The sequence below is a fragment of the Bos javanicus genome, chromosome 5, assembly GCF_032452875.1.
Source record: "Bos javanicus breed banteng chromosome 5, ARS-OSU_banteng_1.0, whole genome shotgun sequence".
NCBI classification, from domain to species: Eukaryota; Metazoa; Chordata; class Mammalia; order Artiodactyla; family Bovidae; genus Bos; species Bos javanicus.
In genome coordinates this window covers 106,764,811-106,906,687 of record NC_083872.1, presented here as the reverse complement: position 1 = coordinate 106,906,687, position 141,877 = coordinate 106,764,811, and the positions used below count along the sequence as shown (strand labels likewise).

The window sequence follows — 141,877 nt, the reverse complement described above, 5'->3', positions numbered from 1 at the left end:
TCCATGGACAGAGGAGAATAACCATGGGCTTTAGCCCATGTGGTTGCAAAGAGTCAGACACACCTGAGCACTGTGCCCGCACTTGAAGTAGCATCTAGACCTCAAAGGGGCTGATGCTCTGACCCCAGCTCAAAATCCCACCTGTGCTCAGAAGCCCGGAGGCTGGAAACTTCTCCACCAGGCATTCATCCCACCTTGTCCCCCCTTCCTTATTCAAGTGAGGCTTAGGGCGGTACTCTTCCCATCTCTAAGGGGCTTCAAATGGTGCCCGGGGAGGAGAGGTGGGACGAGGAGACAGAAATCCCACCTTAGTGGCTTCTCTGGCCATGGACATAGACCAGGTGTCTTCATTTTCAGAGGGGCCTCGGTGGAAGCCACCTGCCTGGCTTCTGAACCGGGCTCTGCAGCATCCACCTGGGGGGCTTGGGGCTGGTGGTCTACCCGCTTTGTGCTTTGCTTTCCCATCTGTAAAATGAAGATGCTAAGAGTATTCACTTCACAGGGCTCTCATATTGCATGTAAGGTACTCAGCGTGGCTTCTGACACCTACGAAGGGCTCAGTACCGATTCTTTCCTTACTCGTCCCAGCTTTCCGGAGGCTGGCAGCTGCTGTTTGCGGGATGGAGGCTGGGTGCGGCTGCGAGTTCTCTCCGTGTCTCAACTGCAGACCCTCGGAATACTCTTCAGCCCTTGTGATAGGAAGAATGAAACTGGGATATGGGGTGAGCACTCAGGGGAGGGAAGGAAAAATCAAACAAACAGGTCACAGGAGAAGCGAAACCTGGGCTAAGTGTTTTCAAGAGAAGCTTCCTTGGAACAAAACCTCACACACCGCATCTGGTCACCGGTTAATGAGGGGGTTGGGCTTCCCCGGTGGCTCAGTGGTAAAGAATTTGCCTGCAATGCAGGAGACCAGAGTTGGATTCCTGGGTCGGGAAGATCCACTGGAGGAGGAAATGGCAACCCACTCCAATATTCTTGCCTGGAGAATTCCATGGACAGAGGAGCCTGGAGGGCTACAGTCCATGGGGTTGCAAAAGAGTTGAACATGACCTGCTGACTAAACAATGTCAATGAACAAGGGAATTGTTGAATCTCTGCTCCTCAGCTCCCTACACAGGTGGTCCCGCAGCACAGCAAACGCAACAGCCTTGCTGGTCGTTTTAGAGGCAATTTATTATTTAAAAAAAAATATATATATATATATTTTGATGTGGACCATTTTTAAAGTCTGTGTTGAATTTGTTACAATACTGGTTCTGATTTATGTTTTGGTTTTTTGGCTGTGAGTATCTTATCTTCCCAACCAGAGACTGAACCTGCACCCTGGCATTGGAAGCATGGGCTCTTAACTGCCAGAGAAGCAATTTCTGCTTAAATAAAAAAGCAAGTAGTGGGAAGGATGGGAGGATGAGGCAAATGCTTCTGACAAAGTGGTGCAAACCTTGATTTTGGTCCAAATGACCAAAAGGCGGGGCTGGGACTCCTGGTCGATTCAGCCCCACTGCTGATGACACCAGTGATCTAGCCAGTGACCAGAGGGCTGAAACTGACATGCTGTGGAGACCTTCCCTGATCCCACAGCTTCCAGGGGACATGTGTGTGTGTGTGGGGGGTGGGGGTCAGGTCTGAATCTAACTACGCTGTCCCTCCCTTCAATTGGGTCCTAACTCCTTGCCTCCCCTCCCCTTTGTGTGCTAAGTTGCTTCAGTCGTGTCCCACTCTGCGACCCTGTGGCGCCCATGGTCTTTTCTTTTAGATCTCTGCTGGTTTCCCTTTCGGGAGGGGGCTGGGCAGACCCAGCGAGGCAGTGTGTCTCATGGCTTTTGTCTTCTCCGGGGGCAGGGTGGGTGCGCTGGGCTCCTGACTCGAAGAAGAAAAGGATGAGGATGTGCTGGGGGAACAGGTGATGCCGAAATGGAGCCGTGGTGTGGAAGACGGAGGACTGAAATGTTAAGGGGTGGGTAGAAAATGTACCAAGATATTTTGAGGGCTAAATGTGTTCTAGAAGTTAAATGCATAGGATGCGATGAATCAGAAGAACAAGAGCCACTTAAGATTTTTAAAGCCGTTGGGTTGCCCAGGCAATACACAGACGTTTTGTGGATGGTTTGGCATTAGCAGAAAACATTTTCGTGGCATTCACCTCCTCCAGTATTCATCCATGAGTCTCTGGAGTGCTAGTGATGGCCAGGAGACCAAGACCCAAGAGGGCAAGCAGTTTTCTCAGGGTCACGAATTGGGTTTGTCGCAGAGATGATGGGAGACCCCAGGTCCCCCTGCACCTTGCAGCTACTTGCAGGGGCTGTCGCTTGTCAGCTTACCTTTCGATACCCTATGCAGGGGCACTGATGCCACCGTAGCCTTCAGACACTGGGGCGCCACCCACAGTGACCATCCAAGAGGCTGTATTTGACCTTTAAGCTGCTAGCTTCCTGCCTGCGTTCTCAGCTCCGAGCCTCCCAGCCCACTTTCACCTGCGATACTAGCGAGCACCACGGACTACCCACTTGCCTGAGACACTGGGTTTTCCTTTTTGCCCACCTGCCGCTCCCGTCCCACTCCCGCCCCACTCCCACCCCCAACGTATGTTTAATCCATCCCTGAGAACTTTCAATCCCATGTTTAAAAATTCCTGAATCGCTCCATTTCTCTCTGTCCGGCTCCAAACACCTGTAGCCACATCAGCCTCCTGCATGGCCTCCTCCCACCCGATCATTTGTTTTAGTTTTTATTTTCAGTACTTTACATTTTCTCATAAAAACAGGTAGGTGTGGTGGAAAATTAGAAGTGGGCGTGACAGTGCCAGTGGAGGCTGTCACACATCAGCGTGTCCAGCCCAGACGCCCTTGCACCCAGAGCTTGGATCCTGTCTCCCTTGCCTTCTAGAATTGTCTGGGAGCAGCACTGTCCCCTCCCAGTAAATTCCATTCATGCTGTTCAGTTGGCCAATCTGTTTCTGGGGATGGAACCAAGGGTCTTCTTGGCTTATAACCCCACCCCCCTGCATAGATGGTTGGGGTCAAGCAGGACATGTCAGTGGGGCTGCTTCTGTGAGACTGGAGTGTGGCTCTGTGGGAGTGGGTGGGGCCTGGGACACACACGCTTTAGAGAAAGCCGAAATCTTAATAATCAGAATTATATCAAATGTCAGGCATTCTTTGGGAGGTGGAGATATTGTGAAAATGCTCTATGAGGCCAAGGAGAATTAAGACCTTCTCCTTGTCTCACCAACTGAGGGGCCTCTGTTGTTTGTTGCTCAGTCGTGTCTGACTCTTTGCGACCCCATGGACTGCAGCACGCCAGGCTTCCCTGTCCTTCACCATCTCCTGGAGTTTGCTCAAAGTCATGTCCATTGAGTTTGTGATGCCATCCAACCATCTCATCTCCCACTCTTCCGCTGTGCCTTCAGTTTAGCTTAAAAACGTATTTATTCAGAAAAAAAAAAAGTGGAGAGCGGTGCAGACCCACCTCCGTAGACTGTGAGCACCCAGAAGGCAGGGATTTCTGCTTTTTTCTGCTCGGAATCTAGTGGGTTTGGGTTCAGTGCAGCAGCCTCGGGGGTCACTTTTCTGTAGCTGAGGGCAGGCTGGAAAGACAGCCCTACAGGCCGTGGACCGAGTCTCCCCCAGCGTGGAGCCTGAGAAGCTGCCCACCAAGGATCAGGCTTCACCTGGGGGGTCAGCCCCCCGTGAAGTTGATGTCAGCTCTCCCCACGCCGGGGAGCATCCTAAGCTCCCTCTGTTCTGCCCTTCGGTCCCTGAAAGCCGGGCTGCTGTCTCCTCCACTTTGGACAGCATTCTCACAAGAGCGTGACTCCTGCCCCCTGCGGAACACAAAGGACATGCCTTCAAGCCCCACCCCTGGAACTCATAACTGCATGTCTGGAAAAGAGGCCCTTTGAAGGCACAGAACTTAATCACAGTGTTTCTAGTTTTTTTCCATTTTGAAAGAGTGAGTAGCCAGTCTGACAGATGTGAAGGCAGAGCCATTAACCTCTTGGAGGAGGAAGGGCCATAACCCAGGGGCCCAGGCCGAGGCTGCCACTGAGGGAGCTGGCCCGGGTCTCTGCTTCTGCCGGGGCCGCGGGCACTGCTGGCCTCCCCCCAGGGTGGTGCTCGCCAGGGGTGGCAGAGCTGTGTCCTCAGTGCTTCCTCAAAGTCTCCGTGGAGCCTGTGGGTCCTCTGGGGGCAGAGGATTGGGGAGGCTGTGGGGACGTGGGGTCTGATCTGGGGTGCTAGAGGCGGGCATGGCAGCTCAGAACCAGCTCTCCCTTTAGCTCTGTGGGCCTCAGTTTCCTCATATGTAAAATGGGGCATGGGGTGAGATGCAAAGACGGCCAAGCTTTTCTTTGACCAGTCTGTATTTCCCATGAGCCTCTGAGGTGTCAGGCTGCCGGGCTGTGGTTCTGGGGTTTGGACGGTCTCTCCATCATCAACACTTAGAAAGGACCAAAGCTGCTTTCTGCACCCCCTTACACTGGACAGAGGCCCCTGGGCTTATCTTGGTGATAAGCACACTTGGGGCTTCCCAGGTAGCGCTACTGGTAAAGAAACCACCTGCCAGTGCAAGAGATATAAGAGAAGCAGGTTTGATCCCTGGGTGAGGAAGATCCCCTGGAGCAGGGCATGGCAACCCACTCCAGTATTCTTGCCTGGAGAGTCCTATGGACAGAGGAGCCTGGCGGGCTACAGCCCATAGGGTCATAGAGTCAGATATGACTGAAGTGAGTTAACAGACAACACGCACATCTTGGTGACAAACAGGAAGCTGGGGAAGCAGGTCCTTGTGTCCTACTTGGAAATGAACTTCACCTGCTGTGCGCTAAGATCAGATGGATGAGAGGGGCTGGCGGAGTCGGGCTGTCTGTGTATCCCAGACATCAGACTGTCAGAAGGTGAGACAGCCAACGAGGCCAGTTGCGTGGCTTAAAAAAAAGAAGTCAGTGGGAGCAGAAACAGAAACCCTAGGAGCTATTCCAAAAATGTTCCGTTTTAACCAAGTAAGTGTATTTTATTACATGCAGAGTATCATTGAATTTAAAGGAAGTTAATATGAAAGTTTGTATGTCTTCTTTTAAGCAAAAGCCAGATAATATAGAATGTGTCATTAGAGCCAGATGGTGAGGCGGGAGGATGTCATGGCCATATTTGCCTGTGAGCTGGTGGTTCAGCTTTTAGGTCCTTCTTTTTGACCTGCATTAAACCCCATCCTTACTGCCTCTGTGAAGTGTGCTGCTGCTGCTGCTAAGTCGCTTCAGTTGTGTCCGACTCTGTGCGACCCCACAGATGGCAGCCCACCAGGATCCCCCGTCCCTGGGATTCTCCAGGCAAGAACACTGGAGTGGGTTGCTATTTCCTTCTCCACTGTGAAGTGTAGGAGAGGCTAAACAGATGGCATTGTTTTTCGACCCCTTCAACACCTGTGGAGTGGATCAGAGCCACCGACTGGTCAGTCAGGGCATTCCCTTCAGTCCTCACCTCATTGACCCTGGTGCCCACGGTCGCCCATCCCTGCCGAGGGGCTCTGAGCTGGTGTCTGTCGCCCTCCACTTCTGTCCCCTTTCATCCTGGCCAGAGAGCATGTCCGTGTACAGAGCAGGAATCCAACTCCTGTCACATCCCTCTAAAGGCCACAGAAAACTAACCTCTCTTTGCAGGGACACCTGCATCCGTCCAGTTGCCCCAGAAGCCACGCCCACTCTCCCCTCTCTCCTCAGGAAGTCCAGCTGGACGCCACGCTGTGTGGTGCTCCTTTTAGGAGCCTGAAAGCCATGTCCGGCTCCGCATTCCCACGGCTCCTGTCCTGGTTCACGTTGCTGGCGTCCGTCACCAGGACCCTCACAGCAGTCTCGTCCCTGGTCTTCGGCTCCCCCCTCCCCATTCCAACCTTCACTGTTGTCTGGATGGATATTGGGCAAAATGCGGTGGAGAGAACATGGGTTTTGAGATGAGACACAGGCCTGTGTTTCAGTCTGGTGTTCCCACTTAGCCGTGCAGCCTCAGCCCAGCTGACACTTCCATGCCTTCATTCTGGATCTGTACAGTGAGTGTAACATTGATGTCAGGTTATTCTTATGGAGACTGAATGTGATCACATTTTTAAGAAATGCCGACTAAGAAGCCATAAGCAGCTGCCCTTTCTGTTACTCTACTCCCCACCCTGTTTAAAATCTTCCAGTGACGTAGTTTCAGGTCCCTTCATTGCACTGGTTGACTTTATCTAAGCCTGTCCAGTCTGGCACCAAAAACTAACCATATTATAACGTATTTAAGGCAGGGTTTGCCCCACAGAGAGTAGAACATTCTAGCATATCTGTCCATCTACCCAGTGGAGCGACGCTGTGATAGGCCCTGGAAAACACAGAAGCACAAGATGAGGTGTTTGTAGCCTGGTGGGGAGACAGTCCACTGGCGTCAGGAGGACCAGATATGGCAGGGGCTCAGGGAAGAGGGCCGGCCGGGAGCGGGGAGCAGGTGCAGGGAAGGTGCCCTGGGTGAGCTGCTGACCCCTAAGCAGGGAGGTGAGTCAGACAGACTCAGGACCTTGGAGACCAGGCCGTCCACACCTTGCAGGGCCCTGCACCATGCTGAAGAATTTAGACTTGGCTTTGAAGCCCATGCACGTGTGTGCTAAGTCGATTTAGTCGTGTACAACTCTTTGGGACCCCATGGACTGCAGCCTGCCAGACTCCTCTGTCCATGGGATTCTCCAGGCAAGAATACTGGAGTGGGTTGCCATGCCCTGATCCAGGGGATCTTCCTGACCCAGGGATCAAACCCGCGTCTCCTACATCTCCTACTTTGGCAGGTGGATTCTTTACCAGTAGGGCCACCTGGGAAGCCCCTTTGAAGCCCATATGTAGCCTGAAACAGAGGACTGACATAGGTTTCTGTTCTAGAAACATCCCTTTGCCTGCATTTCAGAGAATGAGCTGGGAGGAAGTCAGACTGGAGGCATTGAAGCCAATTGAGACGTTCAGCTTGAAAAGGGTGGAGCCCTGGTCAGAGCAGCACCTTATGGACACAGAAGGAGGGGCCAACTTCAGGCAGGGGGTGGTGGTGGTATCACTGGCTCTGATGACCCTTTGAGTTGGGGGCTTAAGGCAAGACCTCCACGAGGCAGAGGCTTCTGAGTCAGGCGACATCACCTGAGTTAAGTGATGCCATTCACCACGGGGGTGGAGGGGTGGTGGTGATGCTGGTGGTGAAGGTGGGAAAGGGAAACTGAGGAGGTCAGGCTTGGAGGATCAGAGAGGGCAGGGCCAAGTTTGGGCCGTGCGGGGCGGATACTCCTATATAAAGGTCGGCCAAGAGGAGCAGACCCCAGAGGACAAAACCACTAGGAAATGGAGTCCCAGAGAGCAAGGAAAACGATCAGGGTTCAGGAAGGAAGGCTGCATGGTAGCCAAGGCTGCAGTCAAGCAAGGCTAGGGCTGCAAGATGTTAGTTACAAGAGCAAAGTCGAAGTCACTGGTCAAGACACCAGCAGGAACTGTTTCCTTAGGGAGTCTGAGCCATGGGTTATGGAGTGATGGGGATGAGCAAGCAGGGAATTTGCAGTCTGCACTTTCCAGAAGCTTGTCTCTTAAGAGAAAGTACACTCGAGGGGAGGGGGCTGGGTAGGGGCAGGGGCCTTGAGCATTTTGATATACTTGGGAGATCACCCGGGAGACATGGGGGTGAGCGGTGGGTGCTGCTGCTTAGGACAGGGAGAGGGTGCTCCCAGCAGGGAGATGGGGCACCGGAGGAGCAGGGATTTCCCATGAGGAGGAGGAATTAGGAACAAGTCGTGGAGTTTAAAGAAAGGCGAAGCTTCCATCACAGCCTGTGGGGTGAACGAGGAGGGAGACGAGAGGAAAAATGAGGGCTTTGCACTTGACCATGGCCATAGTCTGTCCTGACCTGGAGCACAACGCACTCTGTGAGCCAGAGGTCCAGACAGTAGAAAGGAAACCACCGCCAGTCAGACCCATTCAGGACAGTTGTGGAACCAAGGGAGTGTAGCCTAGGGAGGAGAAGGCTGATCCAAGGTGCCCCGAGAGGCCCCATGTCAACCCTGCAAACTGAGGGCTACTTGGCACCAACAAGCCAAGACTTCAGGGAAACGAAGATTTTTGTCAAGGGCCAGTCACTTCCTAGTTTATCTCGAGCACAGAATGAAAAGCAGACCCACGTTCTCCTTGCTGTCTCCTGAGTATACTAATTTTCACGTAACTCTGAGAAAAAGCCCCCCACCCCAAACACACACACACAACCCCCATAAAGTGGCACTGTGTCCAGATTCGCTACAATTTCATGGGTGTTCTCCCCTCTCACCATGGGACACAGCTGGTGAATCAGGTTGCAGAAGGTGTTTCCGGGAAAACTCAGTGGGAGGAGTTTCCAGACCCTGATGTATAGAAGCAAGTGTTCAGGTATGATACAGCGGTGTGTTGTATGTGTGAGTGTGTGTGTTGGCAAGGGGATGGTGAACATGGCTGAATCTCCATCTTTTTTTGTGTAATAACTCACTTTCCAGCTGCAATCTCTGCAGGGTCTGAGGGTTTACATGAACTGTGATGAAAGGGCAGCGCTGACCCAGGGGGGCGGGTGGGATGGTGGGGCCCTGGGGAAGCCCTGGCTCCGGGCTGGACTGCTGTGGCTGGCGGGATCCCTTGCTCTGTGTCAGGGCCCAGGTGTGCAGGGAGAGCATCTCTGGAGAGGTGCTGTTTGCTTTTTGCTCTGTAAGGTGTGCAGAAGGCGCCCGGTCAGGGGGGCAGCTCAGTCGCTGGTCTCGGCTCTGCCTGCTCCCGCTGTGTCAGGTTCCTCCTATGTTAAACAGGCCAATCGGCCAGTCCCGCCAGCCCTCAGGGGCGAGGCGTGTCACACAGGGCTCCTGAGAGTCACCTGCAAAATGCTTTCAAAACCACGCATGGCTGTAGAGGATGCTGCTTCCTTCTCGTGATAACGTCATGTGTTTTCATTTGAACCGTTTTGGGACCTCACACACTCACAGGTCCTTTCTGTGTCCTGGCAGAGGGGATTCACCTGTTACATGTCAACTGTAGGGAACCAGGATTTGGTCCCAGACACCACTCCATGTCAGAATGGCAACTGAGCCCAGATCCCATTTAATCCTTTATTTGTATATTTTGGCCACACCTCACAGTATTTGGGATCTGAGTTCCCCGACCAGGGGTGGACCCCGTGTCCCCTGCAGTGGAAGTGCTGGGTCTTGACCACTGGAGTCTTAACCAGTGGGAAGTCCCACCACTGATTCCTCCTTAGGAAGGAGTGATGGAGGTTGGGAGGAGGGGCAGGGATGGGATAGATCCAGGATCAGAGCCCACACCATGCTGAGGTTGGTCCGAGGTGAGGCGGTCGCTGCCCTGTGACTTGGAGTCAAGGTTACTGGGCTCCTTGGGTCCCCTTCACTCACCTGAATAAAAATCATGGCCTGGTGAGGATCGGCGGGATCCAGTCGCGCACTGAGTTCACCCAAAGTGCTGAGAGATCCTTGGCTTTTCTCGTCTCATGGCTCCATCACATTTGTCTTTGACACTCAACTTGCTTTTAAAACACCTTAGTACGGTTTCCACAGGAACTCTGGGTAACTTTCAAGTTCACGCCTTTGAAAGGCAAAAAGCTCTCCATCTTTTCAACGATGGCAGCCCCAGGTAAGCTGGAAGCTGAGCCACGGTGAGAAAATTCTGGTCTCATCCCTCAGAACCCGGGTATCAGCTTCTCTTTTCATGTGCTGCTATTGTCAGAGTGCAGGAGATCTCTATTAATAGACTAAAGAGTTCATGCTTCTGGTGGTTTTTCTAAGAGGAGGCATTGATGCAGCTGGCCAAGCTTGGCCGCCCACTTTTGCATGAGGTTTCGGCTGGGTGCGTGGCTGTAATTGGGTTATGGGGCTGCTAATGTGATCGTGCTGCCTGGAAATGCGAAAGCCATGAGTCAGTTAAACATCAAGGTGAAGTTATTTCCAGCTGATCACTGGCAGCATTGAGGCCCGGGTGATGGAGCGCAGATTCGGCGGGCTAGGCTGCCCATGCTGTCCCCTGGCTCCCTGACTTCTGTCTCTGGGAGCACAGACTCCCTGTTCCTGCTCTGGGCGGCCTGCCTCACTGGTGGGGGATCCAGTGGACGGGAGGAGTCAATTGGTTCAATTTGATTCTTTTAGCAAACATTCGCTCAGCTCCTCCTGTGTGTCCAGAGTACACAAAAGCAGGTCTTCTTTGTGATTTTAAATTATGGATTTGAAACATTCTTGTTCTAACAATTCTAATGACAAGCTCGATGATCATCTTCTTCCCCTTCAACTCCCAGCTCCGTGAGGTGTCCAAGGTGCCTTTGCACTATAGGCTTCCATAGGTTTTCTATGCCACTGCGAACATGTTCACAAGTATAGGAATTTATAAGTATATGTGTGATACAATTTGTATTTTCTGCAACTTTCTTCACGCCCCGCACCCCACCCCTGCTCCTAACCATATAACAGAATTTCTAGGTTGATACATATAAATCCAGCTCATTTCCATTCAGTAGCTGCATAGAATCATCACATGCTGTTGTTACCGAACCAAACTTGGGTCCACTCACAGTGTCTATTGCAGGTGCCAAGCAGGGAGTCCAGGCAGTTCAGTTCAGTTCAGTCACTCAGTCGTGTCCGACTCTTTGCAACACCGTGAATCGCAGCATGCCAGGCCTCCCTGTCCATCACCAACTCCCGGAGTTCAGTCAGACTCACGTCCATCGAGTCGGTGATGCCATCCAGCCATCTCATCCTCTGTCGTCCCCTTCTCCTCCTGCCCCCAATCGCTCCCAGCATCAGAGTCTTTTCCAATGAGTCAACTCTTCGCATGAGGTGGCCAAAGTACTGGAGTTTCAGCCTTAGCATCATTCCTTCCAAAGAGTCCAGGCAGCTACTGCTTAAAAGACTAAAGCTCTCCAAAGACGTTCAGGGAAAGGTTGTTAAATCAGGGCGAGGGAGAAGGTTTGTGGGGTGTGTCATCAGCTCATGGGCCTTCTTCTGATTGGTTGGCGGTGAGGTCATTGGGAGTTTACCTTGGGGTTCCACCTTGTGTTTCCAGTTGGTCTGGGGTCTACAGGCTTGTGGACAGCGGGCAATTAACTTCTTCCACTTGGTGGAGATTTCAATATCTATAAAATAGCTCAAAAGACACAGCTCAGAATATTATCTATAGCCCTTGAAGAGGAATTAAAGGCCCTAGATTTTGTTTAATGAACTAAACTATTATTTTGTTTTGCTTGACTGTTTTCCTTTCTGCATTTTCTCACTTCCCTGATTTACTCTTTGGGACTTGGGGAAGACCTAGGAGACTAAAGTTTTTCTACAGACAAGAGGTAGACAGAGAACACAAAAGTCGGGTGGGCAGTAATCTGTTCAGAGAAAGCCTCAGAGGGTCCTGCTTGGTTACATTTTGGGGGCTGTGTGGTTCCTTTAATCATTCTCCTTCCCGTGTGTTTTCAGTTTGTTTCTAGCTTTTGCTCCCAGAAACTTCCTTCTGGAAGTATTTGTGCCTAAAACAGGGGCTTTGGGAGTAGAGAGACCTGGGTGTGAACCTCAGGTTTGCCATTTATCGTGTGAACTTTCATACAGTCTCTGAGCTCTTCTAACTTCAGCGTTATCAGCTGCAAAATGGGGACTGAAGTGACACGGTGAGGCTGGCAGGGGATGGTCCAGATCAAGTGTCTTGGAGAAGGGCCTGACATGTGTGGGTGCTCACAAAACATCAGGAGTACCTGCGGGTTTGGAAGGCTCTGCCTGTCTCGGCAGGTTTCTCACTGGTGTAACTGGAGGCTAGGACTCTCCAGGGTCTGGGGAATGCAGATTCCGCCACGCCAACCCTTCAATCCCTGCAGTCATGTACAGATGTGAGAGTTATAAAGAAGGCTGAATGCCGAAGAATTGATGCTTTTGACTGTGTTGCTGGAGAAGACTCTTGAGAGTCTCTTGGACAGCAAGGAGAGCAAACTGGTCAGTTCTAAAGGATATCGACCTTAATAGTCATTGGAAAGACTGATGCTGAAACTGAAACTCCAGTACTTTGGCCACCTGATGCGAAGAGCCGACTCACTGGAAAAGACCCTGATGCTGGGAAAGATTGAACACAGGAGGAGAAGAGGGACAACGAAGGATGAGTTGGTTGGATGGCATCACCGACTCAAGGGATGTGAGTTTGAGCCAGCTCCAGGAGAGGGTGAAAAGGAAGCCTGGCATGCTGCAGTCCTTGGGGTCACAAAGAGTTGAACACGACAGAGAGACTGAACAACAGCAAAGATGCAGCCTCCTCAGGTTGGGGGGCTTGGGAAGCCCCAGGGAGGACCTGGGCCTCTTGCCTCTGCTCTCTGAATAGAACCCCTCTGAGGCCCCCCATCCCCCGACACCCATGCGGCAGTGGCTGCCACCTCCGGCGTCAATGTCACTGGCACTTCTCTGTAAGGGCTGTCGTCGTTTATCTAGACATATCTCAGTTCTCAGTGGCTGCGGCTGCCCAGTGCTGTATAGCTGGTCTTCAATTGTCAGCCTCCTGTGATGAAAAGCTGACAGCACACGGGGTCTGGGTGTCAGCCCCGTGCGTTCTGCAAACAGGCGGAACGTTCACTGCATCACATCTGCCTCCATGCTGCCGGCCCCCCACCCGCACACCAACCAAGAGGTTGGCCTGGTTTGCTCTGTAGATCCTCTCCGTTCGAGGTTCCAGGGGCCTCTGGGGTCATCCCTGAGTCATTCTGCTGTTTCTCTCTGGAGACTCCAAGGCCATCAGACACGTGTACCCTGGTGGCCTCCTTAATAGCCCAGAAACCCTTGGGTGTGCATGTGGTTTGGGGCCCGCTATCAGTGTGCACAGGCTTGTCCATGTACTCAGAATTTTCTAGGTCAGAGACGCCAATAGTGGCCCCCACACTGGTTTCCATCATTGGTCCATGGTGAAATGAGAAAAATAAGAACAGAGTGGTGAGTTCTCTTAATGCTGAGTATGGTCAATGTTGAGGACTGTTCTTAATCCTCTGTGGTGGAGAGATCGCCTTTTTGGCATTAAAATGTCATTTTGAAAATGGTGGTCATTTCTTTTGCATAGGAAATTGCAAAACGCATTGGAAGCGTTTCCAATGATATTTTAATTTCTGTGATTTTTCTGTTCAAGGACTTGGCCCGTATGTCCATTGGGTGTTAATGCTTTTCACGATGACTTGTAAAATCGCCTAGATTTTACAAACATCCACCTCTCTAAGGGAAATATTTGCAAAGGCTTCCCGACTTGTCATATGTCACTTGATTTTATGGATCACACTTTTTGGTGTGTAGTTTGCATTTTTATGTATTCGTATTCAATTCCTTTTGCAATTTAGATAAAGCCGTGAGAAATCTATTTTATATTTCAAATTTGTATGATTTTTCCCCCCTTAAACTTCAATATTTTATTAGTTTCTCCCCTGTTTTTATGTCCATATTTGGACAGATCAGAAAATAGGCAATCCTTTGTGAAGTCCCAAACTTTAGAATTGTCCTTATCTGTTACATCCCAAATATATACAGTCCTGAATATTCATTGGAAGGACTGATGCTGAAGCCGAAGCTCCAATACTTTGGCCACCTAATGCAAAGAACTGACTCATTGGAAAAGACTCTGATGCTGGGAAAGATTGAAGGCAGGAGGAGAAGGGGATGATAGAGGATGAAATGGTTGGATGGCATCACCGACTCAATGGACTTGAGTTTGAGTAATCTCCGAGAGTTGATGATGGACAGGGAAGCCTGGCGTGCTGCAGTCCATGGGGTCACAAAGAGTCAGACATGACCGAGTGACTGACTGAACTGTTACATCCCAAGGCCTGGCAACACTGTTCCGGGTGGCCTCTCCCGCTCCCTTGCCCACTCCTGGGTACCACTGGTTTCAGTGAAACAGGCTCGTTAGCCCAGCATCACACCTCATTTATGCTTGATGTCACCAATACAGCTGGAGTTGTTGTCATCTGAAATGGATTAAAAAAAACACAAAATCTGATATATTTTCTGATCATTTCCTCATTTCTCTAAAATGTTGGATCCGCCTTTTCTCACCTTCCATCCCAGCGTCTTTCCTGATTGACTTGGCACAAAACTCTATCAGCTCATGGTTTCAGCCTCATTCTCTGAAACTGCAGCTCACTCCTCTCAGTAGGCACCAGTTCAGTGTTTTCTGATTTCTCACTGACAACGGCTACTGTTACATCTCACTCAGAGCAATCCACGTGGGAAATAAAGATGGGGGTGACTCTGTTCCCTTGCATTTATAGTCATAACGAGTAGTGTCTGCTGTGTCACCCACCATCAACTCGCTATGACCCACACGTTTGCACTCATGCATAAAATTGCTGCCTTAATTTTGGAGCATTTATTGTTTTCTGCAGGAACTAGGGGTCTCAAACTGGGTCAGGAACTGGAGAGGGTGGCTGCAGCAGAGGCTTCAGGTGCCCTGTGTTGCAGAGTGAGCCCTGGCCTGGGCATTTGGCGCAGCCTGCTCTTCCTCTGGCTGTGATGTGAGGCCTGGGGCAAGTTGCACGTGCCGAGTCTTTCTAAATCTGGAAAGCGAATAGGTGGCCTCTACTGGGATGCCTATGCAAGCCATCGAGGCACAGGATGAAGATATTAGACCTTGTATTCTTATTTTATCTTAAAAAATAATCCATCTGGATAGAGATTGATGTCTTGTGCCAGGCACTCAGGCTCCATCTATGGTTCATGAGTCTGGAGCCCTGTGCCAGTCCCCCTGGATGGCGTGTCCCGTATGGTGCTGAGGGAAGGCGGAGCTTCATTATGCAAAGGTGTTGGCTTTCAGCCCAATGCAGCGTTTTTCCCTTTCCCCAGGCCCCACTAAAATGTATTATCTAGTTTGAACCAAACTAACCCTTGACAAGGATGAGTGACTAAGATTTCTTGAAGAAATGCATGGATGAATGATAAGTGATTTTGCGAAGACAGAAAAACAGTATAATCAACCTTTCTTTTGCTCCTGGAACAATCTATCACTCTCATTATGAACAAAAAACAGTGAAAGACCTAATTGGATCACAGAAGAACTTGACTTCAACTGCCCAGTTCTCTAGGCTTTAAAAATATAGACTTGCTTCCTCTTGTTAACAATGTGCTCTGTGTGGTGTGTCTCCGTCCAAGCATTCACCAGCCCCTACCCTGCTTGGCTTCTGAGATGACACTTCTCAGGAGTCTCAGATGGCTTCTGAGGGGATGTTCAGAGTGGCAGAGCCAAAGACCTTGTGGTGTGTCCATTGTGCCATTGGGAGCGCAACTCTGATGACCACTAAGAGCAAGCACGAGCTGGCACCTCAAACGTTTGATATTTCAGATATTCACATGGATATATGTCAAAGCATACCACCAAACCTGTTTAAAAAATGGCGTGTCTTCTACCACATTGCTCTCACTAAAAATATGGATAGCATTTTAAGGAGAACAGACATTTTGCATGATTAACGAGTAAATTTAAATACATTGGGAACGTTTAACATTTTTCATGGCATCCTTTCAAAAAGCATTTAACATTTGTTTTACAATAAATATATTTATACAGAGACACATATGTTATAATTTATATACAAAGAAGTACCTGTTTGGGGGATATGACCCAGGATTTTTATTGATAAGAGATATCCCATCAAAGAAGGGTAAAGATGTGAATCCGACGATTATGGACGAATCTTCCGGCTATGATGTTTCCCTTGGGGTCTCTTTCAGAAGCCAGTCATAATTTCAGGAAGAAACGTTTGTAGGGGGTATGTCAGGATCTGACATCTAAAAAATTTTTAAAAGATCGATCAAAATTTATTAAGACCAACAAGTGGCTTCCACTTTTTTATCACTGTGGAACATTAACAGAAGGTCTTTACTATTTCAAATGTCCTTTATTGCTGCACTGCTCAGAGATGCTATATACTTTGGGGGAACAGACAAGTGAATCATTAAATGAAAATTTATTGCTTACATTTTCTAGAAAAGATAATACAATGCATAATACAATACATATTACACCCACCCTGTAGATATCTGGATAATACAATGCACCTTCAATGACCTCTATTTTTTAAAAGTCTTGAAATTCATAATACCATCAAATGCAAGTTGAGTAAAAGTACAATTCCATTTAGAAGTTTTTTAAACTAAAAATAAATGCGGAAAATTAAAAAATATCTGGAGAAGCACAGTGTCCTGACGTCCTCTTGGTCTTTTGCAATTTTGACGAGTACGGTCATGAGAGTCAGGGACCCTGGGAGGGAACTTGCTCTGTTTTGAGGGAGGGGATCCAGGGACGATCTGGTCCTGAGGGAGAGAGGATGGGGTCAACGGCAGAGCCTGAGCAGCTCCTGGCGGTGGGGACGACCTCTTGTCCTGAGCTCCCTGTTAGTATCCATGGAAATATGGGATTTGGGGATAAATGGAGGGAAAGAGGAGCAGAATAGGGAACAAGGAGGAAGCGGCAGCACCCACGAGGGGCTTCTGGAGGGAAGGAGCCAAGCCTTCTACCTGTGCCCAGGGACCATGAGCAGTGTTCTCTGGCAGATGCTCCACCTGGGTTATCAGACGCACGAGGGTCCACTTCCAGGAGCTTGACTTTAATCCATTTCAGTGACTCTTCTCTGATCTGCAACCCTCTTGTGGAGATACGGAGGCATCTATCAGTCTCCTGAGCTCCCAGCGGAACTTCGAGAGTTCTCAGCTCACCGGACAGCATCAGGGTTTGGAGAAGAAGAAATACTTCTCTGCTTTTCTTCAAGGTCTTGTAGTTACCCTCCCTCCCAGCCCCTGTAGATATCTGGAGCTTCGTCGGCATGGCTCACCTTGTCTCTTGCTTCAGGACAGTCCCCCGCTTTGCTCCAAGTCATCATCTGCTTTGACAGAATATTCCTAGAAGCTCCACTTCTTGACAAGGTTCAGTCACTTCAGGGACTCGCCTGAAAAATTTGGATCTGCACTGCCCACTGGGGCTTGCTCTCAGATCTCCGTCTTCTTCTTCTGCCCTGATACAGACTTTTCTTTCCACCTTGGGCACTCAGATGCTCCCTTCCTTCCTTGTATCAGTCCTTCTCTTCTGGCCCCGAGAGCAGGAGCCTGGGGTCCCGCCAGTTTCCACCTCCTGACCCCACATTATCACCTGTGTGTCTTCTCTCACGGAAGCTGCCACTTCTTCCTCCATCAATGGACATTCCTGCAGGGACTGGTAAGCCTTCCACGGGTCCTAGAGGTCAGTATACAGGTCCCAAGTATTCCTTCAGTTGCCTACAATAATTTTAAAGTGTTTTAGCTTCTTCCTCTTGTGTTCCCATGGGTTTGGCTTCTTTGTTCAGAATGTGGATCTTTGTTGAAGTGACAGACAGCTGGTCCTCCTCTTGATCTGACCATCCAGGTTCTTCTCTTGCCGGCTGGTTTGCTAAAAAGCCTGTGTCTACACCTCCGGGGACCCCAGGCATTGGTCTTTCTCCATCACAGGGTGAAACTCCCACTGTCCCCTGTACCGGGAAGGTCTTTGAACTCAGGACTGTGTGGTGAGCACGTGTCTATTCATAGCCATCAGGCCTCACTCTGGTGTCCCTGGGCCCTGTGGAGGGCCTGGCATGCAGCAGGCGCTTAGCACTCCCCATGTTTGTGGAATAAAAGCCCAAATAAGCGGAAAGCCATCGTTGGCAGTCTCTGAGGACTCACACACAAAGCTCTACTGTCTCAGTGGATGGTTCTGTTTCATGGGTTTTGAACTCCCCTGGGCATAAAGCGTCTGTGTGAAATAATTAAAAACATTTAACAAATGTTCGACATTGGATGACCACAAACCATTCATCAGAATTCACCCTTTGAATTACAAAGGGTGTAACTTTGTAATTCAAACTCAATGTTGTTTGAAAAATAAAATTTTCTGATGGTCATTTTCTGTAATCACATTTCAGTAAATTTAATAAACAAGTCACAAAAATCAAAAGGCAACTCTGGAAATCTCAAAACTCTTCTAAATAAACTTTGAATCAGGAAAAAAAAAATAACCCACAAGAGCCCAAACTGCACCATTATTTAGGATACTGACAGTGAAGGCACTGTATCAATACCTGAGAAAGAGAGCCAGTGCTACACAAAGAGGAAAATTCATAGCATTCCGAAAGATGAAAGTGTGGTGATGAACTGGACAACTGAGTATCTGGCTAGAAAAGTTAATAGTGGGGAGAAAAAGAATCACAAGGAAAGGAGAGCAGTGGAAATAATGTTGCAACAAACTCTTTGAGAACTCAGAAAATCTGAAGACTCAAGTAATTGAAGAGCGGATTGTAGGGTGGCTGTTATTTCTTCTTTTAAACAGAGAAGGCAGAAATACAACAGTGAAAATGAAAAAGAATGCAAAACCAAAGGCAAAGAGGAAAGTGACTTTTCGGAGCCTACCTTCCAGAAGGCTGTGCCGGTGGAGGAAGAGACGGGGAGTGGGTGGCGATGTTGTTCGAGGCTCCTGGGCAACTGCCCACCCCGACCTGTTCCCTCCGCCACCCCACGAGAATAGCGCAGTCCCTCCTGGGGTGGATGGGAGGTAAGACATTCCCATCTGGACCACCCTGTGGCTGGGATCCCTGGGTAGGCTGGGAGCAGCCATGAGTCCCCTCAGATGCACCCTCTCCTGGGGGCTGGTGGCCATGCTTGGGCTTATTTGTACTTTCCCTTGCCTCCATCTGCTACAAAAGATCATCTTTAAAAAGTGAGATGACAGATTCTGGGTCCAAAGTCTTTTACGGTTTGGATTCTTATGAAGATCGTGGGAAGTGCAGACCTCCTCCCTGGAACCCGTGTGTGTACTTGTGGGACAGATGAACGAATGAGTGTCCTAAGGACAAAGCTATCATTTGATGACCTTAGGGATGACCTGTAACCCTGTGGGCTCTGTAGATGGTCCTCACCGTAGAGCTTAAAACCTCAGGGAAGAAGCCGTAGCTCTGGGGAGGGTTCTGGGTCCTACGATGGCATTTCATTTTACAAGCCATTAATTCTCAAATTCAACATGTCCAAAACCAGCCTTCTTTTTCATTTATTTATTTTTTTAATTTGAAACCAAGTTTTATTTCAGAATATATTCAAGGTGAAGATTTTTGAGTGATATTATTTTATAATTTGGAGAATACACACATATACACACACACACAAATGCTCAGGCTCCCTTTGGGATGTTCTGGATTTTAATCTGGCAAATAACACTCCACTCTGATAGGCAAAGTTGTCCACTATTTTGATTGACTCTGTTATAAAAGCAAGAGTTCTTAGCGATGACTCCCAAACCTGCTCCCCGCTCCCCGCAACTTCATCTAAGTGGTCCCGCCATCCAGCTAGAGCTGCTCAAGGGAAACCCTCAGAATCCGTCTTCGGTGCCCTTCTCCCCCGACTCATGTGCAATCTACCATAAAGTCTCGTCGAGACTGCCCCTAAGACGTTTCCCAAACTGGCACTGTGTCTGTCTCCCACCCGATTTCCTGCCTGGAGTGCCATGGCCCACAGCCTCTTACGTGGTGTTCACGTGTCTGCTCCTTTCCTCTCTGGGTTTCTCCGTGGACCACACAGAGTTATCTTTTAACTGTGAATAGACGACATCACCCGCCCCTTTCTAAGCAATGTTTATCTGGCTTGTGACAAAATCCAGACCCCTTTCCCTGGCCTTCAGTCTCCTGACTTATACACACAGCGTGGCCCCCTCCAGCCCTGTCAGCGTCAGCCCTGACTTTCTCCCCTACACCCAGCCCGCCCTGGCGACAGTGGCCTTTGTCTCTTTTCCCCAAGTTTGTTCCTACCTTAGAGAATGGCCCAAAATGCATGCCCCCAAATCTCATAACTATTTTAATTTGCCTGGTTTCAGCTTAAACATCTCTCTGAAACCAGCTCAAGGAGCCCCACCCCCCAATCCCTCGCTCACACCTCCCTGTGATATTTTCAATATTTTAGGTACAGGGTGATCTCAAAGTCCTCGTACTTTGCCACACATCTATGGCAGTGGCCAGGAATGAGAGGGCCATGGTCCTATTCCTCCAGAGTCTGGAACTCAGCCAGACAAGGATTTGGGTTAATTTCCTTTCTTATCAGATGCGCTAGGAAGCTTTTCCCCTGTCACTCTAGGAGCGTGCTGTTCCCAGATGCTGGGAATGCTTTTCTCCTGCGTGAGGTGCCTTCCTGGCCTTCCTGGTGATCACGGTAACACCCCTGCCCGCCCATCGGCATTCCTCCTCCTGGTGCGGTCGCCTTGCCTCCTGGTGATCAAGCCCCCCACCCCACTGGCATTTCTCCCTCTGGGGCTGTCGCCTCGCTTCTCATGCTGTTTTAGCCCGCTGATCCCTAAAGGGATTGCGGCCAGGAGGAGGACGCCTGCTCCAGACAAGAGCCTTGGGGCCGTGGTCTCTGGCAGTGCCCCCCGCTGCAGCGCAGTCCCAGGGAGGTGTGCCCCTTTCCTCCAAAGTCGTCCACTTCTAGTCTTCGTGCAAAATCTGGTCTTTCCGGTTACGGTCTCAGTTCCCTCTAGGTATTTCTTGTGATCAGCGGGTGTTGAGCGGAAGCCGTGGTCAGAGGGGAAATTCAGAGATCAGCTCTCCCTCAGTGGGAAGGGACTGGCATGCAGGTCAGGCCAGTAGCACCATGTTGATGGAAGGAGCTAGGCTGCTATGATCGGGGCAGACTGTGGACGCTGCTCGAATTCCTGGGACAAGAGTGAAGTGGGGAGACACAGGAGGTGTGGCGGTCGGCTGGCCTGCTTCAAAGGTGAGGGTGAGGGGGCTCCATGGGGTGGCCGAAAGTGTGCAGAAGCTGCCCACATAGGCTCCCTGAGGTGGTCCCGGCTACAGCCCTGCCTCTGGCTGTGACCGTGGGGGAAAAAAGACCAGGAAACACATGGTCCTCAAGGGCACGGTCCTGGGGCTCCCCTGGTTCCCTTAGGGGGAGATCAGGAGAAGAGGGAGGGGGCTTTTGTACCATATAAATGAATGATGATTGAATGAGGGACTTGCAGTAGAGCAGGGCAGGGATTTTGGGGGCTGTGGGTTGGAAGGAACCTCTGGGCTGGGGTAGACCTCCCAGTTCTGCTTTTATAACCTCACAGGGAGTGGACTTGATAAACCAGAGCCATGTGCATCCACGTGGTATCCTGTGTCCTCACCGTCACCGTTGCTGAATCAAAGCCGGACAAGCACAGAAAGAAGGAAACCCTCTGCCTCTGGTGCCTGGGGCCATCCAGACAGCATCAGACCTGGGGGGTGGGGGAGCCATACCAAGGCCCTGCCACAACCTGCTTGCTTTCTTGTTAGTCACCAGAGGCAGGTACCTTTACTTTGCGGATTTAAGTTGCAGACGCAACACTTTATCGACTCGTGCCAATCAGCTGAGTTAGTGTTTGTGAAGTGCTTAGAACAATGCTTGGCACTGTTAGCTGCTCCAGCTATTGTTATCAGTATAGCAGCTACAGTGTTTCAGCCTCTAACTTCTGATGACCCGAGTAAACCAGGGTGACTCGAGGGTGACAGAGCAGCACCCATGGTTCCACTGGCTCACTGGATGAGCTTCACAGGCTGGGAGGAGGAAGTCACCCAAGCAGCTGGTCTACATGGCTGTTTGCTCAGACCTAACCTCTGGCTTTGGTTTTTCCAGTGGTCATGTATGGACATGAGAGTTGGACTATAAAGAAAGCTGAGCACCAAAGAATTGATGTTTTTGAACTGTGGTGCTGGAGAAGATGCTTGAGAGTCTCTTCACTGCAAGGAGATCCAACCACTCCATCCTAAAGGAAATCAGTCCTGAATATTCGTTGGAAGGACTGATGCTGAAGCTCAAACTCCAATACTTTGGCCACCTGATTCGAAGAACCGAATCATGGGAAAAGACCCTAATGCTGGGAAAGATTGAAGACAGCAGAAGGGCAGACAGAGGATGAGATGGTTGGATGGCATCACCGACTCAGCGGACATGCGTTTGAGTAAGCTCCAGGAGTTGGTAATGGACAGGGAAGCCTGGCGTGCTGCAGTCTATGGGGTTGCAAAGAGCTGGACACGACTGAGCGACTGAACTGAACTGAATCTTTGGCACTGGCACCTCATGTGGGTGAAGTGCTGGGCATCCCAGAAGCCCCCTTTAGCGACAGGCGTGTGCTATAGGGTGTGTGCAGGCTGCCCATCCTCCGGTGGAACTTGTGATGTGGGTGTTCCCTTCTGAGCCGTCTGCCTCCTGGCACCACCAAAGAGGGTATCCAGACGATTCCACCTGAATTTAGAGACTTGGCTGATAAGCCTTCACTCTGGGCCTGTGCCCTGGCCTGGGACGCTGGGAGGGGCTGGGCCATCCTGGGCTGCAGGGCACCCTCTTCCCTGCCCAGCTCGCCAACTCAGGCACACACACACAGCCCACTGGGCCCATAGATGTTCACAAAGTCCAGGAGTGATTATCTACCCCTGGGCTACTGGCCAGAGAAGTGTGAGAGCAAGGCCTCTGGGGATGAGACCCTCCTGGTTACATTGCTTGCTCCAGAGTAAGGACTCGCTCGTCACATACCACTGCACCCTCGAGCCTTTGCTGTCTGCCCCCAGGCTGCCCTAAATGTCCCACCTCAGCTGCTCTGTGGCCTCTGCCCTTCCTGATCGTTTCCTTCCCCTGTTCCTAGAATCATCCACCACCCCTCCTCCCCAGCACCTCATTCCCCATCCTGACTGCCACCCCACTTTCCCTGCACAACCTCACTCTGGCTGCATGGTCTCGGCTGTCTGCTGTTCTGGGAAAACATCTTGGTTGAACCCTCATGGGCCACCCATACCAGCCTGTGCGGGCGGCCCTCTGAGGGATGCTGGGCTGAGACCCCAGCCTGGGGTCTCCCTTTAATTCAAGGGAGACCAGTCAGACTTGTATTGGAGACAGAGTCACGGATGCGTGTCAGACAGACTTCTTGTGCAGCCAGCAGTGACTGTTGGGAACGGCAGGCTCCCCCCTGGGCCCAGGGCAAGCACAGTGTGTACTTCCCACCAGCTCAAGCCTCTGATGGGGGCTGTTGGTGAGCAGAGATGGGCTCTTCTCCCCCCATTCCTCTTTTATTTTACACGACTAGCAAAGCCTCCTCCTACCCAGGGTGCTTTGGTCCAGTGTGCTGGATGCTGTTGACTTACTGCTTCAGAAATCAACACACAACCACCTCAGTCGTCTTCTTTGGTGGGAGAAGCAAGTGTGGGTGTCTTTGATGGAGTGAGCCATGGGGACCCTTTTCTGAATGATGGGGAGTCAGGTCCTGGGCATCTGTGCTAATGAGCTTCCCTTGCCCTTTCTTGGCAGGATCTGCTGACCCACAGTGAATGTTCTGGAAAGCCCTGGTGGACCCGAGATGGAAAGAGGGTAAAGAGAGAGAGAGGCATGGGGGACTCGGGGGTGGGGGTTGGCGGTGAAGGAATCACGAAACATCTTACCCTGTGTCTGGACAAGAAACCAAGGTCTCACTTAAGTGTTTTCCCAAATCGCTAGTTGGTATCAGAGCACCAGAAGGTTGTTCTCTTCTAAAAATAGATATTGCATGTTATCAGAGCTCTTTCCTTTCTTATTATTTTTTTTTGTTCCTTCTTGATTTGAAAATGTTAGTTTTATTGGTGGCATTGCATTTTGTTTGGAGGGGGCATATCTAGCAATGTGTTTGTTTTCTCTACACCCTTTCATACCTTCTCCAAATCTCCCAGGCCGTTTGGTACTTCTGAACCTTCACTTACGCTGTTCCCCGTGCCTGGGACCCTGTCTCCTCCGTAGGGCTCCTCCCAAGCCCTGAGACCAAACTCCTACTCATCCTTCAAGACTCAACTGAGACAGCTCTTTCTCTGGGGAGCTGTCCCTGTCTCTTTTATCTCCACTCCTCAACCCCCACCCCCCGCCAACCCCTAACCGTGGACTCCTGCCCACTGATCTCATGAGCCCCGTGCATGTATTTCCCTGCTTCCCATCCATATGTTAATTACAGTCAATGCTATCGCGTCTCTCTTCCCTTCTAGACAGTAAGCTTTTTTGGGAACAGTGGGTGCATGTCAGTCCTGGTTGTGTCCGCCTTGGTGACCACAAGCCCAGGCACGTTCTTCTGCTGATACCCTCACCCCATTCTGGCACTCGCCCCCTCAGCTGGCCTCGAGAAGAAGTGACATATGCTTGGGGGCACATCTACCACAAAGAAGGGCTCTTCTTTTTACGGTGGCCAGTGGGTAGACCTGCTCAGCAACTTTCCTTTTGTCATCTATACCCTCCTCCTGCCTGTCTGGGGAGTCCTCAGATGTTTTGCTCTCGGGACCCCTTTGTAGTCTTGAAAGTCGCTAAGGACGCCAAAGAGCTTTTGTTTATGTGGATTATGTCTACTGATGGTTCTGGTGTTACGAAGGAAAGCTGAAATTAAAAAAAAAAATATATATATATATATACACACACTACCTTAAACATAACAATAATAAATCTGTTACACACTCACGTGAGTATTTTTGAAACAAACAAAAAAAACCTTGAGGAGAGGCAGTGTTATTTTATATCAGGGTTTCTAAACCGTGGCACTATTGAAATCTTGGACCAGGTTATTCTTGGTGATGTGTGGGGAGGGGGGACAAGGGGAGCTTTCCTGTGCCTACTTGTAGGACTTTGAGCAAAATCCCTGGTGTTCATGCCCACTAGGTTTTAGGGGCACCCAGGGCCACCCAGCACCGCCTCTCGGCTACGACAACTAATGTGCCCTGGAGTGAGCCAGGGGACAGTCATACTGTCAAACCACTGGTTTACATCTGCAAATCTTTTTAATGTCTTCAGTTACAGAAGACAGCTGAATCCTTCCACCTGCTTCTGGATTCAGTCTGCTGTGGTTATGTTGTTTTGGTTGAAGTGTGTCTTGAACTTACAGCTGTCCACAGACATGTGGTTGGAAAAGGGAGACACATTTTAATAGCTTTCAAAATAATTGTGTATAGTCTTCTTTGGTGCTACCCCAAAACCCAACGTGTGGCAGTTTCCTTAAGCTTAGTTATAACGTGGAATCTGCTGTGTTCGTGAACTTTTTATACTGTTACATCCAAATACATCTGTTTATCTTAACCTTTGGATGGTGCCTTTTACACAAGTGAGATTTTTGAAACATCACACATAACTTCTTTAGAAAAGTTTTGCACGGGTCTTTTCAAGTTTGGTGCATCTCACTGTAAAAGAAATTACATGTGTTCGTATTCGTCTTATTACAAAAGTTTCAAAATTCTGGGCAACTGTCAAGATCACAACAACCGATTCAAATTATCTGAAAATCTGTTTCCACCTGGAAAGATCCGATTTTGTTAAAAATCCGATTTTGGCCAAAAAACACTATGAATTGTTCTCCTAGAAGTGACTGGCTCGCTGACGTTTGAAAAAATGGCTACCTAATACCAGCATTTACACAATTGGGAGTACAGATGATTCTTTCAAGTGAAGATACTCTTCTGTGTTTAAAGCGGCTGCTGCAGCCCCCGACTCAACCCCCTCCCCCGTGGGCTTCTTCCCGACATCCCACCTAACCCAGTGAACAGCCCGAGTGCTTTCTGGGTATCTCCCTCAGCAGCCCAGAGAATATCGTAAAAAGTGTATCAGGATTGGAGTGAAATTCATGTTTATTGCTTCATCAAGCGCATTCCTAAGGGAAACTGGCTTTTTCCCCCCTCCACTCCCCACCCCCCTTCCCAGTCCCCCGTGACAACCATGACGACCAGCCCTGCTTTGTTCGACTGGCCCTGAGACCCGTCTGATGCATCCGCTGCACACTCAACACCATCAGTGCAAGTATCAACACAGGGGCAAAGGCACGTGGCACCTTCGATCAACGACGAAGCTTGTTTTGACCTTGCTGAGCCGGAAGGGGTTTGGGGACCCCAGTGGACGCCTTCTGGTCACCACCAGCCTCGTCTCCCTCTGATGGTGAGGTAAGACCACTGCAAGTGTCTGTCTTGAGCAAACAGGAGCTGTTTACATGATGAGCTAGGCAAGTGCCAGGGAAGGGCCCCAGGAGGTCGTCTGATCCAGCCCCTTTGGACTGCCGACTGGCGGACTGAGACCCAGCTGGGAGACAGACCCAAGGTCTCACAGCTGCTCATGGAGGAACTAGGCCTAGAACCCAGGTCTTCTGATTCCCAATCCAGTGCTCTTCCTCCTAGCTCTCTCCCATTAGTCCTCGAGACTCGTGGGGCCTCTAACAGGCGTCCACCTGCAAGAAGATGCTTGAGGGCATGTGGGGTGACTGTGCGTCATTACACTACATACAGACCACGTGTCTGCAAGCTTCCTTTGGCCCAGCAGCACTGGGGGATTGGGGGAGGGGGCTGGCTGCTATTGTCTCCAGGTGCTGGGACCACCAGGTGGGCAGAGGCACCAGGTGGGCCCTGTGTGTTCTGACAGTCAGGCCCTCCTTCAAACTGATTAGCCAGGGAACTCTGTGGTTCCTTGGCTTCACTGGGTCACATCACAGTGTGATTACTTTATAAGGACTCCCCACCTTGCACAGAGTCTGAGCCTTGCAGAAGCAGCAGCAGCAGCAAGGTAGCAGTAGCTGATGCGCATGCAACTTGGCCCCATGAGATTTCATCCAGATCAACTCCAGGTACTTCTAGTATTTATCAAAGAAGATAACCAGTGTAAAGGATTCTTCAGGGCATGTCAAAAAGCAAGGTTTATGTGTTCAGTTACCAAGGAGGCTCAGACTGCCCTCGCCTGTTTCCTGGACAAACACCATGACATCATCACCATAGACCACAGAAATTTCCAACATCTGGATGCTGAGGCACTGTGCGGGTCTATCAGATCATCAAAACTCTCAGAAAACAGAGCTATTATTGGTGTAGTATGCAGAGTGGACAGAAAAGAGTCTGTCTCTTGGATAGAGCCGTCACGGGCGGCTGAGACGGCGCACAAGTGCGGCCGAAAGGAGCTACCCCACATCCGAGGTCAGGGGCAGCGGCTGGGAGGAGCTACCCCACGCCCGAGCAAAGCTAGTGGAGGTGATCAAATTCCAGTTGCGCTATTTCAAATCCTGAAAGATGATGCTGTGAAAGTGCTGCACTCAATATGCCAGCAAATCTGGAAAACTCAGCAGTGGCCACAGGACTGGAAAAGGTCCGTTTTCATTCCAATCCCAAAGAAAGGCAATGCCAAAGAATGCTCAAACTACAGCACAATTGCACTCATCTCACACACTAGTAAAGTAATGCTCAAAATTCTCCAAGTCAGGCTTCAGCAATATGTGAACCATGAACTTCCAGATGTTCAAGCTGGTTTTAGAAGAGGCAGAGGAACCAGAGATCAAATTGCCAACATCCACTGGATCATCGAAAAAGCAAGAGAGTTCCAGAAAACATCTATTTCTGTTTTATTGACTATGCCAAAACCTTTGACTGTGTGGATCACAATTAACTGTGGAAAATTCTGAAAGAGATGGGAATACCAGACCACCTGACCTGCCTCTTGAGAAACCTGTATGCAGATCAGGAAGCAACAGCTAGAATTGGACGTGGAACAACAGACTGGTTCCAAATAGGAAAAGGAGTACGTCAAGGCTGTGTATTGTCACCCTGCTTATTTAACTTCTATGCAGAGTACACCATGAGAAACGCTGGGCTGGAAGAAGCACAAGCTGGAATCAAGAGTGCCGGGAGAAATATCAATAACCTCAGATATGCCGATGACACCACCATTATGGCAGAAAGTGAAGAGGAACTAAAAAGCCTCTTGATGAAAGTGAAAGTGGAGAGTGAAAAAGTTGGCTTAAAGCTCAACATTCAGAAAATGAAGATCATGGCATCTGGTCCCATCACTTCATGGGAAATAGATGGGGAAACAGTGGAAACAGTGTTAGACTTTATTTTTCTGGGCTCCAATCACTGCAGATGGTGACTGCAGCCATGAAATTAAAAGATGCTTACTCCTTGGAAGGAAAGTTCTGACCAATCTAGATAGCATATTAAAAAGCAGAGATATTACTTTGCCAACAAAGGTCCATCTAGTCAAGGCTATGGTTTTTCTGGTAGTCATGTATGGATGTGAGAGTTGGACTATAAAGAAAGCTGAGTGCAGAAGAATTGATGCTTTTGACTTGCGGTGTTGGAGAAGACTCTTGAGAGTCCTTTGGATTACAAGGAGATCCAACCAGTCCATCCTAAAGGAGATCAGTCCTGGGTATTCATTGGTAGGACTGATGTTGAAGCTGAAACTCCAATACTTTGGCCACCTGATAAGATCTGACTCATTGGAAAAGACCCTGATGCTGGGAAAGATTGAGGGCAAGAGAAGGGAACGACAGAGGATGAGATGGTTGGATGGCATCACTGACTCAATGGACATGGGTTTGGGTGGACTCTGGGAGTTGGTGATGGACAAGGAGGCCTGGCGTGCTGCGGTTCATGGGGTTGCAAAGAGTTGGACACGACTGAATGACTGAGCTGAACTGAACTGACCTTGCACTTTGACAAACTTAAAAGAAGCTTCTGGAAGGTTTTCCAGGGAGCTGCCTTGTCCTCAGCCATCACTATGACCTCCTGTGCCTCGCAATGGTGTTCCACAGGAAAACTGCAGCCATTTTTCTCTGTCCCGAGGGGCGGGGGGTGGGACATGGAAGACAGACACAGATTCTCCCCGTAAACAGGCTTCTGGCGCAGAGTCACAGTTATTAATGACGGTGAGGACAAGTACCTCTTCCTGGTGACCTGCAATGTTCTTTAGAAAGGAAGTGCAGGGCCTGCCTTTGGTGGGAGCTGAGCTGAGAAAATAGGGCCCCCCTTCCCCCTTGGTTTCACTTAAGCACTGCAGAAAGATAATTTACTGGCCAACTGCAGAGCATGGGAAAGTTTAGAAGTCTGACATGGAACTTGAAAATTATTTCCAACCCTGTCTTCTGTGCCTTTTCCCCACCAGGGAGCTCCAAGAGCTAGTATCCCAAGTGATCTCCTTGGAAGCTGTCCCAGGCTGGAGTCCCCCTGTCCAGAGCCGGAGGCTGGGCTGGGTGGCCTCTCTAGTTCCTTCCTGCAGTTCCCACTGGCAGTGACCAAGGACCCACATCTGAAGATGTACCCAGAAGGGTGACTGTGTGGCCTAGAAGCTGCTTGTTTCACAGACCTCCCTGCCCTACCAGCCTCCCCTCCAGGGGTGCCCAGGTCCTGACTGCTCCAGGCCTCCTGGCCCTGGGTGGCTCACATCAGCCCCCCTGTGATCAGGTCCCTAGGTGGCCCAGCACGAGGTACCCTGATGCTCTTATTCACGGAAGCCCCCTCCCTCAACCTGGCCTCCCAGTGGGGAGAGGGCCTTCTGGCTTCTGGTGGAGCATGGGCCTCAGGGTTGGGACCACACCGTCGCCTGGGTTTCTCGTGGAAAGTCCACGACGGGCTCTGGCAAGTATGAGCAGCAATGATAGGCTCAGGTCACCTCGGGTAACGGGGGTGTATTGTAAGGATACACAGGGGAGTGGCCAGGCTGGGCCACGCCCAGCTCTCAGCCGAGGGCAGCAGCAGACAGTCGCAGCAGGTCCAGCACCTGCCCTCGCCCCCGCCTTGCTCCCAGCAAGCGACCTGCTTCTGGCATCTCACTTGCCATCTGTCTCATGTCCCGTGGTCCCTGCCTGCCCCTGGGGAGGCCCTGGCTTCTCTCTCCTTCTGTCAGCATCTCCTTAAGTTCCCTCCCAGTCCTTACGAGGTTGGCGGGGGGGCACACGGCTTGGGGGGGCCGGGGCCCCAGCAAGCGTACCTCCTGGGCTGCTGGTTGGCCCCAAGGGGGCCTTTGTGGACTCGCGCACTAACCCCCCATCCAGCATCTGTGGCCAGGGTGGTTGGTGGTGTCACAGGGTACAAAGCATGGTGACCTGCGGGCGAGGGGTGCCCAGTGGCTGCCCTCTTGAGATCTGGGCATGTGCTTGAGGGGAGCCTGGGGGTAGGGGGTAATCTGAGAGCTGGGAAAGAGCCTCAGGGACACCTCCCCATGTTATTTGAAGTCCTCATATGTGCCCACAAAGGCCCTTCACAGACCCTTCAAGGGTTTGGAAGGGGCTGGAAAGGACTATCGGGGTAGCTAGAGCCTCGGACTCCCATCTCTAGTCCATGTGCTGAGTCCTCTGGACCCCCACCCACGTCAGCCCCTTCCCTACCTGGGCTGGGTGCCCACTCACTCACCAAGGCCTCCCCCACCCACCTCTCAGGGCCTTATATGGGAAAGACAGGAGCGGCAGGAACCAGAGAACCTTGTGGCCGATGGCAAGGCTCCCTTTGGAGTCAGGATTACTCATTGCGGAGGGGGGCAGTATTTAAAGTTGGATGGGAAGTGAATCACCCATCCTGATGACAAGACCACATTATGTGAGAGCTCTTTAGAGGAGGGGGTGATGGGGGCTGGAGTGGAAGGGCCTCAGAGGAAGTCGTTCCTGGCGGAGCATGGGTGGGGGGATGGCAGGCGGGGCCAGGAACCCTGGCTCCCAGTGCCTCCCCAAAACCTAGCCATGATGATGTACCAGCTCATCTTTGTGGTTTTTTTCAGAGGTGGGGGAGGCTGCAGGTAGGGCAGGGGCCTCCAAGCCTGGGGGAGGAGGCACAGGCACAAGGACTAGGACCCTCAGACAGGGCGAGGGGCGTGAGGGGAGCTGGGGGAGGGTGAGGTGCTGCCCTTACTTCTGCTTCTGTGCCCCTCGCTAAATTGAAATTGACCTCTCCCCCGTGAACAACGTGCCATACACTTAGGGTACTTCCGAGCGTGCCAGGTGGGAGCTGCCTGCTGTGGGCTTTAGGGCAGGAGCTCCCACCTGGCACGCAGGGATTCTCGCCCCACTCCTCTCTGAACCACCACCCCAGGTGACGGAGAGGAGGCAATGAGGGCCCGGGTCTTGGGCTCTGCCCAGGCTGAGGGCATCCCCGGTCGGTGGCCTCGACCTCCTGCCCAGCTCCTGGTTGGCGGAGGCTGAGGGAGGAGAGGCGGTGGAGCTGAACCCGCTAAACTGAAGGTGGTGGCTAGGTCCTTCTGCCTCCCTTCCGCAAACAGCCAGGCAGCTGGGAGCAGGGGGCGGAGGGAAGGAAGGCCATTCTGCAGGTACGGAGACCTGGATGCCCAAGACGTCAGATGACGTGTTTCTGGACTGCCCCCCAGCCCAGCAGGGACCCCAGCAGCGGGGACCCTGCTGCGGAAGACCGTGAAACCGGTGCGGATCTTGAGCCCTCTCACAGTCCCTGTTCTAGGTCTGGTTCTGTCTCTTGCTAGCTGTGTAACATAGGGGGAGTCCCTTAACTTCTCTGAGCCTGTTTCCTCATCTGTAAAATGAGGATAATAAGTCCTACATGGCTGAGGAAAAGTGGGGTTCGAGCAAGAACTGAACCCTGGAGCTGTGGAGCTGGGCTCCCGGCCCAAAACCACAAAAGCCCCATAAAAAGGGCACCTGCCTCCTTTCTTAGAACCACAAGTCTCTACCAACTCAGAGTATTTTATGGCCGTCTTGTGCACTCCACCCACTAGGAGGTGGCCACCTCGTACCCGCCACAACCTAAGGCTGCTGACTCTAAGTTGGGGGACGGAGCCATCAGATGAAACATTCTGCATGCTCTTCTGGTTGACAGACTTCTTTCAGAAACTAACAAAAACCATGGATCCCTCTCCCAAGTTAAAAACAAAAAACAAAAAAAAGCCCAATGCCAACACATCCACCCTATACCATTTTCTATAGCATTTCAGGGGAACTCCCAGAGTCCCCAGAGCCACTTGCAAAAGTCTTTTGACAAATGGGAAGCCAGGACGCATGAGCGTAAATGTTGACACTGAGTGACTTGCTGTGTTCGCCAGTTGTTCCCCAGTCTTTCCCTTGTGAGAGGGCCAGGGCGGTGCTTCCGAACCCACCCAATGCGGAAGGAACACACACATGGAGGACTGGAGGTGGGCGGTGGGGAAGGTCCCCACCCCAGTTCCAGGGTTGAGTCGTCTGGGCCTGGAGGACACACCGCAGTGAAGATCAGATGACAAGGGACTGACACTAGAGGTGTCCACCCTCTCCCTCCCTATTGACTAAGATCGAACAAGACAGGAAAGAAGGCCAGGGGTGGGTGGGTGTGGGGAAGGGAGTTTTACCGGACAGACAGAATTGAAACCCTCCCGTAGGGAAATAGTAGGTGAACAACAGAACAGAAGTTGTGGGCTCTCTCAACTCAGAGGCTTTCTCCTGGGTGGCCGGGACTGGGGGCCTGGCCTGCTGACCATCCCGGTCATGGAAACACTAAGGCCAGAAAAGTAGCATCCTGGGGACCCAGGGACCTGGGGAGAGTGCCAGGCGCTCTCTGTCCATCTTGCAGAGGAGGTGTCTCCTAAGGGCCAGATGCTCATTGCAGTTTCTGTTCCACCTGGATTCCGAGTAAGCTTTACAAGAGCCGGTGTCTGGAGCCTGGACCTGCATGGCCACCCTCTCTGTGGGGGGAGCGCAGACAGGCCCCTCTGGCTTAGATGGACCCTGGGGGGCTCTGGTCGGAATGGGGTGGGGGGTGCCAGATTCAGCAGCAGGCTCTGAATTCTCAACTCCTGGGTGGGGTCAGGGGCGAAGGCAGGGGCAGCACCCCCCACCCTTAACTCCAGAGCCACCTTGACCTTGAGTTCATCCTTGCTGCATCAACATTTTTTTTCAAAAATATGATTTCAAAACCACACCTAGTGGAAAAATTCGGAGAATATAGAACCCCAGTATGGGAAAGAATAATATAGAAAGCCGAGCCAGAAAAGAAGAAAATAAAAATCACCTGTAATCCCACCGCCCACATTTGAGTGCTTGTTGACCTCTGATGAGATCATTTCAGCTGGCCTCATCCCACCCTGATTCAGCGGTATTGAAATCATGTATTATTCCCCTCACCTTCCAGGGCTGGGGCTCTGGACCTCAGTTTTCCTGTTTGGAAAACATAGCTACACGCTAACAAATTTCTCCAGCTACTTTCCCATGATTATCACGTCTGTTTGGCCAGGAGAGAGGCCTGCCTGTCCATCGTTGGCAGCGAGGAAAAGACAGCTGGAGTGATGGGCACTTTCAAAGTTATGCAGGAGCCAAGGAGCTTGGGGCTCCTAACTCTTCACAAAAGTATGTGTCAAAGAAAAACTTCCCTGACCTGAGAGCAGGCACATCCTCCAGCTGGGACCAGACACCACAGGTCCATCCCTCCGGGATCTGTTCAGAGCTGTGCCCAGGCCTCTGTGCTACAAAGTCAGAACAGCAAGAGATCCTAAAACAGAGTTTTGTTATCTGCTTTATGAGCCACTCCAAAGTTGGGACCAAACTTCCTCTGGTGCACACTCTCTCTGTCCCATGGCCCTTCCGTTTGGACCACCTTCCTGACCTTTCTAAATGCAGTGGGACCCTCCCCTTGTTTGGTGAGTAATGACCTCCTTCTCTGCATTTGATGGCTTTGGTGGCCTCTGTGACTTCCCATTCTCTGGGTCTCACCCCGCTCGCCCTTGCGGTCGGTGGCCAGTTACTCCCTCTCGGGGTCATCATCCGAACCCCCTCTCCTTGCGTGGGCAATCAACAGGAGACTTTGCCGAGTCTCCTGGGAAAAGGTCAATTCCTGGTTTATTTGCCAACTTGCTTGGAGGGTGTCCACTCGAAAATGATTGGCCCCACGGAGTTGCTCCGCACCTGCTTGCTTTTCGAGTTGGGGATTTTTTTCTTTCCCTCGGCTAGATGTGTGCAAAGATTGAGGGTGTGAGGTAGCAGACGTTTGTCAGGCTGGCCCGAGAACCTGACGGCCGGGGCCACTCTTCCTACGTTCACCGTTCAGTCAGAAACCTTTTACTCCCTCAGCTGTTCTGGGGACATTTGCTTCGGAAACCACAGCCAGGTTTGACTGACTAGAAATCTAAGAACCTTGGGCAGCGTTGCCAAGAGTTCAGTGCTTGGTGACCAGCTCTGGACTGGGGCTCTTGGCTGCCCTCCGTCCCCCTCCTCATCTGCCCACATTTCTGGGCGAAACTTGTTTCTTTCCTGGTGGCGTGACTTCAAGCCAACCTTCAAAGAGAGTGCCCCTTTCCTGGGGCTGGTGTGGGGAGGGCAGGCATGGGGGATGCTGTGTGGGCATCCTAGCCTCACACAGGGGCAGGCACACCTCACACCCCGTGGAAAACCAGCTGTGCTCTCCTGAAAGCCTTCTTTGACTTCAGACGTGGTCACTGGGTGTTCTCTTGCATAAGTGGACTGACCCGCGGTCTGCTGAACCCTGCCTGCAAATGTGTGCAATCAGCATTGCACGTGTTTGTGACAAACACAAAAGAAGGAAGCACTTTGGCACGTGGAGTGCAGCTACACCTAATACCTAACGGGGTTCTGTTGGGGGATAGGGGCACAGGATTGGGGAGGCCTTGGCTGGTGACCGCAGCAGCGATGGGAGACCTTGGGGTCTCCTCCTCTGCCTTGCAACTTGGGAAAAAAAGGTGGCTAGTGATGGGGTGAACAGAGCTGGGCTCCCTGTCACTTTCTCACTAATGGGGGCATCTTCAGAGCAGAGGTGAAGACAGAATCTATAGGTGTCTCCTGGGAAATTCCAGGTGTCACGTCTGGTGCTGAGAAAGAGGTCCAAGTCCTCTGACCTCCAGCTTTGGTTAATTCCTATCCATCTCTAACTTCCCTGGTGGCTCAGACGGTAAAGCGTCTACCTGCAGTACAGGAGACCCAAGTTTAATCCCTGGGTTGGGAAGATCCCCTGGAGAAGGAAATGGCAATCCACTCCAGTACTCTTGCCTGGAAAATCCCAGGGATGGGGGAGCCTGGTAAGCTATAGTCACTGTCTTTCTTTCATCCATCTCTTATCACTTTCTAGTTAACGTCCAATGAAAACATTTCTACTGCTCCCCTGGGAGGTTAAACTTTGTGTATTTTTTACTTTTCTAGGATAATCTCTTGACTATCAGAGAACCTTCGAAAATGTAAGTCTTAGAACATGCAGGTACTTCAGTGAATATGTGGCATGGCCCCTTTCATTTTACCCATAAGGGTTCAGAGCTGAGACCTAAGTGCTCAACCCGGCTCACAGATATAGACTCTTAACCTACCTCACATCTGTCTTGCTGGGTGACTTCAATGATTGAATAGCAGGCTCTTGGCAACCCAGGTGCCATTTGAGATATCCTGGGAGCAAAAAATTCTAGTCTTCTTTCTAAGGGTCCAGTTACTTTACGAATGAAGACACACCTCTGTCATTCTTAGCAATCTACGTGGGCTGTGGGCATCACAGGTTCTCATTATGCCTTTCTTCCAAAGACCAAGCAGTTGGTGCAGCTGCCATGCTCGCTTTCAGACTTGCCAGTCATTTCCTGGCTTTCCCAAATGACCTACTTTTCCCTAACCATTCTACTCTCTGGCTGATCCTAGGCAGTAATGTGGCTAGAAGTGATAGGGCGAGAAAGAAGGGAATGGCAGAATAAGGTGCAGGAGGAATTAGAAACATTGATTGAGCACTAACTATATTCCTGGCACTCTGCTTAGTGCTTTACCCAATATTATCCCCATTTTACAGACTGAGGAAATTGAGGTTTAGAGAGGTTAAGTAATTTGCCCAAAGTCTCACATCAAGTAATAAGAGCAGCCTTACTCTGATTTCAGAGCCGAAGCTTGTCATCGCCATGTTCATGGGGCCACGCTGGAGGGATAAAGTCAGGTATCTAGGAAACTTCCAAGAGGCGGCAGCACAGAATGTTACTTTTTTAACTGCCTGTTGCTGCTGTCTTGATGGGATTTCTAGGACCACAGTGGAAGTGAGGGCATGAAAAGGAGAACAGACATTCCCTGGATTACCCATGCTCACGACTCATTTCTTCTCTCCCTCTTTTTTCTGGGGTAGACAGACAAGAATTTTTCCAGCAGGTACAGGCCTGAGGATGCTGGAGCTTTATGTTTGCGCCTATAAAAACAGTTTTTCAGGCTCAGGTAAACACTCATGTAGCTGTTTATCCATCCAAAGAGCATTTATTAAACACCTTCTGTCCTGTCAATTTTTGAGCCAATAAACTGGCAAAGTCACTGACCCAACAAACCTAGCTCAGATTCAGAAATTCATAACCTAATTCCAGCAGGGCTTTCTGTAGATTCTCCAGAGCAGTTTTTTCAAATAACCCTATATCTTTCCCACTTCTCAGCTACTGCTTTATAGCCAGACCCTCTACATGAAGGACGGCGGAAGTGATGGAGAAGCTGGCCTGTTTAGCACTTGAGCTCCAGTTTGGGGGAAGGATATGGAAGCCAAAGACTAACAAGAGGTTTTGGCATTATTTGTGAATATCTCCTTATTCTGCTATTCCATTTCCTTGGGCACTTAAGCTAGGCTCATGATGTATAAGGGCCAACTAACTGTTTACTTAAAACTCTACCCCAGCATCCTCAGCGCAACCTCTCAACTAACTGCCAGCTGTCACTCACTTGCCCCAACGGAATTAACGGAAGCTGCCAACAGCTCTGCCCTAACCTCATTGGATAGAATTGTGTCCTCAGCAGACACGAGTTTCTCTTTCTTCTGAGATTGCCTCCCTCCTGTCTTGGAGCGGGAAATGGTCTCATGTCCAGTCCAAGTTTCAGAGAGGGGAAGGAACGGGGTGTTTTATTTATTCTTACCTTTTACTTATTCTTATTTATTTATTTATTCAATGTGCTCCCGTATGGGTGTCAGGACTAGTCCTACAAGCAACTGCTGGCAGGGCCAGAGATAAGCCAAGGAGAGGGGTGCCGAGGAATTAAAGTGCTTGGGGAGGGTCAGCGGTCCCCTGATTACCACCGACAATCCAAAAACATGGTCCTTTTGGACTTAACTGGTCAAAGCCAGTGAAGTCCCAGAAATGCATCTGTTAGGAAGAGTGGGCTGGTCCTTTTCCCTGAGATCTTGTAGCACAGATGCAAGTGGATGGAAAAGACATGGAAAGCCTTCATAACTGCACAAGTGTGGGTGGGGATCAGTACTTACTGGGGAATGGTGGAGGTCACAGGAATGTGTGTACAAGGAGTGAAATTAGCAGAAGAAAGGCTCGATCTAGGATTCAGGCTTTGGTTATGGTAAAATCAGAGACATCTGGAAGGATGGAGACAGAAACCTGAATCTACTGGCTTTGAAAGTGAGATGCATGGCTGAGACAACGTTGCCCTGAGAATTTCTAGTTTTTGGCTTGAGACATAAGGTTGTGGTCAGCGGGTGGAAGTAGACATCTGCAGGGACACAGGTCTACCTATCTGTCTTGGACTTCTGGAAGATTCTCTCTAGGCCAAAGATTGTTAGCTAGGTTACAATATCAAGGAAGGTTATAGTTGCTTCTTCTCCACGTTGCCAAGCAGTTGGACTTTCATAAACTCTATAGGAGGTTTGCAGCAGCATAAAGGAGATGGCACTGGATTTAAATTTGAAGCTTGGCCCTGCCAAGCTGTGTGCTCTGGGACAAGCCATTTAACATTTTTGACTGTAATCTAGAGAGTAACACCTATATTACAGGGGACGCCTTTAATGATCAAGGTGGGGACATAACCAGGAAAAAGATAACGTTTACCGTAAAGAGCTGTCATCACTCCGCAATGGTGATGGAGAGGAGCTTTATACTAAACCCTAGGAAGTTGGTGCACGTTCTTGTCTAGAGCAATTGTATGTACAAGATAATCCTTCCAGCTTGAGGATTCTCCAGTCAGGTTAAAGGATGCTACTGTTGCCTGGGGTTTCACACACCTAGACCCACCACCTACTGCTTTATCCTAGGGGATGTGGGACTGGGGGAGCCTCTGTTAGCAACTCTGGAGACCCTGGTTACAAATGATTGGAATGCACAGGGAGATGGGATAATTATCAACCTTTGAGAGCCTTATGAAATGGGTGAGTTATTTTCGTTCAGCAATACAAAGCAAACATTAGCGGTGAAAAGAATGCAAACCACATCTTGCCTATTTAAAGCAATGAAGGAAGAGAGCACAATCACACAGGCAAAGAGGCTCTTTTGTTTCCCCAGCCAGGAGTGGTGGTTAAAAAGTGCACGCAAGCCACAAAGACCTAGCCCATCTCCTGCGCTCCTGACGCCATGTGTTTTCTTTAAGAAAAAAAAATGCCTAAAAATAAAGCAGCACCACATTTTCTCCAACTTGCTATCTCGTTTGAGCTTTATGTTTATATTCTGTTGAGAAAATCTCAAGACATTATCTGTTTTTCTCTACAGTAGTAGCTAATTCTTCCCAGGGGTGCCAGGGGGAGGATAAATGTAATTTTCCCTAAGCACACACTTATTCATTTACTCACTCTTTATTAAGACCCATCACCACTTGAGCTGTCTCCTAGGTGGGGATTAACAAAAATAAACTGAAAAGACCCTGTCCTTTAGGAAGAAAAGATATACACCCCAGCATCTCTGACTTTTGGGGAAAGGGAACAGGCTTGGGATGAAAAAGAGGACTGTTTATTTTTCATATATCTGAGCTGTCAGGAGTTAGATTGAGTGGCTGATGGGAAGAGAGAGCGGGAGTTAACCTTAGAGGTAGGATTAAATAAACCGGGTCACAGGTGGCCTTGGATAACAGGTTAACAATTTATCAGTTTATTTTTAAGATGTGGGGAGTAATAGAGAAGTTTTGAGCAAGGGAGCAGCATGATGGTCTGGCTATATAGACCTGAAATTTGGAATCTTAATTCTGAGAATGAACGCAGACAATAATTGCACGGGTGGATGTAAAGTGACTTGAGGATGTTTGAAAGAGAGCAGCAACATGGAGTGGGCCCTCTGCTAATGTCACATTTGCTGCTTCTCTTTATTTGGCAGGGAGAATGAAGCACGTGTACACAGAGTTAGGTTCTTTTGGAATTCCCTTTCTGACTGAGGTGGCCTCAGACGACTGAGAAACCTAGAGGATGTGTCTAAAAATACTAGATAGGAAGACGTGGCTTCCCCAGCCTGAAGATGTCTCTTCCTAAGGCGGGTGGGCGGGGCGTGGAAGCAGGGCATGGTAATACGCTCTGCAGCCAAGATGAACGCATGTCGATGGGGAAGCGGGCAGGACACTGAGGGCGCCAAGCTCTAGTGATGCCGGCTCAAGTCTGAACGTTGCCACTAATCCACTGTGTGACCTTGAACAGGTCACTTTTCTTCTCTGGGCCTGAAATGTCCTCCGCTATAGACTGAAGGGTGAAACTGGGTGGTCTCTATTGTCCTTTGAGCTCTGACATCCTGTGGGTCGTGGGACCAAGTGAGGCTGTGGTCCCTCCTGCAGGACACACGGCCCACAGGTGCCTTCTCTTCCCTCTCACTGGTGCCAAGGAAGACAACTCAACAGGGGGTGTTCTCCCCTGGGTCCCCAGCCGGGTCTTACAACCCCAGTTCAAGTTCTGGCCCAGCTATAGGTCAGTAGTGTGAACTTGGGCAAATCACTTCACCTCTATGAGTCTCTGTTTCCCTTTCTTAAAAAAATGGATAACTTTATTGGCCATGCCCTCTAGCCAAACATTCTTCCTTTGACCAAGAGAGAGTCAAGCTGTAGGACATTCGTCTCTGACACCCAGATCTTGCCCATTGCTGAATTTTTGCCGTCTAGATCAGGAAAGCCGTTCAGAGAATGCAGTGTATTAGTTGGTCTAGGGATCAGTCTTCTTCTGGTTCCTTTGCTACAAGGTGAGCTGTGGCTCCTGTGAGTTGCTAATGGCTACAGGGTAGCATCACAGACCCTGGGCAGAATATATGGACCAACTGCAACACAGGAACCTTCTGAAAACAAAAGGCTGGTTAGTTCTTAGGACTGGTCTCGATGCCAGGGGGCCCAGATTATGAAACTCAGATGATGAAAACATGTCCCAGGATCTATCTGGGCCTGCTTTAGAGCCTGGCGGCTTTCTCTTGTGCCCAGTCACATGCTGTGCTAGTTTTCCTATAATGTGGACATACAGGGATAGCAAGACATGTTGGCTGTGATGTCAGTTTCCCTTTCCCTACCTACAAAGAGACTGAGGGGTCTGTGATTACTCACAATGAGCCAACTCTGGCTAGTGATGTTTGAACTGACCTGCTGGACTTCTGTGTTTGAGGGTGCTGCCATTTATGATGCCGTTAGGGTCAAAGATAAGTTTGGACCGCCTTTCTCAGTCGTGTTAATCCCTACCATGGGAACTGGGGCTCTCAGAGGGGATGACGTGCTCCATTCTTGCCTCTTTTGGAGGTTTCTGAGTATACTCCTCAGGGAAGCCTGGAGGGGTGGTCCTTGGATGCAACTGAAAGTCTCCCAACAGCTCCCCTGAAGAGAGAAAGTCAGTGTGTTGGCAGATGGGTGAAAGCCTAATGTGTGCAGAAGCAGTGGGGAAAACTGGATTAGGAGAACATTGTTTACCACAATAAACATGAGCAAAGCTTTTGTCCCTCACATCGGGACAGATCCCTTGAGTGGGTTCAATTCATTCCCGCAGAGCAAGAACAGTCTGGCTCTTGTAGCTCCAAGAGCCCCAATATTAGTTCCCATTCCTGGTGGACTAGGTTCTGCTGATAGGATTGTAATAGCCACAGCAGAAACATGTTGCTGAAGTGGAAAAGCAGGTTTCAATTTTCAAAGACTCAAGTTTGGAATCAGTCATGGGAGAGAAACTTAAGAACCAGAAGGGGCCCACGAAGGAAATCGACCTTCTTAGATGTTTAAAGAAGCGTTATTAAACTTTGTCAAAAATCAGTTAAATTCAGGGCAGTGGCTAAGGCTGAAAAAAAAAATGTTTTGATTTTTCCTAAGAGGGCCATAGGGAGTAAGATAGTTGGGGGGAGGAGGAAGGGATGGGAGCTCATGTTGAGAAAAGAGAGCAAAGCACAGTGATAAGCAGAAAGCAGAAGATGACACACACATGAACGAGAACTTACAGGGCTTTGCAGACTCCCTGCATGAGCCATTATCATTATTCTATTTACTTGAATACTACGTGTGCAAATACATATAATTCTTCTTTTTAAACAAGTTATGAAAACAGCAGAACTTACTTACACCGTGAAACCAATATAGAAAACCTAGGAAGGTTGAATCACGAGAATTGGAACCAGGGCCTCATTCAAAGCAAAATACTGTGCTGACATTATTTGTATAGGGTAAATTAATTTTTTACAGATGCTGAATCAAACCCAAGGCCCTTTATCTCAGAGCTAAAGCCTTTAATAATTGCTTCAACAGTGTAGTAAAAATGAGAAGACTGCTATGTAGGTAAGTGTCTTTTCAGTGTCTACTGAAAGAAACACAATTGAATTGCTCTCCTTTTCAGACTTTTTTTACAGTTTGTCTGCACTCTAGTTATTCCTGGAAGGCACACACAACTACAGATTGATATTTTGATTGGTTACCTTTAGTTTTCTAAGAGAGGGAAAGATAGAAATTTAAAAAATGGAGGAAACTGGCTTCCAATAATATGAAATTATCATGACAAGGCTAATGGAGTCTCTTCTACACAGAGAGCTAAGAAAGGTTAGACATAGAAAAATAGAATTTGACATATGCACTCAAAAGCGAATGGCCTTACACTGTTTTAGACAACAGCACGAGCCCTTGACAGTTGTATCAAGCTGCAAGGTAAAAAGCCAGCACTTATTTATCCCCAAAGTACGGAAACCAAGGTAGGGGGTGGGGGTTGTGTTGCCTATATTAAATAGTCTTGTTTTAGGCAAGACAATCTTCATGCAGTTTCCTCTCAAATCATCTTGCTTGTGTCAAAATTCCCTCAAGGGGCCACTGCCATTCCAACTTGTCTCTCACGGCTGCGTTAGAGACACAGGGGGACAAGGTGACAGAGAAAATGAAAATAGCAGGTGTCGTGCCCCAAAAGTGTCGTTTGGGTTTAAGAAGAAAGACCCCGAGCAAACCAGAAGAACCTGGAAGGAGGCTCTGTGTCTCGGGACCACGGTCAGAGGCCGATGGCTGGACATCAGTGGTCAGGGGCTGACCCCAAATCCTCCAGAATCCAGGCAGGTGGCACTTTTTAAGGAAGGTGGTTCCCCAGAACAACAGAAAGACGGGACTGGGGAAGGGGTCTTGAAGGCTTTGAAACAGTGACCTGAGGGTCAAGTGGGGTCGGAAGGGACACTGATCTGAAGAGGTTTCCTGAACTGCGTCCTGGTGACCAGGGCCAGGACAGACTTCTTGATCTCCATGTCTGTGCTCTTCCTGTTGGCTTTCCCACAAACAGCACTTAAGACATTAGACAGACAGAGACAGACACAGGAGCAGCCGTTAGAAGGCTGGAAACACTTTCTCCAGGGAGCAGCCCAAGTCTGACCAGACAACCGACAAGTCCCACAGCATCTCGTTCCTAGGAGAAAAGAAGGGGCTCAGAGCCGAGGGCCCTCCAGGTGATCCGAGAACTTATTTTGGGCCGAGCTTCATCCCCAGCCACGGGCCCACCCGGTGGGAGGCCTGGAGGCTTGACGTGCGGTCCACGGCTGGATGGTGTCTTCAGGTTCTGTGCTCAGTGGTGGCTCACTTCACCCCGCAGGGGAACCTCCATTTCTGCCACGTGCCTCCTGCTGAAACCCACCCAGAACATGCCTGAAGTTGAACAAAAATGGGTTTTCCTTGACTTGTTTCCAAAAGGAGGAACGCTCACCTGTGGAGAGGGTGTTCAAAGGAACTCTGGGGCTTGGGCTTGTGATGGACAATTCTGGGGAGGGTGTAGCTTAGGATGGCGGGGTCTCTGAATAACATCGATAAGCAGGTGGGAGGCTCTGACTGCGGATCTCGGTTAATCACCTAGAGGGTGAGATGCTTGGCGGATGTTTCGAGCGCGGCGGGTGCATCACTAAGATGGGGAGACGCCTGACGTTTGTGTGTCTGCTTAGACCAGATTATGAAGGAGTAACTTTTTTTTTTTTTGGTCTCCCCTGTGGTCAGTGGTTATGTCTCACATTGGTGTCCTGGGAAATGATGTCCACCAGGGCACCCTGGTCCAGGGCCCTATGCCCGCGCCTGGCAGATGGAGGCCAGGCTATGTGGGTAAATGGGGCTGTTCCTGAGGGTCTGGGGCTGTATTTCTCTGTCTCACATAGACCGGTTCTTCAGTGCAACTGGGAGACTCCAAGCAGGAGAACCGTGGAAGGATGTGTAAAAATGAAAAGCACAAGAGAAATCAATAATTCTTACCCTGATACTTTCCTTATCTGGGAGTTCCCTACCCACAATCCTTGACCTTTGAGAAAATAGTCAAGGACTAGAAGCAAGCAGGCCACACTTCTGAGCACCTGAAATAAAAGCCCCCCCAATGCCCCAGGTGTTTACAAGATCCCGGGGTTTAACACAAGTCTTTCTGCTCTAACTGGTTTTGTCATGGTACTCACAGAAGGTTAGAAACTCAAGGGGAAGTGACAGGACCACTCAGACGTGGGTGGGCCCTGAGGGCACTGTGCTGATAAAAGAAGCCAGATACCAAGACCGCGTTTCTAAGGAAATGTTCAGAAGTAGGTCCAGGGCACAGGAGGGGGACCGTAAGGGTTTCCAGGGCTGGGGGAAGGGGTGGGGAGTGACAATTGATGCGAATTTCTTCTGTGGGGTGGATGAAAATATTTTGAATTAGTGGTGATGGTTGTGCCACTTGGAGAATATACTAAAAACCACCTTAGAAGGGTACATTTAGTGATAGGTGATCTATGTTTTGATTTTAAAAAGTTAGAATGAAGGAGAGCCTTGTCTGGCAACCTGGTAATCTGATGGCAAGAGAGAGTCCAAGCACAGTAGACATCTTTACTCATCTAGAGCTTCAAGCTTTGCCTGGAGCCTCCGCTGGCTTCGTCGTCATAATGTGGTGTCCCTGCTGGCCACATGCAGACCTGGGTGCTGAGGGGGTAGAAAGACAAGTTAGGACATGGCCCCTGCTGCCTGGAGTGGGGGAGATCACCTCCACACTGCAGTTCCGGCATACGTATTGGTGACCCCATTTTGAGGCAGCTGACTGATGTCCAAAACTGTTTAGTTTAAGAAGGCAGAGGAGTGGGTCATGGGTGATAAATTTGTTTAAAAAAAAAAAAAGAAGTTTCTTTCAAAACCACCAACCTTTTAAAGAAAGGTGGAAGCTGCCGGTGGCTAGTGTCAGGGAGCTAGAAGGATAATGCATGTGGAATGACTCATTTCCCAGAGAAGCGGGGTCCTCGCTGCATTCACGGAAAGGCAAATGTCCCCATGCAGTTCACTAACCCCAGACAACGGGCGATTCCTCCAGCCCCCTTGGGCATCTGGGTTCTCAGGGCCGCCGCCCCAGTGGTACTAACCTGTATTGTTTTCCCAAGAGGCTCCACGTGCGTCTCCCTGAGAGGGCAGAGAACACAGAAAGCCTGAAATGGAGGGAAAGTCTCTGGGAGATGGGGCTGAGGTTGGGGGTTGCTGGAGGCAGGAGCGGATTAAACCTGCCCCCCCTTCCCTAGGCTCTCCATTCTCAGTGCTGCTCAGCGAGTGGAGGACTCTGTGTGGCTTCATGTGCAGGACATCCTGGAGGGAGCAGGTGGGGCAGGTGCCACATGAGCCCCTGCTTCCCACCCCGGGACTGGTGTCTCTCGAAAGGAAGAGCCATGCACCGCTCTAAATCACAGCCTCAGTGGACAGCTGTGTCTGCGGCGGCTTAAGAGGGGGCCTTGGGCGTGCGCAAGAGGAGAGCTGAGGCCTCTTTCGAGCCCTGGGCACATGAGTCCTTAGCTCAGAATGTCCATTTCGGTACTCAGGCCGCTGCCAGCGACCCTAGGTTCTGACTTTGCCACAGGCTTTGGGACACAGGGCTTTTCAAAGAAACATTTGGGAGATTTCAAAGGCACAGGTTCAGACCCACTCGTGGAAATGATACGTATAAAGAGAAGACCTGGCTCCCCACCCCTTACCCTGCCTCTTTCTACCGGGGCCACCCTTGGTGGGATCCAGAGGCTGAACACCAGGAGACGGGGACCCATGTCTTGGGAAGACTAGAGCCAAGCTGAGTGGGAGCGGGGTGGTGCGGGGTGGGGGGAGGCGGGCGGAGGGAATGGCGACTTCTTCACTGTAAACAAGTGGGGTGATGGAGATGCCTGGGTGGAGGTGGGGGGCTGGTCTCAGTGATGGCCCATCAGAGACTGCGTGGAGGCCCGGGGCTTCTCCTGGGCTCCTGTCACCTGCTGGGCTCTGGACAGGAGTCGGGGAGGTGGGCAGGATGGAGTGAAAGGCAGCCAGTGTGGAGACCCACCCTGTCCCCAGCCCTTCTCCTCCGTCCCCTCCCACGACCCCCTCAGGTTTGAGGAGCCAAGGCTGTCTGTCGGTCAGACCCTCTCAGGGGCACAGAGGTGTTTTCCCTTCACTAACGGGGATGTATTGTAAGGATATCTCTGGAAACTGGATGGTTACGCTAAACACTGAGGACAGATTGGCTTCCAGGGCTTTGGAACAGGATTCTGGATCCCTAGCAGCTCCAGGCACGAGCTTCTCTCGGATCCTCTGGTGAGATGGAACTCCTAGACCATGACGCCCCCAACTCTATACCTGCCCAGCCCTGCTGCTTGTGATCTTGGCCACAAGCGCACCTGCCCCGGCTCACTGGCACGCCTCTCTGTGTGTCTTTTAGCTTTTAGTCACACTCCCAGCACCTTTTCTCTCACCTTCAAACTTCTGGAAGAGGTTCAAACTTCTGGAAGTACTTTGATTAGACCATTGTCACCATGGCCACTGTCACACGAAGCCACCTCCCGTAATGGTACAGGGCTGTGGTGAAGTCAGACGCTCATGGAACCCTCAGCTGTGGCTTGTACAACAGAGTGGTGGCAGCTGACAGTTGGGTGTCCTGGGTGGATGGAGACTGTTTGTGTTGGTGGTGGGGCCAGTGTGCACGGGTTGTGTTGAAGGAGCGAATAGCAGGTCTCCTAAGACTTGGTCTGAACTTCCACCCCAGCAAAAAGAAAAAAAAAAAAAAAGTGTACATATATGAAGCCAGATCAATGGGATGCAGCCCTGCCTGGGTGCTGCTGTTTCTTGAGTCTTGTCTCCCCAAATGAGACTGGGAAGGACTCCCTCATTACCCCCCTCTTTCCTTTTTGGGGTCCTGTGAGTGAGAACAAGAAGAGGTGACCCTAAGTGTTTGTAGGGCTTTCTCTGGTTGCAGGAACTAACTCTCAGGTTTTAAGTCCTAAGGAATGGGCTGCACTCTGGCCCTGTTCACCTGACCCTCTGGCCCATCAGAACCTATTCCTTTGGATGCCAGACTTAACGTTCCTTAGTTTCATAGTAGTATTCGGAGCCCAGTGAGTGAGTCAGTGTTTGGCAAATGAATGAACAGATGAATGAGTGAAAACCATCGGCACTTGGGGCTGGCTGGGAGAGGCCGAGGTGCCTGGGCTCTGGTAGGAGCAAGGCCTCGCTTTGAGTCCTGGCTCTACCCCATGCAAGCTGTGTGACATCAGAACAAGTAACTTAACGTTTCAGAGCCTCCCTCTCCTCAACTGTAAGGTGAGGTTAATGTCCAGTGCTAAGTGGTTGTGGGGCTTCCCATGAGCCGAAGGTTCTCAGCACAGGACCTGACACCGGGCACTGGGGTTCTGAGAGCTGTAATGACCCAGGCTGGCTCCAGGGGGCTGGCGGGTGGGGACTGCACACCCACCATGTGTGGGCATGGGGGCATGAGCCCACTGGGGAAAGAGTCACTCGCCTGTGTGTGTGTGTGTGTCAGGAGGAGTGCGAAGGCCAGGGCCAGCCCCAAGTTGCTTGAATCCTCTTTATGCCCAGGGAGTGAGAGAGGGGCCCACTGGGCTCAGGGAGTGTGGTCCAGTTCCAACCAGGCCTGGGCTAAACATGTGGCGGTGGGGGGAAGGGGGGGTGGGAGGCACTTCCCAGCCGGGCTGTTGGGAAGAGCAGGATCCCAGAGAGGGGTAACAGCCCTGGCGGGGCCAAAAATCCACGTGGAGTCCACTGAGGCTTAGAGTCAAGTCTGTGGTCAGTGGAGAAGGGGAGGGCAGAGCCACAAGTGAAGAGCCAGCAGGATCAGAGAACAGGGAAAGCCCTGGGGCTGGGGTGAGGGGGGTGCCCTGGCTGCCTGGGGTGTGTGACCTAAGAGGTTGGAGAGTGCCTCCTCCTTGTCCGTCCCCAGAGTCCTCCATCCACCCAGCTTGATGCCAAGCAGGCTGTTGACGTCCGAGTCTCTAATGGGGTGCAGATGGCAGGTGGGGAGGGGAGGGTCGGTGGGGAAGGGGCACCAGGTGCCCAGAGAAGCTCCAGCAGGGGCCCCTCTCTGACCGTGGCCACTGCTGTGAGCGCGTGTGCGGGTGGGGACGACTGCCCTCATGACTCCTCCTCCTCCCCGCTCCCCCCGCCCCGCCACCCAGCAAGCCTCCTCCATCACGGTCCTCCCGCCCGGGGCCTCTCCCAGCCCACCTTCTCTTCATTCAATTCTCGGCCTTGGGAGCTTGAGGGCCACCCCCTTCCCGGCCTCAAGGACTTCCCAGCTGTGCTCAGTCCTCAATGCGGCCCCGAGTTCCCCCCGCAACCTCCCATGCTGCCCCCCACCCCGAGTCCCTATCCTAACCCTCACCTGTCTCCCTAAGCTCCTGTCTCCTGCTGACGTGCCCCTCTCCTGCCCAGCCCCCTGCCACCTCACCTTGTACTTGAAGGTAAAGGTCTTGAAGCTCAGTAGCGGGAGGACCCTCTGGTCCAGCCCCCTCCCTGTGGCCTAGGGGTCTTATTCTGGGTCTGGTGGTTTTCTCCCCACCTGAACCTTTTCCTCACCAGCCAGCCCCTCCTCTCTGTTAGCATTTTAACACACTACTGGCTCATTCAATACAATTTACTGGCAAAACTCTCAACCCCAGGTCCCCCTGACTCCAGGGCCCTGTCACTGCCGCTCCTGACAGTTTGACGTTCTGGAAAGTACCTGTTCCTCCTGGCACTTCCCTCCCGCCCACCCATTCATCTTAGGAACCAGCTTTCATAGGCGGCCCCTCCCCCCACTGCCACCCAGCCTGTTCTCGAAGATTCTGTGCGACCACTCGGCTGAGACCACTGCCAGCCTCCGACTGCAAAGCCCAGCAGACGCACCTCTGAGGCTTCTCTGAGACCTCCTCCAGCCCTGACTGGCCTGTCTCCTGGTTTTACTTCTGTCTCTTGAGCCGGTCTTTCTCAACCTTCTCCTCCAAGCTCCTCTTTCTCTGTTGATCCTGCTGAAAGACGGGTCTCCCAGAATTCTCCACCTGCCATTCCCAATTGTCCACTTCTCCTTGGGTTTAAATGCCGTCACGATGCTGATGACTTCCCCCACCCCCACCAACACTGGCACGGCCACCCCACCAGGGGTCTTTTCTGAGTGCCCCCTGTCAGCAGGGCATCTCCTGTAGACAGACGGGAATGCCAGGAGGATCAGGTCCTTTGCAGGACAGGGCATCTCCTTCTGGCAATCCTTTCAAACAGATTCTTCCCTCACTCCCCTGCTTCTTCCTATTCCTCTTAGTTCATTCTCTGGGTAGATGTTGTCTCTGGTCACCCAGCTGGCCGGCTCAACCATGACCTGAGACCCAACCTTGGCTCGTCCCTCCTGGGTGTCTGCTTGGTGCCTCCTGCTCGTCTCTGATGGTTCCTTCTGCTCGTCACCTGGCTCAGTCAACTCTACCTTCTTACTGTTGGTGGAGCTCATCCTTCACTCTGCAGTCACGGTGTCCTCCAGACCCACTTTGGCACCTCTTGTGGGGGTTCAGGGGGGCCCCTGCCTCCCCACCCATGTGTGCCGTCTCTGCCTCGTGTGTGGTCCCCTCCCGTTCATTCTCCATGCAGCTGCCAGGATGAATATCTACAGGTACAGCTCTGCTCGTGGCAAACTGCCACTTAAAACTCTTCACGGCTTCCCTGATGCTTTCAGGGTAAAGTCCAAACTCCTTAGCGGGGTGTTCAAGCCCCCCACCCCCACCCCACGTCCCGTGGTCCAGCGCTGCGTGGGTCCAGGAGACTTGAGCTCAAACCTCAGCCGCACTTCTGCTGTGTGATTTTGAGTAAGTTACTTAACCTCTATGAGCCTCCGTGTTCTTGTGTGTCCAGGGCGCTCGGGTGCCAGGTCTGTTTCTCTTTATCTCAAAGCAGGTGCACAGCCACTGTCTCCCACCCCAGGGCCTGCACCCGGCACTCTGTCTCTCGCCCACAACAGCTTATGCCCCCGGACAGCAGACAAACTCTGCCCTAACGCTGCCGCCCTGCATCCTCCCCAGAATATCCACAGTTCTACCAGGAAACCCCCAGATTGGTCCCGATCCTTGTTTCCACTTGGCTGCCACTCTCTGCAGCCCCCGTCCCAGGCCGGCGCCTTCCTGCCGTGCTTGCCCGACTCCTCCACTCCTGAGGGGGTCTTCTAAGAGACCCCCTGCGGGAAGCGTCTCCTGCGTGCACACACCTAGACTAGTTACTTCCCAAATGTCCCAGGGGAGTCTTTCCAGGCCTTCCCCTCCTGCCTCCCTGGAGGGCTCTTGGCTGAGCTTCGTGGCAGCCCCCAGAGGGTAGGGATCATGTCTTACTTATCTTTATATCCCTAGTATGGAGTACGGCACCCTGGGCTGTCTATAAACCTCTGTTGAATGAACAATTTAGACTTGGGATTGTCTCAGGGTGATACTGGGATCCTCACTGTATTTATCGGTGTATAATGCTCTCATTCTTGTTTGTTTCTGCTCCTCTGGGGAGTAGGGGCCTGGGCGGCCCGTCAGATTGTAACCTCCCTGAGGGCAGGGTCTCCGGTTGAGGGGTGCCCTGTGCAATGAGTACACGGCGGGGAGCCTCATCCGTATTGCCGACCGCCCAGCTTCTAAGAAGAGGGAACTGTCACGTGGGGTGGCTGGGTCCTAGTCCCACTGTGTGCAGAGCAAACGCGGTGGCCGTGGAGGGTCCTGGGCTGTCCCCGAGGTACTGGGTCATGAGAGGTAGCAGTGGTGGAGGGGGCAGGGCACATTTGGGAGCAGGATGGCAGAGCTGAGGCCCCGAGGAGACACACAGTCTCCTGGGAGAGTGGTGGACATTCGCACCCGGGACTGTCAGGCAGGGACTGACTTTTCTTACCCAACTGGTTTGAGCTTTTCTTTTAAAATGAGTTTTCAGGCCAGGTCAGAGCATCTCTGAATGTCACTTCCCATCAGTTGAACGGGTGAACTTGCCTGTTTGTAATGTGACAGATCCCTGGGGGCTTTCTCCTGCCTGAGGACCCAGGCCGAGCTGCCAGCCTTCTGCCTCAGAGCTGCCCTGGGCTCTCTGCAGCCTGCCACCAACTCCCCTCACACCCCTGCCACCCCTGAGTTGTTGCACTCCTGAGGTATTTTGCTTTGAGGTGGAGGTGGTCTGCAAGAAAGATGCACAAGCCCCCCTAAATGTGACCCTGCAAGAGCCTGTGGGCTATCCCCTCTGGTCACTCTGGGAAGATGGGCACCCTCACCCTCCCCACCCTGGGTGCCCAGCGCTGGGGTCATGGGGGGCTGATCCCAAGGAGGGAGTTGAAGCCCACTGCTGTGCTGGTGTCCATCCGGGGGGACCCTGGCACCTCAGGGAAACTCTTGTTTGTATGCTCACTCTCTTCCCTGTCCTGTGGGTGCGTGATGAACGTGGAGGGCTGGGAGCTAGAGGGCCATGAATTTTGTGCCCCTAGCTCTGAACACCTTTTTCCATATCAGAGCTTTCATAAAGTTGGTCTTCTGATAATCTGCTGAGAAATGGGGTTGGGCCAGGTACTCGGTCGAGCTTCAGGAGTCGTATTCAGTCTAATGAACATCTACGTGTCTTGGTAGAGGGAAGACCTCATTTGGGTCACTGGTCCTAAGACCGATGTGAATAAAAATTCCTTTATCTGCGCTCTGGGGCGACCCTTCAGCTGGCAGTGGGGTGAGTGAGGCCAGGCGCTCCCAGCCCTCCTTGCTTAGGAGCTGGGTGTCTGGGCGTGAAGGATGCCGTGGATTTGGGGACAAGCCCTCCTTCACATGCAGTGATAGAAACATGAGCCTGTTGGGGAAGGGGGAGAGGGAAACTGAGGCAGCCAGTCCCAGGCAGACATCTTCTTGCAAGTCCGACTCTCGGCATGAAGGTTCCGCTGTTGGCAGGTATCTAAACAGTGGAGTATCTAAACAGAGGAGTGCCCACATTGGGTGTCTGTATTTACAGGCGCAGAGTCATCCAAGAAGGCCCCGGTTGGTGGCTCCTCCATACGCAGGCACACAGGAGATTTCTGTCCGTCTCCCCTCCCTCGGGCCAGGCGTCTGGCTCGTGCTGTGCAGGCAGGTCAGGAAAAGAGTCCCTGCAAGAAAAAAAAAAAAACAAAAAAGCCCTCTCTGGAGGAGCCCTCCCGCCTGGGTTCACCAGGATGCTTGCCCTAGAGTTCCGACGGCAACCTCTTGCCCCCATTCTCTTCTCTGCCTGACAGAAGGCCTGAAGCTGTTCACAGATTCTGGACACAAAGCAACTGAGCATGCAGCAGGGCTGTGAATCAAACAGGGATGGGGCATTGAGTCTGTCCATTGGTGGACAGTGGAGGGGGGGATGGCCCCTCAGGAGCTGGGCTGGCAAGGCCCGGGGACTTAGAGAAACCAGGCAGCATTTTTAAGCATATTGGCATCCTGTGTGCATATGTGTATTAGCAGGAACTTACAGCTGTCGGGTCTGCCTGGCGTGTGACTGGCCGTAGGTGGGAAGGTATCTTCCTCTGGTGGTGCTGGACATGAGGAGGAAGTGGAAGGAAGGGTATCCTGGGGGACTGTAGAATTGCTGGGGTCCATTTACAAGGCTTTCTGGTTGTACAAAATGTATTTAGAAAAAAAAAATCCACTTTCTAATCTTGCTCCCAAATAATGAAAGGCAGTGAGCCTGGAAATAAAAAGTTACAGGAAGGCATCTTGTGTCCATTCATTCATTCATTCACTCATTCATTCATTCGTTCATTCAACTAGTACCTATGAGTACCTTTTGTGTGTCTGGCACTGGTCCAGGCATGGAGAAGGGGGGACACACAGAAGGTCAGGCTTTGCTCTCCTGGGGCTCACCTCACTGTGAGGAAACTGAAAGGCATGGCCAGGGAGTGGTGGAGCCCCTCTAGCACAGGCGGGGAGGTGGCTGCCCTTGTTCACCGTGGTTTGGACGTGGGGTGCTGAGTGCCCAGACTTCCCTGTGTTGGAAATTCTTCCAGCCTCTAAGTTTGGAAACATGTCATTTGAGCACTTTTTATGGAGATCTTTAAAAGGACATCCCCTCTGCCTTAGGAAATTTAATCCACAGAACACAACCTCATCTCTTTTCAATGCTTTGGTCCTAATCTTTCCTTCCCCTTGACTGTCCCCCAATCTATTCTTGCTCCCCTGCTGCCATACAATTGGCCATTGCCCTTACGAATTTAAGACTGACTGGAGGAAGGACAGAACCGATTCTGTTTAATGAGTGAGCCTCGCCTTGCGTTCAACCTAAGGGTAACAAGCTCCGGCTTGGTGGGTAGGGTGCTGCAGAGACAGGGTGATGACTGTTCTCTTACTTTTCTGAGCATTTTCCTTGCCTTAAGCTGTGTTCTGCAGACTCACAGTGGCTGGATGTAACTTCTGGCTAAAGTAGGGCAAAACTCTATAAGATGCAGTGTCAAAGTGAGTGACGTGGTGTATAATACTTTGAGAGTTTAAAGAAAAAAAATTCCCCAGGGGCTGGCAAGCCCCAGGAAAGGTTTTATGGAACAGAAAGTTAGCTAGGCCTTGGTGACGGGGATGAAGGGCTTGGTGAGTTGAGGGGAGGCAGCCCCTTTATCAAGAAGGAGGAGTAGGCTGAACTCTGTGATGGAATCAGAGGGTCTTTGTGATCTGTACACATAACTCTTCATGGGGTTCTATGTGGTGTCATGTCTTCTACCCGCAGGCCAGGTGGGGATGTATTATGCAGATTCTAGGCCGCTCTGGGTTCCATAGGCACTCATGGGTGCATTTGCCAGCTGTGGGTGCTGCCTGGATTGTGGGCCTGAATCACAAGACAGAGACTTGTGCACCAGCTGTGACTCCGATGACTCAAAATGGGACAGCATCATGGAGCTTGCATGTGTCTGTCAAAGGCAGAGGAGAAAGAGGGCTGGTTCCATCCCCTCTTTGCACTGTCAAAGGCCCGTCCCCTTCTCTGGAACCCAACTTGCCCTAATATTTCAGAAGGATGACAAAGTTGCACTTGAAATCAGGAGCCACCAATGGGTATGAGCTCATGTGGGTATCTGTTATTAGCAAAAAAGCATGAGGGTCTTTTTTCAATTTATAAAATTCCTTGGAAATCTAGAACAATAGGGAAAAAAAAAAAAAAGACATGCAACTGGGCCTAAGACCCTTCCATGTGATGCCCAGTTGTGTATTCACTTAGAGTAAGGTGAAAAGTCTCTTGAAATCAGTCACTATTAATGAGTCAACTATTTTTCAAATGGCTGCTGCTGCTGCTAAGTTGCTTCAATTGTGTCCGACTCTGTGCGACCCTGTAGACGGCAGCCCACCGGGCTCCACCATCCCTGGGATTCTCCAGGCAAGAACACTGGAGTGGGTTGCCATTTCCTTTTCCAATGCATGAAAGTGAAAAGTGAAAGTGAAGTCACTCAGTCATGTCCAACTCTTTGCAACCCCATGGGCTGCAGACTCCTCCGTCCATGGGATTTTCCAGGCAAGAGTACCGGAGTGGGTTGCCATTGCCTTCTCCAATTTTTCAAATGGAGGAAGATGTTAAACTTATAGGCATTAGGATCCATTCATTCATCCAACCACTCTTTACTGAGAGCATAGTATGTTTGGTTCAAGATGAGGGATTCAGCAACAGTGGCCCCCTCACCCTTCCATCCCAAGATCCCAGAGATGACAGAATAGAATGAATACTTGTATAAAATTACATTAAAGAACATAAAACAGTGCCGGAAATTAAAAAAAAAAAAAAAAAGGTGTCCTTGGTACAGAAGAAACCGAGGACTCCCCCAAGGATGGAGAGCAGTCAAGATCAGACTGATGAGGGAAACCACAACTCCAATGTCCCTGCAGAAGGATCACTAAAAGATGTGCTCTGGGCCCAGAAGTGGCAGATAATGGGGTGAAGGGAGGTGGGAGTACATGATAGGGTGAGGGCTTGAGGTCACCAGGAGGCTTGGGTAGGCAACTGAATCCCTCCATACCTCCACATCCAGTCTCTTCAGGGCAGGCAGGGAGCAGTGGAGACTGCTTGGATACTTGGGTGAGAGAGACTGAAGCTGAGCAGTGCTCCAGGGTGGCTGACACAAGCCCAAGAGGAAGATTCCACTTCTCCCCTCCCTGCTCACTCACTCCCCCAACAGCCGGCACTTCCCCTTCACTTAGATTGGAAAGGCTGGAGCCAAACCTACCCTGTAACACATCCCACTTCCCACTGCCAACCTGACTTTCCAGTACAGAAAGGGGCATGCCTCCAGGATTCACCAAAAAGCTGTAGAAAACCCAACTGTGAAAAAGATGTGCTGATTGTAGGAGGCAAAAGTTCACACCAAAGCAGGTGCTAACAGTACAAGCAGAATGGGACTTCTCTGGAGCCTTTGGAATAATAAGTACCACTATCAGATCTGTAAAATGATCAGCAGGAGACCTTGGAAACAAACTGTGCACAAGGACATATAAGAATCAACAGATGGGCTGGACCGGCAGTGCGGATGAGAGTGAAGAGTAACTGGTGAACTGGAGGTGTTCTCTGCAGCATGTGGTCTACAGGACCATGAGATGGAGATACGGATTGAAGCACTTGCGAGAGTGGTGGAGAACACGCTCTGTCCACAAGAAGTTTGTGAGGGATGGAAAGGGTGAAACACAATAAGAAAGCTTACCGGGAGACAGAAAAGAAACCACTGAAGACCAAATTGCAAGACGAAACCGGATGACCAAGTGCCAAGAAGGGGGAGTGACAAACACCTGCGACTGGATACAGCACAACAACAGAGTTAGAGGAAAACTACTAAAAAAAAAAAAAAAAAAAAAAACCCAAAAAACAAAAACAAAAACTTCCAGGGAAAGAGGGAAAAGATGATCTAAAATGGAAGAAGGATGAGAGGGACAACAGACTTCTCGTTGGCTACACTAGATGCAGAAAGGCAGTGGAACCACATACAGGAACCCTCTGGGGTAGGGAAGACCGCGAGCCAGGAACCTGTCCCCAGTAACGCTCTCCTTCGTGTGTGCAGGGGAAAGAGTCACTCTGGACATTTAGGTCTCAAAGAGTTCCCCATCTTCTCTCTAAAAAGAAAGGTCAGAAAAAGGCAGAAGAAAAGTGGGAATGAAGAACCTCCTTTTTTTGCTGACTCCCCACACTTCTGTCTCAGAAAGAGATGGTCACTTTGCTCCTGGTTGGAGAAGAGCAGACTGAGCATCTCCCCAGGCCAGCTGGCTGGACAGAAGCTTAACTGTCAACAGCTCTAGAAGGTCTCGGCCTGCCCTTGTGTGGTCACTGTGATAAAGTGTGCGACAGGGCCTGACGCTGGCCATCTCCTCTCAGCCCTCATCCTAGGACTTGCTTTTTTCTCTGAAGCCTAAAGAGTCTTGGCTACCTAGCTGGGGTGGCCACCATCCCGTGGAGTGTTTGCTTCTCTTTATTCTCAAATCCATCCCGTAGGCGTTAAAGAGGGGATGAGGCTGGGAGAGGCTCTCTCACCCAGACTGATGCTCAGGGCAGTAGTAGACACACTTGTGCAACCTTTGCCTACTGGAATCCGTGTCACGGCAGCCTTAGATGCTCAGAACATCAGGTGCATGCCTGGCTGAGCAGAGGGTCATGGCCTGGACCTCTGGGAACTCTGCCCAGTGGCCTGGCAATTTGAGAGTCTGCCAGCTCAGCTGGAGGGAGAACGATCTGTTGGGAAGAAGCCCTGACGGCCTTGGGAAGGAGTGAAGGAAGGAAATAAAAACTGCTGTCACAGGCTACAGGTACTGGAATTCCAGGCAAAGACCCAGGGTGCTGCTCTGGGACACTGGGTGGCTGAGAGACGAGGCTTACAGGGCTGCCCCGGGGTCTCAGCAGTCTGAGCCAGCAGAGCTGGTCCTGGCTGGGAATGGTCTGGATCCCCTGGCAGGCCTCTCCACCCACTGAGGGGGCTTTGGAAGCTCTTTAAAATTTCATATGGTATTAAAGTCATCTCCCCCCCTCCAGCTTCTCTCCTCCGTATAACTGTGTCTGAGAAAACCATGCCAGGCTCATGTTCCCTACAGGAGTCTGTGCCTCCCTGGTGGCTGCTCTCCGTGGCCCTGCCTGGTTCCCTAGGGGCCAGAGGAGGCCCCAAGCCTCCTTCACTCTCATGGGCCTTGGCCTGGGTTCTGCCTGGTTCTCCAGATGGGGCTGAATTTGGGAACCAGTGTGCCCAGTCGGCTGTCTTTGGAAGGGCCCTGGGGATTTGGCCCATGCTCTTATTATAATCCTAGAATGTGCAATCTAGTGGGGGACCTTGAGACCCTTTATCCAGCCCCTTTGGCTCTAGTCTGTTTTCTTTAGATAACTGCCTTCTTCGCTTTAAAAAAAAAAAAAAAAAAACACAACTCTGAAGATGCAGATCCTTCTGCATTTCTTAAAAAGGCTTTCCTGCACTTTGCTTGCTGTTGGCCAAGAGGGGTTACACTGCTGTATGCAGGCCCACTGGGCGCAGAGGAAGCGCCAGCCTGAGGACTCTCCCCACCCGTGAGGAGCACTGGGCACCAATGGCCTTATTCCATGTTGGCCCTGGAACGAGGAGGCCCCTTGATTCTTGAAGCTGCCGTGTAAATTACACGTTTTTACACATCACCTGTTGGTGGCTGATTTGACTGTCCCGATTTCGTTATTCACACTTTAGGCTATATCCACTCATTTAAAGGCATCTGAGCACAAGTGGACGACGCAGTGGAAGTGGGAGCAGAGAGTAAACGGGGAGATTGGAGAGAAACAGGAAGTCATTCGTGGCTGCCTTGCAAGTAGATTCCCAGGAGTTCGAGTCCATGGGTGCCTAGGGCTGGCACGCCCCTCGAGTGGGTGCTGAGAAAGCGGAACACTGGCTGGCATGAAAGTGAAAGTCCCTCAGTTGTGTCCGACTCTTTGCAACCCCATGGACTACACAGTCTGGAATTCTCCAGGCCAGAATACTGGAGTGGGTAGCCGTTCCCCTCTCCAGAGGATCTTCCCAACCCAGGCCTTGAACCAGGGTCTCCTGCATTGCAGGCGGATTCTTTACCGACTGAGCTATCAGGTATATTTCTCCATAAATTCCCAGCTAGAAGGACACCCTCTTCCCCAACTCTACAAGCTGCACTTGGGTGGAGTATTTGAGAGCAGATGATTCCTCCCAGGAGACCATGAGTATTTGAGATCCTTGGGGGCAGGAGGTGGCATCTACAGCTTTCTCTTTTTTTTTTCCCTGCGTTTTTGTGTTTTGTTTTTTTTTTTAACAGAAAAACCACTTTGAAGATGAGTGGGGCTGGGTGTTGGTGTGGCCCGCGTGCCTGAGCCCCTGGATGGGGCACAAGGCTCTCCAACACTTTTGTTCTTTTCCTCATTTGCCATGCTGTGGGACAGCATCTCGCCTCTAGACACCACGTGGGCTTTCCAATGACAGAATGGAGAGTTGACAGCGAGCTCCTGGCTCAGCTAGTCCCAACTCAACAGAGGAAGAGTGATGACAGGGCGCATCCGGGACTCTACGGACAGGGACAGACCCTAGCCATCCGCGCTCCTCCACTTCCGTCTATCTGATTCCTCCCTCTCCAGGGTCTTGAGCAGCCTGAGACCCAGCTGGAGTTAGAATTTGAGCCTCTTGATTCTAGCTGAGTGCTTTTCTCCGCTCCCCCACCCTCCCAGTGCTCTGTGCTTTCTCTGCAGCCTGCAGGCCAGGGTACAACCCACCCACAGGCAGGAGAATGAAATAGGATCTTAGAGTGCAGGGCGCACTTCCACCCCAGAAAGACGCTCCCCCTGGCAGGTAGCTGATGCTTGACCTTCCACCATTAGAGATTCATTCCTTTGTCACTTGGAAGTGAGGCCGGCCTATAACTCTGGAAAGGCCACCCGTGGCTGATAGCTAACAACCTGCTTGGGCTGTTCCTGCAGGACAGTTGGTATCTGATGGTGGCAGGGGTGGAGGAGAAGCCAGGACAGAGAGATCTGAAACTCGCTGAAGCAGGAGGACAGCTTCCCAGGTGGTGCTAGCGGTAAAGAACCTGCCTGCCAATGCGGGAGACAGAAGAGATGAGGATTCAATCCCTGGGTCGGGAAGATCCCCTGGAGGAGGGCCTGGCAACCCACTCCAGTATTCTTGCCTGGGAAATCCCACGGACAGAGGAGCTGTGGTGGTCTATGGGGTCGCACAGAGTCGGACGTGACTGAGCATGCATGAAGATGCAGAAAGACCACGAGCTGGGGGTGTCGTGAGGATGAGTCCTCCTTGTTGCAGATGTTCCTTACAGGCTACCACCCATCTGCCCAGCACACACAACAGAACACGACCAGAGCTGCTTCTGCATGGACTGAGCCACACAGTGCATTGGTCCCCGGCTGAGGGAACAGAAGAGCTTGAGCTGTTGTTTTGTGACCGAAAGGCAGAGGAGGGGCCCCCAGAGGCCAAGGGGATGGTGTGCTTGCTACCCTGACACAGGGCTTTGTGTTCTTGCAGACACAGAGTGGGAGGGTTCCGGCCAGAAACAGAAAGGGCCGGTTCCCCAGGAGGCTCAGAGGGACTCAGAGCACGAGGAGGGGGCTGGGGGCTTGTCAGGTCTTGCCCCCAGCTTCTGTGCAGCATCCAGAACTGCCAGGTGGGCGGGGAGACGACAGCCCTGCACGGCCATCAGCCTCCTTCCAAGCGACACCGTCGACGTGGGCACGGGCGAGGCTCCTGGAAGCAAGTTCAAGGTTACTGGACGTTGACGAAGGGGAGCAGAGATGAAGAAGGAGAACTCTGTGTGAGTGCCTACAGGGTGGTCCTGCAGGGTCTCCTGGAAACTCATAGGAGGGGCTTTGGTAGGGGAGGGGGTTATAAGGATCCTCTGTCACGTGACATTTTAAAAAGCAGAACTCTGGGCCGCTTTTACTTGGTTGGGACACAGGGTGGAGTTGGCCTGGTTATAACTGGAGTTTCTGTATACCATCTGAACCCTGCCTGAGATGCTGCTTGAAAAACAGCCTCTGGTCCTGGGACCTGGGATAGAGACCACGGCCCTGCTTGGAGAAAGTGCCGGAGCTCACGGGTGCAGCCTCCTCTTCCCCTCTATGTCTAGGCCATGAGTCTGCAGGACTGCAATTTGTACCAAACTCAGTCTGGGAAAGGGCGGAGTTTTCAGGGGCCTCATTATCCAACCTGGAGGAGGAAGGGGGAAACCTAACCCACCTTGTCTTATGAACTTGAGGGTAAAATGAGGCTGAAGGAGGAAGACAAGGTGTGCTCAGAGGCTCCGGGCTGGAAACCATGACCTGAATGAACCTCCTGGGGCCTAGATTATGGGCCAGCGGGGAAAGGGTACAGACAGAGATTTGTTTTAAAAAGAGAAGGCCGTCTCTGCAGGCTGGAGAAAAGTCAGAGCGGATAAGCAGAGTTGTTCTGCTGTCGTTGCCCCTGGGCCCGCTCTCTCCTTCCTGCCTGTGATTAATCCCATGCTGGTTCAGGACGCATTCACTAAGTCCCCAGGCCGTGGAGTGGCAGATCTGGCCCCTTGAATAAGCCGAGTTATAAGTTCCAGAAGTTAAGAGGGCGAGGTCCTCCACGCCTGCAAATATGGTATGCGACCCAGGGTGACACCACTCAGGGCAGGAACTAAGCAGATGTGACAGAAGGAGCTGCAGCAGGAACACGGCCTGATAGGTGCCATTTAGATGGAGTGGCCCTGCCTCGAGCCATTGCCCGGCTGACGGATGCTGCGGCCTCAGGGGGATGGGGTGTGCTCTTCACCCGGAGAGTCAAACAGAACCAGAGGAGATGCAGTTTTGGCAGAGTGAAGTCGGTCACATCCGGCCGCACACCATTGCGCCCGTCTACTGAGCTCTGCAGGGAGCCTGGCTCTGGGTCAGGCACGTTGCCACAGCGCAGCCTGCCTCTTTTGTTTTTTATTTGAAGGATAGTTGATTTACAATGTTGCGTTAATTTCTGCTGTGCAGCACAGTGACTCGTATATATATATTTTTTTTTCTATTTTTCTATTCTTTACATTATATTTTATTCTTTATATTTTTGTTCTTTTCCATTAGGGTTTATCATATGGAATATAGTCCCCTGTGCTATGCAGTAGGACCTTGTTGTTTATCCACCCTCTATATAATGGCTTGCATCTGCTAACCCCAACCTCCAGCTCCATCCCTCCCCTGCTTCTCCCCGTTGGCAACCACAGGTCTGTTTTCTCTCTGTCTGTGATTCTGTTTCGGTTCCATAGATATGTTCATGGTGTCATATTGTAGATTCCACATGTAAGGGACATCATATGGTATCTGTCTTTCTCTTTCTGACTTAACTTCACAATGTATGACAATCTCTAGGTCCATCCACGTTGCTGTGGGTGGCATTATTTCAGTCTTTTTTATGGCTGAGCAGTATTCCACTGTGTATATGTACCGCATCTTCGTTACCCATTCCAGTCAATGGACACTTAAGTTATGTCCCTGTCTTGGGTATTGTGAAGAGTGTCATGAACTAGGGGTGCATGTATCTTTTTGAGTTGGAGTTTCATCTGGGTATATGCCCAGGAGGAGTGGGATTGCCGGATCATATGGAAACTCCTATAGTTTTTTGAGGAACCTCCATCTGTTCTCCATAGTGGCTGCACCAACTTATATTCCCACCAACAGTGTAGAAGTGTTCCCCTTCCTCCACACCTCCTCCAGCATTTGTTATTTGTAGACATTCGAATGATGGCCATTCTAACCGGTATGAGGTGATATCTCATTGTATTTAGTTTTGTTTGCGTTTCTCTAGTAACAAGTGATGTTGAGCATCTTTTCATGCGCCCATTTGGCCTACCTCTTTTTGCAAATGGGGTTCTCGGGGCTCAGAGAAATAGAGCGATGTGCCCAGAGCCATAACGGAAAGTATCAACATCTGGATTTAAACCCGGGTCTGTGCTCCTTCTGCTGGTGGAGTTGGAGAGACGGGGGCTGTGTTTAGCCCCCCATTAGGAGCGTGACCTGAGAAAGCTCTGAAACCTTCCTGAGCCATCCCTCCCTGATGTACAAAACAGGGGTATAACGCAGCTCACCTCTGGGGTCAGTGTGGGCTCGGCGCCTGGCCTGGAGCAGGCACTTGGCCTGCAGTCACTGCTCTGGGGTCACCGTACTCCCTCCCTTCCCTCCAGGCTCTGGAGAGAGGCTGCACAAGCTCGGGAGAGGCCCCGAACCCTGCCAGGGCTGGTCCAGCCCAAGAGAGGGAAGCTCTGCTCTCTGGAAGCCACAGCTGCATTTGAATTAAACAGATACCTGGATGGTCCATGAAACTGAAGCCACTCTTTTCTTGTTGTATGATTTTTAAACATCACACAAGCTTTACGCAGTTCTTCCCATAGAATAACCCTGGGAGGTGTGTAATGATGACAACTGATTTTTGTTTTCCTGCAGGAGAATCAGCTCCAGGGGGACCACTTCTGATGAGATGAAGACTCTGGCTGGCCTTGTCAGCACCCCAGCAAGCTGCTGCCTGGACTATCACCCAGGGTGGACATTGAGTATTTGGGACAAGACATTAATGTGAATATATTTTAAAGCCAAGAGTCATGAGACACGTAGAAGTTCTGTCTGCGTGTACCTGGATACATACATGAGTCAGAGAAGCAGTTTGGGGATCATCTGCTGCTTTGAATGATTCATGTGTCAAAAAAGATCCCCGAGACCTCATGGGGGTGTAACTGGCCACAACCCTGCAGCCTGGGCTGTCGGGAAGCTTGCTGGCTCCCCCACAGAACTCTGCCCCTGGTAAGCATCTCAAAAATGAAGTGATGACTATTTATAATGATTGTTTGCTTATTGACTTTGAGGCTGCGAAAGCCAAAGAGGACTGTTTAAAAAAAAATGGAGTGCGCCCTCCTAGCCCAGTGCTGGAGTGACCATTGCGATGAGCATTAGCGGCAAGCCTTCCTTGTAAATGTCTGACTGGCCAGGACTGGATTTTCCATTTGATCCCTCTGACACGCCTCACTTTTCAGCCTTTGTTTTGGCCATCAGAGTTGAGTTTTGGTCTGAGATGTGACCAGTCTTGGTTGTCATTTGGGTGTGATTGGATTCATCATTCAAACCATGCATAAGAGGACAAAGCAGAAAGGGGACATGGGGCTTATCTCATGTGAACCCCCCCTTTTTTTTAAAGAAAAAGAAAGGGGCTTGAAGAGGGAAAGGGACTTTTTCAAGCTACCCAGCCATTGACTGACAGAGCTGGGACCAGAGCCCAGATCTGCTGACCCCTGCGGTGACCCTCTTCCCCCACATCACTCTGTTTCCCTCTTATGTGGACAAACATGATCTTCTATTAAGATGCTGGGAAGGAAACCCACTTTTATTAGAACACTATTTCTTAGGAATTGTCTTAGATGCTAGGTCTGCCTTGGCTCATTTTATTCTCACAGTGCATCTGCCAGAGAGTCGTCTCCATGAAGCCACTGATATAGGAATGAGAGGTTAACCGACTGGTCTGTAAGACCACAAAGCCCAGGCCCTTTCTCCCAGGCTGTGGCCAAAGGTCTCTCCTCCCTTTTGCTTCTTCCTCCCTCAGCCTCTCACACACTCTGAAGCAGGCTCTAACGGCCTAACATGGGAGGTTTTAAGCGGTATACGGTTTCCTTGGGTTACAGGTGAGTCACGGGTGGACTGCATCTTATCAGCAAGTCTGGACACAACAGATGTTTCAAAGGGACTAAGCAAGACTTACTGGAAAGTCAGGGTGTGGTTTTGCAGGTGGTGGTTTTCTATTGGGTCCCCTGGACAAGAAGCAGGGGCATCTGGCCTCCAAGCCAGGTTCTCCTGGCACAACTCTCCAGAAGGAGCGGGAAATGAGACGTGCCCGCAGGCCTGAGAGTCCCCTGTGTACACTGCACCCAAGTGACAGGTAATTGATGCCATTTTTTGGTCTTTATTGTTTTTCAGACCATAGAACCTCTTGGTAGCATCCAATCCATGCTTGGCTGCCTAGACCTGGAATCAACCTGGTTTCCTCTCAGGAAAAGTGCCCCATGCCTCAGATGGTCTTGTGAACACTCTGCCAGGCTGTCGAGCTCTTGGCGTAGGAATGTTTTTAAAACAAGGACTGTGTCTTTTATTTCATGGATCCTCCCCCTCAAGTACCCAATCCAGGGCTTTTAATGCAGTAAGTAAATATTTTTGTACTTAACATTGGAATAGTGGCGGGGAAGGGAGGCTGGATTTTCACCTTCCAAGGGTTCAGGCTACACCCCAAGGAATCAAATTTTTGAAAGGATCTGGCAACATACATTAAAATGCTGCCACTTTTGAGAAACTATCCTGTGGAAATGAAATTCCTGTTCATAGGGGTGTATGTAAAAGACCATTTATTGCAAAATCACTTAGACTGACAAGAAAAATCAGAATGACTTGAAAATCCATCAGTAGTAGGGTGCTGGTTGACAAAAGCATGGTTTATCCATATAGCGAGACATTTTGCATGTTTAAAAATAATAACTTGGATTTACATGTAATAACCTGGAAAGGAGTCTCTAAGGTAATAATATACTGTTTAACAAAGAGATCAAGTTGCTGAGTGATGTATGTTATTCCACTTCTGTACAACACATTCATGGTCCCTGACTTAGCAGAGTTTTGATTTATGATTTTACAACTTAACCATGGTATGAAAGTGATGGTGTGTTCAGCAGGAACCATTCTCTAAAGGTTGAATTTCGATCTTTTCCTGGCCTAGGGACATGCAGTCCAATACAGTCTTGTGATGCTGGGCAGTGGCAGTGACCACATCTCCTGGTCGGCCCTGCAATTGTGGTAAACAACCGACGCTGGTAGAGCCATTCTGTACTCAGATAGCCGTTCTGCTTTCCTGCTTTCAGTATATTCCATGTGGGGAGGTGGGGTGTTACCAAATGGACTTTGTGTGAGATGATCTTGCTCAGCTGTAGGCTGATGTAAGTGTTCTGAGCATGTTTAAGGCAGGCAGGGCTAACCTGCCTGTGATGTTCAGGAGGGTAAGCGCATTTTTGACTCATGGTATTCTCCATCTAGGATGGGTTCATCAGAAGACAATCGCTACTGTAAGTCAAGGAAGATCTGTTCATACATTTGCATAAGAAACAAAAGCAGGATATACAGAAACATGAGCGTATCAACAGAGAGGGGTAACTTAATTTTTAAGTTTTTAAAAATCTAGCAGTTTATATTAAAGAAAAAAAATGCTTTAGGAAGGGAAGAGATAGATCAGGGCAGTTAACTGGTCCAGAAAGAAAACAGGCAGAACCAAGCACAGCTTTTTTTGCCACCTCAGCTTACTGTGCACCCCAAGCAGGACCATCCCTAAAACTCAGGATGAGCTCTTCACTGGGGCAGGTCACACAGTGTGTTATGTCCCAAGAAATATCAGTACTTGATGTTTTGGGGAGGGAGGCAAGGCTGCAAAATTTCCCATCCATAAAAGTTTTGGAAGCACACAGGAACTTTAGTATCTTGATAATGTGTCCCCAGCCTTACCTGAATGGAGGCTACTATGCTTCTATTCCAGGTCCTAAAGCCTCCAGGGTCTCCTGTCTATATCAGTGGTTAGTTTTTGCAGGGCCTCCCTGACAATAAGCCATTGGTTATAGCTGTATTGAACCTGTAAGACCCAATCCATATGACCTCTGATAGTACCTCTGAATCCATAACCATCTCCTCCTGAGAGGTCATCAGGGTAGGGCTGTGTCTTTTCATCTTCTGGTCCAGAACACTCAGCACAGTGCTTGGCTTAGCGTATCTGCTATAGAAGGGCTAATGGAAGAAAACGTGTGCTGAGTTCTGGCACCAGATAAATGGAATTGACTTCTAGCTGGCTTTGGGGGACCCAGGAGAGATTTTCCAGAAGAAGGTGAATCTTAATGACTTAAGAGGAAAGGAATGGAGTATCCAGCTTCCACCAAGGAGAAGAAGCTGATTTTTGTTGTGACAGCATTTTAGAAAGACTAAAATAGTATCTCTAAGGGCTCTGCTACCGTATTCCTCTTCTGCCTCCTCCAGAGAAGTTTAGGTTCCATCGTAGGCCACTGAGAAAATGTATGGATGTCTTATGAGTCCTTCTCACCTTGGGAGGGCTCCCCTGAGAGCTCAATTCATAAAGAATCTGCCTGCAATGCAGGAGACCCTGGTTCAATTACTGGGTCAGGAAGATCCACTGGAGAAGAGATAGACTACTCACTCCAGTATTCTTGGGCTTCCCTTGTGGCTCAGCTGGTAAAGAATCTGCCTGCAGTGTGGGAGACCTGGGTTCAGTCCCCAGGTTGGGAAGATCCCTTGGAGAAGGGAAAGGCTATACACTCTGGTATTCTGGCCTGCAGAATTCCATGGACTATACAGTCCATGGGATTGCAAAGAGTCAGACATGGCTGAGTGACTTTCACTTTTCACCTTGGGAGAAAGGTAGGTAACAATAGCCTGGGGTTTAGCTTCTTAGGGGCTTAAAACACCAAGGAGTAAGCTCTGAAGAACTACCAAGAAAATGCCTCCCAAGTATAGTTAGAATAAATAGTCAAGTCAAACAAGATCATATCCAGCAGAAGACTACAATGAATCCATTTAATCAGACATTATCAGAGTAAAGAAGAAATAACATTCTGGTTTTTATGGCAACTGAAAAAAAAACTCACGTTACTTTGCAGGCATTGGTGGCACTCTTTAAGTTGTTTGGGGGAACATAGTTTAAGAAACAATTTGGCTTGAATTGGGGAGAAATAGGACTGTGGAGGCTTCATGCAGGAGAACTCCCCAGGTGAGGGGTTGTCTGAAGGCTCAGCCAGGTAGCTGGCTGCTGCAGCCTTGGCTTGGCTCCCACTTCCCAGAAGACACTAAGAACACTGCTGGGTTTGCTGCTGGGAGGTGGTGATGGGTAACGACTGTGGCCTGATTCTTGAGGCGCCATGGATTCACTGCAGCGTGTCTCAGCCATATGTGAGCCCTGGCCACGTGTGAGCTCCACCGAGGAGGAGGAGTCGGGGGTGGGAAGCCACGTGACACGTCTTATACATCCCCTCTTATTGCAGCAACCACATTTGAACAAGCTGGCATCTGGGTTTCCCTAAACAGTATGTGTGCAGGCCAGAGAAACTGCACCCTGAGCCCAGGTGCTGGATTTGGGGAGGCAGCAGAGGAAGGGTTGGCTGGCTTCAGAAGAACATCTACTACACACGGTCTTCATCTTCCGGGGGTGGGGCTTGGAGGAGACGATGATGGGGTGGATGGAACATTAGAGGCATTGCTCAGCCTTCCAGAGTTTGCAGCTCTGCTACTACATCTATGCCAAATAATGAGTCTAACTGAACCCTTCTAGTGACAGGCGACTTGGTTTTCTGTGGCATCTCATAAAGAAGGATTGTGGTTGTTCGGTTGTCATGTCTGTCTATGACCCCATGGACTGCAGCACACCAGGCCTCCCTGTCCCCCACTATCTCCTGGAGATATAACCACCCCAACCTGCCTATCTGGGGTGGCCCTGCTTGGCCTGGCTCATAGCTTCATTGAGTTATGCAAGCCCCTTTGCCACGACAAGACAGTGATCCATGAAGGGGTTAGGCAGGATAACTGGTCCAATTACAGCATAGTCCTCCCCAAGCGTCCTTCAAAAACCTCTGCATACTCAGCCAACCCACAGCACAGCTTTACTCTCTCAAGGACCTCTGTTAGGGATGGACCTTTTGATAATGTGAGGCTTCTTACAGTTTTGGATGGGTCTTCTCTGTGACTTAGGGATTTTTCCTCAAATGGGTCTTTTCATCTCTAAATAGCCAACTGTCCTCAACCATGACTACCTGTTTGACTCATCCGGGGACTTAAAAAAAAAGATCCAGGTACTAGTTTCTTCTTCACTAAGTCTTAGTTTCTGGGGGTAGAACCAGAGCATGGTGTTTCTAAAACTCTCTGGATGATTCTCAGCAAGGTTGGGACCCACCCCCTGTCCCTGGAACCCTGGGTGACCTCTGGAAGATCATGCTGGCATCCTGGACTCGCAAGCCCACTCCACCACGTGGGCTGTTCTCTTGTGTTTTTGTGTCATCTGTTATGATGTGGAGACAGCGACAGTATATCAACTTCACAGAGTTGTCGAAAGAACTTCACGAGGACACATTACGTCTGGGAGAATCTCCAGCACGTGAGAAGGGCTTGATTGAGTTGAACTCAGAGCCCCCAGCTCAGGGCCTTGAAATGTGAGTGCAGTGTCCGTGTTCTTACCATGAGCCAGGCATGTTCTAAGCATTTCACTTGTACTATTCAATCCATTTTGTTGCATTGCAGACCTGGTGTAAGAAAAATGACAACAGCAAAATTAGTCTTTGGGATTTCTTTACCAGGTAGGACTTACTGTATAGACCACACATTTAACTCACACCCTGGATAGCTCCCCTGTACCCCCGGTCATAGGCCCTCTTGCCTCCCACCAGAGTCCTTTCCAAAGAAAGCTCTTCTATAAAAGTTCTGTATATTTCAAAACATCCAAGGTGATTAAGGGCTTCTCAGTTGGCTCAGTGGTAAAGAACCCGCAGGAGATGTGGGTTTGATCCCTGGGTTGAGAAGTTCCCCTGGAAGAGGAAATGGCAACCCATTCAGTATTCTTGCCTGGGAAATCCCACGGACAGAGGATCCTTTCGGGCTACAGTCAGACTTGCAAAGAGTCAGATACAACTTAGCGACTGAACACATGCACGCGCATCCAAGGTGATTGGACCTCCTCAATGGTCATTCCAGTGTCTTTGCCTATTGCTAAAGCCCAGTGCCTGCTCATGGGCTAGGTATAAAAGTGCTGCCCAGTAAGTTCTTGGTGGAATGACTACATTAATCCTACAAAGGAGTATGCCAACATACTTGTGCAAAAGATATGGAGAAAGACCAAAATCCTTGTGAACAGTGGGGATGGTGAGAAAAATGGTACCACAAAATGCCTACTGTGTGCTGGGCACTTTAAATACATTATGACTTTTCACAACTCAGGAGATGAGTATTCAGGTCATCTTTTGCTGTGTAGCAATTCACCCCCAAACTTAGTCTTTTAAAGTAGTTATTAATGAGGTGGGAGCGTAGAAGGGGCCACTGCTCTCTGCTCCAAGATGGCTCTGCAGAGGACAGGAGCATCCACTTTCAGACAGCCCAGTGTGGTCCTCCAGCCACTCTGGAGCCACCCTGGGGGCCTTGGCAACTGAGGCACCACCCCAGGCTGGCTCAGGGTTGGATGTGTTGGCCTAGAACACTCTTTGCCATGAGAATACAGCTCTCCCATCTCAGCCTCTCTGCTCCCCATTCTGAGGGGAGCCGTGCCTGGGGAGAAGCCAAGCGAGAGATTTCAACAGAGAACAGAGGAAACACACCCACTGAGGTTCTCATAGCAACATAATCACGCACAGGCAGCAGCCTATTTTGGTGGGAGCTTGTCTGAACCTCCCTCCCCGCCCCGGTTAGTCACAGAATGGATGCCCTGCACAGGCTGCAGCAGTGTGGGGTGGCATGGGCTGGGGTGAGGGGAGAATAATGGACTGGAAGCCAAGGGCTGGGGAGCTCATCTCAGATGCTCCGTCAGCCAGCTGAAGGATCACAGGGTCCTTGCCCGAAAAAATGACAGGATAGGACTGAAGTGGGAAGATCCTTTCTGGTTTCCGTTGATCTTACAAGTGCTGAGCCTCTCCCAGCGGAAGATCATATGTCTCGAGAGATCTTTTGTCTCTGAGAAAGATGCTTAGAGAAAACAGGGTTCCAGAGGGTAAAGGTCATTCTTTAAATTCAGCTCATTTACCCTCCCACCCCCACCCCCAACCTTCAGCACATTGGCAGGATGTGAAAGGGGAGGAGAATGACCAGTGTCACCAAAGACTCTGGTCACTTACCCAGGTCTGTGGGCTGAGAAAGGACAGGGTTAAGGAGGTTAAGGTCATTCGTTTAAATTTACTCCTTCCTCAATTAAACACACATACACACAGAATCACTGGGAACTCAACCGTCTTGCTCGCTCACTCTCCATCCTCTCCCTCCTGCACTTACTGCAAGGCATCCTCTTTCCCTGCAGGACCAGGTGATGGAAACCTCTTAGTTTCTGGCCCATTTCTTCAATGGACGCTGGGGTTAGTTGAGGACAATCAGGCTGTCAAAGGTGATGTTAAAAAACAACCAGGGCATGCATGCAGGACTGCTCTCCCTGGGTCAGCATGGGGATGAAGTGCAGAGCACCAGGAGGACCAAGGAGCCCCTTTTGGGTCCCTGCCCTCGACTCGTGAAGTGAAAGCTTTAAAAGTGCAGCTGTCTTTGAAGGAGTCAGAACCAAGTTGGCCTGTTGTAACTGGAGACAGAATGCCTCCCCCCCCCCCCCCCCCCCGCCCCCTGCCCCAAGCCCAGCTTTGTTTCCCACCAGCCTGACAGATGGCCACTAAGAGAAAAAGAAGCTCTCCAAGTGAAGACAGGAATGCATTGTATAAAAATTCACACCCCCTGCTACCGCCCAAACTCCCTTAAAAAAGGACCAAGAGAATCCTAATGGGTACGTGACATCCTCCTTCTCTCCCATAAAAGGGACTTCAAAATCTGGTGATGCTGGGGGAGGGGTGAGGAGGGAGAAGAGAGATGTGTGGGCAGGGGACTGCCAGGGAAGACTGAGGTTGGGGGAGGGAGAGGTCGGCTGCAGGTCACCCACTTGACTTCCTCCCACCCTCTTTTCCAAGCCACTTCTGGCTGAACCTTTGCCCCACCTTCCCAGCGAGGCTGGGAGCCCCAAGCCCTAGGAGAGGCAGAGTGGGAGAAAAAAAGGATGGTGAGGCCACACTTGGCCCTAGAGTTGAAGGAGTTAAGGACCCTCCCTCACCCAGACAGCCACCCTTTTGCTCCCGAAACCCCAAACGCCGAGGAAGCATCCAGGAATTGGCAGCGGAGCAGGAGAGGGGGTGGGATGGGGTGGGGTCGGGGCGAAGTGACCGTGGCCCAGCCTTGCCCAGCGCCAGTCCTGGGGGGCGGGGAGGACGCACACCGGGGCTGAGGACCTGCCAGCGCCCAGCTCCGGCGCGCCTGCCTTCTCCGAGCCTCGAGCGTGGCCCAGCCGCGTCCACGCAGCCCTGGCTCCCCTCCACCCCACCCCCCTGCAAGTTGTCTACGGCTACGGGCAGCGGAGGCGGCCCAGAGACCCCCGGAGCCCAGCCGAGGGGGCGGCCCCAGGGCGCGGGAGCCCTCGGTCTGCGCCCAGCCACCGCCCGCCCGGCCCAGCCTCCTCCCCGCCCCCACTCACCGGCTCAGCCCCCGGGAGGGACGCGCAGGGAGCGTGTGGCTTCGCCCGCCGATCGGCAGAAGTTGAGAGGAGTTGCCGGCTGCCTCGGCCGGCCGGACTTTGCGAGTAGAGCAGCCGGCGAGGCGCCGCCGCCGCCGCCGCGGAGCCTTCGGGGGCTGCCTCCCGCCTGCCGGGCCCGCAGCGCGGCCGGAGAGGGGCGGGGAGGGGGTCGCGGGCGCCTGAGCCGCTCGGATCTGTGCGAAGGACTGGACTCCGAGGAGAATAAAACAAAGTGGACTCGGCAGGGAAGACCCTACCGCCGTTGATGGTACCGGCCGACGCTCCGGCAGAGGGGCTGGGTTGGGCTTTTTTTTTTTTTTTTCCCTCCCATTCTCTCTCTTTCTCTCTCTCTTTTAAAGCGACACCCGCTCTCTCTTTCTCCCATCACTGTGCCACCAAACCCTCGCTGGCTCTTATGGGCATGAAACATTCCTCCCGCTGCTTGCTCCTAAGGAGGAAGATGGCGGAGAACGCGGCCGAGAGCACCGAGGTAAGGAGGCCAGAGGCCGGCCCGGCCACCCCGCGGCCGCCGGGCTACCCCGCGGCCGCCCGGACCCCAGCGCGCACCGCGCCGCTCCCGGTGCCAAACTTTCTCAGCTCCATCCCGCTTGCTCCAGCCGGCCGCTTGCGCGTCTGTGTGTGTGTGCGTGGTGTGTGTGTGTGTGCTGGGTGGGGGAAAGAAGGTGCCTGTCTCAGGACCCCTCCCTCTTGAAAAATGCAAAAGAGTCGCTCTTACCCCAGCTTCCTCTCCTTCCACCCGCTGCTCGCTCGCGCCCGCCTCGCCACCCCCCACCCCCAACCCAGAGTCCCAAGCCCTGGGCGGCCGCGCTCCCCTGCCCTCTCCTCTGGGCTCCGTTAGGGCTCCAAAGTGGCGGACTGTGCTGAGCCTGGATGGGCGACCCAGGGGCCAGGTCGTTTCCCTGCAGGGCCTGGACCGTCCCTCCGGGCCGTCACCCTTCAAGCTCGCGCTCTCGGTCCCCGCCGCACCGCGGAGAGCTTCGGGCCTCGGGAGTGCCGAGCCGCGCCGGGGTAGGGCAGGGGCACCGCCGACAGACCCTGGCGCCCAGACCGGGGCGGGGGAGAGGTCCGCAACCCGGGACCTAGAGCCGCCTCGGGGGTGCTAACCCGGGGAGGGAGCTCGGGCCGCGGCCACCTTCAGAACCGCGGACAGCGCCCGCGCCTGCCGCAGCCGAGCCCGCGCGCGCTGTGGGGGCTGCGCGCCGCGCCACAGCAGCTTGGAGGAGGAGGTAGTGGGACCTCCGCAAATTGCGCTCTGGCCCCCAGTCTCCGGCAGCCCGGCAGCTGCCCTTTCTCGACTCTCGAGTTGGCTCGGAGCCGCCAAGAGCCCAGCGTCCCGAGACCGACCAGAGGCTGGGCTTCCTGTCCTCATTTTGACTCTGCTGTCATGACCCCTGGCTCAGCCCGTAGGCTCCGGGCACCTGTAGTCATGCAGGGGATCCGCGTGGGCAGCCCCCTTACCTTCCTGGAGGAACGGTGCGCCGGGGCGGGGGCGGAGTGGGGTGTGTGTGTGTGTGTGTGTGTGTGTGTGTGTGTGTAGATCATCCCTTACTCGGTGGCAGGAAAAAGACAGAGAACAAACTCCCGGACTCTATTAATAGCCTGGTGTCTGGTGGGGCTGCCGTGCCTTTCACAGATGGTTGCCCATATGCAGCGTGGGGCGGGGACGGAGGTGTGGCGCGCGGGGATTGTCCCTCCGTCCGTGGGATGCCCAAAGCGGCAGAGACCCTTCCCAACCGTCTTCCCTCCAGGTCTGAACTGCAGCTAACCCTCTACCCCACCGCGGAGGCAGCAAAGCTTTTTAAAATCCCCGTTCTCCGAGAAACTAGAAGCAGCACACATCCTGTCGATTTCGAAACAAAAAAATGCTCCGGGATAGAGCAGCGGGGCGTCCAGGAGCTACTGTGTCTCCTTGAGTTAGGGCAGAGCCAGCGCGTGCGGGGCCCCTCCCGGTGCCCCACCGGTGAGAGGGCATTTAGGAAGCTGTGTAGCGCTAGGCAGAGAGCTCGCCTGTACGGAACCCCTCGCCCTCCTCGCTGTGATCGCCCACCCGCAGAAGTGATTTCTAAAAATAGCTCCGAGTCAAGGCCGCACTTCTGTAATCCGTTGGCCCAGCGGGCACGTAGCAGTCCCTGCAGCCATGTGGCTGGAGCGCGGGCAGCAAAGAACAGCTTCTCCCGGCCCACCGCCAAAAAAAAAAAAAAAAAAAGTTTTCACGGGTCTCTGGCCCCCGCACTCTTGTTGTTGCCCGCGAGATGCGGGCGCAGACCCCGGGCCAGCGTCCGCAGTGAGCTTGTTGTGAGCTCCACACCTCCGCCAAGGTTCAAGGCGTCCGGAGCAGGCAGAGCGCGGCGTGTGCGCGCGCCAGGCTATTTTTACTTGCTTCCCCCGCAGCTCCAACGCTCCCCCTTCTCGGCGGTTGCACATGCCAGCTCTGCTCAAGGCATCAATGAAAACAGCAGTAGAGGCGGCGAGCTCCTGCGAGGGGGAAAAAAAAAAAAAAACAACCCACGTCGCACGCCTGGCACACAGGGGGAGGGGCAGATCCAGCTGGGGCTCCCGGGGCGGGGAGTGAGTCTGGGGTTCAGTTCCTCGCAGCTTCCCCGAGAAAGGGAGGAATTCAGACTTGGGCCAACGTGCCCCGGTGGAGGCATCCAGGCAGCGTGACAATCGCTTGGTTTTCTTCCAGGAACTGCCTGTTTTTGGAATGAGCCAGGACTAGAGCAGTACTTCCAAAAGTGGGGTGCTGTGGGTTTGCCTGCATTTATGGTGAGAGAGAAGCAAGGATGCCTCGGGGTGTGTGTGTGTGTCTATGGTGGTAGCTCTCCTTGTTCTCAATTCAGCATATCTTTATCAAATACTGACTCTGTGCCAGGAATAATTAGGTTCCCGAGGTTCAAAGATAAAGACACTAGGCCACTGCCCTCATGGAACTCACAGTTTGGTGGACAGGAGTGCCGGCTGATCCAGATCATTCGGTAGCACCTTTTCCTGACTTTTGTTGGCGTGGTTTGCAAGCACTTTATCTCACTTTATCCTCACCATAATCCTGTGAGATAAGAGAAGGTTAGAATTCATTGTGTAGCCCCGTTTTACAGATGAGGATGTTGAGGCAGAGAGGTCCAGCAAGTTCTAAATATTACCTGACCGGCTAGGACAGCCTTGGAGCACAGACTGCCCCCACTTCTGACTCATTGCCCTTTGCCCTATACTGCTACCTTGATTCTTTTTTTCTACTGCACCATGCTGCATACAGATCTTAGTTCCCCAACCAGGGATCAAACCTGCACTCCCCCACCCCCCACCCAGTGGAAGTGCAGAGTCTGAACCCCTGGACCACCAGGGAAGTCCCTACATGGCTACTTCTCAAACGATGCCATGTGTGGATGGGAGCAGGCAAGAAGATGGGGAGAGAGGATGTTTGGGAAGGAAGAGATGCTGTTTTGGGACAGGCAAGGAGAACAGGGAGCAAGTGATCACTCACAAAGTAAAGGTAGGGAGAGATATTCTAATCTCTATGCAGGAAGGAGAGTGGGGAATAAAACTATCTGTGAGCAGAGCCTCCCTGGACCAGACAGGTTTGGAGCTGGGCCGAGGGCATCCTGGGTGCAGCTTGTGGGGGGGGGGTGGGGGGTGGGGTGGGGGGGCATGGCCAACGTTGTTGCCACTTTCTCCAGCTCCCTCCCTCAGGTGCACTTCTCCTCCTCAGCTGAGGGCATCAACGCCCACGCATCCCCTCCTGGCAGCCTCTTCTCCCTCTCCCCTGCTCCACACGTGCCTTCAGAACCTCCTAGTGGGCCCATCGGAGTCTCTTTTTCAGCACCCTGCACTCGCGAGGCTGCCACCCTCACTCAGGCAGGAGGCGCTTTCCCGTTGTCCTCTTCTCTAGTCCAGCCTCGTCATCACTGCTCAATGGGCTTTCAGAAGCACAGACCTGCTCAAGAGCGCACGTGGCTGTCAAAACTTACCATGTCGCCCTGTTCCCTTTAGGACACAGGATAAAACTTGATGTCCTTAACCCTTCCGTATCTGCCCCATGCAGTTCTCTGCAAACACCGACTTCATGCCTGAATGCCTTTGCACATCCTGGTTCCTCTACCTGGGCTGCTCTTTCCCCCTCTTTCTCTGGGGAGGGGGGGCGAATCTTCCTCAACCTGAAGGACTCAATACAAAGGTCACTTCCTCTGAGCAGCCTTCCATTTAAATAGCTCTTCCATATATCCTCCATCCCTATGGAGATGGAGTGTTCCTCTCCTTCTTCTGTGCTCCTAACACCTATCTCTCACTTTCCCTGTTACAAGGTAATTGCATTTTTATATATCTGTTTCTCTAGTTGGATAAAGAACTTTCGGGGTGGTGGGGAGCATGTCTACCCTGTTCTGACACTGGGCCTGACGCAGAGTAAATTAAAATCGTTGACAAATGTTGACTGATTCATAGGAATATGAACAAATTCGTGAGCCTTCTGGGTCTTAATCACTTTCTGCAAACTGGGCCTCCTATCTCCCACTCTTGTGCTTAGATTCTTGTGGATCCGGAAAACATAAAATGAGAGGAGATTCTGGGAATTAGGTGCTGCAAAGCTCCAAGCCCGGGTACATTTTGGTTACCCGTGTTCCTACTTAATAGTTGGTAATGACTGACTCTTCCTATGGGGTGTTCGTCTGAATAGCAAATAAATGGATTAATCACAATGCCCAATTAGGAGCCGTGGGCGATGGTGGACGCTTTGGAGCTGCTGCTTGCTTTACCTGCTCTCAGTGAAAGCCTGATGCATTATTTATGGTGCCCACCTCCCTGACTGGGGTTTCAGCACCTCAAAGGGAAGCCTCCATGGGTGTGAAAACAGTTTTAGCAAAGGAGTCATTTTGGAGACTGGTTTTTGAATGTCATCTTGACTTCCTGGTCCAAGGAGAGAGAGAATATTTATGGGTTGGGAAAACTACAATAAGACCCGGGTTGGGGCGCCAGTGGGCGCTGCTCCTGTGAGTTACGGGGAGACTGGGGCTGTATTCTGACATGGTGCCTGTTGGTGGTTTTGGCCGATGGATCCCTCTTCTCAGGGTTTCTCACTTAAGTGTGTGGTCCTATAGCACAAAAGTGAGAGAGGAGGAGGAGGAAGAGGACAAGAATTGGCAAGACCCAGGCCCACTTCTCTGAGGTCCACATGGTGTCTCTTTCTAACGAGTGTGGGGCTCTGGAGCCAGACCGCCTGGCTTTTACTCTGAACTCAGTAGATGTGTTGTTATGATGAACAAGGTGCCCCTAACCTCTCTGGGCCTCGTAAAGCTGTTGCGATGATTGAATGAATTAATTCATGCAAAGGGTTTAGAGCCTTGTGAGCTCCAGAGACCATCGCGATCACCATCAAGCCATCAGCTTTTAGGAGCCTCGCCGGGAAAGTGCCAACAGGATGGACTCACCCTGCCCTTGTTTCTCCAGCTGAAATGGTCCCCAAAACCATGGTCTGCACGCATTTCTCCTCCCTCTGCAAACACGGATTTCAGTCCTGAACTGAACTCAGGAGAATTAAGAAGATAGCCACGTTTGTTTTGTTTTGTTTTGTTTTCCTCCTGGGAAATTTGGCTCTTGGGGGAGTCCTCCATTGGCTTTTGGCTGTCAGAGAGGGTGAAACCACACTCCCGTCTCTGATTCAGGAGCGGTTTTCATTTCCTCCTCTGTGCTAACTGCGATGTGAAGTGATTATCACATTCCAGCGTGGAACATGCAAAAAATCTGTAAAAACAGCACTTACACCTTGGCTTCTCCTGTGCCAGCAGGGGAAGAACGGGCAGCTTTGCGAGATGTGAGCTGCCAAGGTAACTGGAAGTGGATGGTGGTGTTGTGTGATGGGCAGGCATTGCTGTCCAGTCGTGCACGGGCTTGGCCAGAGGAGAGGAAGCTCAGGCAGCAAGGACCATCCCGAGCCCACTTCCTGCACCCACGATGCAGTTGGCCCCTTGGTTGTTAGTTACAGAGCTTCAGAGAAGGCAGCTTCACCAAATTCCTTGTGCATTTTCAGTCAGGAAGTTCTTAGGTCTGAGCTCCACCTCTTCATTGCCATGGGAGTCACTTTGGTTTGTTCTGTTCTAAAAGGAGATTAAAGACTGTCTGGTTGCTTTTGCATTTGGGACTGCACGAGGGCTGTCACCCTCTGTACTAAACTCTGTTCTGAGTGATGCCAACCCTTTCCTCTGAAATTCTGGACTAGCCAGGAGAGGTGGGGTTGAGAAGATATACCCCTCCAGGGGTACCCAGACGGTTGAATGTTTCACACACCAAAAGGCTTTTCTATTTTGTTATTAGAAGTCCGTCAAGCATCTCAACTTTCCCCAGATTTGTAACGGGTGACCCGTAAGTAACGATTGTTTTTTTTAACTCATTTTTATTTTTGACTGCACTGGGTCTTTGTTGCTCCACGAGGGCTTTCTCTGGTTGCAGTGGGAGAGGGCTGCTGTTTGCAGTGTGCGGGCTTCTCATTGCAGTGGCAGATGTGTGCGCAGGCTCCAGAGCGTGCAGGCTTCAGTAGTCATGGTTCCTGGGCTCTGGAGAGTGGGCTCAGTAGTTGTGGAGCACAGGCTTAGTTGCCCCGCAGCATATGGAATTTTCCCGGACCAGGGATTGAACCCACGTCCCCTGTGTTGGCAGGTGGATTCTTAACCACTGGACTACCAGGGAAGTCTGTAAGGATCTCTTTTTAAAATGTAATTTTATACAAGCAAATAGCTCAACGTATACCTTTTCATAAAGTCATAGACTCTTAGAGCCGGATGGGAACTTTAAGTTATTTAAGAGGCAGGAAAATTTTTCCAACACCAGAGTTCCTCAATGTTGGTGTTAATACCATGTTTCCTCCTAAGTCAATGCCATCTCTACCTTCTTCAGACTCTAATTGATTGCTTTTGATACTTGGCACTAATTTTCTGGTATATGCTGATACGGAATACTAAAAACTAGTTGTTACCCTATATAAGATCTAGGAATTGTGCATAACAAGATACCTCTCCCTTTCATATGACACTTCAAATGCTTTGGCATCTATTGTCTCGTGTAAGAGATGCCATCCTATATTACATATATGCATACACAGGCTCCATCCTGTACACCATATACAAACACAACGAGTTCCATCCTATTCCCATGGGACAGATGAAGAAACCAAAGCACAGAAAGTTAGTGTGACTTGCCCAAGATCCCACAGAGAGGAAGTGATGGAACCCAAGCTCTGGTTTTCTAGCCACTGAGACCTGTGGCTTCTCCACTCTATGGGGCTGTGAAGGCAGCAGGAGGACCAGAGTAGATACTCAAAATAAATACGAAGAGAAAGAATGCGGAAATTAACTGGAGAAACCACAAATGGTGGATTGGGAAGAAGTCCAAGAAAAGACACCAGCCCTGGCTTTCCTCTCCTGTTTTTATGGTTCTCACTGCTGTGCCCCATGGGTGGCGGGGACCTATGGCCAGGACAGTCCTTGTTCCACGATGCCCCTGAGCCCCAAATCCTTGCCAGTGGGCCAGGAAAAACTCTTGAGTAACAAAGTATACATTTTTGAAAGTTGGACTGAAGACCATTGTCTGATCATCGTTAAATTTGAACGTTCATCCAGCTTCTTTCTTGGGATGAAGTAAATAGCAGAGACTTCAGGACAGGAACTTTGTTTTTTAATTTATCTTTGTAATTTTATTTCATTGTTCAGGCTGTTGCAACAAAATACCACAAACTGGTGGCTTCAGCAACAGGAATTTATTGTCTCCCGGTTCCAGAGGCCAGATGTTCTGAAATCCAGGCATCTGCAGGGTGAGGCTCCTGCCGGAGATTCTTAGGGGATTGTGTTTGCTGACTTCTTCTTCGCTTCTGGTGGTTGTCAGCTGTGCTGTGGTTCATAGATGCAGCACCACCTCTCTGCTTCCTTCTCCACCTGGCCCCCTCCCCTGTGTGTCTGTATCTCTTCTTCTAGGGACACCAGTCATATTGAACCAGAGCCCACCTTGTCAGGTATGGCCTCGAATCCTTAATTCGATTGCATTGGAGAGATCTTGTTTACAAACAAGGTCAAATTCACAGGTCACAGGGGTTGCTGTTTAGTCGCCCAGTCGTGTCCCACTCTCTGTGATCCTGTGGACTGTAGCCCCACCAGGCTCCTCTGTTCATGGGATTTCCCAGGCAGGAATACTGGAGTGGGTTGTCATTTCCTTCTCCTGCAGATTGTCCATCTTCCCGACCCAGGGATCAAACCCGTGTCTCCTGCATGCCTCTTTACCACTGAGCCACCCGGGAAGCCCTAACAGTGGCTAGGGCTTCAATACATCTTTTGGGGGGACGACTCAACCCATGACCTCAGCCAACACATCATAGGCCTGAGTAGAGAGTGACTTGCAGATGACAATGAACAGGACTCAAAATACTTGCAAAATCAATGGAAGTAGTCTCTCTTCTCCAGTCCACCCACTGTCCACCTCCCCCACCACCTCCCCAGCACCTTGGCTGGGCCCCCTTTCCTTGAGTAGCAGCAAAATTATAGCAAGAGCTGCGGTGTTCACGTCTGTATTTTGTGCTGGACTCGGTGTTCAATGCTTCATATGTATTGCCTTGTTTAGTTTACACAAATTGCAAAGCAACTCTTCTTATTCCTGTGTTGTAATATCTTGACAAACATTGTAGGGCCCCAAGTAGCAGAATGGAGGTGCTCTGGAGCTGGTGGCTCTGCTACTGATGGGGGCCTCTCTCCGCTCTTGCATCCCCTTCCAGCAGGAAGCTTGTCCTCCCTTTTGCTCCGCACTAGCTCTCACCGCCGGAGGGCTGGAAGGAACTGATAGACATCCATGGGTGGAAGAGGGCGGAGCCTGCCAGCCTGCACCTGGCTCCATGTGTTCAATCCGCTGGTCCTCCCAGGAGACTGGCTTGGGAGTAGTTCAGTCGCTCAGTCATGTCTGACTCTTTGCAACCCCATGGACTGCAGCATGCCAGGCTTCCCTGTCCATCACCAATTCCTGGAGCCTGCTCAAACTCATGTCCATAGAGTCGGTGATGCCGACCATCTCATTCTCTGTCATCCTCTTCTCCTCCTGTAGCCAGAGACTTATTGTGGTGGTAGCATCGTGAGCCCACTGCCAGCTTCCATGAAGGGCTGTTCTGGAGGACTGGAGGGGTGAAGACTTTTTGAGCACCTTCCAAACAATTAAGCCACATGGGTCACTGGCTTCTGGGCCCAAAGCAGTTTTGTGCGAAGGTTCGGGGCCCTGCCCCTGGGGTTCAGACCTCAGCCCGGTTGGGCCTCACGATCACCTGTGCCCAGTTTAATCATCTATGATATGGTGGTAGCACTTTTTTCCCATGAAGCTGTTACGAGGATTAAACAAGTGACTTCACATAAGCTCACGTTGGCACACAGGGAGATGCTCAAGACAAGCTCTGATTTATCATCCAGGCTTCTCTGGCAATGTCTCAAAGGAGCAGGGCGGCACACAGATGAATAAAAGGTGTCCCCTGCTGATGTGATGGACTCACCGATTCAAACATTCTCAGGAGGGATGGGGTCCTCCAAGCCCCAAGGGCTGCCCTACCTACCCCATTCCACATGCACACTAAATGCTGGGGTCCAGGGTTCTGGTGTCTGCAAGACCCAGAGCATGAAAACAAAATCTCATGGAGCCCCTAGAGATGGAGAGAAGCAGGGAGCACCCACTGCAGACCTCTCAGCCTCCTCTGGGCCCCCCTCAAGCCCTGCTCCTGGGATGAGAGCGACTCCTACTGGTCTGTGACTGGATCGAGCCCCCCTCCCCACACTCCTGAGAGGGAAACTGAGGCCTGGCAGAAGGGAAGACAGATGTGTGGCCCAGTCTCCCTCCACACATCGGGTGTTAAATACCAAGTTAAACACACTGCCCTCTTGACCATGGACCCAGGAGAGTGTATTCACCGGGGGTGAGGCTTGACTGGAGGGTTGTACTGTAGAGAGCAGACCACTCTAAAGGAAGCAGCGATTAGCAAACGCCTCCATCAGGGCCTGACCTGCAGCTCTGTTGTGAAGGATCCTCTCTTGTTAGCTGGAGGGAGGGAAAGGGGTGGCCCTTTACGGCTGGGGCTGCTAGAAAATGAAAGGCTGCAATTCTCACAGGCATGTGACATCCAAGGGCTTCATCGCTTCTTGACAGGCAGTTATGACAGCCGCTCTCCAAGGAGGCGCAATCAGAGGATCCCCAGAAAATGATTGCAGCCCATTGCCAGCCTAAATGGGCTCCTAATTAAGGGATGTTCTCTATTAATGCACATTAGTTCAACTCTCGCCTTCAGGTACCAAGTGGGGAACTGATGAATATTTATTGAATGAATAAAGGAGATAAACCTGCGCATCGCATGCACACCAGCCAACTTCCTTCTCTTGGAAAGTCTCTCTGCTCCCCGCTTTCCAGAATGAAAGCTATGGTCCCAGGATGCAGGTGGGGAAGGTTTTGGAGGCAGCCTTGAGTCTGATCATCTCATCTTCATCTCTGTGGGATTAAAACCCACTTCACAGTCCACAAACAAGGATTAAACACGATCGCGAGAGAAGACAGAAAAATAGAAACTCGACACATGTTTTCTCCTTCTTCCCCGCTGTTGTAACTCTGAGTTTATTTGCTCAGCTTTTGGTTTGCTTTTAGGGGACGATTTACAGTTCAAAGCATGAAGTGTGCTTTTGGATTTCAGTGCAGAGCGGGTGTGAACCACCTCATCCAGGTAGCAGGGCGGCGGGCGTGTTTATGCGAGGGGGTGTGGACAGACATCTGTAGAAGCACGTGTTCCCGCTCTTATGAACTTATCACGTGTGGTTTGTAGTTCATTGCAGGTAGCACACACCAGGTACACACTTCACCGCTGGCCTGGAGCTCTGAGATGGAGTCAGGGAATGGTGACTCAGTGTGGTGAGCAGAGTTGTACGTGGGGCACAAGATTCCAGGGAGGAGACATCATAGAGATGGATCTGAGTGTCAGGGTCAGGGAGGTCCGAAGCCCCGGCTTTGCAGCTGATGCACGACCTTTGTTACGGAACCCGGATGCTGTTTTCCTCAGGTCGGGGGTAGGTGGCCTTCCCATCTTGCTCCACACACCATCTCCAGACCCTCTCACACCCTCTCTCCAATATGCTGGTGCTTCTCAGCTGCAGCCCAGACCTGGGCCCCAAGCTTGGACCGTTCAGTCTGGCTGCCCCCCTGTCGCAACCACTCCGGTGCCTCTCAGGGACTTCAGATTCACAGGGTCCCTCGGGAGCATCACCTCCTCCCATGTCTGCCCCCTCTTCCTGATCCTCATCTTGGGGTGTGAAGTCACCCCAGGAACAAGCCCCAGTCCCATGTCCTTGGCGATTCCGGTGATTCTGCATCTCCTTGGCTTGTCCTCTGCCCTGACTCTGTCCTCCTCTTTTGGGTCCCACTTTGGCCGTCCTGGGCACGTCGCCCACCTCTTGCCTGACTCTCTGCATCTGCTCCAGATAACGCACCCCACCCCTCCGCCCCCACCCCCACCCCCGCCAGCTGCCCCTGGCTTTCCTCTGTCCTCATAGCAGCACGGACCTGCATTCTGAAGTGGCGGCCAGACTGTGCTACCCCTCTCCTCAAACGCCTTCAATGGCTTTTCCATTATCACTGCAGAAGGTCCCACCTCCTTGCCAGGACTTAGTCGGCTCTGCAAGCTCACACCCCAGAGCGCTGTTCTCTGATGTCCTTCCCTTCCACTCTAGATACGCTCACCTGCCTCCCTCCTCTCATCACCTTCCTTCATCACTCTTCCTTCAGATCTCACCTTAGATGCTACCTCTTCCAGGAAGCCTTCCCTGACTCCACTCCCTCATTTAAGTCAGACTTAGCTCTCCCCACTCTCCACCATGTGATCCTACCTGTGTCGCAGATCCTACACCAGTCGCAGTGTGTAGCACTCTGTACTCATTGGCTGACTTCCTCGTTGACAAGTCCACCATAAACTTTGTGAAGGCAGGGGCTCTGTCTGTGCTGTTCACCATTGGATCCCAGCACCTAGCATAGGGGCTGATACCTGTTAGAGGTTAGAAACCTTTTGTCCTATGAATGATCACGCATGGACAGTGTTATATGGATGGTGGTAGTGGTTCAATTGATAAGTTGCGTCTGACTCTTGCAACACCATGGACTGCAGGCTTCCAGGCTCCTCTGTCCATGGGATTCTCCAGGCAAGAATACTGGAGTTGGTTGCCATTTTCTTCTCCAGGAGATCTTCCAGACCCAGGGATCAAACTCAGATCTCCTGCATCGCAGGCAGATTCTTTACTGACTGAATCACCAGAGAAGCCCGTTCTATAGATGCTGGTGTTATCATTATGGCGCCCTTCCTTTGACACTGGTTGGGATTGTCAGTCATTCACACAGCATCCCCTAAAAAGGAAGTCTCCATGGTCATAGTCATCATCCCCCAACCCAAAGAAAGGTTGCAGGTAAGCTGCCCCCAGAAAGATATTCACCGCCAAGCAGCAAAGGCAGGACTGCAGAGAGACGGGGACAGTTGTGCAAACTGGAGAAGCAATTTTCAGATAAACAAGTGTGTGCATACTCAGTCGCTTGTCCTGTCTGATTCTTTGCAACCCCACGGACTGTAGCACATCAGACTCCTCTGTCTGTGGAATTCTCTACGCAAGAATACTGAAGTGGGTTGCCATGCCCCTCCTCCAGGGGATCTTCCTGACCCAGGGATTGAACCTGCATCTTAGGCCTATCCTGCATTGCAGGTGGATTCTTTACCATTGAGCCACCTGGGAGAGCATACGTTTAATACCCTCCTGAACAGGCAAGCCTTAAGTTTCAGAAAGGGCTGGGGGAGGTCAGGGCTGTGCCTGGGCTGTGGGAATTCCCTGGACTTCTGTGGTGGGAGGAGGAGGCAGAGAGACCGTGAAGCCTCCCCTGAAAAACCTCACTTGAAGCACAGGAGTTGGAGGTTTGCATCAGTTCAATTCAATTCTGTTCAGTTGCTCAGTCATGTCTGACTCTTTGCAACCCCATGAACTGAAGCACGCCAAGCTTCCCTATCCATCGCCAACTCCTGGAGTTTACTCAAACTCATGTCCGTTGAGTCAGTGATGCCATTGAGCCATCTCATCCTCTGTCGTCCCCTTCTCCTCCTGCCTTCAATCTTTCCCAGCACCAGGGTCTTTTCAAATGAGTCAGTTCTTCACATCAGGTGGCCAAAGTATTGGAGTTTCAGCTTCAGCATCAGGTGGCCAAAGTATTGGAGTTTCAGCTTCAGTCCTTCCAATGAAAATTCAGAACTGATTTCATTTAGGATGGACTGCTTGGATCTCCTTGCAGTCCACAGGACTCTCAAGAGTCTTCTCCAACACCACAGTTTGCATCAGATGTTGGTTTGCATCAGCCAGTATAATTTTTCCCACTGGGCCTGATGCTCATCATTGGCTGATGTGAGCAGGAGCTGAGCGGGGCGGGTGGTTGTGTCCAGACCAGGGATCTGAACCACCCTGAGGCTCTGGCTCCCAGCCCCAGGCTCTCTGGAGTCCCATGCTCCGGCTCAAGGGCCAGCACTCTGCAGGGGGATGTGACTTCTCGCCCAGCTTCTCCTGAGCCTCCTTTATTCACAGTTGTCTTAGGCTGGCACTGTCATTCACTCTGCTATTTATAAAGTTAACAACAAGATGCTCCCTACTCCAGGAGGGAAAGAAAGTCAAACCAGCGGGCTGAGCTGCCGATGCAACCGGGCCCTGGGGTTCTGTCCACAAGGACAGCTCTGGTGGTTTTACTGGAGGCTTCCCTGATGCTTGGCCAAGCCTGTGCCCATCCCCCTTGCTTCTTGTGGCTCTGCTTCGGCATCAGAACCCAGAGCTCTGGCTCTGCCCCCGCCTTTGGAAGGTACTACGTGTGCCCTAGTCCAGGCAGTCGGGCTCCATCCTAAGCCCCGAGGAGTCTCGGCCCTGGCCTTCCTGTATTTTTTGCTCTGTTTTCTCGGGCCCTGGGTGGTTACCAGGTAGCATGGAAAGAGCCCAGAAGCCCGAGGCCCTGACTCTGGTGCCGTCTGCCCTCTGCCTCTCAGCCACCCATGTGAAAAATACCTGAGTTGGTCCTCGTCTATCCCACCTGATGTGTGCGAGCTAGGTCGCTTCAGTCGTGTCTGACTCTCTGCCACCCTGTGGACTGTAGCCCACCAGGCTCCTCTGTCTGTGGGGATTCGGGGAACCCCTGAACCAGCTGGAGACCAGATCTTGAGTGCCTTTGGAAAGGGGGGTGTTTTATGCAAGTTGTAAACCTTGCTGTGATTCCCCAGCTGCCCCAGGTGCCTCCCCAGGCAATTTTGTGTTCGTTTCCCCTTTACTAGGTTGTCAGCGGAGATGGAGACAGCTCATCGCCACGCTCCACGTGGCTCCCCTTCCAGACGTACCCACGTGTGCTGGACTCGTGCTGCTGAACACGAGAGATGTTTTCCCCTCTTGGTGGCAGGTGGCGCAGAAAGTGCAGGTTTGGGAGGAAGGGAAAAGGAGCCGCCAGTCTGGGCTTGGTGGGGAGCTGACCTCTCCTAGGGTCCTGAATTGAACAAAGGCTGATAGGGAGGTGTTTATCCGGGCTGGGGAGCAAACCTTCTGGAAACCTCCGCCTCCTCTTCTGCTCCCTGCCTGATGGCTTAGCCGCCTCCCTTCCCCAGGCTGGGGCTTCTGCGCTGCTGAGAGCCAGGGCTCTTTCTTTTTTAGGCAGGAGAGATGTGTTGTTGTTGTTGTTCAGTCACTCAGTCATGTCTGACTCTTTGTGACCCAATAGATTGCAGCACAGAGTTTTCTCAAACTCATATCCATTGAGTCAGAGATGCCATCCAACCATCTCATCCTCTGTTGCCCCCTTCTCCTCCTGCCCTCAATCTTTCCCAGCATCGGGGTCTTTTCCAATGAGTCAGCTCTTCTCATCAGGTGGCCAAAGTATTGGAGCTTCAGCATCAGTCCTTCCAGTGAATATTCAGGGTTGATTTTCTTTAGGATTGACAGGTTTGATCTCCTTGAAGTCCAAGGGACTCTCAAGAGTCTTCTCCAGCACCACAGCTCAAAAGCATCAGTTCTTAGGAGCTCAGCCTTCTTTATGGTCCAACTCTCACATCCATACATGACTACTGGAAAAATCCTAGCTTTGACTATATAGACCTTTGTCAGCAAAGTGATGTCCCTGCTTTTGAATACACTGTCTAAGTTTGTCATAGCTCTTCTTCCAAGGAGCAACTGTCTTTTAATTTCATGGCTGCAGTCACCATCCACAGGGATTTTGGAGTCCAAGAAAATAAAGTCTGAGAGAGATGAAGGGCTCTGGGGGAGGCAGCCTCAGCTTCTTAGTTCTGGACTCTGCGGGCCTGGATCTTGGAGTGATTCCAGTTTCAAGCAGCTGCGCCTTAACCTCCAGACACTTGATGCGCCATAGGTCTAGCCTGTTGTTAACGAGTACGGGATGGAGGAGAAGAAAGAGAAGGTTTGCGTCTCGAGTCCGTTAGCGCCGTGCTTCTTTGTCTTCCCCTGTGTGCACTGCTGGACCATTATTTCTGAAGTGCTGGGACCTGGCTTATCTCCCAGGATCCAGGCTGAGCCAGGATGTTGTGTTTCTTTGGTACCCTGGCTGGTGCCAGCGGCCGAGCGCCAGGCCGGGGGCCTGGAGGAGGGAGAATGCCACAGCCAGCCCTGGCATCATCCTCCCCTGACATCTTCTTACCATGGGCCCTGGAGACCGCCTTGTCACCAACTGCAATGGCCTCTAATCTCACCTGATCGATCGATGGCGATGGCATCAGACGCTGTTGGTGCTTTGTTTTCCCTGATGCCCTCTGCTCTTCGGGCTTCTGTGTCCTTCCTCCCTCCGCTCCCACAACTCTGACTTCCTGGATCCTTCTTGCTTCCCCCATGAGTGATGCTGAACCCTGCTCCCCATCCCTGGGTGACCTTTTCCTCCTCCATGTCTTGTGACGTCCAGACCTGCACTCCTGGCTATGTTCCTCTTCCTCAGTGTTTGGCAGGCCCTTCAAGTCCTACACAACCCAAACTATGCTCCCTACGTTTACCTCTGAGCTTGCACATCTGTTCCTACTCCAAGTGCATCCTCCCTTACTCAGGCCAGTAGTCAGGAGTCACACTAGCAGCCTCTCTACACTCACCTCCCCAACCCCAACCCTAGAGAATCTGTCACAGAGTCCTGCCGATTCTACCCTGTTCATATCGTTGGCTTGCGTCTCCTCCTCTGTCTCTTGCTGCCTCTGGTCAGACCCTGGCTGCACTCTGTCTGGGCCTGCTGCCCTGCTTCTGCCCCTGCCCTGGCCAGGCCACCCTCATCATGGCAGCCGGATGCCTGTGCTCCAGAAGGCCGCAGTGGATGCTGGGGGGATGAATACATGAGTTCTGGGTGGAGATGCTGGCTCAGAGGAGCAACGAGGGTGCTCATTCTGCAACTGCTGGACATTGTGAGTTAACATCGGGGCTCAGCATTCTCATCTGGCCTTGGTGGAGATGGTTGTTAGTCACTAAGTTGTGTCTGGGCTTCCCCGGTGGCTCGACTGGTAAAGAATCCGCCTGCAGTGCAGGAGACCACAGTTCAATTCTTGCGTTGGGAAGATCCACTGGAGAAGGGATAGGCTACCCACTCCAGTATTCTTGGGCTTCCCTGATGGATGACACCAGAGAAGAAGGGGACAACAGAGGATGAAATGGTTGGATGCCATCACTGACTCGATGGACATGAGTTTGAGCAAGCTCCAGGAGTTAGTGAGGGACAGGGAAGCCTGGTGTGCTACAGTTCATGGGGTCACAAACAGTCGGACATGACTGAGTGACTGAGCTGAACTGAAGCCGTGTCCGACTCTTTGACACCCCATAGACTGCAGCACTCGAGGCTTCCCTATCCTTCACCATCTCCTGGAGCTTGCTCAAACTCATGTTCATCGAGTTGTGATGCCATCCAACCATCTCATCCTCTGTTGCCCCTTCTCCTGCTGCCCTCAATCTTTCCCAGTGTCAGGGTCTTTTCCATTGAGTCAGCTCTTCTTACCAGGTGGCTAAAGTATTGGAGTTTCAGCTTCATCATCAGTCCTTACAATGAGCATTCAGGGTTGAGTTTCTTTAGGATTGACTGGTTTGATCTCCTTGTTGTCCAAGGGACTCTTAAGCAGTCTTAAATCCAGGGCTAACTTTTTATCACTGAAGGGGGGAAAAGAAACCCAACTCTTCAGAATATTCAGAATTTATGAGGTTTTCCACTCTGGTCCAGAGGGACAAGAGCTCTTCCTGGCTCTATGTGAGTAACTAAAGTAGTCCCTTTATCTTTTTGTTTTTTTTAGAAGTTTAAAAATAATTAATTAATTATGGCTATGTTGTGTCCTAGTTGAAGGGCCCTGGCTCAGTTGCCCCAAAGCACGTGTGGTCTTAGTTCCCTGACCGGGGATCGAACCTGAGACCCTTGCTTTGAAAGGCAGACTTTCACCCACTGGGCTGCGAGGGAAGTCCCAGCAGTCCCTTTATCTTGTTTGCACGTATTTTCTTGGTCTCACGTAGCGTCCTCACAGGCACGATTTGGTCAGCCTTGGCTGAAGACTGGAGGGACTCTCTCTCCAATTCTCCAAAGCTGCCTCACTGTAGAGCCTTCTGCCCCCCAGCACTCTGCCTCACAGACTCTAGCTGCCTTGCTGTCCTGACTCCCACCTTTGTCTCTTCCACCAAGGACAGATGTATCGCTCTGCCTCTGAGTGTTCCCGTTCCCCACAGCACAGCTCAGACACGCCGGGCAGCTGGGTCATCGTAGGCCCGCCTTGTCTCTCATCTTCCAGAGATATAGTTTTTCACTGCCTGGTGTTCAGTGTCTTGAAAACTGTTATTTCATATGTTTTCTCCAGCTTTTAAACTGATCTTCGGAATTGCATGGGAGTGCTTTGAAAAACCCAGATTCCTGGGATCTGCCATTGGCTAATTTGAGGCCACTCTGGAGTAGATCTGGATATTATTAGGTGGCTGACAGTGTTCCCTTTCTAGCTGGAGCATCTGTACTTTCAGTCAATACTCACATTGGGAGCCTCTGATTAAAGGAGTCAGTCACCTCTGCTAAGAATTTGAGTGGAGAGATATTTATTAATATTTAAAGCAAATCAGTTTCTGGGAACTGGGTGGAAAGTATCTGGAGGAGTCCATGGAAACCAGACGAAAATCTGGATTAAGCAGATGTGGCTTTGGTTCTGGCCAACAACTTGCAGATGAGGACGAGATGGTTGGATGGCATCACCAACTCGATGGACATGAGTTTGAGCAAACTCTGGGAGATAGTGAAGGACAGGGGAGCCTGGCATGCTGCAGTCCCTGGGGTCTCAAAGAATCGAACATGGCTTAGCAACTGAACAGCAACAACAGCAACGTGTGATTTTCTTTGTGACTTAAGACTCTGTAGCTTGTTTTTCTCCAGCCATTGGCGTATCAGACAGATCATGGGGCCAGAGTCTCTGTGAGGGACCAGCTGTGGGATCCTGACCAGTCCTGCCATGAGGGCAGAGTCAGCTTCTCTGAACCTTGGCACTGTTATCTGCAGCTCTATCTTTGCACCATTTGAGTGTGAAGAGATTGTTGGAAAAGCATCTACGAACACTCTTGAATCTGTACTTGAAGCCACTTGTAGACTCTACAGATGAAACGATGGGGCTTAGTAAACGCATTCTGTATTTGCAAGATATTTCCTTCTAGAAATCCCAGGAGATAGCACACTTCTCAGTAAAGATATTAGAAGCACTACCGAACCCTCCAAAGAATGTTGAATATTATTCAGATTCTGGTGGTTATTTGTCTTGGTTTTGTCTTTCTTCCTGCCACCTCTCTGCCCTGTAAAGGGGAAAGAAAGGTCTCTGATTGCACGGTGGGAAGGAACCTTGCATAATATATTTATGAAGGGCAGCATTGACCCAGATGAATGCAAAGATGCTGTAATCAACACGTCTTTATTGAGCCCCAGCACTGTGACAAGTATGAAGAGAGAAACAGTGACACGGAAGGTCTGCTTACTGGTCTGAAGGAATCTGCTTCTTCGTTGTAGACTCAATATCTACATGTGTGTGTGCTCAGTTGCTTTGGTCACATCTGACTCTTTGCGACCCCACAGACTAAAGCCCACCAGGCTTCTCTGTCCACAGGATTTTTCTGAGAAGGATACTGACGTGGGTTGCCATGCCTTCCTCCAGGGGGATCTTCCCAACCCAGCGATTGAACCGCATGTCCTGTGTCCCCTATATCTCAGGCAAATTCCTTACCACTAAGCCACCAGGGAAGCTCCCAGTGCCCACAGTTGTGAGACAGTTTTCATGAGACCCTTTGCCAACAAAACGGAACAGAACGTAACCAGTAGCTTCGGACCAGCAGATGCCATGGAAATTGAGAAGCAGCAGGAGAGAACAGGTGTCGGGGCTGGAGAAAATGACTGACTTTCCGTGATGGGCATGTTCCTGAAGACAGCAACTGCATAGTTCTCAGAAAGCTCTGGGGAGGAGGGGCAGAACGGAGCCCAGGGAGCAGACAGCGTGGAGGGTGAGGACTGGAGTCCAGTAGGCAGAGGAACAGAGCTCTACGAGCAGCCAAAGCCACCATGTCCAGTGCCAGAGAAGAGCCCAGGGAGCATCCAAAAATAGCACCAGGGCAGAGAGTCAGATGGCCGGAGATGGACGCCTGGTCCTCCTGTACCACACTTCAGAATTTCCTCTGAATGTTTGTACACGAGATGTCTTTAGTCATCACTGAAACCCTGTAAAAGTCTGGACACATAATTATTGCCATGTGACAGGGAAGGAAGCTGGAGGTCAGAAAGGTTAAATGGGGTTTGCATCATAACCTGAATAGGGAAAGAGAGAATGAAGCCCAGAGCCCACAGGTGCCCCGTGTGCATGTGACTTCTGCCTGATACCCTCTGTCTCCATGGCGACCCCGGCTGAGTGTAGAGTCACCTGCCCGGCTCAGATCCCACGTGGATGCTGTGATCCAAATCCGGGATGAGGGCTTAATCCAACTCTGGGCAAGATGAGGGTCAGGGGAGGAGATGGTCTTTCTGCACATCTGTCCATAAAGGAAACAGAGAGCAGCTTGGTGGTGTCCTTCCAGTCAAAGGAGAGACAGGCCCCTGTTGGCTTGGGGAGGGGAAGTGGGGAGGGGAAAAGGGGAGGGGTTGCGGCACATGGCAGGTCTGCTGTTTAAGGCCATTCAGGAGGAAGAACCAGGAGCCAAGCATCCAATTAACCTGACATCTCTTGCAGCCAAAATATTTGAGGATATAAGAAGAAAATTTAATATGTGGAGGCTTGGGAGAAAAGTGACTAATAGCTGGAAAACAGCCCCAGTTTATTTTAAAAAAAAAAAAAAGGTCAGACCCAACAGCTCCAAAAGATTCCTTCCCAGCAGTTCCAGATCTGGGAGATGGAGGGGGTACCGCATGGCGGCAATGCCCCCCCTGACATGAAGCAGGTGTGGCTATTATGCCACAAAAAGATGGCCTGGTGCTGCCAGGAAGCGACGGGACACCATGCACGTCCTTGGAGTTGAGCTGCACTGTGACCCTGGCCGTGACCATAAGTTAGGGGCTGGCCCAGGTCGCCCAGCCTGCAGGTGGCTGAACCCTCACCCAACCCCAGTCCTTTGGCTGTGAGAGCCAACATGCTTTCTGTAAGCCGTGGCTGCCTCTCCTTCAGATGACCTTGGCCAGCTCTGACGTTGTCTGGGGATCGCAGTGGCCCTGAGACAGGGCCAGGCTGGCCTCCAAGGGCTGCAGCAGGGGGTCACCGAGGGATGGAGAAGGTGGGCAGCTGCCCCCAGCCCTGCCTGGACCAGGCTTCATGGATAGCCCTGGAGGAGCTGGTTAAAGTGCAGGCTGTCCGTCCTGACCCTCAGAGGATCAGATTCTGTCAGTCTGAGGAGGGGCCTGACCCCCACCCTAAGGTGACTGATGTATATGGTCCTCAGTCAGTCAGTCCCCAGGTGATTTCCCTCAGAACGCTGCTTTCTAGAGACAACTATAGCTCTCTCAGGAAAAAAGGATGCCCCGGCTATTAAATTGGTAGCACTAGACACCTTTCTCTGTCCATGGGATTTCCCAGGCACGAGTACTGGAATGAGTTGCCGTTTCCTTCTCCTGGCGAGCTACAAGTCTTTGGGGTCTCAAAGAGTTGGACACGGCTGAGCACACACACACGCGCATGCATACACCCTTGTTGCCTCTTAGAGATTCAGGATTCGTTTTAGCAAATTAAAGGCTTAAGAGGATTGCAATTAAGAAATCGCTTTATACTTTGTAGTCTATACATACAGCAAATTGTTACATTGTATATGCCTTCAACTTCCACAATGATATATGTCAATTTGATCTCAAGAAAGCAGGGAAAGAAAAGAAATTTCTTTGGCTTTTTTTTTTTTTTTTCCCACTCTCAACCACAGAACCCTTGATTCCAGGAGTATATCTTCTGTGGGAAACAAAGTGAAAATAATTCAGCTGCAGACAAGCGGTTCTCAGTCTCTGGACGCAGTAGAGTCCGGGGGTGGAGGCAGGAGGTTTGTTAGGATAGATTGCGGGAACCCACCCACCCCAGAGACTCAGTGTTTCCTGTGAGGTCCAGGTACTCGCGTTTCTTATAAGCCTCCAAGTGGTGGCTGCTGTTGCTAGTGGACCTGGGACCACCCAGCGAGAGCCACCCTGAGGCCCCTCTGTGAGCCCCTGGGAGAGAGGGAGGGTGGGCAGCAAGACCCGGGGGTAGGGCATTCTTGGGAGCATAGCCTTGGAAGGGGCGTGAGTCTGAAGTTAGAAAAAAGCATGTGGGGGTGGGCTTTGCTGAGATGCCAGAGTTGCAGTCAGGGACACCATGTAACGGGCTTCCCTGGTGGCTCAGATGGTAAAGAATCTGCCTGCAATGCAGGAGACCTGGGTTTAATCCCTGGGTCAGAAAGATCCCCTGGAGAAGGAAATGACAACCCACTCCAGTATTCGTGCCTGGAAAATTCCATGGACAGAGGAGCCTGGTGAGCTACAGTCCACGGGATAGCAAAGAGTCGGACACGACTGAGTGACTAACACTTTCACACCATGCACTGGAGAGATACCAGTCTGTGACAGGATCAGCGTCTGGCCTTGCCCCAGGGGTCTCTGTGCCTTTAAAAAGCCAACTCAAGGGAGGTGCGTGAAAGTGACTGTTGACAAATGAACAAGCACAGGGGCCATGCCTGGGGAGACAACTCTGCCCTGTGGGACCAGCAGCCTCTAGAACCCTCTCCCCATCCATCGCTGGGTTGTCAGGCTTCTCACCGCAGGGTGAGGAGCAGGGAGCTGGGTCCTGGCTTCCACTGCACTGTGCTTCCTTCCAGAGTGATGGGGGCTGACGTCAACATTCCTCTGCTGATTCCTCCTCTTTCAGCCCAGGTGATAGGAAACACGGGTGCAGCAGTGGAACCAGGCCCGTCTTTGGCCCAAGGCAGGCAAGAAAGCTGGATATCTGTGGTGTGGTCATGGCAGTGGTGGGGGACAGGGGAGTCCCTGGTTCCCAACACAGCCATGCCTGCCTGGGTGCTGCCCGACACACACCCTTAGGATGGTCCCCCTGCAGCGGAGCTGACCCCCTTCCTAGAGGCAGACAGATGGTGCCAGAAGATCTTGCTCTGGGTCACTACCAGCTGCATGGACCATGGTCAATATCGCAGTCTTGGGAGTCAATACAGATGAGGGGGAGAAAAGGGTGACCCCAGGCTGGGTAGGGAGAAGATGAAGACAGCTGGGAAGGACGAGGCTGTGAGACCTGGGCTGGGAGCCCTCCTCCTCCCACGCCCTCCTCTGCTCCCCCTCTGGTGCCCCACCCCTGCAGGTCCCTTTCTGTCCCTCCGCGGGGCCTCAGGCTGGGCAGGCGGCTGCGGAGGACAGGCTCAGGTTAGAAAAAGCTCTCCTGACATTTAGAGACAGAGCAGGATTTGGCACCTCCAGTGGCGCCTTTTGTTCTCAGGAAAATCGTTCGTTCGGCTTGGGCCGGCGCCAGTAACAGCCATTTATAGCCCAGCAGGCTTAGGTGGCTTCAGCTGCCTGGTACAGAAGGGCTGGCTGCCCCCTGACCCCCACCGCCTGCAGGCTCTCGGCCTCCCTGCTCCTCACCCTCCTTATCCTCTCCCTCCTCTCTCCCCAACTCCCATTTCCTAGAGGTCCCAGTTCTAGATTTGCCCACGTGACCCTAGACACATCCCCTTCCTCACATAGACCCCAACTTCTCCTGGAGCTTGCTTCTCCTCTGCTCGCTTTGGAACTCAGTCACCTTGGCGAGGTGCCTACCTGTGCCAGCCTCCACCGAGGGCTTGTCCTCTGCTTCCACATGACCTTTGACCCTCCCCCCCAAACCCCAGGTTGGGCTTCCTGCCTGGGCTGGCTTTGCTACCTACTTCTGAGTGCAGAGTCTGGCTCCCAGCAGAAGCTGTCGAGCTTGGTGGGACAGAACTGGCCCAACCACAGTATCGGGGTCAAGAGCACGGCTTTGCTGTCAGACAGACAACAACTGGTTCCTGTGTTGGCACTGGTACTCACTAACTCTGGGCTTAAGAAGTGATTGAATTTTTTGAGCTTCAGCTTCCTCACCTGTAAATTTCATTACCTCATTGAGTTATTACGAGGCGTTTATGGGATATTTGTGAAGTGCTTAGCATAGTGCCTGGCACACAGTGGGCTCTCAGTCACTGTTAAGGATCATATCACCACCATCACCACCATCACCACCATTATCACCATCATCACCACCATCATCATCACCATCACCACCATCATGACCACCATCATCACTATCATTATCACCACCATCACCACCATCATGACCATTATCATCACCACCATCACCACCATTATGACCACCACCATCGTGACCACCACCATCATGACCATCACCATCATGACCACCACCACCACCATCACCATCAGCACCATCAGCACCATCACCACCATCATGACCATGATCATCACCATCACCATCACCACCATTACCATTATCATCACCACCATCATGACCACCACCACCATCACCATCGGCACCATCGGCACCATCACCACCATCATCACCATCATGACCACCACCATGATGACCATGATCATGACCATCACCACCGTCATTACCATCATCATCACCACCATCACCACCATTATGACCACGATCATCTCCATCACCACCATCATTACCATTATCATCACCACCATCATGACCACCACCATCATGACCACCATCACCACCATCACCGTCATCAACACCATTATCATCTACCCTCATTTTCAGGTGGAAGTGGGGTTAGGTAAAAAATTCTGTCTCTGAATCCCCAGCCCTGCCCATGGAATTCCCACCCACCCTTTGAAGACCAGCTGGACACCACTTTTGCAGGGAGCCCTACTCCAGTCTCCAGCTTCGGTGTTTCCACAGCCCTTTATCTAATTTCTCAGCATTTAGGAGCCTGGGCCTATTGACTGCAGTGGAACATGGTGGGCCAGGGAGACGACAGGTGAGAAGTACTGGTGAGAAGCTGTGCTGAAGACGCCCTGGGAGAGGCCAGACCTGGGGGCAGGTCACAGCATCCGAGCAGTCCTGATCTGCAGTAGGCACTAAGAATAGAAGACAAAGTCACAAATCCTCTCAGTGGAAGGTGACCCTGAGCAGATTGGGGAGCAGGCAGCAGTGCGAGATTTTCCACAAGAGCAGTGCCCTGAGCCCAGGGCCCTGCGGAGGAGCGGGGAGGTCAGAGCAGGGCACGGCAGGAGATAGCCATGTGGAAAATGTTACCAGAACCAGACAGAGCCTCAGGGAGCCCCATGGAAGGGACCTTGGACTCAGAGTAGAATGGAGCTCAGGAGTGCAGGAGGCCCCTGTGACCTTGACCATGCAACAGCCTGGTTCAGCTGGAACTTTTTCTTTCTTAATATATTTAAGTGGAGTCAAGATTAGGGCAGCTTCATGCTGGAGCCCTCTCCTGCATTAGAGTTGAATACACAGCTTCCTGAGCACAGCATCTTCTGGATTCGAGAGGCTGAATGAGGTTGGCTTTGTTCTGGTGTCTTGTCTGGTTGCTGGAGTGCAGCGCTTGGGTCGCATGTCCTCAGAGCAGGGGCCATCACAGAACCAGAGGCGTGAGGGCATGTCCTCCTGAGCCTCTCCTCTGTGTCCCCTGGTGCCTCCATGGTCCTCAGAGGAGGGTGCTTCTCTCGCTGCCCCATCCTCACCCCCTCTACCCTCTTCCCTGAGATCTCTCCCAAGTGAACCCCTCAGGCCCCCTCCTCTGCAGATGGCCTCCAAATCCAGAAAGCCAGCCTAAGCTTCCATCTGAGGTCTGGGATTACGGTTCCAGTGTTTCTACTTTCGGCTCTTCACAAAACTCGTACTGGTTCGTGGCGTACACTTAAAAATACATGAACCAGCACAAGGGTGAAAAGAATGAACTGTCCACAACCCAACACGCTGTGACAGTTGCCGCTGACTCTAGGACCTTCCCCGGGCCTCCCCTCCCCACTCACAGGCATGAAGAGGCTTCAGTTCTAAAAATGCTCTCTCTTCTCCCACTGGTGCTCCTCAACCCACCGTTCGTCACGATCACTTTTCTGTTATTAAACCCTCTTCCGCCACATTTGAAACGGCTGTGTAGATGCTCCGTGGTTTGTACAATCAGTTCTGTTTTGTGAAAACCCCAGGTTGGCTCATATTCTTTCTTCCTTTTTTTAGTCTTTATTGAATTTTGTTGTAATATTGCTTCTGTGTTATGTTTTGTGTTTTTGGCAAAAAGGCATGTGGGATCTTAGCTCTCTGACCAGGGATCAAACCTGTACCCCTTGTACTGGAAGGCAAAGTCTTAACCACTGGACCACCAGGGAAGCCCGTGACTCATTTCCTGAGGTGATGAATAGAGTCATCACCAAATTCTTACAGCGATGTGCTTACGATTATCCATGATTCTTTCCTTACGATATAGTCCAAAAAAATGGAATGGCTGTGCTAAAGGATTTGTGCTTTTTACCACTTTTAATGCATTTTGTCAAACTATTTTCCCAAAAAGTCTCACTAGTATTGGAAGTATCCAAAAGCACGTATTTTTCTGCAATCATTGCAAATGCCGTTTTAGTCTTTTTTTTTTTTTTTTGGAGTGGGTAGGGAGAGAGTTGCGCTTATTTGGAATTTAAAAGTTATAACTTTTCCGTGTTCACTGGAAGTTATCTGGTTTCCAGAGAGACTGAATATTCTGGCAGCATGTTAATTTGCCATTTGTGGTGATCCTCATGTGAGCTGACTGTAAGATCCTCTGTTCAGTGTTAAATTGGAGATGTTCCTCTTGTTCTGGCTGGTTTGTAAGGGCTCCCTCCATTTGAAGGGGTAAAGAATCTGTCTGCAATGCAGGAGACCCGAGTTCGATCCCTAAATTCGTCGAGAAGATTCCCCTGGAGAAGGGAAAGGCTATCCATTCCAGTGTTCTTGCCTGGAGAATAACACGGACAGAGGAGCCTGGTGGGCTATAGTCCATGTGATCGCCAAGAGCCAGGCACGACCGAGCAGCTAACGATTCCACCGTGTGAAGGATATTAACCTTCACTGCCACATGTGTCAGAGACGTGCTTCTCAGTTCCCCGTTGACCTTCCGGCTGTGTTTATGGCATTTCCCGGCTGGGACGACATCACCGCCTGCCTGCCGGACATCTTTCCTCGTACTGTGCAGTGACGTGTCCAACTTCTCACAGGCAAATCGAAGTTTACCTCTTCCTCTCTGGCCCCGGCAGGCTCTTCCTGCTGACTTGCTTGTTTCTCTTTGTGTCACCACCACTATCCTAGTCAGCCAGGCTTGAAATGTTGAAGTCATCTTTGATTCCAGCATCTCTCTTCTCCCCTCCCTTCTGACAGTTGCCAACTCCTGTGGATTCTATTTCTGCGATTTCTCTGGCAGGCAGCCCCTCTGACACCACAGTGGCTCAGTGTCTCATTATCTGGACTTTGGAACCGGCTCGGAGGCTCGCACTTTGCCTCCCAGCCCTACTTTCCCCCACAGCCGTCCTCCTTGCCCGCTCTCCACCCCCACCCGCCCCCCGCAGGCTGCCAGCACATCTACTGGCAAGTAGATGCTCAACCCTAGAGCTCAAGTAGAGCTCAACCCTAGAGCTCCCCTGTTGCAAACCACCAACAGCTCCCTCTCAATCTCGTATTTATTTACAGCCTCTTGCTGCTGCTGCTGCTGCTGCTAAGTTGCTTCAGTCGTGTCCGACTCTGTGAGACCCCATAGATGGCACCTGGCTGTAATTTCTTCCAGTCCGATCTCCCAGTATCCCAGCCATGTTCCCCAAACAAGCTCCACTGCTTCTCCACCCTTTTCTTATTTGCTGAAGCCACGCCTTCCTAGAACTCTCACGTCCTTCTAGTCCTTCTAAAACTCCCTCCCGTCATCCTCAGCCACCAAAATCCATGGAGAAAGCCCCAAGATTTCAGGTCTCTCAGAATGTTCAAGTTGAAGTGACTTCTCTGTACTTTGAACCCGCACCACCCCCCACCCCTCCACCCCCGCTCCCACCCTCCCCCACCCCCCTGCCCCGGCCCAGAGCAGTTTGCTTGAGCTTTTCCTGTAAAAAAAATCTTTCTCCACCATCCAGTGGAGCCTCAAGGGCCTCTGGCTCCCACTAGATCGAGTCCTTTGAGGGTACAGTACTTGCATGTCTTTCTTCCACGGGATGCACAGCACTCACGGCCGCCAAAGTTCAGTGGGTGTTTGTGGAATGAAACAGGCGGCGATGCCTGGAGGTAACATACTGCTGCTGTTCCCCACCCCAGCCCCCTGGGACAGGGCACCCTGGCTGCCAATAGGCAGATCGCAAGTCCCCTGTCTCTGCAGGAGGCTGAGCTGGGCTGACAGCCTTGGCACCAGGGCTTGGGTCACAGTCAACTCCTTGTCCCCTGGACCTGTGATTATTGAGATGAACGGCCCTGAATCCATCCATCATTTGCCTCGCGATGCAATGGGAGGCACATGGTGGCACTTTGTAAGTTGGCACCAGGGAAAGAATCTCATGGAGCCTGTGGCAAGGACCTTGGACTCAGCTGCCTGGAGCTCAGGGGTGCAGGAGGCCCCTGTGACCTTGACCGTGGGAGAGCCCAGTCCAGCTGGGACTATCTCCTTAACATATTTAAACAGAGTCAAGATTGGGGTCAGCTTCATGCACAGAGCCCTCTCCAGCGTTAGAGGTGACTCTGCAGCCAGCACGGGAGTGTGCAATTGACACAGTCTATTTTTAGCCTCCCAGAGACCGTGACCAACATCCCAAGCGGAGGGTGGATGCACCTGCCGCATTCTAATGAGGCAGCCCATTGCCTCCACTACCAGACAGCCCGGGATAGCGCCGACCTGGAATCTGATGTTGCTAAACTGGGAAGTCTGCTTATTTCCCAGAGGCTGTAGCCTAGATACACCAGGAAAACGGGACCATCACCACCCCCTCGAGCTCGCTCCCCTCCAGCCCAGGGCTCTGGGAAGTCTTGGGGCTATGCCTGCAGGACAGTGGAGGGGATGGACTCGGATTTCTTGATCTTGCTCTGTCCTAGGACCTCCCTGTTTCCCTTGCTGGAGAGGAGATAGTAAGTCTGTGTTGACCCAGCACACAGATGAGAAGACTGAGGCATAAATAAGGAGATGTTAGTGTACTCGGAATAGTGTTACTACTACTAATGATTGTTGTTGTTTGGTGGCTAAGTCATGTCCTACTTTTAGTGACCCTGTGGACTGCATCACGTCAGGCTTCCCTGTCCTTCACCATCTCCTGGAGTTTGCTCAAACTCATGGCCATTGAGTCGATGATGCCATCCCACCATCTCATCCTCTGTCGTCCCCTTCTCCTGCCTGCAATCTTTGCCAGCATCAGGGTCTTTTCCAACGAGTCGGCCCTTCGCATCAGATGACCAAAATATTGGAGCTTCAGCTTCAGCATTAATTAACCAATGATAGGTCATATAATAAAGCACTTACTATATGCAGAAACTGTTCTAAACTCTTTACATGTATTAACTCATCACTTAAAGTAGACTTTTATAAATTCGGGACACCTGGATTTCCTACACTTTGGGAAAGGCAATCTTCTCCTGGCAGAATCATGCTTCTGCAACGAAACCTGAACTTCTGGGCTTCCGTCTCCTCCTCTGCCCTCCCCTTAGCCGGTGGAGGAGGAGGGACTGATCAGTGCCGTGCAGCAGCTGAGGGAGGTGGAACTGAGCTGGCTATCGGGTCAGGGAACCGGGGATGGGCCATGCGCTTGCAGGAGGTTGTCTATCAGTGAGGGCACTTGCAGCTCAGAGCAAACTTCTGCTGAAGTCAGAGTCAAACAGTGAACCAGAAGCTGGGGAAGGGCAGACGACAGGTGTGAGAAGCCAGAACCCAAGAGACCTGCATTTCGGGGGCCAGGGGCTGGAGAGAAGTCCAGGGGCTTGAACTGCCTAAGAACACAGGTGGGATTTGTTTTCGTCAAACACATTCATGGTGCCCTGGGTCCTTCTCTGAGCGCTTTCCAGATACCACCTTCCCTAGTCTTCAGGACGGCTCTACGAAGTGGGGACATTTATATTCCCATTTTAGAGTTGGGGAAACTGAGGCGCCAAGAGGTGAATAACTCTGGCCAAGGTTGTACAGCTGGTGAGTGGCAGGGCTTCATGTTTAAGGGGGCTGGCCCTTGGGATCCATACTCCAGCCATTCTGCTATGGAGTGCTATGTGACGCTATTACCTCTTTCCCTTTATTCTCCTCTAAGGAAGGTATTATTGTCCCCATTTGACGGATATGCAAACTGAGGCACACATTTGCCCAGGTCACCAACTAGTAGGAGACAGAATTAGGTTAAATTCAGGGGGCTTCCCTGATGGCTCAGTGGCTAATACAGGAGACACAGGTTTGATCCCTGGGAAGATCTTCTGGAGAAGGAAATGGCAACCTACTCCAGTATTCTTGCCTGGAGAATCCCACGGACAGAGGAGCCTGATGGCTATAGCCCATGAGGTTGCAAAGAGTCTAATACGACTTAGTGACTAAACAACAGGTAGGTTTGGCTCCTAGGTAAGCAAACTGCCACCCACACAGCATGACCATCAGCTTGGGGACACCATCCCTTCGTCACCTTGGGTGCTGGGGCTGGTGGAAGCTGGACTGGGGGAGCCAAGGGAGAGGAAGAAGGAGGGCGGAGTCTCAGAGGGCAGGAGGTGGCCGCTGTTCACACCTGCCCCTCCTCTTTCCTGCAGGTGAGCAGCCCCCCATCTCAGCCCCCGCAGCCGGTCGTCCCAGCCAAGCCTGTGCAGTGTGTCCACCACGTGTCCACTCAGCCCAGCTGCCCGGGACGGGGCAAGATGTCCAAGCTGCTGAACCCGGAGGAGATGACCTCGAGGGATTACTACTTTGACTCCTACGCCCACTTTGGGATCCACGAGGTATGGCGTCCTGCGCTGGTGGCCAAGCGAGGCGAGCTGGGTCCTGCGGCGACCGCACTTTTTCCTAGGGCAGCATCCTGCATGCGGTTCTCTGCTGTCATTAAGGGAGATCTCCCCAAGGCTCAAGGCCAAGGGCCTGTCTCCATCCTGGAGGCTCCCCAGGTAAGAGATCAGGGCCAGGCCTGGAGCCGGTGAGCAAGGGGAAGCATGTGTCTGGGTGTTTCTCAGTCGGAGAGGAAGAGATGCTCCCGGGGTCCTTGTTTTATGGTCCGGTATCCTCGCCTCTTTCTGAGCCTGAGCCTGAAGGTCCAAGAAGACCAGACATCTCTGGTCCTTGCTACCAGATGCTTTGCAGCTGGGGTCCTTCTGGCATCTTGATGTGCTGGCTTCAGGCGTCCACGGGTCCGCAAGTTCTCCCTGGACAAATGAGCACCTCCAGGGAGGGTCAGCAGGCTTCCTTGGGAACCTGGGCCTGTCTGACACCCTGATTGATTCTCAGGAAGTCCTTATGTCTAAATGCTGTCTTCTTCCATAGCAGGGGAGATTGATGTTAGCTGCGGAACAGAACAGAGCCTCCTAACGAGTGCTTCCTGGCTGCAGCAGGGGCACAGGCAGTGTTTCTTACCTCCCTCCCCCACCACCTCCAGCACCTCCTCACTCCAAACAAACAACGGACATGAGATGAGCCAAATGCATACTCAGGGCTGGCCGCTCTTCTCAGCAAGCTATCCGTGTCGTTGCATCGAAGCCCCAGGCACTCTGTGAGGGAAGTGTTTATATGATCCCCCTACAGTACACAAAAACGTTTTGAAAAAGGAACAGAGGCTCGCTTGCTATGCAAATGCTTTTTCAAAAGAAGTCTCTGAGCTCCCCTTTCAATTAGATGCTTCTGTAAACCCTTCCTGTATCCAAACAGTGATGCTGCATTGCCAAAAGCATGTTTAATAAGTCATAGGCAGCTTTTTCTTTTCCTGAGTGCCTACTCCATCCACACTGGGTGTTGCTCCCCACGTTTTATGTTACTGACTCATTTATTCCTCAGGCCAACCCTACGAGGTTGGTATTCTTATTTGTCCCCATTTCACAGATGAGGCTAGATGACCTTAAGAATCTTATCCACCTCCATTCATCTTTGCTGGTTCCTTGGTGCTCAAGCTGATACTTGGCAGAGCTAGAAATGAAACCTTCGTGTTTGTGGCCCTGGGGGCTTCATTCCTAACTTCTAGGCCGTATAATGTGGGTCTTTCTTTCTCTCTTTCTGGAAACTTTGGCTTTGTTCCTGCCAGTCCCTTTGCAGTTTCCCATGGAGGTAGCGGGTGGAGGGGTTTGAGCCCCCTGAAGATGGCTCTCCACATCAGAGCATGGGGCCTTGCAGGGAAGGGGCTGGGCCCTGTGTTTAGTTCCAGGGTCCCAGCCGAGGGAGCCCTGGGCAGCTGAGCCTGCAGCATTTGGCAGTTCCCACTGGGCTTGGGAAGCTCGCATTTTCTGGTGGCTCAGATGGTAAAGAATCTGCCTGCAATGAGGATACCTGGGTTCGATCCCTGGGTCAGGAAGATCCCCTGGAGAAGGGAATGGCAACCTGCTCTAGTATTCTTGCCTGGAGAATGCTATGGACAGAGGAGCCTGGCGGGCTACAGTCCATGGGGTCGCAAAGAGTCGAACACGATTGAGCGACTAACATTTTCTTCTTTCTTTTCTATCTGGGTGGGGATGGTGGATGGAGCCCTGTCCTAGGGAGGCAGGAAAGGTGCTCTCAAGAGCTTCCCTCCTCAGGACCCTACCTCTAATTAAAGGACAGGCCTGGGACTGTGGGCACCTGTCTCAGAGCAGGATCCTAGGAAGAGGCAGCAGTTCTGAGTCAGTCTTCAGTCGTGTGCAACTCTTTGCAACCCCATGGACTGTAGCCCGCCAGGCTCCTCTGTCCATGGGATTCTCCAGGCAAGAATACTGGAGTGGTTGCCATTTCCTTCTGCATTGAAGGCAGATTCTTTACCGCCTGAACCACCGGGGCATTAGTTCTGGGGGTCCCCAAATGCCCCCCCTGGGCTCCCTGTTAGGGACCAGCTGACTGTGGTGTGCCCCTCCCATCTGCCCCACTCCTTTTGAACCCCCCGCCCACCACGACACATGTGGGCAGGATGCTCTCTCTGAGCTGTTACACCTCTACGATTCCTTCAGGACAGGGTTCCCGGCCTCTGACTCAGGCACTCAGCACACTCTCTGATTCATACAGGTTTGTTGAACTAGAGGCTCATCTCCTCACTTGGGCACTGCTGGTCCCTCCATGGCCGGGCATCTGGAGCATCTGATGTCCCCTGGGGGGAGCCACCCAGGCTCACCCCCTGCAGACAGTATGACCAGGTTCCCTCCATTCCATGCGTCACTAGAAAACTCACACCTGCTTATGAACACATACGAGTAGAGTGCGGACTGAGTGAGCTTGTGAACCTGGAGTAGAGAAAGGATCTATATTCAGGTCATGCAGTTTGCATCTCTCCCTAGTAACCTGTCCTAGAATAGTTTACCAGACCTTTGCATCAGGAAGTACTTCTGATGACCCAGTTGGAATCCTTCTGGTTGTCATGGGGGACCATCCCTAGATCCTAGCCCCTGGGGAAACGCAGGGGTCTTTAATAGTGGCGGGGGCTAACTAGCTTTCCTTTACCCCTAAACTCCCCTCCAGCCCTTTCGTCTCTGTGATTGTCCGCTGTGAAAGGAGGTCAGGGCCTGTGGATGGCCTCCTCCTGTGATCCTTTGCAGAGAGCACCTGTTCATTTCTCTGTTATCAGACACCAGAGATCCCCTCTCTATGCCAGACGGCTCATGGGGATGTCTTTACTTCCTCAGTCTGGACAAGACCCACATCTCATAGCCCACCTGGAACCGAGCTGACTGCTCGGCAGGCTTCTCCCATCATCAACAAGCCCCTCACGTGGGCCGGCAGCAGTACCGCCAGCTCGCTGATTCACAGTGACCAGCCAGTGTTTAGGAAACACGGTCCAGGCAGGACTGGGTTTGATTCGTCTGCAAATACAAACAAGTGCCCAGTGTGGTGTGGGGGGGGGCGGCACCGTCGGAGGTTGGAGGGCACAGTGGGAGGTAATTCTGAAAACTTCTGGTCTTGCATCCTATGGTTCCCCCAGAGCTGACTCCACGCTTGGCCTTGGAAAGGCAGGAGACAGGGAGAGGAGGACCGTGAATCCTTTCCCACGGCCTCTGCGAGAAGAAAGGAGTGGGGAAGCGACAGATGTCCCTGTGTGCAGAGGGGAGGGGCCCGGCCCCACGACCTGGCCCCATGACCTCTGAGATCCCGCCTCAGCTGCCAGAAGAATCAAGCCCAGCCGGGCCGTGTTCCCAGCTCCGAGCCCAGCTCTGGGCGCCCCACCCGCTCCCAGCCAGCGCTCTTTTGACAGCCTTGCTGCAGGTTCTTTTTGAAACAGATTCCTCAGGGCTGCATTTCGCAGCCATTAGTCAATGTCCTGCCATGTGTTCAGTGGGCAGGAGACAAAGTCACCCACAGCTGGGGGTGGGAACTGCTGCCACCGAAGAGTGGCATGCTCCTGTCTGAGTGTCTGGAGATGTCTCTGGGCTGTTCTCTTTCAGGAGGGATTAAAGCAAGGGCGTGTAGGGAGGGGTGGGGAGGCAGGGAGATAGCCTTGCTATGTCACAACTTCTCTTCCCCCAGAACTAGTGCCTTTGGACTGAACTCCTGTGGTCTGGAGCCTTACGGAAGGGAAAAGGGGGCCAAAGAAATGACAAAAGATGATGAACTGAAGGGGACCCTGGGGAGATCCCTTTTAGCAATAGCAGGATCTGCAGAGACACTGGGCCGATCTAATTCCATTGGGAGAGGCAGTGAGGAGTTTGAACTATGAGTATGATTGGGAGATTTCTGAATCTTTGTCATATTTTTGCCTCCATTCCCTACTCACCCTCAACAATCTCCTCCCAGAGATGGAAAGGGTCCTCGTTTTCACAAAGACCCAGAGCTAAGCACTTTTGTAATACTTCCTTCACTTATTTGGTCATGACAACAACCCTATGAAATAGCTGCTCTCATTATCCCATTTTTCAAATGAGACTAAGACGCAGAAGGATAAGTGATGCTCTGGGCCTGCCGGAGAGCTCACTGGAGCTGTGACTTGCATGCAGGTGCCCTGGCCCCTTCCTTATACAGCACAGATTACACCCTGTGCCCCGTGCCTGGTTCTGGGGATGCCATCTTGCAGTCTTGTAGGCTCTCAGTTTTGAGGCCCTGTTTTTTTATTTTATGTCAAGTGATCTTGCAGTGTTTGGTTCCAGAGAGCTTCTGGAAGGAGAGGCACAAACTCACTTACAAAGTATTTAGACTGAGACCTGAATTCAGCCTAACCAAACCGTCACCTTATCCAGCTTCTAAGATAACCAAAGATATGAGCCTTGGGGCAGCACAGGAAGTAGTGGCTGGACTGAAAAGCAAGCACACATACTTTTAGCTCCTGTAGTTGAATTCCAAGGCCCTGATAGATGAATTAAATTCCCCCATCTGAACGAATCCTACTCAACTCCTAACCTGCTCAACCCCTGATTGGACTGAACCGACCAACTCACCATTTTAGCAGTCTAGAAAGAAAGGCCATTCCCACTTAGAGAAACAACTGACTTCAGCTACTATAGTTCCTTAGACACCAGCCGTGGCATAAAGGATAAGTGTCAAGACTTGAGAAGAAACAAGAGAATTTTGTTCATAGTCAAGAGAAAAATCAGTCAATAGAAACAGATCTACAGGCAGCCCTGGTGTTGGGCTGATTAGATAAAGATTTGTAAATAGCTATCAGTATAATAAAAATGATTTTTAAAAATTTCTAGGGAGAGCTAATGGATGTAATAGGTGAAACTGAAATCTTCCAACTGAAAAATACAGTATCTAAACCAAATATTTGCTGGATGGAATTAATAACAAATAGGATACATAGAAGAAAATATGTATGAATATGAGGACAGGAAAGAAAGAAATCATTGAAGAACAGAGAGAAAAAAATTGACAAGTGAAACAGAGCCTTGATGAACTGTAATACAGAATTAAGTGGTAAAACGTGAGTAATTGGAGTTCAAGAGGAGAAGAGAAAGAATGGGACAGAAAAAAAAAGTTTGAAAAAATATGGATGGATAAATGTCTAAAATTGATTTTAAAAAGGCCAGTAACCTTCTGGATTGATTTGCTCAAACAATGAAACCACATCAGAGACAGCCCCTGCAATCGTAGTCCTCACCTGACTATGAGGATCCATGGTCACTCTGGGTCCATGAGGATCCTCTGGGTCCACTCTGGATCCTCATGGTCCATGAGGATCCATGGACGCTGTTTTGGTGATTTAAGCCAGACTTCCGTTCACTAGACCTATAGCTTTTCTGCTGAAACAGAACAAGTGAGAATTTAGTATGCTTCTCAGGACTTATTTTCTAGAGGTATTCTAATTAACCGGTTGCCCCCTAGGATTTGGTGAGCCAAACTCTTACAAACACTGCTCTGGCTCTCCGGTCCTTCACAGTGGCCACACCCTCCTCATCTTTGGCGACTGGCCCCTGCTACCCCAGGATCCCAGCTGGATGCTGATCCCACGGTAACTTGGAGAGAAGGGCACACAGAGCTGGTCAAGGGTGCTGGGCTTCCCTCATGAACTTCTGCCTCACAGCGGTGGGTCTGTTCTCTGGCGTTGGTGTGTGGGTCTCACATGACAGGTGCATTTTAACTTTCCAATCTCCCCGACTCTTTTTGGATACCTTCCCTTTCTGCTTACCAGGGATGTGCTGGCATTTCCAATTCATTTAGTGTCAACTAGCTTTGACCATGTGTCCTTCGACCAGCCACAACCATTAGAGGTGCTCCAAGCCCCGGACGTAAAACACTGAAACCACAGTCTTTGCTCATGGACCCACGTCAATAGACGCTGCTCAATCCAACTTTGTGTTCCCTTCAAATTGTTCTCTCACTCTTCCTACACAACACCCCCCCAACTATCCCCCAGATTTCCATCTGTGTAAGTTAGAAGTATCGTGCAGTTATTTTGGTGGGTATCACACCTCCTCCTGCGTCACTCTTTGCCTTGCTATTTTGTTGTTGTTTACTCACTAAGTTGTGTCTGACCGTTTATGACCCCATGGATGGTAGCTTGCCAGACTCTTTGGTCCATGGGATTCTCCAGGCAAGAATACTGGACTGGGTTGCCATGCTCTCCTCCAGGGGATCTTTCTGACCCAGGGCTTAAACCCATGTCTCTTGCGTCTTCTGTATTGGTGGGGGTGGGGGTGGGGGTGGTTCTTTGTCTCTAGCGCCACCTGGGAAGCCCCATGCTGGTACAGTTGCTTGCAAAGTAACACAAATACTCCTCAGGGCCACCCTCACCAACCTTATCCCAGGTGGCACTAGGGGTAAAAGAACCCACCTGCCAACTCAGGAGACATAAGAAACACTAGTTCAACCCCCAGGTCGGGAAGATCCCCTGGAGGAGGAAATGGCAACCCACTCCAATATTCTTGCCTGGAGAATCCCATGGACAGAGGAGACTTGTGGGCTACAGTCCATGGGGTTGTAAAGAGTCCGACACGAATGAGGTGACTTAGCATAGCACAGCACGTACAGGTAAGACTCTTCAGGAAAACAAGCTTTCTTGGGCAGGGGTAGGAGGTGCTTTTGCTGGCAGATAAGACCGTGCAATTTAGGAACTTGAGGTCCCAGCTGCACCCGAATCTGCCCGTATGTTCCCATTCCAGTTCTCAGGACCTCGTTCTTTTCCAGTTGATGACTCAACTTTAACAGAGAGACCCTGCAAGGATGGGGGATTCAATCTGTGTTGTCATTCAGACAAGATTAGACTTTGGCTTTGCTTTTCAGAAATCTTTTTTTTTTTTTCTAATTTTATTTTATTTTTAAACTTTACATAATTGTATTAGTTGCAAGAAAACAAGGGTTTCACGCCTCGCTTTTATTCTTTTCTTTCTTTCTTTTTTTCTCCTAGAAGTCATAGAAGTTTTCAGGTGCTAAATGAGCTGGGAATTTAAGTCCCTGAGCTCATCATTGTCTTCCTTTAAGTTTTCTAGTACAATTAGCAATGACCAACCAACCAATCAATCCACCCCATTAAAATGCTCTAAGGTTGCAAATACTTGGCCACTCGGAGTCCTGTCTTTTGTAGGAACTTTATCACAGATATCTAAGGCTAAAATCTGAGTAACTCTTTTGCCATTTCACTAGAGCCCTCTTCACCAATGGCAACAGATTCATTAATGCCTTTAAATCTAATCAGATCAGAGAACCAATTCCAGAAAACTCAGAACCTATTCAGAGAACCCGTCCTTAAGCTCTGTTCCTTAGGAGCTATTCTTGGAACCTCAGGCAGTTGTGTAAGGTCATTGCCTCCATGTCTGATGGTGGAGTTGAAGTCCAGGGCACATAATCAGGAAAGGAGCAAGAATGACAGTTCTCTCACGGCAACAGAAAGTTCTGCTTCGGGTCTAACTTAAATCCCTCATGCTGTGCTCATACTGCCCCCTTTTTTTGGTTTTTGAGAAATCGGAGCCTTCCCAGGTCTGGATGGGAGTTTCTCCTTCGATGGTACAAGGTGACCTTCCCGGGGCAGACTTTTAGGGAACTGTGTGTCCTCTGTGGGGGGCCCTGGCCTAGCCATGCTCTTCCGTGGCTCGTCCTCATGACAGAGCTGAGGTCCCAGAAGAATTTGGCGGGACAGCCCTGGGTGCGTGGGTGTGTGGCCAGGTGCCCTAAACACATTGACTCTGCCTCTCCTTCCACACAGGAGATGCTGAAGGACGAGGTGCGGACGCTCACTTACCGGAACTCCATGTACCACAACAAACATGTGTTCAAGGACAAAGTGGTGCTGGACGTGGGGAGCGGCACTGGGATCCTCTCCATGTTTGCTGCCAAGGCCGGGGCCAAGAAGGTGTTCGGGGTGAGCATGGCCTCTGCGGGGACACTGGCCCTTCCCGGTCCTTCTGGTCCTTCCCAGTTCCCGTCCTTGCTGGGGTCACACACACCCTCCAGGAGGCAGTCAGGCATGGCTCTCGGGAGGCAGGCAAGCTCCTTAGCTCTCTGTCACCTGGGCATTGCTCCTGGCCTTGCCTTGGAGCTGCTGACATGTATAGAGGACTTGACTTTTCTGAAACCATTTTGGGCTCATCATTGCCTCGGAGTCCTTAGTCCTATGTGGGCTTGAGAGGCAGGGTGGCCACACCTGTGAGCTCTGGTTGGAATCTCCGCTCTTCCACTCCCAATAGGTATGACCTGGACTATTCACATCTCTTCTGTACCTCGGTTTCCCCACCTGTAAAGTGGGCATAACTACAGTACCTTGCCCACAGGGTGACTATGAGGAGGGGATGAGTTTAATACACAAATCAAGTGCTTAGCACAGTGCTTGGTGCAAGTCAAATGCCCAGTCTTTATTAGTAGAGTTGGGAGGGGGCCCTCAGCACTAACAAGACAGTCTCCTTCCTCTGTTCTTTAAAGGCAAGATGATAGATTTCATCCTGCTCTTCTGGCTCCTGCAGCCTCTCCAGCTAGAGGTGGTGATGGGGGACCCACTGGGAGAGCTCCTGCAATGCAGCTGGGCGCAGCCCCAGGACAGGGGCTGCAAGGGTCCAGAACTGGGGAGAAACTGAGAAAGCAGAGCTCTGAGCTGCTGGCTGACATAGTGGGTCTAGGGCTGGAAAACAGGAATTCATCATGATCAAAATACAAGGCACGCTGCAGTTAAACACACAGCGTGTGCACAGGACGGCCCAATGCAGAGGCCGGCGGGAAGCTTTCAGTGGGGCTTCATTAGCTGGATCATCCTGCAGCTTGTCTCAAGACCCGGCCCCCTGCCAGGCTCCTGGTTGACTAGAGCCCCCCAAATCCCTCTGCACCCCACAACCCCCTGCCTGAACAACATCCCCCTCCATGCCTTCCTTAATGGCTCAGATGGTAAAGAAACTGCCTGCAATTCAGGAGACAAGGGTTGGATCCCTGGGTTGGGAAGATACCCTGGAGAAGGAAATGGCAAACCACTCCAGTAGGCTTGCCTGGAGAATTCAATGGACAGAGGAGCCTGGTGGGCTACAGTCCATGGGGTTGCAAAGAGTCAGACACGACTGAGCAACTAACACTTTCACTTTACATGCCTGACTTGAAAGATACCCGGGTCCTGGTTGGAAGGGGTCTCAGGGTGGTCTCAAGGCCCCTCTGGTGTAGCCTTGACCAGCAGAACCATGATGTACTTGCCGAGGTCCATGTAGAGGGTGCAGAGTCAGCCCGGCTGCACACAGTCAAGTCCTGCTGTCTCCACGGCACTGCCTCTCCCCACCTTCCAACCTTCCTTCCTTCATGAAGCCTCTTCCTCAAGATGGGGGCTTCTGGTCAAGGGACTGATTCCCTTCCAAGGTGCTCACAGAGCCTCAGGGCTTGATGTACATCCCCTGTGACTCCCTCCGTCCTCCCTTCAGGGGCTCTCTGAGGTCCCAGCTCAGCTCCAGAGTCAGACAGGAGCCCAGGGCAGAGCCAAGCAAGGCAGGGCAGCCATCATTCGCTTCCAAGTCAGGGGGCTTCAGCTGCAGGTTTGACAGCTGCCCCTCTGATTCCAGCACCTGGGAAACAGGTTTTCTACGGCTAGACTGGGACTTAGTCTCCTGCTGTTCCCACAAGGTCAACGAATTTCTCAAGTATCTTAGCCCTTTGCTTAGGAGAGGCTTCCCCGGTGACTCAGACAGTAAAGAACCCGCCTGCAATGCAGGAGACCAGAATTTGATCCCCAGGTCAGGAAGATCCCCTGGAGGAGGAAATGGTAACCCACTCCAGTATCCTTGCCTAGGAAAATCCATGGACAGAGGAGCCTGGCAGGCTACAGTCCGTGGGGTCACAAAGAGTTAGATGCAACTGAGCAACTAACACTCTTACACTTTGCTTAGGAGATTTGGAGAGCCTGGCAAGACTAAGGCTTGCAAGAGTAAGAAGAATCAATTCTTTCAAAGGTGGAGATTGCAGAAGGAGTTAGAGTTAACACAGGTCTGCCCATGGGGCGGGGAAGGGTCTCAAGATGTCCTGAGTCCCTGACCTGCCCTTTTCCGATGGTCCCGGGAGGGCCAAGGAAGGAGAATGACAGCAGGGAGGCTCATCGTCGCTCTGGCTTCCCACCTCATCTGCCTTCCCACCTCCTCAACCCCACCACCCCAAAGACAGTGGCCATGCCAGGGGAGTGAGGCCTGGTCACTTCTACCAACTCAGAGGCCAAGCCTTCCACTGCGGGGCAAAAGCAGCCAGTTTAGTGGGAGAGCCACTGCCCTGTGCTTCGGAAGGGTTGCGGGTTAGGCTTCCATCTGCCACGAAGTAGCTGTGTGGCCTTGGGCAGGTCATCACATCCCCAGGCCTCAGCACCCCTGTCTGTTCTACTGGCCCTAAATTGCATGCTGTGATTCTTCTAATGCCTGGCCCCTTTGCTCTGTATCCCCTCCAGATTGAATGCTCCAGTATTTCTGACTACTCAGAGAAGATCATTAAGGCCAACCACTTGGACAACAGTAAGACTCACCTCCGCCTGCTTTTCCGTGGAGGGAGGGGGCAAGGGGTTTGTACTTCCTTGTTCGGGTGGCAGAGACTGATGTAAGACCACTTGGCCTTGAAAAGGTGGATGCCAGCCACTGCCTTATTAGCAGGACTGTGCCCACAGGGCTCAGAGTTTCCCAGTCCCTGCCAGGCCACCAAGGGCATGTCTGTCCCAGCTCAGCCTGCGCTGAGCCCAGCCTGAGGCTAAAGCCTTCATTTCCAAGCCCTCTGCTTGGCCCTAGCTGTCCCTCCTCCTCCCGTTCCCTCTCAATGCCCCCAGCCCTATGTCCACTGAGCAACATCCCAGCAGACCCCACGCTCTGTATTTGGAGAAACTTGTCTTCTCATGCCCACAGGCCCCGCTGCTGATGAACTATCTTGGCAAGTAGCTTGCCCCTGGGAGTGGGACCTTCTTACAGCTAGAGGCTGAGCACAAGAGGAGCTGTGTTTCCTTCCCTTCCTCTCCTCACTCCTTTCCCAGGCGTTTGTGATCTCCTTGGCCCCTCCCTCTGGGACTCATCTTGAACATGCTCACCCTCATGAGGGCCCCTAATCAGGAATAACTCCTGTATCTCCCATCACTCAGTATTCTTGCCTGGAGAATCTCCGTGAACAAAGGAGCCTGGTGGGCTACAGTCCATGAAGTCGCAAAGAGTCAGACACGACTGGAGCGACTTAGTGCGCGTGCACACACTGGGTCAGTTTCCTGTGTGTGGTCACCACCTCCTGCTCTCCCACCTGCCATGCAGTGCTGGGTTCCCACCCCTGGCTGGAAGGCCCCCGAATGGGCCCCGATCTCTGGGCTTAGGCTTGGGTGGGCGGAGCTTGGCTGCCTCTGCTGACCGTGCCCTTCCAAGGGTGACCCCTTGCTCATCACGTGGCCTCAGACCCTATCTGGCCTGTCTTCTGCTGGTGGCATCTTCTCAGCCCACCTCGTGGCTCCAGGAGAGAATCATTCCCTGCTCTGTATTTCGATGGCTCACATTTGATTCTGTGCTACGGAGGCAGAGACCCGGGAGGGACAAACAGTTGTCCCCAGGTGGATGGCCACCCCCATGGCCCATGCTTGTCCTCTTCACACAGGCCCGGGGGGGAGGTCTTTTCAAGGCAAAGCATGCTCTGCCTTGGCATGTATACTAGAAAGAGGACAGCTTGGCTTCCATGGAAATGCTTCTGAAACGTGGCAACAGCCAATTGTGTGGGTCTCGGAAGCGTAGGTGTAGAGACATAAATAACAACCCAGGACATAAAATACCTGCTACCCAGAATCAATCAATCTCCCTCCCTCTCCACCTCCGTACGGCTCCCCGGATGGGTTTGTTCCCAGGCAGACGCGCACCTCCACACGGCCACCTGCAGGCGTGAGCGTGGACTTCACGTGGTTCCTGCCACCCTCGTGGCCCACACACGTGCTCAGATCAGGGTGTCATCTTGGACATCAGGGCTGACAGCCGCCAATTCCTCTCTTTGCCTGCCCAGGAGACCCATAGTTCTAGAAGACAAATGCTAATCCATTGACTTTTCAGAAAACTAAAGGGAATAGTTGGGCCTTTCTTTCTCTTCTTCTGCCCTGGAGCATCCGTGAAGGTCACGGATGCAGAAGCCTGAGCAGAGTGTGAGGCACAGAGAGGCAGCAGGAAGGGCTTCATCAGGTGGCTCTCCTTCTGAGCCCTGGCTCCTGGTGCAGGAGACGCCGCCACACTCAACTCACAGGATTATGGAGGGATTAGAGAGAATACACGCAAAGGGCCTGTACAGCAAGCCTTAACTGTAGATCTTTCTGGCTTTACGTTCTGCACTTTGCTCATTCCTGGTCACGCATCCCAAGCCTTTTGTAGACGATGCTTGAATTCTCTGCCCTGTAGCATCCCTCCGTGCTTGTGGCCATCCAGTCCTGGGATGATTCCCCTGATGAGGGTCCCACCAGCAGCCACCTGGGGCTGTGATGGTTTGAAGAACTTCCTTCCGCTGGAGTCTGCCTCTCTGCAGCCTGACCACAATGCTCTGGGTCATCACTTTGGGACCGCACAGAGTAAGGGGGCTCCCCTTCACCTGGCAGCCCTACTCCCACAGATGCAGGGACACACGTTCCTTCACCCGTGGCTTTGGTTTCAGCCCCGTTCTCCTCTGGCCATGCGCCAGCATCCCTCTCACCCTGGCAGAGGACGCTCTGGCTCCCTTAGCAGCTGTGCTGACCTCAGGCCACACTGGCGCTCAGCTGGCATCAGCCATGATCTGCAATCTACCCACATGTGGCTGCCTAGCAGCAACTCCTCACCTCTGTCCAGTCTGTGGATACTTTGAATCCAAACTGAGAATCCCACCTTATCTACATATCAAGTCTCATGTTGTTAGGTTTGGCTCTTCCTTACAATCTACTGGGCTTCCCTCGTGGCTCAGCTGGTAAAGAATCTGCCTGCAATGCAGGTACCTGGGTTCAGTCCCTGGGTTGGGAAGATCTTTTGGAGAAGGGAAAGGCTACCCACTCCAGTGTTCTGGCCTGGAGAATTCCATGGACTGTACAGGCCATGAGGTCACAAAGAGTCAGACACAACTGAGCGACTTTCACTTTGGCACTTTCACTATAATCTACTCGGAGTCCCCAGGCAGAGACTGGGGCTTCCCTGGTGGCTCAGTAGTAAAGAACATGCTTGCCAATGCAGGAGACACAAGAGGTGTGGGTTCAGTCCCTGGGTAGGGAAGATCCCTTGGGGGAGGAAATGGCAACCCACTCCAGTATTCTTGCCTGGGAAATCCCATGGACAGGGTAGCTTGACAAGCTACAGTCCATGGGGTTGCAAAGAGTCCAACAGGACTGAGCACGCACCGAGGAGTCCCCAGAGCCTTGCTATTTGGGGATCACTGTTCCCTGTGAGGCGCCGTCTACATAGGGAGGAGCTGGGGTGGAGGCAGGTCTAATCCAGTTCAGCTCTGAGCCAGCACCTTTGAATACAGTCAGGGAACAGCTGTGAATTTGCACAATAATTGGTCAGCTTCCACTCCAGAGAGGCTGTGGAGAAGGTGCCTTGCCAGATCCTCACGTGGGGCCTGGCATGGTGCTTGAGAACTCCGGCAGGTTCACACTCAGTTCCAAAAGATCAGCTTGTGATCTTGGGCACCTGACCTTCTGTGCCTCCGTTTCCTGCTCTGGGAAATGGGAATGACAATGGAACAGACCACAGAGGGTTTCACAGAGCTACCATACTTTCAGTGAATTTGCAGAATGGATGCAGGGCATGAGGTGGCTTGAAATTGGCCTCAGTGGGAGTATTTATGTGGAGAAACAGGCAGATGCTGCAAGTCAGGGTATCCTTCCTGGAGAAGCCCCTGTTAAGTGTCTCCCAGCACAGCTCTCTGTAAAGCACAACAGTGTACCTGGGCCGTTAGCAGCCAATACATGTTAGCTATTGTTATGATTATTTCATTCATTAACTTGACTAATAGGCTGGTCCAAAGAAGGGATGAGTTTAATCAGATATAATCGCTGTTAATGAACCTGTAGTGGCTCTTGGCAATGGCTGCTTCCCTCAGAGGCAGCCCATGAATAATCCCAGGACTGGGTTCGTGCACCCACCCCTGGGGGAGGGATGTCACCCACAGTCCGGGCCCCAGGCCAGATGCAGGGGAGCTGGGGAGAAGAGCACAGATGAGGTCTGTGCTCTCATGATGCTTACAGTCTCAGGGAGGGCACAGACTCAAAAGCAAGTGGACACACAGCATCCCAATAGAATCGCAAATGGTGACTGTGCTCTGGAGGACAGGATGGAGCAGTTGAGAAAGCTGGGGTCCGCTTTGGATGGGGTGGCCGCCCAGGCGTGTCTGACTCTGCTCATACTGTGGACAAGCGCTTCGCTCCCAGCCCTGCTGCCCGTGACATCACGGCTGAGCCAGAGCAGGGCAAGGGTGGGCGTGTCTACACCACAGGCAGTGGTGGGTAATCAGGTCGTGATCCTGTCCGTGCGCAGATGCAGGACGGGGGTCTCAAGTGGCTTTTACCAGGTTGAACAGCAGGCCTGGACTTTTCTTCAACTTTTGATTTGTATTAGTGTGTTTGTGCTCAGTTGTGTCTGACTCTTTGCGACCCCGTGGACTGTAGCTCGCCAGGCTCCTCAGTCCGTGAATTCTCCAGGCAAGAATACTGGAGTGGGTTGCCATTTCCTTCTCCAGGGGATCTTCCTAGCTCAGGGATCGAACCCATGACTTCTGCATTGGCAGGCAGATTCTTTATGACTCTGCCATCTGGGAAGCCTTATTTTATATTGAGAGTGAAAGTGTTCGTCGCTCAGTTGTGTCTGACTCTGCAACCCCATGGACTGTAGCCCACCAGGCTCCTCTGTCCATGGGATTCTCCAGGCACGAATACTGGAGTGGATTGCCATTTCCTTCTCCAGGGGATTTTCCCAACCCAGGCATCGAACCTGGGTCTCCCGCATTTCAGGCACGTTTTTAACCAACTGAGCCACCAGGGAATCAAATTGACAATGTTGTGATAGTTTCAGCAGAGCGACTCAGCTGTACATATATGTTCTCCCCCAAACTCCCCTCCCATCCAGGCTCAGGCCTAGATTCTGGCACCCTCTTTTGATATTCTGGGGGAATTCCTGGTGGCAGAGGGGTAAAGAATCTGCCTGCCAATGCAGAAGATGCAGGTTCGATCCCTGAGCCAAGAAGATGCCCTCAAGAAGGAAATGGCAACCTGCTCCAGTATTCTTGCCTGGGGAATCCCAGGGACAGATTAGCCTGGTGGGCCACAGTCCAGGGGATTGCAGAGTCTGAACACGACTGAACACACACAGGTCACTGTTTAGTTTCCCCAGAAAAGCTCAGGCACCGGGTGGTCTTTCAGAGGATGGTGAAGGATGAGTTTCCTTCTAGAGGAAAGTTCTGATGGAACCAGCCCACTGTCCATTGCACAGCAGCACCTAGGAGAGCTTTTGCTGGGATCTTTACAGCAATGAATGCAAAACAAGCCGCCAAATGAGGTGTACATCTGTCTTGAATGATCAAAAACTCAACTGAGAAGTTTCTTCTGCCGTAGAGGGAGGGGCAGGTCTGGGAAGGGACTCAGGGGCAGAGGATGTTTACAGCAGGGGCTTTGCCTAAATTCTATCCACCTTACATCTCAGTCATCCGGTCACCAAGGAAACAATGTCAGTGTTTGCCTTCTCTAGAGCCCCGATTGCGAGCTTCCCCTTCACCTGTCATTTCATTTCATCAGTACAGCCTCTCGCCAAGTAGATGTCACTTCTCCTGATTGTTCTCTGGATAACTGGAGTTTAGTCAAGTAACTTGCGGAAAGTCGTACAGCTAATCATGAGAAGACCCAGCACTTTAAGCCAGTTTTCTTGAGTGCAAAGCCCATTCTTTCTTATCAAAACACCAAGTCCTCTCCTCTCCAACACTAGCTAGGCATCCTTGGGGTTGAGCCTGGGCTGTGAACAGATGCAGTGGCGGCAGTCTCTCAGCCCCCTGTGGGTTTGAGTTGTCATGGTAGCCTGACGTGGGGTGGGGGCCCTGGTAAGGGTATGGGCTCTGTTTCCATGGTGATCATTGAACCCCTCTAAGCCTCACTTTCCTTAAAAATGAGAATAAGAATGCTGTGTCTGCTTCAAGGGCTTGTTGGGACATAGTGTCCATCCTGGGCTTAGCACAGCATGGGCCCTTAGTCGTCGTTCAGTTGCTCAGTTGTGTCTTTATGACCCCATGGACTGCTGCATGCCACGCTTCCCTGTCCTTCACCATCTCCAGGAGCTTGATGAAACCCATGTCCATTGAGTCAGTGATGCCATCCAACCATCTCAACCTCTGTTGCCCCCTCCTCCTCCTTCCCTCAATCTTTCCCAGTACTGGGGTCTTTTCCAATGAGTTGCCTCTTCATATCAGGTGGCCAAAGTATTGAAGCTTCAGCTTCAGCATCAGTCCTTCCAATGACTTTTCAGGGTTGATTTCCTTTAGGATGGACTGGTTTGATCTTAACTGCCCGACACACTTCAGGAGGAATCACACAAGGAGTCTTCAGTCCTTAGTATAAACTGGCATGGTGAAGGGAGAGAAGAATCAGAACCGCGATGACCCCTGTAGATTGATCACGTCCTGATGTGGGGTGCTTCCCAGCCTGGGTCCCTGCAAAGTGCGGCCGTGGGGTTCTTATTTTGCAGTCATCACCATATTCAAGGGGAAGGTGGAGGAGGTGGAGCTGCCCGTGGAGAAGGTGGACATTATCATAAGCGAGTGGATGGGCTACTGCCTGTTCTACGAGTCGATGCTCGCCACCGTCATCTTCGCCAGGGACAAGTGGCTGGTGAGCCTGCTGCATGCCGTCCTCTGGTTGCCCCGTCGGCTGCCTGGCTGTTCAGCCCCCGCCTGTAGCCGAGGGAGACTGCGAGGACTTCAGAGAGGACCTGGGCTACAGGGTCACCGCTCCCAAACCCCTCTCTTTAAACTAGATCTGCTTCTTGGGGACAGAATGAGCATTCGTAGGTCTAACCTTGGCCTCTTTTGCTATAATAGAGACCCACTGTTTGCTGTCCAAAGTCTATGCTGGTCAACAAGTACTAAGGGTTTGCACGGCTGTCAGTAAGCCAGTGTGCTTTTGACCTTAGCTTCTCCAGAATGAGAAGTCAAAACATCTTCCACCGCCCTCACTGGACACATCTCTGCCCATCCACATTTATCCTATGGACCCCACTTCGGCCCCTTGGGTTTTTCCTGGTACCAAAATCGACACTGAGCCTCCCCACCCAGCCCTCCCCCCGGCCGAGGTGACAGTCTGCTGCATGAGGAATGCTGGCGAGGGGGTGCCTGTCTGGTGACTCTATGTGCAGTTCAAAAATGTATGTCTTTGTCAGGTGAATAGATTACGAGACCCATTTCCCCACAATTCATCAACAGAAACCTGGAGGGCTTATGTTTCCAGACCGGGCGGCTTTGTACGTGGTAGCAATTGAGGACAGACAGTACAAGGACTTCAAAATCCACTGTAAGTCACCCTTTCATTCTCTGCTGGGCTTTTAGGGGGGCTTTGCGGCGGCGGGAAGCACTTCAGAGGGCTGGGCGTGAGTGGTCAGTCTCGCGGACACAGCTGCTGTGCCTCTGAGGAGTTTATACCTGTGACCTTTTCTGGATTCTTCTCTCTGGATGTTTTCCTCTGGTCCCAAGGGTGGGGTTTCTACAGAGAGGAAATAAGAATGTGGCTGGTGGGAGGTAAAGTGGGGAGAGAATGAATGCAGTGTGGATGGAAAGTGAATGAAGCAGCAGAAGCTGAGGTTTTTTTGCAGAGCCGGCAGGTGGCTGAAAGCTACTAAAGGTCATTTCTCCCTAACATCCACATAAGGACAGGGAGGGTCTCCAGCCAGGCCAGTTGTTTGAACTCTGCCTTTGTATGCCTGAAATCTGTCAGCATAGCATTGGTTCTCCTTCATATAAGTAAGATACAGAGGGAGATGAAGGCTGAGCATGGGGGTGGGGGAGCGCTGGGCTGGGGGTAGGGGCTCATCCGGATCTGTGCTCTTTGTGCTTAATCAGTTGAAAAGGTGCTCTCTTAGAAAAAATGTCCCCCACCCCCGCATAACTCTCCAACATTTTATCTGATCCCCAAAGAGTTGTTTGATTCTATTTCATTTAAAGAGTGACCATTCTCAAGGGATACAAGCCTGGTCCTCCATGTGTTTAAACGGATTATGCTTCCATAAGGTTTAAAAGGACAGGGAAGCCTGGCGTGCTGCAGTCCAAGTGGTCACAAAGAGTCAGACATGACTTAGCATCTGAACACACACACAAGGTTTAGAGACAGACTTGTGTCCTTAGCCAGAACTAACTAAAGCGACAAAGTGCGAAGACCACCTCCCCACCTCCACACACACAAGTGAGTATGCACACGATCCAGCCCTCCCCCCAACCCCCGCACACATACAAGTGAGCACAACCCCAAGCGTGAGCAGAAACTCCAAACAGTCCAACAGTCTCTGCAGATTTGGGTTCCTGCCAGCGCAGTGCTAAACACCCCTCGTCTAGACTCCCTGTGACAGAGAAGTTCCCAGATTGAACAGACTGGCTTCCGGCCCCCAGAGGCTAGGACTCCAGAGTCCAACAAAGTCTGGTCGTTGTCTGTGCTGCTGGGCTGTGCCTCGGAGTACATGCGTCCACCTGCGTCCTCACCTTTCTGGAAATATAAACTCAGAGCATGTTCAGAGCCAGGTCAGGACAAGACAGAAATGGGACATTTGTCTGAGCCCTCCCGCCCATCTGGCGTCATTTCTAACGTTCAACGAGCAATGAGAGGTAGGAGGTTAGATGATAAAGCTTTGAAGGTGGCCAGCTCTGGCTTTGCATCCTCTGGGTGACCGTGAACGAGTCACCTAACATCTCCGAGCCTCGGTCTGAGATAAAACTCCCCCAGCCTATAGACGTGTCAGGAGGATGAAGTGAGACGATGTATATAAGGGGCGTGACAGTTGTTGATGCCGCATGTGGCAGCCTGGATCTGGTCCCCAATTGTGTCATTAAGCTCCTTCCTGCCTGTGGCCCTGGCCCTGAGCCTGACTGCCGAGCTCGCTGGCCTCCAGAGGCTCAGAATCTAGGCCAGATGCGCTCTCGTGATAGGTTTCAGAAACAGCTCAATGGCAAATGTTGATCAAATGCATGAATAAATAGGACATATTTTGCCCTGGAGCTGTGTGGTTATGCTGCCTTTGGAGTTTTTGCTGTAACAGTATAAATTGTGTTTGGAGGAGAACCTACAGGCACATTCTTTGTTCTCACGTGCTCTAAACTGATTGAACTCCGACCCTCGGCTAGGCGCTTTAAGGAACTTCCTCGTAGTTTAAACGCAAACAGATCTCACCCTCCTCCTTGTCTGGATCCTGGTCGGGACCTTGACTTCACGCACCTTGCCATGAGGACTGGATCAGCCCTGACAGGCCCTGGTGCACTGGCTCCTACTCAGGTGCCAGCCCAGGACCCTCGGAGACCATGGGATTGAGTCTCCTCCTGCTTATTGCAATTTTCATACCATCTGAAAAAGAAAAAAAAAAACAAAACTGAAAGGTAGCCCCGTTTTTTTTCTTGTGGAATCTCTCCAGTCTGTCAACAGCATTCCCCGCAAACTCAAAATCAAATGCACCTTTACATTTTATTTAACATAGTTTCCAAGTTTTCTATTTAAACATGTCTTTTTGAAAATGACCTGTTTCTGTTTTTAGGAAAGGAAGCAAGCGCATTTAGAAATCTGTTTTAAATAAACAGAGATTTTGGTTACTCAGAGTTCTAAATCCAAAGTGAAAGCATAAAGGTTGCTGGTTGCTAAGGGAACAATTGTAAGCAAATTTCTGATGGCTCAAGAACCGGCTAAAAAAGAAAAATCTTAAATAGGGCAGGAGAAGGAGTTGTGCCCAAATCCCTTTCAGAAAGAAAATTGTTGGGAAAATAGTTTGTCCCCTCCCCGCTCCCTCCTTGCCCTTCTCCTCCCCTCTTTTCTCCACCACACGCAACATGGGAACACAAAAACATGAGTGAACTCAGCAGTTGCCCTCAGTTTGCTCACACACACACACACACACATACACAGAGATCACTGGCGTGTACCAGGCTCACAACGCACAGTTTGTTGAGTGAATGAATGAGAAAATGAATGAAGGAATAGAAGTAAGCCAGCAAAGGAATGTACAAAGTGGTGGTGGTGAGAGCAGCAGCAGCGGTGCTGTCGACTTAAAACAAAGGCATAAGGTGAGAGCTATGAGTCAAGTTTTATTTGGGCCAATATGAGGGCTGCAGCCTGGGAGACAGCACCTCTGGCGGCTCTGAGAAACTGCTCCAAAGACGTCGGGGGAAGAACAGTATATATGTGATTTTGGTAAAGAGGAAGTACATGTGGTCAGCCACGTTTATTTTTTTAGAAAGTTTCTGCTGGTCTTGTGAAGCTTCTGCTAGTCACGAGAAACGGTCGTCACAATGAAGGACGTTAGTGTTTTTCTACATATAAGGAGGTACTAGAATTGGGCTCATAAAATCATCTCCTGAGAACATCTATCTGAAGACCTGTCCTGCTAGCTTTCTGGAGCAGAGTGCCTCGTTTCTGCTCTCCACCCTGGACTTCTTCAGGGGGTGTTGGAGGGCAGCCGCCGCAGCAGCACGTGATTTAATCCTTGTAGAGGTAGATGGCAAGCACCCATGGCAAGTGCCAATATGTGGTTGGCAGTGATTTAGTCGCTAAGTCATGTTCGACTCTTGTGACCCCATGGACTGTAGCCCACCAGGCTCCTCTGTCCTTGGGATTTCCCAGCAAGAATACTGGAATGGGTTGCCATTTCCTCCTCCAGGGGGTCTTCCCGACCCAGGGATTGAACCAGGGTCTCCTGTATTGCAGGAAGATTCTTTACCAGTGATCCAGTGAGGGTTCCCAGACAGAGGTGCAATCATTAATTTTTTTTTAACTCTGAAGATTTCTAGAATCTCAAAATTGGAAGGAAATTGGGTAGATATTCCATGTGATTTTCTTACCCAGTAGTTGACTCTAAAACATGCTGAGGGTCAGAGGATGGGCACTGGCTTCCTGGCTGATGAGAAGATGACAAGGGACCTCTTGCATAGAGATGGTGGTGCCTGTAGCTGGAGGCTTGGCGGGCAGGACCTCTTGGAGGGTTCAGGTGCTCTCCATGAGTTTCTCCACCACCCTGACATCCAGAGCTCTATTGCCTGGCTCTAGCCTATTTTACACAAGGAGTTGACTTTGATCTGAGAGCCTAAAATATATTAAACTATTATACACACCTTCCTTTCTATCTGGAGGAAGTTGTCAGTGGTGCCTGGTGCCACCTGCTCTGTTTTTCCCCGAGGCACCCCCACTAGTTTCTCTAGCAGAGAAACTCAAATTACCGGGGCCAGGACAGGGATGGGGGATGTAGCTACCAATCTCTCCACTGAGCTTGTTTTCCAGTACTTCATATTCCTGTCTTTGTTTTCAGGTTAGTATTTCCTCTAATATATATCCATTCTGTGCGTAAGCTCATTGGAAGAGTTCTACATCTTTGATATTGTGATCTTTTTCATTTCCAGCATTTTCATCTCACTGATAAAATTCTGCATCTGTTCATGCATGTTTTTTCTGCATTAGATTCTTTAAAATATTTATTAAAGTATTTGAACCTCCTTGTTACATTTTCCCAATACCTGAGCTCTGAGTCTGGTTCTATTGACTATTTTTCCTTTTGGTAATGGGTCATATTTTTCTTCCTTTTCCATGTGTCTTGTAATTTTTGATTAATGCTGGACATTGTGAGTAGTGCTGGACAGTAGAGACAGATAAATAATTTATGCCCAGAGAAGAGCATGCCTCTTCCTCTACCAGCCCATTCAAGTGGGGATTCTAGTCCACCTAGTCTGGACTAGCTGGTAGGTCTGGACTTGGTTGCTGTTTCAGTTACATTCAGAGCACCATGGTGTGGTCCTTTTCAAGAGTTTGTTTCAATCCATAAACTAAATTTCACAGGTCTTTTGTTATTATTTTTGAATCCCTAGAAAGTTAGCTAACCCTTTCCTGGTGGTTGATGACCCTCACTCCATATTCACTCATTTACTAGATAAGACAATTGCAACAAAAAATTAATATGCTTGATGTGCATCCTCACCCATGCCTGCTGCACGCATGGTGGAGAAGCTAGTGGAAAATGCATGGTCAGTGGGAAGGAGAGGAAAAAACCCTTATGTCCTAGATAATCTCTCACTGAATAACTGGAGGTAGGGCCATCTGGCTGGGAAGATCAGACATAAATTAACCAGGTGTTGTGAAGCAGTGCAGGCATTGAATGTTTGGGAATAAATTCATTAAATTTAATTCATTCATTTTAAAAAAACCCAACATTATCGGTGGACCTGTACTGTGCCAGATGCTCTGTTGCAGGTGCTGAGGATACAGAGGAGAGGGTTTCCACAGGTGGGAGTGGTTGGAGATGTCACAGTGGCCATTTGAAGCTTTAAGTCCATTTGAAAATTGGACTGCAAGGGACTTCATAGATCGTGGAGCCCAAGGATTACCAACTGGTTGGAACTGCCTATGTTGACTTGGAAATCCCATCTCCCTGGGGCCCAAATCTGAAGATTCTGATTCAGTAGGTCTGGTTATGGTCCAGGAATCTGTATTCTAAGAAGTGTCCCAGATGATTCTGGGACACAGAACCAGTGGACCAAACTCCTCACTTTACAAACAATTCGGAAAGAAGGGGGCCAAGCTGCCAGGGTCACAAGCTTGGTTGATGGCAAAGCCAGAGCTCAACCACGTAACTACAGTAACTATCACATCTCAAGGGCTTTCTCTGTGCCAGACCCTGTTGTGAACCTTATAAATATCATCACATGTGATCCTCATAACAACCCTATAGAGCAACTATCATCATCATCATCTCCGTTTTTAAAAACTTGTTATTTTATATTGGAGATAACAATGGGGCGATGGCTCCAGGTGCGCAGTAGGGGCACTCAGCCGTACATATACATGTATCCATTTCCCCCAAACCCCCTTCCCATCCAGGCCGCCGCATATCACTGAACAGTGTTTCCTGTGCTGTACTGGTGATCCATTCTAAATATAGCAATGCACTCATTGGAAAAGACTCTGATGCTGGGAGGGATTGGGGGCAGGAGGAGAAGGGGACAACAGAGGATGAGATGGCTGGATGGCATCACTGACTCGATGGACGTGAGTCTCAGTGAACTCCGGGAGTTGGTGATGGACAGGGAGGCCTGGCGTGCTGCGATTCATGGGGTCTCAAAGAGTCGGACACGACTGAGCGACTGATCTGATCTGATCTGATCTGATATATGTCCATCCCCAAATCCCTTAATTATCCCTTCTCCCAATCCTCCCCCCGCACCACCGCATCCCCCGGTAACTGTAAGTTCATTGTCTCTATTTTAAAGAAGAAACCAGCTCTTCAAGAGGTTAAACTCTTGCCTAAATTTGCACAGCAAATAAACAGAGCCAAGATTTGAAGCCCAAACCCAGGATTTTAACCATTTCACATGGACTCTCAGATACACTTTCACAGAGCCTTAACTTAAAGCAGGGCGGAGGGTAAGAGCAGATGTGTAGCGGTAGGTGTCTTGAGTAAGGGTTTTAAAAAAAGTGTGTGTGGGTGTGCATGTTTTACCTGGGTAAGCATGGACAGCTCTTTCCAGATTCTAGCAGGGGATCTTCTCTGGAGCTGTCGCCACACTTCCCCAAACGTTGAGTGTTAGTTGCTCAATTGCGTCTGACTCTTTGTAACCCATCAACTCTAGCCCACCAGGGTCCTCTGTCCATGGGATTCTCCAGGCAAGAATACTGGAGTGGGTTGCCATTCCCTTCTCTGGGGGATCTTCCTGACCCAGAATCGAACCCAGATCTCTCACATTTCAGGCAGATTCTTTACTATCTGAGCCAACAGGGAAGCCCCAAATGTAGATAGATAGGTTAAGTTGGGAGTTTGGCTCCAGCCTCGGGTATAGAATGGGAGCTGACTGGCATCTAATCCTCAAGCCAAAATTGCACAAGTGCTTGCCCTCTGGGAGATGATTATTTTCTCAGCCTCTTCTCTCCGAGGAAAGTCTTTGTGTGCCCTTGAAAAGATCCTGAGTAAAAGGAACACAGCATTCCCTGGCTGTTCGAGCCTCCCTCATTTCACCCCCATCTTCTAACGACACAGAGGGACATAAGTTTCCTATGGTTCCATTTGTTTGGTGAACATTTAAAAATAATTTAATCCTGTAAGATTTAAGAGAAAAGCAAGTCTACTGCTACTGCTAAGTCGCTTCAGTTGTGTCCGACTCTGTGCGACCCCATTGACGGCAGCCCACAAGGCTCCCCGTCCCTGGGATTCTCCAGGCAAGAACACTGGAGTGGGTTGCCATTTCCTTTCCCAGTGCATGAAAGTGAAAAGTGAAAGTGAAGTCGCTCAGTCGTGTCCGACTCTTAGCGACCCCATGGACTGCAGCCCACCAGGCTCCTCCGTCCATGGGATTTTCCAAGCAAGAGTACTGGAGTGGGGTGCCATTGCCTTCTCCAAAAGCAAGTCTAGTTCAATGTATTTCTAAACTCCTCTGAGTAAATGAACAAGTGGGATTCAGCCACCCAGTAACTAGACTCCGCTAAGGGACCCTCAGCCTCCAGATCTAATGCTGATGATCTGAGGTGGGGCTCATGTAAAATAGCAAAAATGAAGCACCCAACACATGTAATGCACTTGAATCATCCTGAAACCACCTCCCCCAACCTTGTCCAGGGAAAGATTGTCTTACAAGAAACCGGTGAAAGTAAGAGTCACTCAGTCACATCTGATTCTTTGCAACCTCATGGACTACACAGTCCATGGTATTCTCCAGGCCAGAATACTGGAGTGGGTAGCCGTTCCTTTCTCCATGGGATCTTCCCAACCCAGGGATCGAACCCAGGTCTCCCGCACTGCAGGTGTATTCTTTACCAGCTGAGCTACAAAACTGGTCCCCAGTGCCAAAAAGATTGGGGACGGCTCTGCACTGTGGGGCAAGCAAATGGCATTCCTGCTTGCTTTCACGACTGTGTTGGTGCAGCCAAAGGGTTAGGACACAGGGTTTGTCCCTCAGCGCCATGGTTTCCCTGCTGTGGGATACTAGCCCAGTATCCCACATGCATTTAAGCCGAGCGCCAGCTGCTGCCAGCCCCATTTTCTCATCTGCTGTATGGAGGTATCCTCATGCGGTTGCTGGGGAGAGTCAGTGATGGGTCCGGCCAGGGCTGGGTGATCAAGCAGTGGTACCAGTGATGATCGTCATTTACCAGTGATCTGGCACCATCATGGACTTCTTGGTGGCTCAGATGGTAGAGAGCCTGCCTGCAATGCATAAGACCCAGGTTCAGTCCCTGGGTCGGGAAGAACCCCTGGAGAAGGGCATGGCTACCCACTCCAGTATTCTTGCCTAGAGAATCCCATGGACAGAGGAGCCTGGTGGGCTATAGTCCATGGGGTTGCAAAGAGTCTGATATGACTGAGCGACCAACACTTGAACCATCAGACTTGCATTCATTGACTTCCAACCCTGCACCCTGAATCCGTTCCCTGATTAATGCATCTTATGAGCAGCCCCTGGGGGCAAAGAGGCCCTGCTGGGCTGCTCTGTGCCCCACCTGGGGGATATGTCTCACGGGATGGGTCCTAATGAGGACATTGTGGTGTGTGAAAAAAGCAAGGCCTCTGCTGGACACCCCGGATCCCCACCTCACATTTTGCAGTTGAGAAAGTGGATGATCAGAGAGGCTAGGAGATTTGCATGAGGGCATGGAGAAGGAAATGGCAATGGAAACACACTCCAGTGTTCTTGCCTGGAGAATCCCAGGGACGGGGGAGCCTGGTGGGCTGCCATCTATGGGGTCGCACAGAGTCGGACACGACTGAAGTGACTTAGCAGCAGCAGCAGCAGCTGGCTAGTAAAAGATGGCACTGGGATTCCAATGGCAGCCTGTTTCATGAACCAGGAAATCCCATGTTTCTTTCTGCTTCATGAGAGCTTCAGTAGGTGGGGATGGGAGGAAGAAGGGAGATGGCTTTATAGCTGTGGGGCAGGATGGAGCCGAGGCAGTGGGGTAGAAATGGGGACGGTGGAGGAGAGAGTTCTTAGGAGATGCTGAGGCTCAGAGAGAAGGGAGGAGAGCAGATACAGAAGAGTCAGGAATCTGGGTTCTAGTCCTGGTCCGACAGGAGTCTAGCTGTGTGACTTCGGTGAAGTTTCTTACCCTCTCTGAGCTTCACTTTTCCTAACCCTGAATCGGGACCTGTGCACATTAGATGGTGTGAAGGACCATTTGGCACCTTGTGAAACTCTCCCCCAGGCAAGCACCTCTCCTCTTGTCAGACCAGGGAACACAAGCTGCCGCCCACCCTCTAGGACTCAGGGGGCCCCAGGGACTTCTGGGAGTCCCGCTGCTGGCCCTCACATTTCGCTCTGTCCCCACAGGGTGGGAGAACGTCTATGGCTTTGACATGACTTGTATTCGGGACGTTGCCATGAAGGAGCCCCTGGTGGACATCGTGGATCCAAAGCAAGTGGTGACCAACGCCTGTTTAATAAAGGTCTGCAGATGCGTCCTGCATGGGCCTGGGGGTGAGGGAAGCCTACTGTGCCACGTGGATGCTCAGGCCTGGGGTCAAAGCTACGCAGGCTGCTGCAGGGCCCTAGGCTGTGAGGCAAGGCCACCTCGGCTGGCCGGAGCCTCTGGCAGCCCAGGGTGACCGATGAGAGCAGGCACTGGCCCTGAGCAGAGCTGTCGAAAGAGGGCCAGTGGACTCCATGGTGGCACAGCTGGGGGGTGGTCAGTGTGTGTCTCCTGGTGATGTGAGCGGGGGGGTGTGTCGGGGGAATGGGAGCATCAGAGAGAGAAGTCCTGGAGGCTCAGGTCGGGGGAAGCCCCCCCATTCGGAGCAGGACGGCGGCTTTAGGGAAGAAATCCCAAACCTCAATCAGCTATGCAGTCAGCGTCACACTCCCCCGCTTCCAAGCGCACCTGTGACGTGGCCGGGTGGGACTCACCGCATCCTGGGCTCCCTGGTTTGTACACGGCTCCACATCTTGTCCTCCACGGCTTTCTGTCTTCAGTGCAGATGGAGAACTACTCACCAGGGTCCTCCCCCAGGGCATTCCTATTACTAAATATCCAAACTCGCCAACTGTGCTGTGTGCGTGTACACTCAGACCCCATAGACTGTAGCCTGCCAGGCTCCCCGGTCCACGGGATTCTCCAGGCAAGAACACTGGAGTGGGTTGCCATTTCCTCCTCCAAGGGATCTTCCAGACCCAGGGATCGAACCGGCATCTCTTGTGTCTCCTACATTGGCAGGTGGCTTCTTTACCACTAGTGCCACCTGGGAAACCCCTTTGGCGAGGGTACCAATAAAAGCGCTCCGTGACCTCCCCACCCTTCCAGCCCCACGCTCCCCCTGGAGGTGACCACTGTCCACACAACAGGTTAACCTTTCCAGCCCTTTGTCTAAGTATCTGCATTTACATATGCTGATCTGTCCTCCAGGCCCAAGGAGAACTCCTGGTACTTGAAAGCCATCCGTTTCACAGGGTTCAAGTTCACTTTTTAATCAAAGAATCTGGGTTCACTGTGTCTCCAGCTTCATTGTGTCAGTTGTCCTGGGCCCTCCCCCCAGCCCTCATTGTGCTGAAACACACCTGCCCGCTCTGGTCCAGTGAGCATCACTGCAGTTCCAGGAGCTCTGGTGGGTGGGACAGGGAAGAGCCCAGGGCTACGGGGGGAAGAGCCCAGGGCCACTGGGGGAAGGTTCCTGCAGGGTGAATGTAAACCGCGGCTTTGTCCAGGCGAGAGCAGTCAGTCCCCAGTCCCTGGTCGCTGTGTTCCTCATAAGGAACCCTTGTCATCTTGGATTTAGAAGGGACCCTGGAGGACAGATAAAACTAGGCGAACCTCATACAGGTCCCATCAGATAAAGGATGCTTCCCTCTCATCCTGCCTTGGCCTCGCGCTGGAGGGTTTTGCCACCTGTTACCTCTGCCGGTTCCGAGTCCAGGCAGGACTGACGATGAGCAAACGTCCTTTTATTTCTTCCCACCAGCCCCTCTGCCCATGAAGCTTCTCCCTTCTGGCGCTCCAAACAAGGTCCAGCAAACTATCATGTGCTTAGTTGCTCCGTCCTGTCTGGCTTTTTGCGACCCCATGAACTGTGGAGCCGTGGGGGTCTACAGGACAGACTCCTCCGTCCATGGGATTCTCCAGGCAAGAATACTGGAGTGGGTAGGCATTCACTTCTCCAGGGGATCTTCCCAACCCAGGGACTGGACCTGGGTCTCCTGCATTGCAGGCGGATTCTTTACCATCTGAGCCACCAGCGAAGCCCAAGTCCAGCAAAATACACTCCAAATAATTCACCCATGGTGCAAAACATTCCTGCAAATATTGTAGTATGAGTGGAAATCACCTGGTGCCGTTGAATTTGCCCAAATGGCACATGGCAGCTGCATGGAGCCGTTAAGCATTTTCCCACAGGGGATGAAATTCCTTCCCAGGTCACTCTCTGCCCCTACCGGGCAGGGGTGGCCACAGCCCTTGTGCACGCCCACTGCTGGTCCTGGACTGGCCTGCTCTGTCTCCCCTCCTTCCTCTCCCCCGCCCAGCCAGGAACAGGCCAGGGTCTCTCCTGAGTGCAGCCTGGGGCTGGAGGCATGGCAGAAACCGGAGCTCCGGGCCCTCCCCGGCCAGTCACCTTCCTTCCTGTGCTCTCTGAGAAGGGCAAGGTTGGCTGTGTTTGCTTCCGCCACCAGGAGAGCCGTCCATCAGCTCTTGCTACTGTGCTCAGCACTGTCTTCCCGGGTCTGTTGGGAAAACAGTTGCCCTTCTTCACACACTTAATTGCTATTTTCATCGCTATTAACGTTGCGGCTTGTGACACTTGATGATAATTAAGACTCTGTTTTGACCAGCCTTCTGCTCTGAGACGTCTGTTTGTAACATGACATAGTGGGGACAGCAGCAGCCTGGCTCCTCAGAGTCACCGATGCCTGTGGAGCCCTGCGCCTGTTGGTGTGGCCTGAGGCCTCGTCAGGGGTCCCCCCGGGGTCTCAGAGCTACTGCTGCTGCTGCTGCAGAAAGAGGAAGCTTTCTGGCAGAGGGATCAGGGCTCCGGGGGCAGGTGATGGGTCTGACTCTGGAGACTTTGAGTCTAAGAGGAGGGGGGATCCGACCCAGAGGGCCTTGTGTCTATGAGGCACAGATGGCAGGGCGGAGGAGGGGCACTCCAAAAGAGCAGCTGCCCCTCTGTCTTTCCCATTTTAATGTATATCAGACTTTCAGTCTGGACGGCTTTTGTTCCTGCAGAGGCCCCTGTTTAGAGGCAAATGTCCGGAGGACCTAGAGAATGCTGTCAGAGCACTGACATTTTGTTGATGGACATCTGAGAACCCCATAGAGACAGAATCCCTGATAGATGGGGTGGTGTGTGTGTGTGTGTGTGTGTGTGCACGCGTGTGTATGCGTGCATGTGTGCTCTTGTGCACACTGAGAGTGGTGAGGAAGTGAGGGGAGGCCAGAGAAGGGAGAAACCAAGTCCAGGTGAGTCACACAGCGTACTTCCCAGGTTGCTCTCTGGGTCCAGGCCCAGAGGCTGGGATATTTATAGGTGAGTCCTAGAAAGTTCTGGAAGGCTTTAGATCCAGGGAGCGGCATAGCCTGAATCCATCTTAGGTTGGTGGGTTGGTCTGAACCCACTTCAATATTCTTGCCTGGAGCATCTCATGGACAGAGGAGCTATTCTTGCCTGGAGCATCTCGTGGACAGAGGAGCGGCGGGCTACAGTCCATGGGGTCACACAGAGCTGGGCACGACTGAGCGCACACAAATGCACACTGAAGGGGAGGCCTGGGGGTGGGTGGGAGGGAGAGTCGTCAGGCGGGAAGACAGTGTCAGGAGGAAAATGATGAGTTTTAGGGGCCAGGTCACACACCGAGGGTGCACGGACCATCACGTCCGGTCCCCGTGTCTAATGAGCTCTGGTCTGATGGTGGGGACAGGGGCAGAGGCGGTGAGACCGCTGAGCCGAGCCAGAAGCAGTGTACAAAGACCAGGCTGGGCTGGTGGCCAAGGGCACAGGGACAGGGACAGGGACTTTGGGAGGAGCCTGGAGACAGGTGGGCTGGCCCCAATGGAGAAAGAGATGGAGAAGCTAGTGAGTGTAGACACCATGAGCCCAGCCCTGGAGACTGAGCTGAAGCCCCCAACAAAAACCCAGTTAAGCTCCGGTGCTCTGAGAGTTGTTGGGTGGGAGGGACCTCCAGACGCGTGCACGGGAGGGATGACCAGCGGTGTGAGCTGACAGGTGCTGCAGCTAGACAGGCTCCCCGATGGGGCAATGCCCAAGCTCACAGGGTGGCGTAGAATGAAGGACACCGCCGCCACCACGCCCCCGGCCGCTGCACTCTGGTCCCAGGTGGGAAGAACACAGATTCTGAGAGCGGCTCAGTGGGGGAGGGGCTTACCTGCCTAAAGGCGGTAGGAGCCAGCAGGGTGGTCCTTGAGGTCAGAGGCTGCTAGAAGTGGGGCTTCCCAGGCATCACAATGGTGAAAAAGTCCACCTGCCAGTGTAGGAGATGCCCGCTCGATCCCTGGGTCAGGAGGCAAATGAGCCCACACACAGCACACAGCTGCTAGAAGTAGGTCCCCACTAGAAGGGACCCCCTAGGCTAGAAGTTGTGGCCAACTCTTTCCAGCCCCATGGACTGTAGCCCACCAGGCTCCTCTGTCCAGGGACTTTCCCAGGCAAGAACACTGGAGTGGGTTGCCACTTCCTCCTCCCGGAGATCTTCCCAACCCAGGGATCGCACTCGTGTCTCAAATCTCCTGCATTGGCAGGCAGGTTCTTTACCACTGGCTCCACCTGGGAAGCCCCAGTGAGGAGGGAGAAGGAGATGAAATCATGACTTAGGAAAGGCCGTTTACACAGGAGAAGAGAAAGTTGGGGGATCCATGTGAGCAGGAGCAGGCATTGGCTTGTTCTGTGGGTGGAAGATACAGAGGCTGGTTTTGAAGCAGGACCTACTGACTGGAGACGTTGGGGAGGACTGGCCGCCTGGTAGGCAGTGAGCAAATCCTGCCTGGGGGTGGTCAGGTGTCCAGGGCCACTAACTTCCTGGGGATGCTCTTAGGGCTCACGCATTCCCAGGGTAACAGGGGACCAGCTTTCTGACTCCGCTGGATTCTGGATGCCTGACCTGGCCTCACAAGGACCTTTAGTCTTTGTTCCCCATCCTTAGGCTCTAGAAGCATAGCATGGCTTATCTGAAGTGATGTCACCGACATCAAGGGCCCCCACAGTCCCCAACACCTGCAGTCACTTCCTCTTCCCAACCAACAGGTCATTGGGTGTTGAAGCTGCCACCCTGCACCGTAATGGGGCTCTGGGCTGGCCGCTGACTTGGCCTCACCTCTGCCTCTGTCCACCCTCTGGAGGCAGGACTTGGTTTTGAAGGTCCTGGGATTCCTTTCTTCATCCTAGAAACCTGTAGAGATAAAAGCCTCTTTGTCTTTCCTCCCCCCTCCCCTAAGACCCCTCTCTCCTACTTATTCTCAGCATCTTCCATCATCCGGGTCTCAGGCACACCCTTGGGAACCATTTCCAGGCACACAGGTGTCTGTCTGGCTTGCACAGAGCTTTCAGGACAGAGGTCCCTACTGTGCAACCCAGCAGTTAGACCTCACCAAAAGTGGTCTGGATGCCTGGGGAGCTTTGTCCTGTCTCACTGGAGGTGGCCCACATCAGGCCAGCATCCTCTGCACAGAGAGAACACCACACTGCAAACCGTCATTCATGACTCCTGCTGCCACCCAAGACTGATTTTCAGTCACTTCCCGGCTGAAACTGTTAGAGTTATCAGTTCTTTGTGTTCTCCATTCCCAGCTAGAACTGAAAAATTCTCACCTCTTATTTCCCCGTTTTATGTATTTAACTGTCCAGCTGGTGATAAATGGTCAGCAGACTTCCCTCGGCTCAGCCTGTGATTGTGTGGGCTCGGTTCTCAGTGTCTCTTGTTGATGGGAAATGAGTAGTTCAGCTCTGCTGGAACCCAAGAGGGCTTGATGGAGCAGGTGGCTGCTTTAATGCAGTGGCTCTGGGGCACCCCACCTCCCTACCCCACCCCTTGGAATTTGCCCCCCAGTAAGAGGCTTCCCAGGTGGCGCTAGTGGTTAAGAACCCACCTGGCAGCACAGAAGACATGAGACCTGAGTTGGATCCTTGGATCCTGGAGAAGGAAATGGCAACTCACTCCAGTATTCTTGCCTGGAGAATCCCATAGACAGAGGAGCCTGGCGGGCTACAGTCCATGCAATTGCAAAGAGTCGGAGAGGACTGAGCAACTGAGCATGCACACATGCACGCACTGAGCAGACTCCACCCGAGAAAGGATGGGGGAGCTTGTGGTGGGTGGGCCTGGGACGTGGTCCCAAGAAATGTGACACCCAGGGGAGTCTGCGGTCTATAGTCTCCCTGGGGGATGAAGCCTCAGGCGGGACCCAGACCCGGCAGAGGTGCTGACCCGCACTCTCTCTCCTCTGGACTGCAGGAGGTGGACATTTACACGGTGAAGACGGAGGAGCTGTCCTTCACGTCTGCCTTCTGCCTGCAGGTACAGCGCAACGACTACGTCCACGCCCTGGTCACCTATTTCAATATCGAGTTTACCAAGTGCCACAAGAAAATGGGGTTTTCCACAGGTGAGCCTCCTGCTGGCCTTCCAGACCCACCCGGCCTGGTGCCCAGGCTCTGTAGGATGTGATCTCCCCAGCCTGGACGTGGGGCAAGGGCCGGGGGGCATCAGCCAGGGATCCTCACTTGGCACCTCGCAAGCCTCTCCAGTCCTGGAGGAATGCCACAGTTCTGGCTGCTAGAGGAGAAGGTAAAAAACTGTAGCAGCTGTGGCCAGCGCTGAGAGCCAGTGTCGGGTGGGCAGGGGCAGGTGTTGGGGCTGCCTTTTTGAATGCATGCTTATTCATTTAGTGTTTCCTGAGCACCTGCTGTGTGCAGGAGAGGGTATGGAGGGGAGTGAGACTTTCTTGTGGCAAAGAGCAGGCAAGAGACTTACCTTAATTCCTCACAGGAGGGCTTCTTCCAGAGGTGATGCCCCTGACCACCAAGTGGAGTCCTCTGGTTTCCATCAGCCAGGCCAGCCCTGGTGCCTCCTCATCCCGGGAAAACCAGAGGACCCTGGTCCCAGTCATTATCAGCTGCTCCCCTCCCTTCAGCCCACAGGGAGTAGGATATTTCACCTGGACCTTGACAGATGGGTGGGACTCAGCCTTTCAGTGGTGAAGGGTGGGGCAGTGGGGCTGAGGAGGAGCCCGCTGGAGGATCCTGGCTGTGACTGGAGGCCAAGGGTGGAGCCACATGGCTGTTTCTCCCTCTTCCATCCCTGGGATATGCCTCCCGCAGGGCCCGCCCACCCTGCTGCCGGAGATGAGAAAGTCAGGGGGCAAGGGTTCTCTGGAAAGAGTTCTGTGTCTCTAATGCCTGGGCTCCAGCATTGTAGCTAGCTCCCAGCTGGGGTCTTTCTTTCCCTGAGATGGTCTGTTTCTGGTGGGTGTCAGCATAGGGTTTGATCCAGCGTGTAAGAGATGTCCTACCATATTTACCAGCTGGCATGGGTTTGGCAGTCGGGTTTACTCAGACCCTCTGCACTCTGACCACCGAGGAAAGAGTATTTCCTCTTTGTGTTTAGGGACCCCAGATGCACAGAAATAGATTAATCCTGACTCCTGGTTCATGACATACTGCTATGATATACTGCCATGCGCGGTTCACTTTTTGCTTATGTTTTAATTAATACAGCAAACACTCGTGAACTTGCCACCTAGCTCAGTAACTAGATTGTAAATAAAGTATTGTTAATTCGAATGAAATAGTGACTAGAAATAAGTTTATTATTAGTAGAATGTAAATGTATTAGTTAATATCATGAGATAAACCATTGTTCATTAGAATATAAATATTAAACTGAAATATATTATTAACAAGCATAATACAATAAGGTTTATAATTAATAAATGTAAGTCAATTAATTCAGGGGGCTTCCCAGGTGGCTCAGTGGTAAAGAATCTGCCTGCCAAGCAGGAGACATGGGTTCGCTCCCTGGGTCAGGAAGAGCCCCTGGAGTAGGAAGTGACCTGCTCCAGTATTCTTGCCTGGAAAATTTCATGGACAGGGGAATCTGGTGGGCTACAGTCCACGAGGTCGCAGAGTTGGACATGACTGATAACACAGGAGATTAAATTAATTCAGAGTCACAAAATAAATCCCTGTGAGCTTACTACCTAACTCAAGGACGTCAATGCTATCAACATCTTTGCATCTACCTGGATGATCCCCTTATCCCATTCCCCACATCGCCACCAGATGAACATTATCCTGAATTTTGGGTTAATTATCCCCTGCTATTTTTAATAAGTTGTTCCATGTGTACATACAGGCCTAAATAAGGTATTGTTTGGTCTCAGCTAGCTTTGAACTTAAGCTGAAATGCAGGTTGTTCTAAGTGGTTCCTCCCCATGGGCCCCCGGGGGCTGGAGCTGCTCCAGGAGACACACTGGAAAGCACGTCACATTGTGCAGCTTGGAAACCATCCCTGCTAATGGCTCTGCCCGTGTCTTCCCCCCGAAGCTCTGGGCAGAAGCTGTTGCAAATGGGCACAGCCTCGCAGGGCTCTGGGCTGTGCCAACCAGCCGGCGGGCCCAGCGGCCCTGCCCCCTGGACATATCCTCTGCGGGTGGGGTGGAATATGTGAACTGGGCCCCTTGGGGAGACTGTGTGGGTGGACGGGCGGTGCTGAGTGGAAGCGGCCTGGGGTTAAGTACTAGTTTTTCCAGGAATCAGCAAGGGAAGGCGGCCGGCAGTGGAAATAAATCTGAGTGGGTCCCTTTCTGGGCCTTGGGCTCATCATGAGTGAAATGGCCCGGATGGACTTCAATGGCCTGGCAGCCGCTTTCCCAGCTTGGCTACCCTGTGACACTGAGTCAGCTTCCCAGGTCAAAGAAGCTTCTTCATGCATAGTCTTGAATTCTCTGAAAAGCTTGTGAAAACCTTAGGGAATAGAATTACAAATTCACAGCTGAAGAAGTATTAAATTCCAGAAAGAACTACCATCCCCTTAATCACTGGCAAGAGACCAGAAGGCAGGATTCCACTCTGACTCCAAAAGCACCAGGAAAAATCTTCCTGTGAGAGGGCCCTCTGTTCTACCCACCGGCCCCTGTGTGCCCCACTCCCAGCCTCTGTCACAACCAGTCACAACTCCCACTGGACGTTATGGCCAGCTACCCGAGTGTCTTCTCACATAGGCTGTCGGATCTCGTGGGGCAAGGCTGTACTGGCTGCTGTTCCCCACTTTTAAAACCATGTCAAGCGTATGATAGGCATCCTAAGTGGATGTCTGCTGAATGAATGAGCGAATGCATGAATGAGGGAGTGAATGCATGAATGAGGGAGTGAATGCATGAATGAATGAGTGAATGCATGAATGAGGGAGTGAATGACAGTATTATTATAATGGAAATTTAAAAGCCACTGATATGACCTTGACAGTTGTAGTTGGGGCTGGGAGGGAGGGAAAAGCCCGTTCACTGACCACATCTCCGGATGTCGTGGTCCACAGTGATGCTGAGTGCTCACCTTTGTGCACAGCAACTCTCTGGGGAATCAATCCTAGAACATTCCAGACCAAGTGCGGCAGCCCTGCTTTACAAACCAGAGCCATAGTTGATGGATAAATGACATGACATACCGCTTTCCACAAAGAGTCAATAACCACTGATCTGGGCCTGATATGTTATATAAATATATCTGTATTTAAGGTGACCATGCAATTCATCTTTCAACTGAGGACAGTTTGAGAGTAAAGAGGAGAGCTCTTGATAATTACGCTGGGAACATGGACCTGGGTGCAACAGGAGATGGTCACACTTGGTCTTACCCCGCTTCCCATCATCTAATCCTCACAGTCCCTCAGGAGATAAACCTTCTGCAGATGTAGAACGTGAGTGCCAGAGTCACAGTGCAGGAGGAGGCTGGACACTGGGCCTCTTGTTGCCTCATTAAATGTCCTTTCCACTGATACCCACCCAACAGATGTATAGGATGTGAAGGACTGGGTCTGCACAGCCATTGTGGCCTTGGTTGTGTATCTACATGAGATTTTTATGTCTTGGCAAACCTGCCCCCTTCTCACACCCTAGAATTACTCATTTCAAATCCCTAGGACCAGAGTCAAAACATCTACATTGCAATCAGCTTCTCTTGGAGACCCTGATGGAGGCCCCAGATTGAAAAAACTGCTTTAGACAATGAGTCTGTGGACCCATCACAGAAATGAGATGTTTGGGGAAGTTGTTAACCTTTTAATGTTGATGTTGAGGGAAAAAAATCCCTTTCCTCCAACTCAAGGCTGGCACGTTTTGGGGGGTCAGCATCAGAGGCGGATGGTCTGGGCTCACTGGCTGGCAGATCTGAGTCAGTGAAGTCTCTGGGAGTCTCCCAGGGCATCTGATTAGGAGACAGAGGAAGTTGCTGGAATCTCCTTGCCTGAAGGTCTCTAAGAAAAGGAGTGGCACCTGTCTGGGCATGGGTGGCGGTGGCGGCGAGAGTGCTGTCAGTCACTCACTGCCATTCTCCGCACACCCTGGAAGCTATCTTTTGACAATTCGTTTAGGTGCCACTGGCAGAGAAGGTACTGGGAACAGTTGGACTTGGCCCGCGGGCAGCAGTATGCCTTGGAGGCCAGGAAGGCTGGACATGTTTGGAGATTCACAATATGAGCAGCACAGACTCCATGTTCATGATTCTCCTTCAAGCCCTTCCAAATGCTCAGGCTGCTTCCCCTCCCCACGACCTTGACTTTGCATCGATTTCCCAAAGACACATATTGAAGGCTACTCAGATCTGTATTCAAAGCACTGACATTTGATCAAGCTAGTCTATTACGAAGGACACAGACAGTTAAAATAGATCCTGAGGGTTGAATGATCTTGGTCCCACTGCGGGTGCGATAAATCTCCATGCAGGCTGTGTGTGAATTCCTTCAGGCTGGATCACCAGTGGCCAGTATGACTGAGGGACAGCCCCAACTCTTCCTGCGAATTAAAACTCTGCCTTCTGATGATGTCCAGGGCCTAGCCTTTGTTCTGCCTCCAAAGCCATCCATAAGGCCACAGACTTTTCATGTGACAGACTTTGAAATATTTGAAAGTCCTCCCCAAGGCTTCCCACCTTCAACTCTGGTTGTAAGGAAAGAGAATGAATCAGTGTTCGTGAGTCACGCCTCCTGGTGGAGGAAGGTAAGAGCCTGCAGGACAAGAGGAACTGGCTATAAGATGTATTTTTCTACAACCCTTTGGTTCCAAAGTCTCAATGTTGCTGAACATCCCTGGGTACCTTGAAGCCTCACACCAGACCCGCTCTGGCTTTTTACTATCGGTCATGTATTCGGTGCTCACAGACCTAGCAAGTATGGTGATGGGCTCCAAGGGTGTGATAGTATTCCCTCAGACCCCTGTCCTGATGGAGGTTGCAGTCTTGTGGAGACTACAGAAAGTAAAAAGAGACAGAGATGGTTATGCAGCAGTGTGACTGCTACAGTAATCACACAGGCTCAGGACGCCCTTAATCCAGCTAGGTGGTCAGGTGAGGCTCTCCCGAGAATTGACCTTGGAGGATAAGGAAGGGAGAGGCTGGTGGTTAAGGAGGGAAGAGTGTCCGAGGGACGGCAGCTTCTGGGACAGGACCCCTCATCTAGTCGTAGAATTTGTCATAAGCCCAGAGGATGGATGGGATTTCATGAGAGGTGCGAGCGTCAGTGTGACTTTGGTTCATGCATGAGGTGTGAGCTGTGGACCAGCATTGGGTCTGTAGAAGGAGAATCATTCTGAATTTTTACCCTATCTAGGTAGGAAGGCTTGTTCGAAACCCCACGGCAGGCCTAAGCCAAGAGTAGCAGGATGGGTTATAGCAGGGGTCCCCAACCTCCGGGATGTAATGCCTGATGACCTGAGGTGAGCCGATGTAATAATAATAGAAATAAAGTGCCTAAGAATGTAGCACACTGGAATCATCCTGAAGCCACCCCCCACCCATGGTTTGTGAACTAGGACAGAGAGGCAGGCAGAGAAAACTATCTGTAGGGCTGGGATATCCATGAAACTGGGGAAACTGGTTTAGCCGTGGAGTTGATGTGAGTGGTGTCATTAACAGGAGACCAGATGGACTGCCCTCTGTATCTCTCCCCTACATTTGTCTGCAAGTCTTCACTCTGTTGAACCAATGAAACAGCAGCATTTTGAGATTCATTTGTGTTAATACCACCCTTGGTATGACCTTGTAATGTCAGTTGGTTTCTCCTCTGGTTGTCCACTAAGATCCTCAGTTTGGAGGGCGTGGGGAGTCGATGACAAGTTGAGCCCCTGGGCTGAGTGGGGAGGCCTGCCAGAACTTGGGCGCCTGACCCAGTGAGAGGGCTGGGCAGAGTGTTCAGCATGTCCCAGAAGAAACCCAGCAGCTTCCAGGTGGGGTCCCAGCCCTTCTGGAGACATCTCTCTCTCTCTTTTTAAAAAATATTTACTTGACTGCACCAGGTCTTAGTTCAGCACGTGGGATCTTCAGGGGCAGCATGGAGGATCTAGTTCCCCTACTAGGAATTGAACCCTGGCCCCCTGCACTGGGGCTTTCCTGGTAGCCCAGCTAGTAAAGAGTCCACCTGCAATACAGGAGACCCCGTTTCGATTTCTGGGTTGGGAAGATCCACTGGAGAAGGGATAGGCTACCCACTCCAGTATTCTAGCCTGGAGAATTCCATGGACTGTATAGTCCATGGGATCGCCAGGAGTCGGACCCAGCTGAGCGACTTTCACTTTCCCCTGCACTGGGAGCGCAGAGGTCTTAGCCAGTGGACCACCAGGAAAGCCCCTGGAGGCGTCTCCTGTGACTCTCCCTTCTCTCCCTCAGCCCCTGATGCCCCCTACACCCACTGGAAGCAGACCGTTTTCTACCTGGAAGATTACCTCACTGTCCGGAGAGGGGAGGAGATCTACGGGACTATATCCATGAAGCCAAATGCCAAAAACGTGGTGAGTGCTGGGGGAGCTGGGGGTTTGGAGGGGGAGGTGGCGCAGAGAGGAGGAGGGACATGGAGGGGGTTTCCCCCACTGGCTGGCAGGGACCTGGGCACCTTGTGCACAATCAGGAAAGTTATAGGGGAAGTGGAAGAAAGGCAGGTGTGGCCGTGATGGCACCCTAGAAACACCCAACCTGGACCCCTTAAAACTGGAGCATTGGAGCCCTCCTGCAGGGCCCCCTGGGACCCTCCCCACCATGAGGGCAGCTTCCAGCCCTTGATGAGAGGGGTTCCCTGAGCAGAGACTGTGGCCATGGGTTTCACCTCGTTTGGGATGAGCTGAGCCAGGAAACCACGTGTCTGGTGGCCTGGAAGACAAGTTCGCATTCCTCCAGTTGGCCTGGTGGGCTGGATGGTGTGGTTCTCTCTGGGCCCGCCCCCTCACTCCCCGGGTGCGGGTACGGGCACTGGCCCTGCAAATGCCAAGGTTGGGGGTGGGGGAGGGGGTTGTTTGGGGCCTCTTCCTCTGAGAAGCAACCGCTCCACTCCTCCCGAGTTGAAACCGGAGGGGACATTTCTATATTCTCACAGGAAAGATTTAGGTTAGAAACCAACGACTTTCCCAAGAGGATAATGAGGCTCCGGAAGAGGCTCGTGAGGGCTGTTCGTGGGGTGTCCTGAGCTGGAAGCTCTTAGCAGCTCAAATGCGCGCGGCCCTCCGCCTGCGGGGAGGGGCGTGGTCACAGGGCTCCTCGGTGCTGACGCCTCGACTCCTCCTCCTTTGCAGCGAGACCTCGATTTCACAGTAGACTTGGATTTTAAGGGACAGCTGTGCGAAACATCTGTATCTAATTACTACAAAATGCGTTAGCACACGTGGGAGGCTGCAGAGAGCGAGAGCCAGCCCGGAAACTCGCCCCCATCTGCGGCTCGAACACCAGGGACCCTGTTTGCAGGACGACACGATCCATCCTGGAGTGCCCTCGAGACTGGTGAACTCCGCCGGCCTCCCGAGGGCCCTGCCCCTGGGCCAAGGGCCCCCAGCCCCTCGGCTCTGCTCCGGGGGGCCCTTCTCAGAGGCTCTGTTTTCCCGACCTTGAGCCACGGCCAGCGCGGCAGCCGGGCCCCGATGGAGGAGTCCACGCGTGTCCCCATCGTCCTCCTTAACCGTGACTCTCGGATCCTCAAGTTTTGCATGCTGCAGGCATCTAGGTCAGATTGCTTCTCTAGAACCTGGAGACTAGTGTCTTTGATAGCATAAGCCAGACTCTACGCGCGTGCGGCAGTGCGCGTGCGCGTGCGTGGACAACATCCCGGTTAGTTACTTAACCCCGCGCACCTGTATGTGTGTGCAGATACAGTCAAGCGGGTGACGTCCGTGTTCATCACAGGAGTGTGTGTGCGTGTGTGTGTGTGCGCGTGCGTAGAATATATATTACTCTCAGAGGAGATTCTGTTGCTTTCCAATAGAAATTTGTTTTGTGATTAGTTCTCTCCCGTCCCCAGCCCTTCCCAGCTATGAAACGTTCTCTGTATTAGCTCCGGTCTCCTTTTGACTAGACTGTGGCTCCGAACCCTGGGCATAGGACCGCACACTCCGTGGGCGCTCAATAAATGCACACGAGAGTGAAGAGATGGGGCGGCTGCATTCCTCGTGCTCTGGGGGCGTGCGGGGGCGGGGCGGGTCGTGCGGGAGGAAGTCAGAGGCCACAGTGGAACAGAAGAGCGGATGGCGCTGCTCTCAAAAGGAAGGCGGCTGCTTGGTGAGGGAGCCGTGAAGCTGGGACCTGTCTGAGGGCATCTCCCCTGTGACCCTCCGGGATGGGAGGAGGGTTCTGGAGTGGGGGTCAG

The 141,877-nt window shown here is 51.6% G+C and overlaps 1 protein-coding gene and 2 long non-coding RNA genes across 5 annotated transcripts; all 3 read left to right on the top strand.

The window, feature by feature from the left end:
- The first annotated feature begins 19,981 nt into the window (after positions 1-19,981).
- On the top strand, positions 19,982-30,624 carry LOC133248299 (uncharacterized). Of its 2 annotated transcripts, XR_009736662.1 has the most exons (4): positions 19,982-20,775; positions 23,323-23,382; positions 25,717-25,952; positions 28,933-30,624. It is a non-coding gene; the product is annotated as an uncharacterized LOC133248299 (long non-coding RNA). The 2 variants fall into 2 exon arrangements; XR_009736661.1 differs by lacking the exon at positions 28,933-30,624 and having other exon boundaries at positions 25,717-27,967.
- Positions 30,625-47,907: 17,283 nt separating this feature from the next.
- Positions 47,908-67,401, top strand: LOC133248298 (uncharacterized). The gene is made up of 3 exons (XR_009736660.1): positions 47,908-58,875; positions 61,511-61,864; positions 63,029-67,401. It is a non-coding gene; the product is annotated as an uncharacterized LOC133248298 (long non-coding RNA).
- Positions 67,402-70,653: 3,252 nt separating this feature from the next.
- On the top strand, positions 70,654-141,661 carry PRMT8 (protein arginine methyltransferase 8). 2 transcript variants are annotated; one of them, XM_061418216.1, is made up of 10 exons: positions 70,654-70,878; positions 100,654-100,839; positions 108,633-108,788; positions 111,327-111,390; positions 117,574-117,716; positions 118,307-118,394; positions 127,376-127,491; positions 133,559-133,646; positions 139,918-140,039; positions 140,814-141,661. In XM_061418216.1, the coding sequence occupies exons 1-10, from the start codon at positions 70,654-70,656 to the stop codon at positions 140,895-140,897; spliced, it is 1,272 nt and encodes a 423-aa protein (XP_061274200.1). In that variant the 3' UTR covers positions 140,898-141,661. The 2 variants fall into 2 exon arrangements, with proteins under 2 accessions (XP_061274200.1, XP_061274199.1); XM_061418215.1 differs by having other exon boundaries at positions 133,496-133,646.
- Positions 141,662-141,877: the final 216 nt, after the last annotated feature.

Excerpts from the sequence above, each read along its gene's own strand:
- PRMT8 (XM_061418215.1), top strand. The coding sequence starts at position 70,654 with ATGGTACCGGCCGACGCTCCGGCAGAGGGGCTGGGTTGGGCTTTTTTT. Across the intron at positions 118,395-127,375 it reads CAAGGACTTCAAAATCCACT|GGTGGGAGAACGTCTATGGC; the intron begins GTAAGTCACCCT and ends CTGTCCCCACAG. Across the intron at positions 140,040-140,813 it reads AGCCAAATGCCAAAAACGTG|CGAGACCTCGATTTCACAGT; the intron begins GTGAGTGCTGGG and ends CCTCCTTTGCAG.